Genomic DNA, 121,896 nt, shown 5'->3' with positions numbered 1-121,896 from the left:
AACAAGAAACGGTAAGCCGTACAAAGGACATGCCGGTAGCTTTTCCGTAAGAAAAGAATCGTCATCGTGCAGCACTTACTTTATCTCTATTCGCAACATGAAAATCGTTGTCAAAAATGATCATACGATATATGGCAATATCTAGAAGAACATTCTCATTCTCGTTCATCTGTCAAGCCCTTTTTTCCTAGCCAAGCCAATCCAATCCAGTCCAAATCCTTTACCCACCTCAAACCCAATATAAATAAGCTCCCAATGATCAACGAAAACTCATCAAAACTCAATCATCATCCCTCACAAGCTCAAGAATTTGCTCTCTGTCTCTCTCCCTCTCTCCCTCTCATTTTCCTTTACGTGCGCAGCCTCGCATTCATCGTTGGGGAGTCGAATTCTCTTCACGTTTTGCCTTCCATTGTCGAGATAGTAAGGATTATCGATTTCAAGTCGTTCTGACGTATTTTAGCATCACTGGCTTGTGCTTTTGCCAATGGATAGAATCAATAGAATGGTGTCGGAGAGGCCGGTGGTGATCTTCAGCAGGAGCTCGTGCTGCATGTGCCACACTGTCAAGATGCTCTTAAGCGAGTTCGGGGCCAACCCGGTGGTTCACGAGCTGGACGAGATCCCCAGGGGGAGGGAGATTGAGCAGGCCCTCTCGAGGCTGGGCCGCAGCCCACCCGTGCCCGCCGTGTTCATCGGCGGCGAGCTGGTGGGGGGAACCAATGAGGTCATGAGCCTCCACCTCAACCAGTCCTTGGTCCCGAGGCTTAGACAAGCCGGAGCAATTTGGGTCTGATCAACTTAATCAACTGCGCGGAGGTTGCTAATAAGTGTGATATCGAGCCACACAAGTTTTGAGGACTGTTACCTATCGAATGCTGTACTAGTAGGGCTACGACTTTTTATCTTCGCTATGTACTCACTTTCAAATGGTCTAATCCTATCACTGTGATAGTTTTTCTTTCTAAGTATTGATCGATGGAAGCACTGAGTTTGAGAATTTAATTTGTCTTCGTGGCCATCGTGGGGTTGTTATCTACTAGATGATTGAAGTATACATAATAAAATCTTTTGCGACAAAAAGTAAGTATATATGTGAAGAAATTCAAATGGCCGAAAGAAAATTAAGATGCATCTTTCTAGCTAGGAAATGAAACGACTGATAATAAAAGGTAGAAACCTAGAATTTTAAGTGAAGTACTAGAGGGATATGTGTGCATTTGGTGTGTCTAATTAAAATGCCACATAGATGGAAGACGACTTGTCTCGATTCATAAACAAGCGTACCAAGAATCATTGCCATCGAGCCGAGCACAACACTGTCTCAAAGCTGCTTGTCTATCTGTCTGCAACCCGACTTAGCTCTAGCTAGCTCGATTACATTGGTGGGTTTTTCCAACGGCATCGAACGCCAAACTTGTGCTTCGCGGCGACGGCGATGGCCTTTGTGGTGGTGGTGGTTGGCTGTAACAGCGACTACACTGTGGATTGTGGTTACTGGCAAGGTCATTGGGGGCGACGATGGAGATGAGAGAGAAGGGGGAAGATGTATTGGGCTCTGATTACGGTTTAGGATTCCTTTGGCTAGTTTATTCTTGTTTCACTTATATGTAATGATGAGACATGGATGCTCACCATATGCCCAAACTGCAGCATTCCGCTCGGCTGCAGCATTAACTCACCCTTTCTATACATCTCCAGATTCTCCACCACGATAGATCTGAGTGACCATCTTCAATATTTTGTAGTGCATGTCATGCCTAGTGATTGAATTGTTGAGCCAAAGTAGAAGAAAGAATGGTATCGCCATTTCATGCCGCCGGTCTTTCCCGATTTTTAAATGATATTGTCGTCGAGTGTTTAGGCGTAACGATTCAAACCGATAGCCCTAGTTCAAAACCATTTCGATTGTACTGTTCTCGCATTCACGAGGAGTACTTAAGAGCGCAACATCCCGACGCCAATGAACGCAAGCAAAGAATGGTATTGTTAGTCGATAAATGTTTTACCAGTGTATCAGCCAACAACAACCGTACGAGTGATGTAATAAAGATTAGGAGAACTCAAGTAAAAGGGTTTGAATAAGTTCACACCCTCTTAAAAGAATCTGTCTAAAGAATTCACGACTCTTCCTGGTCAAGACTATATGGTTTGGTTGCCATGGAGTGCAGACTAGAAGAACTCAAAGTAGAAATTAGTCGCTGCATGTGTCGGTTATGCTCCTAATGTTGTAACCATGTTGTTACAGGGTCAAGAAGGTGCAGCTTTCGGATTCGATGCAGGGCACTAGAAGTCCTATGAGGAACATAAAACGCGTCAACAATCAAAATATGATGCCAGCTTGATTTTAGATATGAATTCGTAGACAAGGATTCAAGAAACTGAGCTTATTTGTCATTTGCAGAATGAAGGTGCTGTGCCTGTTAGTGATTGTTGCATTGAAATGATTCGCAGTAGCTATACATCTGGAAGTTCTGAGAATTGGATGCTAATGCCTCGCTTCAATGTAAGATCTATAGGATTTTTACCCTTAGCTTTGTGGTGCACTTTGTTGACTAAGCTGACATGTGAAGACACTGCAGCTAACATCCATTTATATGTTCCCTTTTTTTGTTGACAACATGATAGTGGTAGGTGGAGACAGACGCAGCCTTCATGGTCCTCCGGATATGATAACGAGAGGAGCCCTAGCTCCAAAAGTTTCTCTCATGGCAATTACCAAGAGCGTTAACCATCGCATGGTAAGAAGAACAAAGCAACGAGCCATGAGCCCTTCCTTTCTTGTTTGATAATCGAGCCATAAACTCTTCAAACAATGGAGACTTACAGAGTTTGCACATCCTCGGAAGGATAATTCTAGGTGTATCATAATGAACGCCTGGAAAATCACATATTTTTAGCGAGAAATGATAGTTATATCTCTGGAATAAGATATTGGCTCACGTTATTTCCACCCCTTAAATCGCTTTAGACACACCCTATAATTTAAATTGTCCAAAATTGCCCTCTCTGAGATCTCATAAATGACAAGATAGATATGAAAGAGGAAAAGCATACATCTATGTGCATAAATCAATCTCAAGATTTTTATTCACTTTCATTAAATATTGTTTCTCCTTCTTTTTGTGTGTGAGTGTCAAATAAGACATATTCATTATTATTTTTTTACAAGAGTCCTCTAAAATTCGAGTATTCTAATGCGCTTAGTGGCTGGAATTCTATTTTAAAAGAATATTAACAAAATTATGATGGCTAGAACAATTATTTACAATCTCTCTCTAAAGTTTAATTTCTAATAACTCCCTATCATGTAAATTTTTCTGGTTCAATATCTTTTCTAAGCGGAATTCTTTGGTTAAAATTGTGAGCTCTTTATGATTATAACTTAGGTTTGGGATATGTTTATTAATAAAGGTTAGCAAGAAGGTTCAAACTTATCGCAAACAATCCTTCAATAGAGTTCACCTTAAGTACATTAGTGAGTAGAAGGGAGGAAATGGAGTTTGTTAAAAAACGATTAGAAAATAACATAATGTGGTCGAATAAAACTACATTGTTTTGATTAATACAAATAGTCTTTTCATGACAAACAACTTTTATATTTTCAATAAATAACAACTTTCATCATTTCCATTTGTGACTTTGATCAATAAATTCTCTTGAGGTTATTTCGTTAACTCAATAAATTATGTTTACAACAGTCATTTAGGGAGTGAAAATAACATAAGCCTAAGATATTTTGGGTTTTTAATAGAAAAATCATTGACTATCAATACTTGCTTATTCATAACCATATCTTCCTTGAGAAAAATAGACATACATGTACTATCCCGTCTAGAAAAACAACTCTGACCACATTTTGCGTGAAGCTGCTTTGTTAAAAAATATATGACATATCAAATCACAACATTCTTCGCTCATAATAATATTAGGGCTACACCCACCATCCCATTTTTGAAGCCTTAGGTTAAGCCTTAAGTTATCCTATCCTGTATTTGGTTCCTACTCAAGAAAAAGATAAAGTTGGATATAAGAAAGATATAACTCGGATAAAAATATTTCATGAGGGAGGTAGGATAAAGGTGGATAGGATTTCTTATATTCATAGTATAAAGGTTATTTATCTCAAAAAACAAACTTCTTAAATAAATAAAATTGAATAATAATTAAATATAAATAATATTTGAATTGTAAAATGAAATAGAAAATTAAAAATAACAGCAATTTTCGTTTCTATTTATTCACATATTTATTTATATATTTGCATTTCTTTTTTTAGGATTAATACAACAAAAAAATCCCAAACTGGTACACATGTGATAAATCTACCTCAAACTAATTTTTTCACCACAAAAACCCTAAACTGGCACACTTGTGACAAATTTACCCTCCATTAGTTTCCATTAAATTTTACCGTTAAATTGTTGAGTTAAATCAGATGTGGCAGTTGTCGAGTATACCATTTTGGGTTTTACCCTTCCGTTTGTTACATGTTTATCAACTTGTGAGTTTTCATGGTATTAATCCAATTTAACGGAGGGTGAATTTGTCACAAGAGTATCAGTTTGGGGTTTTTGGTGGTAAAAAAATTAGGTTGGGGTAAATTTATCACAAATGTACCAGTTTGGGATTTTTAGTGATCAAAAAATTAGTTTTGGGTAAATTTTTCATAGGTATATCGGTTTGGGTTTTTCATGGTATTAACCCTTCTTTTAATCCTATAATATATATTATATATTTAGTATTTATATTCATTACAAATTTTAGGTATATTAATATAGTTTATTATTTAATAAAATTTTATTTCGGAATAATGGAAGGGAATAAAAGAATAAAAAATAAATAAAATAGAGGGAAAAATAAAAAAAAATAGTAAGTAAATAAAATAGATAATGACACAAACAGTCCCTGAACTTTGGCCCAATGTGCAATGTGGTTCTTAAACTTTTAATTTGTTCAATATAGTCCCTGAACTTTAGTTTAATGTTCAATATGGTCCATGAACTTTTAATTTGTTCAATGAGATCCCGAGACTAGTGGTACATGTTCAATGTAGTCCCTGAACTATATGAAAATGTTCAATATAATCCATAAACTTGAATTAATGGAAGGATTACATTGAATATTTTTATATAGTTTATGGACTAAATTGAACATGTATAAAAAATTTAGGAATGATATTGAACAAATTAAAAGTTCAGGGACCACATTGCACATTGGGTTAAAATTCAGGGACCACATTGAACAAATTAAAAGTTTAGGAGCCACATTGCACATGGAGGCAAAGTTTAGAGACTGTTTGTGTCATTTTTCCTAAATAAAAATGAAATAGGCAAGAAAATCTGAGCATATACTTTTTGAAATCACGAAGGTGAATGATTATATTTTCTCTCTCTTACTAGATTCGTCATTTGCTAGGTGATCTACCTCGTCAACGTTGCTGTAGCCCATTTACATTTTTTGTCATAGTCGAACTGGTAGCTTTGGAATGCTACAATGAGCTTTTTGCTGTTTAAGATTTAGATCGTACAATAATCATTGATTTATTGTGGAAATATCTCTACTTGTACATTTGTGGTTTCTTTAGCAGTGGATAGTAAGAGATTCTTATCATCTCCGTTTGTGCATTTTCAAGTTCATTTACGTTGATATGCCGTTCATATAAAACATAGAACATGATAGAATATGAAAATATCCGGTTTTATTGCTGGCATTCACCAAACAATAGATAATATATAACAAAATCATTGGATTTCATATCATATTCTATCCAGTCCTATTTTGATTAGAAATTCAGGCAACCAAACGTTGCCTTACTCATTGCACGTGGATATTAATTATGTAATGCCGTGTTGAATATAAGCAAGTTCGGTAAACTTCAACCTAACATATGCTGACCAAACACTCAAGATTCCATCATAACACATATCATTGTTGGTACTATCTTGCATGATTTCATATTTGTGTGGAAGTACTAGCGACATTCTAGAGAACAAGTTCCCCATGCTTGAAAGAGCAAGCATATGGGCAAATACATTTGCTGTGCTCATCTATGTAAAGAACCAATATTCGACTTCGCGACGACACATGAAAAAGTGGGTAACAAAAGTCAAGTATCTTTTTTGCGTCGACGCGATTTTTCACGAGGGAGAATACATTACTATGTGATCTTGACCTTTCATGAACAATATCTCTCTGACACGTGTGGACGAAATGCAAATCTTTCTCTCTTTTGCTTTTTTGTTTTTTTTTTTGGCCTTTTCTAAGAAGTACTAGAAGATCATTTTCCTTTAACGGATGAGAAAAAGCATTTTATATTACCATCCCATTAAATATGGATAAGATCCTTATGAGAGAGAGGGAGCATCTCAACTATCGAATTCAATATGATGATGTTCCTCCCAAAATGTCAATTTACATCATAATCAATCTAGATGACCCAAATCCTTTATGAAAACCCCCCACAACATTTTCTTGTTAACATTGGAAAACCCAAAAGCTATTTTCACTTTTTCATCAAAATAATCCAAGTAGCCTTATTTTAAATTAAAAAAAACGCAAAAGCATTCTGAGTACATTGGATAAGTATGAACATTGACATTTATATATGCATAAAGATGTGAAAAGTCAAAATATCAAATTAAAATCAAAACTTATTCAAATAATTATATATTATAGGAAAAATTGCAAAAACCATGTTCAATTTTACGTCATATCAGATGCCATAGTCACATTTCAAAACTTACCATTCATCTTCATTTTTTACAATGAAATTCACGTTACATCTCTCACCCTCACATAATTTACCAAATTATCATTTTATTTCCCAACCCGAGAGGTTTGCTCAATCCAACACACCACTACCATGTCTCCCCCTCTCCACTATGCATGCCTCTATTACACCTTGGGAGGCCGTCGACGGTGGTCAACGGTAGCCACGCTAACTTAAGGCCAAAATGAGGTGGAACGACCTTGATTTAGCAGCCATGGCCGAGCTCTGCTACATAGCTTGCGGGGCTCGCGAGCTTGTCACAGAAACTCATGGCTGGCCTTGGCCCTTGTGAGCTCAAGGCCGACTTCACACAGCCTCGACGACCATGAATCGCAAGCTTAGGCCAAGCTCACGTGGCCTTGCTATCGCAAGCCTGGAATGATCTCGTCACAAACAGTTTCAGGGATGTCACGAGAGGGACGTGTGAGAAGGGCATTTGATATAAAGAGCTGCAATAACCCCTAAATAAAAGTCATTTCAAACCTCTTCAATTTTCTTGGCTATAACTCTCGGGACTCATATACGCGCCACACCGTATTGAGGAATGAAAATCCAATGTATAAATCAAGCAAAACAAAGCACATATTCAAGGATAGAAGTACAAGAAGATAAAATTGGGGACCTCATGACATCCATCTCCTTTTTCAATTTGGACAACCGGGTGCCAAAGCTGCCAAAAGTTCTGTCTTCACTCGATAGGAAAAAGTGAAAAAATAAAAGACGAAAATTAATATATAAAAACTCTAATATTGATCTGTTAAAAGTAAAATAGATTGACTCAATATAAATATCTGAATAAACCAGTATAGTAATTTCTAAGGAAGAAATACTGTTTTTTCCCATGCATGGTGCGGCGAAACCGAGCTTCTCGTAGTGAGATTGCCATTTATTCCTTTTTCTTTTTTGTGAAATAGATATTAGTATCTATTTTTTAAAAAAATCCCGCGAAAGAAAAATCATTTCACTAACGTTTCTTTTGGCAAATTCTTTTTCGGGAATAGAATAAAAGAATCCCAAGTGGATGAATCCCATTTTCCCCTTCTCCAACTCAACAGATGCCTCCGAGATAGATACATTACAAGAAAAAGCCCCATTAACATGGATAATAATTGTACTAGAGAAAAGACTTATTACGTACACCTTTTTGTTCTCAAGATCTCTCTTTATATATGCCACTTGCAATCGCATATCGGTACTCTTATAATTCCTCATCTAGATGTTTAATTAACAACAACAACAATAATAATAACAAAAATAGTAAGAAATCTTTTTAATTTGAATAACCGTGGGTTAGAGTTTTATTACGGTGATAAGCAAGTTAATTAATAGTTTGTTCAATCTTACCATTCCATTTCTTATCATGTTAAGGTTACATTTGACTCTAATGAGTTCGTGAATGAAAAATCCAAATACAAACATAAGTTACCACTTCATTATTCCTCAGAAGTTCAATAAAAATTGAAGAAATGACGCTAAACTCTAAAATTGAACATAAGAGGAAGAAATAAAAATTATTATTCATTTGAGTCTAGAGAGTTCAAGGTTTTCCATGAAAATAAGACCAATAGTATGCATAAAATTATGGGTTTTATCTTATAAAAATAGTCAACATACAAGCAATCTTGCTTACAGATAAAAATTGCGTATGTATTATGTATTACTTAAACTTTTGCTTGTGGGTGTTAGTGATTATGTGTAATCTCATGTTACGTCTCTAATTGATTAAGTCTACGGATATATGTAGCAACTTAAGATAGTAAAGTTAAATTATGACTATGTAGGGGAAACAATGAATATATTTTATATATATAGCCTTATATTCCTCGCCACTTTGTCCTTCATTGTAACGTAAAGTACATACCAAGCACTTACTTATTTCTCTATTACTAACCTAAGTAGATATAAATAACCATAGATAATTAATTAGAGATATAGCACAAAAAGAGATTACCCATAACCTCAGACGCCGGGATAGTATCGATAAACAAAACGAAGGCACGAAAATTATTGCACCCTTCATAATTAGTGCAATGATAAAAAAAAATGAAGGATAATGAAGAAAGACAATGTGAAGCAAGCAATATGACGAGAACAAAAAACGGTAAGCCGTACAAAGGACACGCCTATAGCTTTTCCGTAAGAAAAGAATCGTCATCGTGCAGCACTTACTTTATCTCTATTCGCAACATGAAAATCGTTGTAAAAAAGATCATACGATATATGGCAATATCTAGAAGAACATTCTCATTCTCGTTCATCTATCAACCCCTTTTTTGCCAAGCTAATCCAATCCAATCCAAATCCTTTACCCACCTCAAACCCAATATAAATAAGCTCCCAATGATCAACGAAACCTCATCAAAACTCAATCATCATCCCTCACAAGCTCAAGAATTTGCTCTCTGTCTCTCTCCCTCTCTCCCTCTCATTTTCCTATACGTGCGCAGCCTCGCATTCATCGTCGTGGAGTCGAATTCTCTTCACGTTTCGCCTTCCATTGTCGAGATAGTAAGGACTATCGATTTCAAGTCGTTCTGACGTATTTTAGCATCACAAGCTTGTGCTTTTGCCAATGGATAGAATCAATAGAATGGTGTCGGAGAGGCCAGTGGTGATCTTCAGCAAGAGCTCGTGCTGCATGTGCCACACCGTCAAGATGCTCTTAAGCGAGTTCGGGGTCAACCCGGTGGTTCATGAGTTGGATGAGATCCCTGGGGGGAGGGAGATTGAGCAGGCCCTCTCGAGGCTGGGCCGCAGCCCACCCGTGCCCACCGTGTTCATCGGCGGCGAGCTGGTGGGGGGTACCAACGAGGTCATGAGCCTCCACCTCAACCAGTCCTTGGTCCCGAGGCTTAGACAAGCCGGAGCAATTTGGGTCTGATCGACTTAATCAACTGTGCGGAGGTTACTAATAAGTGTGATATCGAGCCACACAAGTTTTGAGGACTGTTACTTATCGAATGCTGTACTAGTAGGGTTCACGACTTTTTATCTTCGCTATGTATTCACTTTCATATGATCTAATCCTATCACTGTGATAGTGTTTTTTCTAAGTATTGATCGATCGAAGCACTGAGTTTGAGAATTTAATTCGTCTTCGTGGCCATCGCGGGGTTGTTATCTACTAGATGATTGAAGTATACAGAATAAAATCTTTTGCGACAAAAAGTAAGTATATATGTGAAGAAATTCAAATGGCCGAAAGAAAATTAAGATGCATCTTTCTAGCTAGGAAATGAAACGACTGATAATAAAAGGTAGAAACCTAGAATTTTAAGTGAAGTACTAGAGGGATATGTGTGCATTTGGTGTGTCTAATTAAAATGCCACATAGATGGAAGACGACTTGTCTCGATTCATAAACAAGCGTACCAAGAATCACTGCCATCGAGCCAAGCACAACAATGTCTCAAAGCTGCTCGTCTCTCTGTCTGCAACCCGACTTAGCTCTAGCTAGCTCGATTACATTGGTGGGTTTTTCCAACGGCATCGAACGCCAAACTCGTGCTTCGTGGCAGCAACGATGGCCTTTGTGGTGGTGGTGGTGTGGCTGGAACAGCGACTACAGTGTCGATTCTGGTGACTGGCAAGGTCATTGGGGGCGACGACGGAGATGAGAGAGAAGGGGGAAGATGTATTGGGCTCTGATTACGGTTTAGGATTCCTTTGGCTAGTTTATTCTTGTTTCACTTATTTGTAATGATGAGACATGGATGCGCACCATATGCCCAAACTGCGGCATTCTGCTCGGCTGCAGCATTAACTCACTCTTTCTATACATCTCCAGATTCTCCACCGAGATAGATCTGAGTGACCATCTTCAATATTTTGTAGTGCATGTCATGCCTAGTGATTGAATTGTTGAGCCAAAGTAGAAGAAAGAATGGGTATCGCCATCTCATGCCGCCGGTCTTTCCCGATTTTTAAATGATATTGTCGTCGAGTGTTTAGGCGTAACAATTTGAACCGATAGCCCTAGTTCAAAACCATTTCGATTGTACTGTTCTCGCATTCACGAGGAGTACTTAAGAGCGCAACATCCCGACGCCAATGAACGCAAGCAAAGAATGGTATTGTTTGTCGATAAATGTTTTACCAGTGTATCAGCCAACAACAACCGTACGAGTGATGTAATAAAGATTAGGACAACTCAAGTAAAAGGGTTTGAATAAGTTCACACCCTCTTAAAAGAATCTGTCTAAAGAATTCACGACTCTTCCTGGTCAAGACTATATGGTTAGGTTGCCATGGAGTGCAGAATAGAAGAACTCAAAGTAGAAATTAGTCGCTGCATGTGTCGGTTATGCTCCTAATGTTGTAACCATGTTGTTACAGGGTCAAGAAGGTGCAGCTTTCGGATTCGATGCAGGGTACTAGAAGTCCTATGAGGAACATAAAACGCGCCAACAATCAAAATATGATGCCAGCTTGATTTTAGATATGAATTCGTAGACAAGGATTCAAGAAACTGAGCTTATTTGTCATTTGCAGAATGAAGGTGCTGTGCCTGTTAGTGATTGTTCCATTGAAATGATTCGCAGTAGCTATACATCTGGAAGCTCTGAGAATTGGATGCTAATGCCTCGCTTCAATGTAAGATCTATAGGATTTTTACCCTTAGCTTTGTGGTGCACTTTGTTGACTAAGCTGATATGTGAAGACACTGCAGCTAACATCCATTTATATGTTCCCTTTTTTTGTTGACAACATGATAGTGGTAGGTGGAGACAGACGCAGTTCCTAGCAGCCTTCATGGTTGTAACGTCCTGAATTCGACCCACTTTCGTGATCAATAAAATGGATATGTATTTCTCATTTCGTTTTAGTAAGTCTCGCCCGGAACTGATCATTATCGGGATACTGATCAATAGGGAATGGCTAACTAGGAAAACGGTACGTGGACCCAAGAACTCGACCGTGAATCGAGTCCGATTCCGAGGAACGACGAGGGAATATTTTGGGCCAATGTGGGCCGATCCAAGGAGGGTGACGGATTTGGTTTGGCCAGCGACGTACGATCGGATAGCGGGTGATTCCGCACAACCGAGAGTACGCGTGGCGAATAATCCCGAACTTATTCCGAACGATCGCGACCCTCCGGAAGTAGCGATAAATCCTCGTGTTCTATTGGGAATCGAGACTGTCACGATTCGAATAACCCTAGATTGATACGCGTAACCCCTAAACAGCCACCCGTTAGTGAGAGACGCTAAAATCGCATTTGAGTGAAATCGATCGTGGAATTGAGTTCGGACTTCGGTGTCGAATTTCGTGGACGTACACAACTATTTTTGCAAGGACAACGTTGTATAAGTGTGGCCAATTATATTTGGGATCGGTAGAGTCGAAAATTGGAAATTTGGCCCGAGACAGGAAAATTACCGTTTTGCCCTTGGACCTCTAAGCCTAAATTCCGAATTTTAGGAGTTTAGATTGGAATTATCTGCCCCTATTATTGTTAAAAAAATTAGTGGACCAATCTACCCCTAGATATTTTAGTCTTAGTTGATCATGGCCATTGGTGTGAGGGCTTGATGGTAATTTTTGGGGAGTTAGTCAACCACTCCACTCACCACCTTTGCTTAAACACTCTCCCTCACTCTCTCTCCTCTCATTTCTCACCCTCACCAGCCGGCCACTCTCCCCTCTCCTCCCCCTCTCGTCGATTCACTCTCTCCCTCTCCATTTTCCTTGTTCGGTGTGAGCGCCGCCGTCGCCGGAGGAGCACCGCCGCCGCGCGCCACGCCGGGGCCGCCGCTCGCCCCGCCTTGCACCATCACCATTCACCCTCACTCCCTCAACCACCCATTCTCTCCTTCCTCAGCCGCCGATCAGCCCCTTGGCCGTGAATCGCCGATCGCCGCCGCCGCGGGAGCCACCGTCCGCCGCCGTGAGACCAGCTCGGGCCACCCGTTTCCCCCACCTGTTCAGCCTTGTTTGGAGCTTAGGAGCCTAAGTGAGTATTAACCCTAAACCCTAATTAGGCTAATTAGCATTTCTAGATAGGTTTAGGTTAATTTAGGGGTTAATTAGGGGAAATTAGGGATGATTAGTGGGTTGGTTAATTAGTGGTGATTATGTGATGATTTGGGAGTCTATTATGTTGATTTCAATGTGGATTAGTGCCCTAGAGTGGGCTGTTTAATGGCTGGAATTATTGGGTTTGATTGGCCTAAGTTCGGTTAATTTATGGCTTAATGGCGGAAATCCCGAGCATGCTTTGTATTATCCTTTTGGTGACTGGTTGTGATTGATTGGATGTTAATTTTGTGATGCCATGATGCATGTCTAGTGTGGCCGAGAATGAGGAGGCATGGCGGTCCGTGCGAATGCGTATGTGGATTGTTCTAATCGCATGGTAATTGTGTGCCAATTGTGGGCCGTGTTCGAATCGGACTAATTGTATTAATTGGACATGTCAATGTGATGTTCTGAGCATGCTAAATTGTGAGTCGACCATATCGTGGTTGAATTGAGTTATTGGACTAATTGGGCAAGTAAATTTGTGGTATTGAGCATTTTGAGATGCACATTGAGTTGGCATTAATTGATTGTGTGCCTATGTGAAATCGAGTGCTCATTGTGCATGGCCACGCATTTCGTATGCTGAGCATTGGCATGATATGAGAATTGTGCGAGTATGCGTGCCTGACATGAGCATGTGATCACCTAATCACCTTGATGCGTCTTACGCGGTGTTCAGATAAAATCTGATGTGTGTATACGTGTGATCACTATAAGCCCTGATGCGTGTTACGCGGAGTATTGAACCCGTTCTGATGCGTCTTACGTGGGACGATACCCGGATTGCTGGAAGACGGCCAACCTGATGCGTTTTGCGCGGGTTCGGTCCGTATATGGAGATCGGTGTTGCGCCTGATGCGTTTTACGCGGGCTAGAGACACTGGGCCTGATGCGTTTTACGCGGGCCAGGAAGTGTTGGATATTGGCAGACCTGATGCGTTTTACGCAGGTCGATTAATAAATGAGAATTTGGCAGTGTGCAAGTGTGCATAATTGAGCCGGATCATGAGCATGGGCATATTGATGGCATATGTGTGCAAGAATGCATTGGCAGGTGTGCAAGTATGCGCGTATCGGTGAACCGTGTGTGATGCCGACATCAAGGAGCATGAGCATGTGCATGGCGTACGTGTGGCTGCGTATGTTCGTGCATGTGCCATTATCGTGATTATTATATGCCTAACCTACAGGGTCATTTGTGTGCTCGATCTGAGCCCGAGAGCCTAGGTCAATTGATTTTGATCTGTTAGGGTGATTGTTTGCCTGTCAGGAGGTGCATGTTAGCCTAGTTTAAGTTTAGGGGGTTTACTCGCTGAGATTCGTTCTCACGGTTGTTAAAACCCACATTTTCAGACCCCCGGCCTTGAGGATGTCAGAAGTTCCTATCCGTTTTGGGATCCCATCTCGGATAGACCGGGAGGTGATCGAGTACCCCGTAGGGAACGGGGATACGTATATTAGCATTTTACTACAGTATGGGTCGATGTGGGCGAACAGCACTTTCAGGCCCACGAGAATATAGCTTGGTGCTTCAGGGACTACTCCGGGACATTCGGACCTCTTAGGACCTTTGATGTCCCGTTCAACGGGCTAGGTGATGTAGATCCCCAGTGTGAGGATGGAGATCTGGCGAGCCCCGAGGCCTCGTTCGGAGAGGATTCTGACGATGGAGACGGACCCGTCATCTGGGAGGTCGACGAGCCAGATCCGATGGATGAGGAGCCGGTGGACTGGGATTCTGACCCGGATCCTATGGATTCGGATGGCGAGCCGGAGCCGATGGAGCAGGACCTCAAGCCGAAGAGCGAGCCAGAGGAGGGCGATTCTGAGGCCGAGTCCGAGCTGGATTCTATGGACTCCGAGATCGAGTTGTCTGACAGCTCTTCTGAGTCCTCGAGATCTGACCCGGACTGGGTACCTTAGGGCTTAGCTGTATCCCTAGTTAGGTCGGGCCAGTACCTTTTTGACCGGAGCCCTTCCTTAGGTTAGTGCTTAGACTGACCGCCTGGGCCACCTACCCCTTTTTGTAAGTAGTGGCCATTGACCCGCTTTTGGTTTTTGTGATTATGCTGTAAATGGATATTGTATATGTTTCCCTGTTGTTAATGCAAGTGTATATTTATAATGTTGTTTGTTGCTTATGCTATCTTTGGTCATGTGTTTTAAATTGTACGGGTGTTTATGTTGCTTCCGCGTGTGCATGATTCTCTGTGTTGAGTCGGCGACGCGTCCTGGGACGTCGCACAAGTTCGACCTCGGTTGGGATGCTCGCGTGCCGTAGGGTTCGGGTCGTGACAATGGTCCTCCTGATATGATAACGAGAGGAGCCCTAGCTCCAAAAGTTTCTCTCATGGCAATCACCAAGAGCGTTAACCATCGCATGATAAAAAGAACAAAGCAACGAGCCATGAGCCTTTCCTTTCTTGTTTAATAATCAAGCCGCAAACTCTTCAAACAATGGAGACTTACAGAGTTTGCACATCCTTCGAAGGATAATTCTAGGTGTATCATAATGAATGCCTAGGAAATTATATATCTTTTTAGCGAGAAATGATAGTTATATGCCTGGAATAAGAAATCGGCTCACGCTATTCCACCCCTTAAATAGCTTTAGACACACCCTATAATTTAAATGGTCCAAAATAGCCCTCCCTGGGACCTCATTAATGACAACAATGGTACGAAAGAGGAAAAGCATACATCTATGTGCATAGATCAATCTCAAGATTTTTATTCACTTTCATTAACTATTGTTTCTTCTTCTTTTTGTGTGTGTGTCAAATAAGACATGTTCATTATGTTTTTTACAAGAGTACTCTAAAATTCGAGTACTCTAATAAGCTTAGAACGCGAATGATAACCATTCTATTCCTGAAATAGATCTCTAGCCAAAAATAGATTTTTCAATTTCTATTCCTGGTGGTGGTTGAATTCACCAAAAATAATTCCTACTCTCTAAATCACAAATAAATTGTACTTAGGGTGAGCAGAGTCGAATCCACAGAGACTGACAAATTGTTAATCCTTTGAAAATCAAGTAAACAATAAAAGCAAAATTAAAAAGGGAGGTTTATGCATAATATACTTAAATAAAATAAGCAAACAAAAATTAAAGAAAATCAGATTATGCAACATCTAGCAAAGGTAATCTCATTCAAGTTCGGAAGTTGATCATTGAGTCAAACGAATAATCTCAAACACTGCAATAGACTGGTTATGGTTGTTGAAACGCTTCTAACAATCTAATCTTTCCTTAATATTAGATTAACCGGACACGCGCCTGTGATTAATCCCTTATTAACGAATAATCCCGACACGCGCCAAGGATTCAATTCGCTAATAGCATGAAAAACGAGAAAAACCCAACCGTAGCCAATAAATCACACGCGTAACTTATTCAAGCTAGATCATATATTCTCATAATACAACTTGAAAATCTGGTTTTAATCAAGTCATATTATTTGCCATTATTATTAAAACACCTAAACAATTACGGGTTTGGGTATTTCAATTGGTAAACTATCACCTTGTCAATTGCACAATGAGCTCTTATTGTAACAATCAACAAAGCAATGGTAAACAATAAAACAGAGAATATATAAATACTGCAGAAATTAAGAAGGAGGATTAAGTTTAGATCTTACAACTTGAATGAAATTGAACTTTGATAATCCTTTGCTAGATTAAAGAGGAGTTAGCCACACATGGCTACAAAATGCGCAAAATAATATGTTTCTGAATTTTCTGGAGTCAAGTCTCCCCTCCCCTCTTGCGTTCAACCTCTTAAATAAAAAAAAGAGAAAGTCTAGAAAAAGAAATTCTATCCAACATGGAAAGAGAAAAAAAAGGCAAAAACTTCTCCCTAATGTCCCTAATTAAGAGTCCTATTTAAGTACAAAAATCCTCCACAATCAGATTTGGAAAATATGGAAATTAATGGCCAAATCACGTCCCCAAATTCTGCATCAGCTCTGCATCCGCGTGACCTTAAACCGTGAGCACGGATCTCTGGAAAATGGATCTTTTACATGCAGAATCCCAACCAATAGCTCAAAAATACATCAAAAGCGTCCAAAATCTTCACAATTGCATCATTCACGATCACCTAACCACAATGCATAAAAACAGATAAATTACACTCTATTTATTCGAATATTTGCCCAAAATACCACCAAATATAATCAAAATATAAGTCAAATATACACATCATCAATTCCCTAGACGAGTTTCTAAATACAGATACGCATTTGATAACGACATATTCGCTTCCCGGAACAAAAATTCGTTTCATAGGCTTTCTTAAATATCTCCCTCTAATGCTCTTTTCCATGCATCGATGGACGACAGCCAGCGGGGGGTGGCGGCGGCCAACGGCGAGAGGGGAAGATGAGCGATGAGAAGAGTTTTTATTTTTCTTTTTGTTCAAGAAACAGAAAAGTAGAAAGTTGGTACTTCGCATTTCTGTTCCAAACATATTTTTAGACTAAAAATTTGTTCCAAAAATAAAAAATTGAAATTGCATTATAAAACGGATTTCTGTTCCAAACCTGTTCCCGGGAGCTGAAAAATAGATTTGGCCAGAGATAGAATGGTTATTATGCGCACCATTAGTGGCTCGAATTCTACTTTAAAAGAATATTAACAAAGTTATGATGTCTAGAAAAATTATTTACAATTTCTCTCTAAAGTTTAATTTCTAATAACTCTTTGTCATATAAAATTTTCTAGTTCAAATTCTTTTCAAAGTGGAATTCTTTGGTTAAATTTGTGAGCTTTTTATGATTACAGCTTAGGTTTGGGATATGTTAATTAATAAAGATTAGCAAGAAGGTTCAAACTTATCACAAACAATCCTTCAATAGATTTCACCTTAAGTACAATAGTAAGTAGAAGGGAGGAAATTGAGTTTGTTTAAAAAAACGAATAGAAAATAACATAATGTGGTAGAATAAAACAACATTGTTTTGATTAATACAAATTGTCTTTTCGTGACAATGTGCACGTTTTATATTTTCAATAAATAACAACTTTCATCATTTTCATTTGTGATTTTGAACAATAAATTCTCTTGAGGTTATTTCGTCAACTCAATAAATTATGGTATAAAGCAGCCATTAGGGTCTGAAAATAGTGTAAAGAAACTTTGGGTTTTTAATAGAAAAATCATTGATTATCAATACTTGCTTATTCATAAGCATATCTTCCCTGAGAAAAATAGACATGCATGTACTACTATCCCATCGAGAAAAACAACCCTGACCACATTTTGCGTGAACCCGCTTTCTAAAAAAATATATGACACATCAAATCACAACATCCTTCGCTCAGGCCACGCCCACCATCCCATTTTTGAAGCCTTAGGCTATGTTTGATAGTCAGGATAAAACTTAAGATATGATAAAATCTATCGTATTCTATGTTTGGTTCTCACCCAAGATAAAATAAAATCGGATATAAGAAGGATATAACTTGGATAAAAATATCCCATGAGGGAGGTGGGACAAAGATGGATAAGTTTTTTTATATTCATGGTATAAAAGTTATTTTTCTTGAATAACAAACTTCTTAAATTAATAAAATGAAATAAAAATAAAAATTAACAACAAAAAATAACAACAATTTTCGTTTTTATTTATTCCCATTTTTATTTATATATGCTTTTTTTAAACCTGTAATATACATTAGGAAAATTTCCAAATAAGGGCTCGAAGTGCCCTCATTTTCTCAAATAAGAGCTCGAAGTGCCCTCATTTTCTCAAATAAGGGCCTGAAGTGGACTTTGTTTCAAATAAAAGCATGAAGTGCTATTATTTTCGCAAGTAAGTGCCTGAAGTGAACCTTTTTTCAAATAAGGGTATGAAGTGGCTATATTAGTCTAAAAAAAGGGTCTAACTTCACTAGATTCAAGGGCATTTTTGTCTTTTAAATTTTTTTTTCCTTTTTTGTATTTTTCTTTTCATAAAAAAACAAATTCAAAAAAGAAAAAAAAACTAAAGTTAAAAAAAAAAGATAAGAAGGAAAAAACAAGCGAGAAGGCTACCCACCAGCGATGGGATGGTGGCCACAAGCAGCCCTCTCGCTTGTTTTTTTTTTCTTTTTAATCTAATTTAACTAAATTTTATTTTAAAATTATTTTTTGGACAAAAATGCCCTTTACTGGCCAGCGAGCCGGTAGCGTTAGGCCCTTATTTGGAATTTTCCCTATACATTATATATATTTAGTAGTTATATTTATTACATAGTTTAGGTATATTAGTATAGTTTATTATTTAATAAAATATTATTTAGGAATGATGGAAAGGCATAAAAATAAAATAAATAAATAAAAGAGAGGGAAAAATAAAAAAAATAGTAAGTAAATAAAAATGAAGTATGCAAGAAAATCGAAGCATTATACTTTTCGAAATCGCGAAGGTGAATGTTCATAGTTTCTCTCTCCAACTAGATTTGGCATTTACTAGGTGATCTACCTTGTCAATGCTGCCGTAGCCCGTTTACATTTATTGGGGAAAATTATTCAAAAAGTCCTAAACCTATTGCACTTTTACCAATTCAGTTCTAAACATTTTAAGTTTGTCAATTCAGTCTTAAACCTTTTCACTTCTTGTTAATTGAGTCCATCTGGCCAATTTTGGCCAGCCGGCGGTGACGTGGTAGTTGGCCGACACCGATCATTTGGCCAACACTAATGTGGCGATTTTTAAGTATTTTTTTGAATTTTTTAATGTTTTTGTTTGAATTTTTTAATTTTTTTTTCTGCACTTCTTCCCTTTGGCTGGTCTGGTGATCGGCCAGAGGCGCAAGCCGGCAAGGTTGACCTCGCTGGCCTCTGGCGAAGCTCGGCCCCGCCGGACACTGGCGAGGGCGAGCCTCGCCCGCCACTGCCAGGCCGAGCTCACCCAACCAAGGGAAGGCCGACCTGCGACGGCGCAGGCCGGTTTCACCTTGGCTGGGCGAGGCTTGACCTCGTCAAATCTGGGTGAGGTCGGCCTGGTAGTAGCGGGTGAGGCTCGCCCTCGCCAATAGTAGGGGGGGCGAGCTTTGCTAGAGGCCGGTGAGGTCGACCTCGCCGGCCCGTGCCTCTGGCTGGTGGCCGGACCGGCCAAAGGGAAGAAGGGCAAAAAAAATAAAGAAAGAAAATATTAAAAATTTTAAAAAAATGTTAAAAATGTTAAAAAATTTATTTAAAAATTGCCACCTCATTATTGTCCGGACGTTCGGCGCCGGCCGGCAGCCATGTCAGCGTCGACCGGCCAAAATTGACCGGATGGACTCAATTGGCAAGAAGTGAAAAGGTTTAGGACTGAATTGTCAAACTTAAAAGGTTTAGGACTGAATTGGCAAAAGTGCAATAGGTTTAAGACTTTTTAGACAATTTTCTCCATTTATTGTCGTAGTTGAACCGGTAGCTCTGGAATGCTACAATGAGCTCTTCTACTATTTTAGATCGTACAATAATGATTGATATATCGACGAGCATTATCTCTACTTGGACATTTGTGGTTTCTTTAATAGTGAATCGTGAGAGATTCTTATCATCTCGGTTTGTGCATTTTTCAAGTTCATTTGCATTCATATGCTATTCATATCAAATAGCGGATATGATAAAATATGAAAATATCTGGCCTTATTACTGCTATTCACCAAACTATAAATAGTATATAACAAAATCCTTTGTTTTCATATCATATTTTATCCGGTCCTATCCTGGTTTGAAATCCAAGCAAGCAAACGCATCCTTACTCATTGTAAATGGATATTAATTGTGTGATGTCGTGTTGAATATAAGCAAGTTCAGTAAACTTCAACCAAACACATCCTGACCAAACACTCAAGATTCCATCATAACACAGATCAGTGTCGATACCATCTTGCATGATTTCAGATTTGAGTGTAAGTACTAGCAACGTTCTAGAGGACAAGTTCCCCGTGTGTGAAAGAACAGGCATATGGGCAAATACATCTGCTTTGCCCATCTATGTAAATAACCAAGATTCGACCTCACGACGACGCATGAAAAAGTGGGTAACAAAAGTCGAGTATCTTTTTTGCATCCACGTGATTTTTCAGGAGGGAGAATACATTACCGTGTGATCTTGACCTTTCATGAACATTATCTCTTTGACAAGTGTGGACGAAATGCAAATCTTTCTTTCTTTTGCTTTTTTGTTTTTCGTTTTTGGCCTTTTCTAAGAAGTACTAGGAGATCACTTTCCTTTAACGGATGAGAAAAAGCATTTTATATGACCATCCAATTAAAAAGGGATAAGATCCTTCTGAGAGAGAGAGATAGAGAGAACAACTCGGTTATCGAATTCAATATGATGATGTTCCTCCCAAAATGTCAATTTACATCATAATCAATCTAGATGACCCAAATCCTTTATGAAAACCCCCCACAACATTTTCTTGTTAACATTAGAAAACCCAAAAGCTATTTTTACTTTTTCATCCAAATAAAACAAGTAGCCTAATTTAAAAAAAAAAACGCAAAAGCACTCTGAGTACATTGGATGAGTATGAATTTTGACATTCATATATGCATAAAGATGTGAAAAGTCAAAATATCAAATTAAAATCAAAACTTATTTTAATTATATATTATAGGAAAAATTGCAAAAACCATGTTCAAATTTACTTCATATCAAATGCCATAGTCACATTTCAAAACTTACAATTTATCCTCATTTTTTACAATGAAATTCAAGTTGCATCTCTCACCCACACATAATTTACCAAATTATCATTTTATTTCCCAATCCGAGAGGTTTGCTCAGTCCAACACACTCCTACCATGTCTTCCCCTCTCCACTATGCATGCCTGTGTTACACCTTGGGAGGCCGTCAACGGTGGTCAACGGTAGCCATGCCAACTCAAGGCCAAAATGAGGTCGATCAACCTTGATTTAGCAGCCATGGCCTAACTCTGCCACATAGCTTGCGGGGCTCGCGAGCTTGTCACAGAAACTCATGGCTGGCCTCAGCCCTTGTGAGCTTGAGGCCGACCTCGCACAACCTCGACGACTGTGAACGGCATTAGGCCGAGCTCATGTGACCTTGCTGTAGCAATCTTGGAAAAAGTCATTTCAAACCTCTTCAATTTTCATGCCTATAACTCTTGCGACTCATATATGTTGATGATCATATACGCGCCATGCTGTATTGAGAGTCAAAATCCAATGTATAAAGAAAGAAAAACAAAGTACATATTCAAGAATAGAAGTAAAAGAAGATAAAATTGGGGACCTCATGACATTCATCTCCTTTTGCAATTTGGACAACTCTTTTTAGTGACGCCGGGTGCCAAAACTGCCAAAAGATTTATGTCTTCACTCGATAGGAAAAAATTGAAAAAAAACAGAAGACGAAAAAAAAAATAAAAAATCTAATATTAATCTGTTAAAAGTAAAAATAGATTGACTCAATATAAATATCCGAATAAACTGGTATTGTAATTTCTAAGGAAGAAATACTTTTTTCTTTCATGCATGGTGTGGCAAAACTGAGCTTCTCGTTGTAAGATTGCCATTTTTTTTCTTTTTTCACGAAATAGATATTAGTATCTATTTTTTTGAAAATCCCACGAAAGAAAAATCATTTCACTAACGTTTCTTTTCACAAATTCTTTTTCAGGAATAGAATAAAAGAATCTTGTGCATTTCGGTCCCAAGTGAACGAATCCCATTTTCTCTTTCTCCGAGCCTCCGACATCGATACATCGTGAGAAAAATCCCCATTAACATGGGTAATAATTGTACTAGAGAAAAGACTTGTACGTACACCTTTTTGTTCTCGAGATCTCTCTTTATTTATGCCACTTGCAATTGCATATCGGTACTCTTATAATTCCTCATCATGTGTTCAAACAACAACAACAATAATAATAATAACAAAAATAATAAGAAATCTTTTGAATTTGAACAACGGTGGGTTAGAGTTTTATTATGGTGATAAGCAAGTCAATTAATAGTTTGTTCAATCTTACCATTCCATTCTTATCACGTTAAGATTACACTTACTCTAACGGGCTCGTGAATGAAAAATCCAAATACAAACATAAGTTACCACTTCATTATTCCTCAGAAGTTGAATAAAAATTTGAAGAAATTACACTAAACTCTAAAATTGAACATTAGAGGAAGAAACAAAAATTATTATTCATTTGAGTCTAGAGAATTCAAGGTTTTCCATGAAAATAAGACCAATAGCATGCGCAATGTTAAAAAAAATTAAGGATAGTGAAGAAAGACAATGTGAAGCAAGCAATATGAAGAAAATAAAAAAGGGTAAGCCGTACGAAGGATACGCCTATAGCTTTTCCGTAAGAAAAGAATCGTCATCGTGCAGAACTTACTTTATCTCTATTCGCAACATGAAAATCGTTGTCAAAAATGATCATATGATGTATGGCAATATCTAGAAGAACATTCTCATTCTCGTTCATCTATCAACCCCTTTTTTCCTAGCCAATCCAATCCAATCCAAATCCTTTACCCACCTCAAACCCAATATAAATAAGCTCCCAATGATCAACCAAAACATCAAAACTCGATCATCATCCCTCACAAACTCAAGAATTTGCTCTCTGTCTCTCTCCCTCTCATTTTCCTATACGTTCACAGCCTCATCGAAATCGCTTCACATTTCACCTTCCATTGTCGAGATAGTAAGGACTATTGAATTCAAGTCGTTCTGACGTATTCGAGCATCACTAGCTTGTGCTTTTGCCAATGGATAGAATCAATAGAATGGTGTCGGAGAGGCCGGTGGTGATCTTCAGCAGGAGCTCGTGCTGCATGTGCCACACCATCAAGATGCTCTTAAGTGAGTTCGGGGTCAACCCGGTGGTTCACGAGCTGGACGAGATCCCCAGGGGGAGGGAGATTGAGCAGGCCCTCTCGAGGCTGGGCCGCAGCCCGCCCGTGCCTGCCGTGTTCATCAGCGGCGAGCTGGTGGGGGGAACCAACGAGGTCATGAGCCTCCACCTCAAACAGTCCTTGGTCCCGAGGCTTATACAAGCTGGAGCAATTTGGGTCTGATTGACTTAATCAACTGCGCGAAGGTTACTAATAAGTGTGATATCGAGCCACACAAGTTTTGAGGACTGTTACTTATCGAATGCTGTACTAGCAGGGTTCAAGACTTTCTATCTTCGCTATGTACTCACTTTCATATGATCTAATCCTATCACTGTGATAGTGTTTTTTCTAAGTATTGATAGATGGAAGCACGGAATTTGAGTTTTTAATTTGTCTTTGTGGCCATCGTGGGGTTGTTATTTACTAGATGATTGAAGTATACAGAATAAAGTCTTTTGCAACAAAAAAGTAAGTATATATGTGAAGAAATTCAAATGGCCGAAAGAAAATTAAGATGCATTTTTCTAGCTAGGAAATGAAATGACTGATAATAAAAGGTAGAAACCTAGAATTTTAAGTGAAGTACTAGAGGGATATGTGTGCATTTGGTGTGTCTAATTAAAATGCCACATAGATGGAAGACAAGTTGTCTCGATTCATAAACAAGCGTACCAAGAATCACTGCCATCGAGCCAAGCACAACAATGTCTCAAAGCTGCTCGTCTCTCTGTCTGCAACCCGACTTAGCTCTAGCTAGCTCGATTACATTGGTGGGTTTTTCCAATGGCATCGAACCCCTAACTTGTGCTTCGCGGCACGGCGATGGCCTTTGTGGTGGTGGTGGTGTGGCTGCAAGAGCGACTACAGTGTCGATTCTAGTGACTGGCAAGGTCATTGGGGGCGACGACGGAGATGAGAGAGAAGGGGGAAGATGTATTGGGCTCTGATTACGATTTAGGATTCCTTTGGCTAGTTTATTCTTGTTTCACTTATTTGTAATGATGAGACATGGATGCTCACCATATGCCCAAACTGCGGCATTCCACTCGGCTGTAGCATTAACTCACCCTTTCTATACATCTACAGATTCTCCACGGTGATAGATCTGAGTGACCATCTTCAATATTTTGCGGTGCATGTCATGCCTAGTGATTGAATTGTTGAGCCAAAGTAAAAGAAAGAATGGGTATCGCCATCTCATGCCGCCGCTCTTTCTTGATTTTTAAATTATATAGTTGTCGAGTGTTTAGGTGTAACGTTTCGAACCGATAGCCCTCGCTCAAAAACCATTTTGATTGTACTGTTCTCGCGTTCACGAGGAGTACTTAAGCACGCAACATCCGATGCCAATGAACGCGAGCAAAGAATGGCATTGTTTGTCGATAAATGTTTTACCAGTGTATTAGCCAACAACAACCATACGAGTAATGTAATAAAGATTAGGACAACTCAAGTAAAAGGGTATGAATAAGTTCACTCTGTTGATGTTGTCTTGAATTCCATGAAGTTTCGATCGTTTAGAGACTCGGAAAAGTTGATCGGGAAGTGTAAGAAGGCTTGGAGATTGCAGGCTACACGTTTTAAATATATTTCCTATATACATGGGATTTCATGGGAAATAGTCCTAATTCAATGTAACTGGGATATGTCATGATATTCCTAATATTTAGGGGATATTCACTAAAGATTTATTAGTTAGTTTCCTAAACTGATTAGATCTTTAGGGTGGAATTTCTTTGGATTAGGGAAGTAGAGATCTGAGGATCTATTTATTCAGTATTGAACCTTGTCTCAAATATGCTCAAAAATAAGAAATCCTCTCTCTCTCTCTCTCTCTCTCTCTCTCTCTCTCTCTCTCTCTCTCTCTCTCTCTCTCTCTCTCTCTCTCTCTCTCTCTCTCTCTCTCTCTCTCTCTCTCCCGTGGAGGTAGGCGGAATTCTTTCGCCGAACCACGTAAATCTCTATGTTCGAATTATTCTTGTTTCATCTCATCTAGTTAGGGTGCTCTTCCACACAACTATCGGTATCAGAGCAATCCAGGTTCTCCGTTCCTGTACTACGACTTCTGACTAGATGGCTGAAAAAGGTTCGATCGTTCGATTTGATATTGAATGATTCATCGGGAAGAATAATTTTACACTATGGCGGAGAAGGATGAAGGATCTGTTGATTCAACAGGGTTTATCAAAGGTTCTTCTGTGTAGATCGAACAAGCCGGTCACCATCACAGAAGATGACTGGGCCGACATGGAGGAGAGGTCGTGCAGTGCGATCCGATTGAACCTATCGGACGAGGCCCTTCAATACGTGGCGGAAATCGAATCTGCTCCGGAGGTATGGCTCAAACTCGAAAGCATCTACATGACGAAATCTCTTACGAACAAGTTGTTCTTGAAGAAGAGATTGTATTCGCTTCAGATGAGTGAAGGAGGAGATCCGTTGGAATACCTCAACATGTTCAATCAGATGATCAGTGAACTTACAAGCGGTAAAGTTCGAGGATGAAGACATTGCGCTTCTACTATTGGCGTCACTGCCGGATTCGTTTGACCACTTGGTGACTACGCTCCTTTATGGCAAGGAAACCCTGAAGATCGGAGAGGTGACTACTGCCCTAATTTCAAATGACACCCGGAAAAGGACAAGTAGTTTAAAATCTTTGGGAGAGGGACTCTTTGGGAAGGAAAAAAGCAGTCGAGGAAGAGGAAGATCAACGGATCGAGGATCGACTCGTAGGGGTTGATCAAAATCCAAGGGAAAGTTCAAAGGAAGATGCTACGAGTGTAATGAGAAAGGGCATACCAAGAGATTCTGTCCAAATAAGAATGAGAAAAAGAAGAATAGCTCGGATGAAGCAAGTGTAGCCGACAGCACTGAGACCAATGATGGGGACATCTTGTCTAGATCGTAGGGGAAGGACACCTTTGAAGATTCGTGAATTTTGGACTCTGGATGCACTTATCATATGTGTCCTCATCGAGAAGCCTTCGATGAGTACAAGGCATGTGATGGTGGTTCAGTTCTCATGGGGAATGACACTTCATGCAAGACTGTGGGAGTTGGAACCGTGAAAATCACGATGTTTGATGGCATGAAAATCATGGGGAATGTGCGTCATGTACCGGGTCTAAGGAAAAATCTGATTTCATTAGGAGCACTTGAATCCAATGGATGCAAGTACTCGGCTCAAGGTGGAGTCTTGAAGGTGATAAAGGGAGCTCTTATTGTTCTAAAGGGACAGAGGCACGGGAACCTATATCCACTTATAGGAACCATAGTGCAAGGTGGAGCATTTATGTCCACGGATGCTAGCACGAAGATAGATAACACCTATCTATGGCATATGCGTCTCGGGCATATGGGGGAAAGAGGATTGATGAAGCTTTACAAGAGGAATGCACTCCAAGGTATGAAAACATGCAAATTAGATTTCTGCAAATTTTGTGTGTTTGAAAAACAATGCAGAGTACGGTTCAAAGTTGCAACTCATAGGAGCAGGGGCGTGCTCGAGTATGTACATACGGATGTACGGGGTCCTTCATCGGTAAAGTCAAAAGGCGGAAAGGAATACTTCGAGACATTCATTGACGATTTCTCTCGGAAAGTTTGGGTCTACTTCATGCGACACAAAAGGGAGGTCTTTGACATGTTAAAAGAATGGAAAGCCGTAGTTGAAACTTCAATGGGGAAGAAGTTTAAGTGCTTGAGATTGGACAATGGAGAAGAATACAAATCAACACCATTCATGGTGCTTTGCAAAAAAAGAAGGGATTAGATGCCACTTCACAGTTCCAGATACGCCCCAACATAATGGCGTAGCAGAAAGGATGAACTAGACTTTATTAGAGAGAGCTCGGAGCATGAGGTTGCATGCGGGACTGAGCAAGGAGTTTGGGGCAGAAGCTGTCTGCATGGCATGTTATCTTGTGAATCGGTCTCCATCAACTGCAATTAAATGCAAAATTCTCGAAGAGGTATGGATTGGTAAAACTGTCGATTATTCTAATTTAAGAATAATCGGTTGTCCTACTTTTGTACATGTGCAGAGTTTGAAGCGCTCGAAGTTGGATTCAAAGTCAAAACAATGCATATTTCTCGGTTACGAGAAAGGAGTGAAAGGCTACAAATTATGGGATCCAAGTGAGAAGAAAGTTCTGATGAGCAGGGATGTTGTGTTCGATGAATTTGCAATGTTGAAGTCAAGTTGCGTGCCACACGCGACTGCTAAAAGGGAGAGCGATAAATCTATTGTTAAGGTGGAGCTTGAAGCTAGAGAATTTGCAGAGAATGGTGAGTCATCCGATGAAGCTCCGGAAGTTAAAGAAACGGTAGAAGTTCCTTGTACCATTGCGATGGGTCGAGGAAGGCGCACTCTCAAAGCACCGGAGAGGTACGGTTTTGAGGACATGAATGCTTATGCTCTTACCGTGGGCTCCAACGATCCAAGCTCCTATCATGAAGCTTTGAAAAGTGGTCACAAAGAAAAGTGGATGACCGCGATGATGGAGGAGATGAAGTCATTATAAAAGAATGAGACGTGGGAACTTGTGAAGAAGCCCAAGGATCGGAAAGTCATTGGCTGCAAATGGGTTCTTCGAAGAAAGGAAGCAGCAACAAAGAAAGAGCAAGAGAGATACAAGGCCCGACTTATTGCTAAGGGCTATGCACAGAAGGAGGGGATCGATTACGATGAGATATTTTCCCCGGTTGAAAAACACACGTCAATTCGTGTTTTACTAGCTATGGTGGCCGTGTATGACTTGGACCTCGAGCAGCTAGATATGAAGATGGCATTTCTTCATGGTGACTTGGAGGAGAAAATTTACATGGAGCAGCGCGAAGGCTTCAAGGTGAAAGGGAAAGAGAATCATGTTTGCTTGCTCAAGAGATCACTTTACGGTTTGAAGCAATCTCCGAGGCAATGGAATAAAAGGTTTTATTCTTTTATGCTTCGTATTGGCTACATGAGGAGTGTGCATGATTCTTGTGTCTACTACAGAGTTTTGGATGATAAGTCGCTTATTCTGATGATGTTCTATGTTGGTGATATGTTGATTGCTGCAAGAAAAATGAGAGCCATCATTTCCCTAAAGTCTTAGTTAAGCAACAAGTTTGAAATGAAGGATCTTGGTCCTGCAAAGAGGGTCCTTGGCATGGAAATCTTTTGAGATAGACGTGTAAGTAAGCTTTGGGTAAATCAGAAGAAGTATGTTGAGAAGGTCTTGGAGTGGTTCAACATGGGAAAAGCTAAACCGGTTTGTACACCCTTAGCAAATCACTTCAGATTATCAAAGAAACAATGCCCTAGTTCTCATGAGGAGGTTGTAAAGATGTATCGAGTACCCTATGCCAGCATAATAGGGAGCCTCATGTATGCTATGGTTTGTAGCAAATCGGATTTGGCTCATGCAGTGAGTCTCACCAGCCGATACATGAGCAATCCGGGTAAGGAGCATTGGGAAGCTGTTAAGTAGATCTTTCATTATTTGGCTGGAACTACCGAAATGGGTTTGATGTTCAGTTCAAAGGAAGAATCGATCAATTTAGCAGGTTATGTCGATTCGGACTTCGCTGGTGATTTGGACAAGCGAAGGTCCATCACGGGATACGTCTTGACTCTTGGAGTTGGAGCTATTTTGTGGAGGGCAATACTTCAATCTACTGTAGCATTGTCTACAACCAAAGCTGAGTATATGGCAACAACTGAAGCTGCGAAGGAGGGAATATGGCTGACTGGTTTGGTCACGGAGTTGGGTTTAAAGTAGGAAAGTGCTACACTATATTGCGATAGCCAAAGTGCAATATGTCTCACGAAGAATCAAGTGTTTCCTTTTCAGAACAAAACACATTGAAGTTTTGTACCACAAGATTTGAGAATTTATGCAGAATGGTAGCATTGCTTTGACGAAAATCCATACAAAAGATAATCCCGCGGATATGCTCACGAAGACGGTTACTACGAAGAAGTTCAAGTCCTGTAAGGACTTGATTTCTCTCACCCATCATTGAAGTTGATGGAGGCCGCACCGGTCTAGGTGCGGGCGTAACTTTGCGAAGGTATGGTGGAGAGAGAGATATAAACGTTTTCTTGGCTCGAGTGGAGGCTTGTGGTTTATTCAAGCCAAAGGTGGAGTTATGTTGATGTTGTCTTGAATTCCATGAAGTTTCAATCGATTAGAGACTCGAAAAAGTCGATCAGGAAGTCTAAGAAGGCTTGGAGCTTACAGGCTACACATTTCAAATATATCTCCTATCTACATGGGATTTTATGGGAAATAGTCCTAATTCAATGTAACTGGGATATGTCATGATATTCCTAATATTTAGGGGATAATCACTAAAGATTTATTAGTTAGTTTCCTAAACTGATAAGATCTTCATGGTGGAATTTCTTGGGATTAGGGAAGTAGGGATCTGAGGATCTATTTATTCAGCATTATACCTTGTATCAAATATGCTCAAAAATAGGAACTTGTCTCTCTCTCTCTCTCTCTCCCGTGGACGTAGGCAGAATTTTTTCGCCGAACCACGTAAATCTCTGTGTTCGAATTATTTTTGTTTCATCTCATCTAGTTAGGGTGCTCTTCCGCACAACACACACCCTCTAAAAGAATCTGTCTAAAGAATTCACGACTCGTCCTGGACAAGACTACATGATTTTATTTTATTTTTGGTCAAACAAGACTACATGGTTAGGTTGACATGGAGTGCAGACTAGAAGAACTCAAAGTAGAATTAGTCGCTACATGCGTCGGTTATGCTCCTAATGTTGTAACCATGTTGTTACAGGGTCAGGAAGGTGAAGCTTTCGGACTCGATGCAGGGTACTAGAAGTCCTATGAGGAACATAAAACGCCTAAACAATCAAAATGTGAGGATGCCAGCTTGATTTTAGATATGAATTCGTAGGGAAGGGTTCAAGAAACTGAGCTTATTTGCCATTTGCAGAATGAAGGTGCTGTGCCTATTAGTGATTGTTCCAATGACAATGATTCGCTGTAGCTCTGTGACTTGGATGCTAATGCCTCGCTTCAATGCAAGATCTATCGGATTTTTACCCTTAGCTTTATGGTGCACTTTGTTGACTAAGCTTATATGTGGAGACACTGGAGCTAACATCCATTTATATGTTCCCTTTTTCCGTTGACAAGAGGATAGTGGTAGCTGGTGACAGACGCAGTTCCTAGCAGCCTTCATGGTCCTCCTGATATGATCACGAGAGGAGCCCTAGCTCCAAAAGTTTCTCTCATGGCAATTACCACGAGCGTTAAGCATCGCATAGTAAGAAGAACAAAGCAACGAGCGACGAGCCCTTCCTTTCTTGTTTAATAATCGAGCCATAAACTCAAACAATGGAGACTTACAGCAGAGTTTGCAAATTGTATCACATTGAACGCCTAGGAAATCACATATTTTTAGTGAGAAATGATAGTTATAAGCCCTGAATAAGATATTGGCTCACGCTATTTCCACATCTTAAATAGCTTTATACACGCACTATAATTTAAATGGTCCAATATAGCCCTCTCTAAGACCTCATTAATGACAAGATACCTATGAAAGAGGAAAAGCATACATCTATGTGCATAGATCAATCTCAAGATTTTTATTCACTTTCATCAAATATTGTTTCTTCTTCTTTTTGTGTGTGTCATTATGTTGTTTGCAAGAGTCCTCTAAAATTCGAGTATTGTAACGAGTTTTTTGGCTGGAATTCTATTTTAAAGTAATATTAACAAAGTTATGATGTCTAGAACAATCATTTACAATCTCTCTCTAAAGTTTAATTTCATTTAACTCCTTGTCATATAAAATTTTCGGTTCAAATTCTTTTCTAAGTGGAATTCTTTAGTTAAAATTGTGAGCTTTTTAAGATTGTAACTTAGGTTTGGGATATGTTAATTAATAAAGATTAGCAAGAAGGTCCGAACTTAACACAAACAATCCTTCAATAGAGTTCACCTTAAGTACATTAGTAAGTACAAGGGAGGAAGTGGAATTTGTTAAAAAACGAATTGAAAATAATATAATGTGGTAGAATAAAATAACATTGCTTTGATTAATGCAAATAGTCTTTTCATGACAATGTGCCGCTTGTATATTTTCAATAAATAACAACTTTCATTATTTCCATTTGTGATTTTGATCAATAAATTCCCTTTAGGTTATTTCATCAACTCAATAAATTATGGTATACAACAGCCATTTGGGGTGTGAAAATAGCGTAAGCCTAAGATATTTTGGGGTTTTAATAGAAGAATCATTGACTATCAATACTTGCTTATTCATAAGCATATCTTCCCTGAGAAAAATAGACATGCATGTACTATCCCATCGAGAAAAACAACCCTAACCACATTTTGCGTGAACCTGCTTTCTAAAAAAATATACGACACATCAAATCACAACATCCTTCACCTAGAATAACATTAGGGTCACACCCACCATCCCATTTTTGAAGCCTTAAGATATGTTTGGTAACCATGATAAATTTGAGAATATGATAAAATTCATTATATCCTGTGTTTGGTTCCTATCAAAGACAAAATAAAGTTGGATATAAGAATGATATAATCTGGATAAAAATATCCAATGAGGGAGTTGGGACAAATGTAGATATGATTTTTTATATTCATAGTATAAAAGTTAATTTTCTCGAATAACAAACTTCTTAAATTAATAAAATCGAATAATAATTTAATGCAAATAATATTTGAATTGTAAAATGAAAAAGAAAATTAAAAATAACAACAAAAAATAACAATAATTTTCGTTTTTATTTATTCCCATTTTTATTTATATATTTGCATTTCTTTTTAACTTGTAATATTTATTATATATATTTAGTATTTATATTTATTACATGTTTTAGGTAATTAGTATACTTTATTATTTAATAAAATTTTATTTAGGAATGATGGAAGGGAATAAAAGAATAAACAAATAAATAAAAGAGAGGGATGTTGACACCTAAATTTTGCCCAAATCATTTAAGGTTTTATCGCATAAAAATTAGGGTTTAATTTTTAACCCCTAAGCCAAAAATACTTTTATTAAATTCCATGGCATATAGACATTAGGCTCATTTGCATTAATATGGCCTATTAAGACACAAAATTAAAAAAAAAAAAAAAAAAAAAAAAAAGATTTCCGGGTCAGGTTCGTCGGCCCATTCGTTTTTCCCTCTCCTTTTTATTTTGTGCGGTCCTCTTTCTCTCGGCCCGGCCCGCGTCTGTCCATCTCCCCCCCAGTCAACCTTATGAAGCTTACGGGGCAGAAGACCGGAACAGTGCAGAGGCCACAGAACGCAGAAGCCAGAGGGGCGCGGAGGACGCCGGCGCGATCTTCGGGTCGAGGGCAGGCCGGCCACGGCAGGCTGGTGGTGGCAGAGGCCATGCGCGCCTGTCGGCCGGGTCCGCACCCTTGGCCGCCCTTAAATCCGAGGAGAGACAGAGAGATCGAGCGGGGAACGGAGAGAGATCCGAGAGAGAGAGAGAGAACCGAGAGATCCTAGAGAGAGAGTTCCGGAGAGAGAGAGACGTCGGTCCTCCGCCGGCGACCGCCATGCCCAAGCCACGGTCGACGATCCTCTGTCACGGTAGGTCCCCGTCTCGAGTGCTTGCCGGGTTTTGTTTCTGTTTTGGTTCGATTCGGGGTCGGTCTCCTGAGGATCCCGGCTCGTAGGTGTGCGAGGCGTGCGGGTGCAACCCGATCTACCGCGTTCGTCCTCCATTCGCCACCGCTGAGTCGGGTAGGGACCGTGGCCGCCTCCCCTGCTTTCGTTTTTACTCAGTTTTTTGGGGGGTCACTGGCCGGAGCTCGCGGCCGTCCGGCTTGCGCAAGTTCCGGCCCGTGACACCTCAGGCTCGGTCCTACTGCTCTGCGTGTTGTTGTGTGTGAATTTCGGATGTGTTTGAGCCTCGATCGTGCTTGAAATCCCTTGCTTCCGTCGACGCTTGCAAGGTGTTTGATGATATGCCCGAACCGTTTCTCGAATCTGTCTCTGTTTCGTTGCGTTTTCTGTTTGGGGGCTGGAACGCCGGATGGTCTCGGCTGGGAGTTGGTTGCCGCAGCGGTGACGCGGGCAGAGGAGGCCCGCGGGTAGGGTGGCGGTCCAGGCGCGACCGCGAGGTGAGGTAAGGCGGCCAATCCCCCGTCGGGATCTGGCCGGTTCTCGGCCGATCGGCCTGCCAGCCTTTCGCCGAGGCTCGGCCGGTCGGTCCCAGGTGGTCGCCAGGTGGCGACCCGGCTAGAGGACGCTCGCCGCCCCTCGTCGGGGCGGCGATGCGGGCCAAGGTGGAGCGTCGGCCACGGAGGCCGGGGCTCGGGGAGGCCGGCGTCCACGCCGGCCGGCGTGTGGCGGTGGCCGGGCATGCACTCCACGTCGGAGCGGTGACCGGTGTTCAGGCGAGTCCCTGGGCGCGGCGTGGCGGCTGCGAACCGGGTAGGGTCTCTCACGTCCGGGTCGGGTCGCGGGTCTGACCGGGTAGGGTTTTATTTAGTGTGTGGGCTTTAGTGTTTTATTAGGTCTTGGGCCTTTCGCGGGTGGGCCAAAATCCGAATTTGGGCTGAAGTGTTGTTAGTTTCTTTATTTATAGTGGGCTGGGCTTTTGTTTTTCTAAAAAATTTTCGGCTGGGCCCCTTTTTCTTTCTTTATTTTGTTTTATTTGCCAGACCGGGCTCAATAAATGAACCCGGGCCGGCGCGCCCGGGTCGGTCCCGATCCGGGTCGGATGTGGAGATCCGACTCAGATATGATTTTATGTTATTTTTATTATTTTAATATTAAAAATTATTAAAAAATTATTTAAAAAATTTTTAAAAATTTTTAAAAATTTTTTTTAAAAAAAAATTTCGAAAAATAAAAAAATTTATTTAGACTTTGGAATTGTTTTTTTGCCCTCTGGTGTGATTAGTGTCATGTTTGATTGCACGTTGCTTGGTTCACACACTTCGAATTGCGTGTTTAATTTAACCTCGCACGTAGTTGATTATGCATGTTAGGTCTAGGCGTTGACTGTTGCTTTCTTTGGCTTAGTTAGGAATGGAATTTTGAGACTCCCGATTAGTGTGAACACGTTAGGTGGTGAATTGAACAAATATTAGGTATCGAAAGGGCACTAATTAGTCAATTAGTGTAATCAAGTCCCCGTACCCATTGAATCTCTGGTTCGTAGAAGTGAAGCATTTCTCCCGTGCTTTACTTAGGTGTCTAATCAACCTACCAAAAACTGATTAGTGGCGACTCCTAGATGAAATTGATTTGCATATTAACAACTTAAACTTAAGTCGCGAATTGGTATAGGCTTGGGAAAGCTCGAACTAGGTTTAACTTAGTAATCCATTAGTCAAACCCCTTAGGCGGCGGGGCCGGTTCGGGGAGGTCGCGACAAGGGATAAATAAAAAAATAGTAGGTAAATAAAAATGAAGGCAAGAAAATCAAAGTTTTATACTTTTCGAAATCGTGAAGGTGAATGATCGTATTTTCTATCTCCGACTAGATTCGGCATTCGCTAGGAGATCTACCTCGTCAACGTTGCCGTAAACCGTTTACATTTATTGTCATAGTCGAACCGGTAGCTCTGGAATGCTACAATGAGCTCTTTTGCTATTTAAGATTTAGATTGTACAATAGTCATTGATTTATCGATGGAGGTTATCTCTGCTTGGACATTTGTGGTTTCTTTAGCAGTGGATGAGATTCTTATCATCTCTATTTGGGCATTTTTCAAGCTCATTTACATTAATATGCCATTCATATCAAACAGTGAACATGATAGAACATGAAAATATCCGATCTTATTACTGCCATTCACCAAACAATAGATAGTATATGATACAATCCTTAGTTTTCATATCATATTCTATCCAGTCCTATCCTGATTAGAAATTCAAGCGTCCAAACGCATTACTCATTGCACATGGATATCAATTATGTGATGCCGTGTTGAATATAAGCAAGTTCAGTAAACTTCAACCAATCATATCTTGACCAAACACTCAAGATTCCATCATAACACAGTACTATCTTGCATGATTTCATAATTGCGTGTAAGTACTAGCGACGTTCTAGAGAACAAGTTCCCCATGCCTGAAAGAACAAGCATATGGGCAAATACATCTGTTGTGCCCATCTATGTAAAGAATCAATATTCGACCTCGCGACGACGCATGAAAAAGTGGGAAACAAAAGTCAAGTATCTTTTTTGCGTCCACGTGATTTTTCAGGAGAGAGAATACATTACTATGTGATCTTGACCTTTCATGAACATTATCTATCTGACACGTGTGGAAGAAATGTAAATCTTTCTTTCTTTTGCTTTTCTGGTTTTTTGTTTTTGGCTTTGCTAAGAAGTACTAGAAGATCACTTTCCCTCGGCGGATGAGAAAAAGCATTTTACATGACCATCCCATTAACTAGGGATAAGATCCTTCTGAGAGAGAGAGAGAGAGCGAGCATCTCGGCTATCGAATTCAATATGATGATGTTCGTCCTAAATGTCAATTTACATCGTAATCAATCTAGATGACCCAAATCCTATATGAAAACCCCCACAACATATTCTTTTTAAAATTGGAAAACCCAAAAGCTATTTTCACTTTTTCATTAAAAAAAAGAAGAAAACAAGTCGCCTTATTTTCAAAAAAGAAAACGCAAAAGCATTCTGAGTACATTGGAAATGTATGAATATTGACATTTATATATGCATAAAGATGTGAAAAGTTAAATATCAAATTAAAATCAAAACTTATTCACATAATTCTATATTATAGGAAAATTGCAAAAACTATGTTTGATTTTACTTCGTATTAGATACCATAGTCGCATTTCAAAACCTACAATCCATCCTCATTTTTTACAATGGAATTGAAGTTGCATCTCTCATCCACACATAATTTACCGAATTATCATTTTATTTCCCAACCCGAGAGGTTTGCTCAATCCAACACACTACTACCATGTCTCCCCCTCTCCACTATGCGTGCGTGTGTTACACCTTCGGAGGCCGTCAACGGTGGTCGACCGTAGCCGTGCCAACTCAAGGCCAAAATGAGGTCGAACAACCTTGATTTAGCAACCATGGCCTGACTCTGCTTCATAGCTTCTGGGGCTCACGAGCTTGTCACAGAAACTCATGGCCTCAGCCCTTGCGAACTCGAGGCTGACCTCCCATAGCTTCTACAACCGTGAATAGCAAGGTTAGGCCGAGCTCATGTGCCTCGCTATTGCAATCCTGGAATGATCTCACCGAATACTATTTCAGGGATGTCGAGAGAGGGACGTGTGAGAAGGGCATTTGATATAAAGAGCTGCAATTATCCCTAAATAAAAGTCATCTCAAACATCTTCAATTTTCTTGGCTAGAGCTCTCGCGACTCATATATGTCGATGATCATATACGCGCCATGCCGTATTGAGGAGTCAAAATCCATGCATAAAGAAAGCAAAGCAAAATAAATCACATTCAATTATAGAAGTACAAGAAGATAAAATTGGGGACCTCGTGACATCTATCTCCTCTTTCAATTTGGATTACTTTTTTTAGTGACGCTAGGAGCCAAAACTGCAAAAAGTTCTCTGTCTTCACTCGATAGGCGAAAAAAAAGACGAAAAATTAATATATAAAAACTCTAATATTAATCTGTTGAAAATAAAAATAGATTGACTCAATATAAATATCTGAATAAACCAGTATAGTAATTTCTAAGGAAAAAATACTGTTTTTTCCCATGAATGGTGTGGCAAAACCGAGCTCCTCGCCATTAGATTGCCATTAATTCTTTTCTTTTTCGTGAAATAGATATTAGTATCTAATTTTTTTTAAAATCCCAGGAAAGAAAAATCATTTCACTAACGTTTCTTTTCGCGAATTCTTTTTCAGGAATAGAATAAAAGAATCTTGTGCATTTCGGTCCCAATTGGATGAATCCCATTTTCCCCTTCTCCGACTGAGCAGATGCCTCCTAGATAGATACATCACAGGGAAAAGCCCCATTAACATGGATAATAATTGTACTAGAGAAAAGATTTGTTACGTACCCCTTTTTGTTCTCGAGATCTCTCTTTATATATGCCACTTGCAATCGCATATTGGTACTCTTTTAACTCCTCATCTAGATGTTCAAACAATAGTAATAAAAAAATCTTTTGAATTTTATTATGGCGATAAACAAGTTAATTAGCAGTGCGTTCAATCTTACCATTCCATTTTTGTCATATTAAGCTTACATACGACTCTAATGGTTCGTGAATGGAACATCCAAATATAAAGACAAGTTGCCAATTCATTATTCCTCAAAAGGTTAATTAAGATTTGGAAAAATTACACTAAGCTTAAAAAAATTGAACACAAGAGGAAGAAAGAAAAATTATTATTCATTTGAGTCGAGAAAATTCAAGGGTTTCCATGAAAACTAGATCAGTAATTTGAATGTCATGAAAATTAAACATTGCCAAATATATTGCTTAAACTCTTGCTTATGGGTGTTAGTGATTATGTGTAATCCCTCCAAGTTTCGTGATATCTCTAACTGATTAAATTTACAGACATGTGTATTACGGTTGTATATGAAACACTATTAGTATATATCTTAATCACGGTCTACATATAACCTTATACTCCTCATCTCTTTAACCTTCGTTGTCATATATAGTGTGTATTAAACACACACTTATTTCTATATTTCAACAAAGATTATCAACCTGCGTTGATACATATAACCATACATGTAATCAATCGGACATATCGCACCATTCCAAAAGAGATTATACATAAGTTCCAGCACCGGGATTGGATAGACGCACAAAATAAAAGCCCGAAAATCATTGTCACCCCTAAAAAATCAGTGAAATGATAAACAAACAAATGAAGAGATAGCGAAGAGAGACACTGTGAAGCAAGCAATATGACGAAAACAAAAGACGGGTTCCATCTGAAGCCGTACAAAGGACACCCCCCCATAGCTTTTCCGTAAGAAAAGAATCGTCATCGTGCAGCACTTTGCTTTATTTCTCTATTCGCAACATGGAAATCGTTGTAAAAAACGATCATGCGATTTATAGCAACATCTAGAAAGAAAAAAAACATTCGCATTCTCGCTCATCCATCAACCCCTTTTTTCCTCGCCACGCTAATGCAAAAATCCTTCAACACCCCCCTCGGACACAGTATAAATAAGCCCACGATGCTCCTCGGAAACTCATCAAAACTCAATCATCATCTCTCACGAGCTCAAGAACTCACTCTCTCTCTCTTTCTCTGTCCCTCCCGTTTTCCTATACATTCGCAGCGTCGCATTCATCCTCGTGAAGTCGAGTTCTCTTCGCATTTCACCTTCCATTGTCGAGATAGTAAGGACTATCGATTCCGAGTAGGTCGGCGTGTTTGAGCATCGCCAGCTTGTGCTTCTCTGCCAATGGATAGGGTCAATAGAATGGTGTCGGAGAGGCCGGTGGTGATCTTCAGCAAGAGCACGTGCTGCATGTGCCACACCGTCAAGATGCTCTTCCGCGAGTTCGGGGTCAACCCGATGGTCCACGAGCTGGACGAGATGCCTAGGGGGAGGGAGATAGAGCAGGCCCTCTCGAGGCTGGGCCGCAGCCCGACCGTGCCCGTCGTGTTCATCAGCGGCGAACTGGTGGGGGGGACCAATGAGGTCATGAGCCTCCACCTCAATCGGTCCCTGATCCCGAGGCTCATACAAGCTGGGGCTATGTGGGTCTGATCGACTTAAACAAACCGCGAGGAGGATACTAATAAGTGTGATTTCGAGCCACACTAGTTTTGAGGATAATATAACTTATCAAATGCACTACTAGTTGGGTTACGGACTCTTTATCGTCGCTATGTACTGACTTTCATATGATATAATCCTATATCCATCACTTGTGAGATTCTGTTTTGCTGTAACGAGTGCTGTCTAGCTAATAAAATCAAGTTTGAACTTACATTTTGGATAGTTATTGTTGTACTCTCCCTTGTGAAATGATCTCATGTGTCTTCGTGGCCAAAAGAAAGTATTCACAAAGAGAAATTCGATGGCCAAAAGAAACAACCAATTGCTAAAGATAGAAACCGATTTTTGTCGTGGCCATTTCCTGTTGACTATGCCCCGGTTGGTTAAAACCAGGAAGAAAAGAAATGGCAAACCTAAACTTTTAAGTGAAGACGTGGAGTGATATGTGTACATTTGGTGTGTCTAATTGAAAAAATCCGCGTAGATGTTAAACAAGAGTTGTCTCGATTCATAAACAAGTGTATGAACAATTGATGTCGTAAAGCCGAGTACGACACTGTCTAAAAGCTCCTCATTTCTCCGTCTGTAACACTACTCAGTTCCAGCTAGCTTCATTACACTGGTGAGTAGTTCCAATGGCATCGAACGCTGACCCCTTGTTCTTGGGAATAGAGAGAGGAGGTCGTCCGTCGCGGCAGTGATGACGATGGAGATGAGAGAGAAGGGGGAAGATGTATCGGGCTATGATTATGGTTTAGGGTTTCTTTGGTTTGTTTATTTTGTTTAACGTCGAGTATACATAAGGGCAATGACGATGCTCATCACGGGTCTAAATAGCGCTTCTGCTCGGCTGCAGCATCACTTCACCCTTTCTCTATATCTTAGTTTCTCCTTGTTTAACGTCGAGTATACATAAGGGCAATGACGATGCTCATCACGGGTCTAAACAGCGCTTCTGCTCGGCTGCAGCATCACCTCACCCTTTCTCTATATCTTAGTTTCTACGAGGCAATAATTCCGAGCAACTGTCTTCAATATTTTTGCGGTACATAAATCGGATTAAGACTAAAGATCGAATTGTCGAACTGAAGTACAAGAAAGAAAAGGTATTGTCATCTCGTGCCGTTTATCTTTTGCCGATTTTCAGACAACATTGTTACCGAGTGCTCTAGCATAACCATTAGCGCCGTTGGTTCCGGCTCAAAAACCATTTCGATCTGTACCATAATCGTTCACACAAGCAGTTCATTGGTCGACTCAAGCGGGCTATACTCCCGATGCCAAGGGAACGCGAGCATAAGTTCCTTCACTGTGGAGTCTGTTCGCAAGCAAGCAAAAGATTCGGATTGTTTGTCAATAAACGTTTGTTCACTCGACCGTATAGATCGACAACAATCGTACGAGCAGTGTACAAAATTAGGACAACTCAAGTAGAAAAAAGGTTTGAATAAAGTTAAAAACCCTCTAAAAGAAGCTTTCTAAACCGTTCGTTCCTAAATTCAAAGTGGCGCCACTTAAAAAAAAAAAAGGGGAAAAACGAGAGCAAAGCCTTGTTTAGAATGAGAAAAATCCATGTTTTAAAGAAAAAGAGAAATGATTAAGTGACTGTAACGGTCTGTTTTGGATAATAAAAAATAAATAATAAATAATTATAAATTATTGTGGGATTCACTCTTTCAAAAATAAATAAATAATAAATAATTATAACAGTGCACTTATCCTAAACCAGACAAATGGGTCGGTTGGGTCGAAAATGATCCAACCCAAATAGACCCATTTTCATACAATATCAATCTAGTGACCTATATCCGACTCGACCCGATCCGATCAATAGTACTGAAATACTTCCATATTTAAACCTATTCATGGCCTATTTTCTAAAAATAATTAACACACGTAACAACTCAGTTCATCATATATGGGTTAAGAATTGAGTTTATGACCCATTTTGACAGATCTAATATCCGCCGGGTCTATTTAATGAGAAATGTCTCGATCGTCAATGATACGCGGAGCAAGACATAATAAACAGAACTGCGACACCTCACGTCCCACGCCGGATCATATATATATATCGATCTCGTCGAGTGCTATATAACCTAACGTTCCCTTCTAATATGATCAGAACTCTCATGTGCTTATTCAGAGCACTCAAGAAGATCCAATCCAGCCCCATCCCAAAGCCCACGGTCTCCATCCATCGGCCGCGCGTGCGTCGCACCGTCCCCGGAGCATCGTTGGGAGGGGGGGAGTGGGAAGGTGGGCGGGGGGCGGCGATGATCCTGATGAGATCCTGGGACCCACCAGTGAGTCAGCCGAGTCAGCGACTCGGCCCCGAGTGCCAATAATAATGAAAAAAGAGAAAAGAAAAAAGAAAAAAGAAAGAAGGAAAACCTGGAAGAGACAAAAAAGAGACCAAAAAGGCGGGCGGTGTGTCCCGAACGTGGCCCGCCAAAACCGCACGAATTTAATGCAAATCTTGTCAGGACCTTGACCCTTTCGTCCTCCTGCCCCCCTCCACCCCCAGGCCGTACCCCCATCCCCCTCCCATCCAACGGTCACATTTCGCCCCCCGTTTTGAAGTCGAACTGGACCCCCCCACCACCTCCACCTCACACACACACAGAGAAACAAGGAAAAAAAAAAGATCTTTTGCAATATCAGGTCAAACTAGTTTCTCTCTCTCTCTCTCTCTCGTTAATAATTTTGCTTGTGAAGGAATGTCGATCTAGTTATTAGATCTGAATCATCTCCCATTCCCCCCCCCCCCCCCCCTAATTGATCAGAATTAATTGCTTTGAATAAAAAAGGTGGGACGCACTTTTAACCCTTCCAGACTACTTTTGGTAAATAAGAGGAGGCCGAGCATTAAAAGAAAGGATATAATTGGGATAATATAATCTTTATATGGGTGTGGGATAAGGGCCCTGTGGCCAAATGCGGAGCGCTAGTCGTTAGCCCCTTCATGGCTAGGTCTGGAGCTACAGTCGGTTCTCTCCTTGTGTCTCACACATATTCGTCGCATGATTAGAGGCGCGCCTTTGTCAGCCGGGCCTCAAACCTCGACGTCGACTGCGAGACTAGTATTTGTGACCGGACCGGTGGTTGCCGGAGATTTTACACGATGTTGATGCTCGGGCAGCTTGGACGTACACGAGGGCTTGGAGATTTGAACAATTAACATTCAATCAAGCATGAGTGGGGAGAAGGAGGGGGGGGGGGGGGGGGCGGGGGGGGGAGTCGAGTGGGATTCATCGACAGCAAGAGCCATTATGTTGACATTCAATTCATCTGAGGTCGATCGTTCAAGTCCCACAGTATATCATGTCCTAAATTTGCTATCAGAACTTAAAGAAATTATTTCGATATATCCAATATCCATTCGACACGTGGCATTATTAACAATCATTTTGTTCGATTATGACTTTAATTTTTTTTTTATCGTCATTACAGATATCCTAACATGAATCTAACATCATAAGTTTTTTTTTTTTTGTTCATCAAGCTGGTCGACCGGCATTGTTAGTTCTGCTACAAATTGCCTTCGCCTTGATGCTCCTCTCTTTTGTATCGTTGCTCTTCGATCCCGGCGACTCCCGAGAGCAACGGTGGGGGCAGCTCAAATCCTAATGAGATCTAAATGGATTTCAACAGCATTTGAACTTATTGTTAAAGCCGATCCCAAGATTATGATACGTATAACATAACTTAAGATCTCAAGCACCCTGAAAAAGCTCTTGAAGCAATCATTGAGCTATAAAAAAAACTAGACTCGCAAGTACTCGAGGCAAGGGACGGGAGTCGCCTCCTATTATTTTCCCCTTTCACTTTTCGTCCGAAGAAATTGCTCGTGTAAGTTCGAACTATTCCTTTTTTTTTTTTTTTACTAATTCAATATATAATAAGATAAGAAAAGCAGCAAACGCCAAAGGCGATCTGCACCATCTCCCCGTCCGTTCCTCTCTCTCTCTCTCTCTCATTCACGCTCACACGCACACTCTACTCTCTCACCACCGTCACCGAGGCAGTGCGGCTTCCTCCATCGGCGCCCGCGCCCGCCGATCTCCGGCGCCGGCGACGGCCGCACGGCGCGCGTGCGCCTGAGCAGAATGCTGAATCCGAACTTCGCGTCCTCCTTCGCCGCCGCCGCCGCCGCCTCCTCTCTGATCTCTTCCTCCGCGCGCCGTTGCTCGCTCGTTCGCTGAGGGAGCGTGAGCTCAGCTCGCCGTCGACGAAGTTTTTTTCCCGAAGAGGAACTCGCATCATCTACCTTTCGGGTTCCGAGAGCGTTGGTTTGGGCAGGGATTTCTCGTGCAGATGCTGGTCTTGGCTTGAGTTTCGGGCTTCTGGAGTGTTGACGTGTCGGTGTCGAGATTCGTTTTAGAGGTTCTCGCCGGGTTTGAGCTCTTGAGGAGGAGAGAGGAAAAATGTTCGGAATCTCGCGCCGAAGGATGAAGCTCGGGAGGTAATGCGCGTCCGGGCGTTGCTTTCCGGTTTCTCGTGCTTTGGTGGTCGCTGTTTCGATTTTGTTTTGGCAGTTGAATGCTGTTGCTTGCTCTAGAAAATTCCTCGGTAGTTCGCTGTGAGAAGGTTTGAGTTATTTTGCGGATGTGGGTCGGCGTGATTAGCTTCATTTGTTTGTGATTACGTTGGGAAGTAGCTTGGAGTAGACTGTAGAAGGTCTGAGCTATAATGCTGATCTGGTTCCGCATAGTTATCTTCATGTGCGTGTGGTAAAAACTTTGGAAGGGAGACTATGTACTGTTAGGTTGCCGGAGAACATATGTGTGGGGTGTAGACTAGAAGAAACTCGAAGTAGAAATTAGTTGTTGCGTGTGTCGGTTATGCTCGTAATGTTGTGACCGTGTCGTTACAGGGTCAAGAAGGTGCAGCTTTCGGACTCGACTCAGGGTACCATAAGTCCTATGAGGCAAATAAAACGCGCAAGCAATCAAAATGTGAGGATGCCAGCTTGATTTTAGATACGAACTCGTAGGGAAGACTGCAAGAAACTGAGCTTATTTGCCCATTTACAGAATGAAGGTGCTGTGCCTGCTGGTGATCGTCCCAATGAAAATGATTCGCGGAGTCCTTCCTCTACCCCCGAGATTAGTAGCTGTACATCTGGAAGCTCTGAGAATTGGATGGTTTTATCAGTAGCTGGGGAGAAGCCAATGCCTCGCTTCAATGTAAGATCTAACGGAATTTTAACCTTAGCTTTATGGTGCACTTTGTTGACTACGGGCAGACGCTGGAGCTAACATCCATTTATATGTTCCCCTTTTTTTGTTGACAAGCAGCACGCAGCGACAGTAATTGAGAACAAGATGATAGTGGTAGGTGGTGAATCTGGAAATGGCCTACTGGATGATGTTCAGGTATAAAATTATTTCCTTGAAGATTGCATGTTGATTTTGAATTATGTCTCCATTGGATGATGATAACAATATAATTCATGCAACTTTGCCATCTACTAATTATTCCAGGGAGCAATAAAGGTTCTCTTTTCCCTGTTCAGGTACTTAATTTTGACAGATTTTCGTGGGCCACGGCTTCTTCAAAACTTTACCTGTCACCAAGCAGTCTCCCTCTAAAAATTCCTGCATGTCGAGGTCACTCTCTGGTATGAGTAGCTCTCATGCTGCCTCCTGTCGATCCTTCTTTTCAAACATAGTATTGGCGCTTCTATTTTGCATTGTGTAATTTGAATCAGTTCAATATGATTAGTTTATGTCTTGTAAGGATTGCCTATTTACTTTATCTGGAAGCTTACAAATAAGATTTGTAAAGAGAAAAAACCTTGCTGGTAATAGAAGGATATTTCAGAATTAATGGGAGACAGGTGCATGACATTTCTTGGCTTTTTGCCCAAGGGGTAATTGATTGAAAATTGGAAAACTAACCAAGTTCATTAAAGAGATAATGGGACTATATCCAAGATACAGTTCTATAAGGGAAGAATCTCTGATAGGATGTCTGAGTAGAAACTCTCTGTTGTGTTTTGAAATGGCATTAAAAGGCATGCAAACTGAGAATTCAAAAATGGCTAGGAAGAAGTACTAGCAAGTAAAAAATTCAGCAGCTTCTGGCTCCACCAGAAGTCTAAAACATATCAAGTCCAAAATCTCCCTGGAAGCTGTGGAGCTAATGAAATTTTAAATTTGTTTACCGTTTCTAGGTTTCTTGGGGGAAAAAGGCGCTACTAATTGGAGGGAAAACTGAACCAGGGACTGATAGATTGTCAGGTAAGATCTTTCTTTCGCTGATCATGCTCGTATTGCTTTTTCCTTTTTCCACCTGGTGCTGAATTTACTGCACTGGTCCTTCACAGTGTGGGTGTTTGACACTGAAACAGAGTGCTGGTCTCTGATGGAAGCTAAAGGGGATGTACCGGTACACCTGTTTACATCAATGAACACTACTTCGATTAAATTCTGCACACATTGATGATGATGATGATGATGATGATGATGTTGGTGATTTGATTGATCACCTCAGCAACAGCTGAATGCATGTGCTCATGTTCATTGCACTTGTTTGTTTCCATTTGTTTTCAAATATATCCTTGAATTAAAGCATGTCACCTGCTTGTGTTCTCCTTGAAAAGAGCTCCCATCTGAGTATAGATGACATGACATGATCAGAATTCTTAATTAGCTAGCACAAACTAGTTTTAGTGTTACTTAAAAAGTGCATTACATACACTTCTGTTTTCATGGCATCTTATTTGCAAAAATTCATATTTTCCCATAGGGTGTTTAACACTATCATAATAGCAATACACAAGTGTTTTTAAAACTACGTTGCCTCGATTAGTATAGTAATCATGTACATATTGCGTAAGGAAATGTTTACTTGTGTAACTTACCTGACCTTATAGTCTATTCTGTCCTTTTTTTTTCTGACCTGTCAAAAGGGCCTCAAATATAGTAATGAAGGCCCATGATGCTGAGTTTTTATTCATAAAGCCAATTTGCATTGCAGGTCTCTCGTAGCGGTCATTCTGTGGTCAGGGCAAATTCGGTTTTAATCCTCTTCGGGGGTGAAGATGCGAAAAGGAGAAAGCTAAACGATCTACATATGTTTGATCTGAAATCATTGACATGGCTTCCTTTACATTGCACGTAGGTGGATTTCTTTTTTCTGCTCGTCTGTTCATCACATTCTTGTCGTAACCCAGATTTCACACACATGCAGGGGTTCAGGACCATCTCAAAGGTCCAATCATGTTGCTACTCTTTATGAAGATAAAAACCTTTTTATTTTTGGAGGATCATCAAAATCCAGAACATTGAATGACTTGTATTCATTAGACTTTGAAACGGTGTGTTCAGTCTCTTAAGTTACCATTGTCCAAGACTCAATTTATATCAGCATTCTTGTCTTACTTCAAATGAAATTTAAAGTCACCAGCTTTTGGTTGACCTGCTTTTTGTTTAGATGATTTGGTCAAGAATCAAGATTCGAGGCTTCCATCCATCACCAAGAGCTGGTTGCTGTGGAGTTCTGTGTGGAACAAAATGGTATATCGTTGGGGGTGGGAACAGGAAGAAAAGTATGCATCCCTGGCTAGAGATACCTTTTTTCTCTATGCTAATACTCTTAAACTTTTAAACTGTACTGGCTGAGTCATGTAATACGTTTGGCCCAGATAGACTATAACCATTCTGATTAGGCCCAAAAACAAATGAAGATTACTCGTTTAACTCCACATTGCTTCTCAACGTATTAACTGGAGGATGATAGAACTTGAGAACCACCCCTTTTGTGACTTGAAGCATCATTTTCTCTTATATTTGTTTGTTCATGTGAGTCGCGTTCTATGAAATTGGTGTTTTGTCTTTTAGCTCTACTGAGTAACAACTTACGACAATGCTCAAGAAGTGTGGCATTGGGAAACTTTTGAATATATCTCTCTAATCATCTAGCATGCATCAGTTTGGTTAAATAATGGATTGGAGAAAGAGACTTATGATTGAAGTTCTCGCTGGTGTTCCTGAATGTCAAATTATTATCTCATCTTGCCTATTGACCATGTCTTTAACAAATTTCTCCAGGACATTTAGAAACACTCATCTTTGATGTGTTAAAAGAGGAGTGGTCTGTAGCTGTTGCGTCACCTCCATCTTCCATTGCCACCAATAAGGTGATTTATATGTTTCCTTTTGCTGTTTCTTCATACAAGATTTGTGTTGAAGGATATTACTGAATGCTTTTTCTTCTTTCTCAACTCTTATCTAATTGGTCGACCAAAAAAAAAAAAAAAACTCTTTATCTAATTGTACGGTTTGTACCCCTGCAATGCTGGGAGATATCACTGTCGTATATTGGCAATGCCATGCCAACATATCACATTTCCAAATACTCTTTTCATACTTTACAAAACACAGAACAAGTACAGCATGCTGTTTGTTTTGCAATAAAATATCTAGCATGTGGCAGGACTACCCTTTTTCTTGTTGACATTGCCTGCTGCTGTTGTTTACAATCTTTATAACTTCCAGGGGTTCAGCCTCGTGCTTGTACAGCACAAGGAAAAAGATTTTCTCGTGGCTTTTGGGGGGACCAAGAAAGAGCCATCAAATCAGGTTAGGATATTTTTAAATCGTTTTGAAACCAACAGTTCTTCCAATGATTTCTATGCTTTTTTCTGCTTTTTGTCTGTTAGTGGCGGACTTATTTTGATTTCTGAACTCTGTCAGGTTGAGGTACTAGTCGTGGAAAAGAATGAGAGTCCAATAGACCGAAGGCCTGTTGCCAAAAAAGCCGCTAGACCCCTGTTTGGGAGACGGTCATCTTCTAAAGGTCTGGCTACTCAACTAAGTAACGGTTCTTCACAGCGTTCAGTCGATTCAGTTGCTCGACAAAATCTAGCATCTACCATTGAGCAGCATGGTTCAGGCAGGAAGTCATTGTCGGAGTCCATACTCGTTGATCCAAATCCATCTTCTGGCAATGTCTCACTTCGGAAACAGTTTAGCAATGAAGAAGAATATAACAGGACTCAAAAGGTGGCTAAGCGTCTTGAAGATGAAGGTTCATCATTACAGGTCAGTGGCATTACCGCTGGATCGCTTAAGTTGAAAGTGTTACAATTTTGCTTATTTCTTGCGTTCTTTCATAGAACTGAAAGCCATGACCTTTTGGTTAATTGTCGTTTTTGTTTTACATCGCAATTTTCGCAACTTAAAACCTAAATATATCCGGCCGTGCTTGTGAAGTCATACCATCTCCACTCCAACAATACAGCACCCGGATCACCCTTAATAACAAGAAGGATGGATAAGGGAAGGAGAAAATAAATCACTGGTTTGGAAAAACAGAAGCTTGGGAAGTCTTCCTATTTCAGCCAACTCCTCTTGTATTTTGATATCTTATTAGTTCTTGGGAAGATGACCGAAAGTGGTCAAGTGAGCACATGAAAGGGATAGCCTTCCACAGTGTCCTCTATAATTTGCTTGGAATGTGTACATCTACTGTATATGAAGGGCTAGGATATACCAATGTTGTCTAAGTGAGAGATGAGGGTCCATCTAAGTGTTCTAAACAGGCTTCCAGGACTAATCCCCTGGCAATATTTGTTGTGCATCATTTTCATCTCTCTCTCTCTCTCTCTCTCTCTCTCTCTCTCTCTCTCTCTCTCTCTCTCTCTCTTATCTTTAAGTGAGAAAAACTCATAGAATGGAATGGAACTAGGTCTAATCATGCGGACTGCAAAAGTATTGTTTGCTGATGACTGTTTGTCAACATTAAGGAATTATGTCGTCAACATTGAGGAAATATGTCATCAACATTACCTGAATTGTCCTGGTATTGCTTACTTTAAAAGTGGTTCAGTTACCTCAGTATGAATTTAACTAATAATGAGTGAATGATTTTGTTTGTTTCAGGCAGCGGAACACATGAAAAACCATTCTGATACTGTCCAAACCAACTCCAATAGATGTAAAAGCATTGGGGAAGAGACAGCTTTGGCATTTGAAGATGAAAACCTGAGTCCCCGCATTAATGGGAATGAGAGCCTTCCGGTTAGCAAAGATGATATAGTATTCATGGAAACTAATTGTAAAGTTGGAGCACCTCCCTCTACTTCAAGCATATACCAGTTCTACGAAAAAAAAATAGCCTCCCTTATCAGAAAAAATGGAATATTGGAAGGACAGTTGGCGGCTGCATCCACAAACCAAGAAGCTACAGAGAAAAGCTTCTCATCCGTTCTCAAGTCCAAACAGGAGATGGAGAAGAAATTGGCCGACACTATGAAGGAGACGGAGCTGCTGAAGGAAAAGCTGGCTGATCTAGAGCTTACTCAGGAAGAAGCAAATAGTTTATTCAATATTGTCCACTCTGACAATGTTAGGCTCGAACATGACGTAGCCTTTCTCAAGGCCGTTTTAGATGACACTCAAAAGGTACACATAAATTGCTAGTCAATTGGGATGTATTCATCTGTGAAAAAATCGCTTATGATGTCATCTTAATTGTTTGTCTCAGGAGTTGCACTCAACTAGAGGAGTCCTTGCAGGAGAAAGAGCCAGGACTTTCCAGCTTCAGGTATGGCTCTCATTCATTTCGGAATTTGTATTGATAAGAGCAGTCTTTTTCACTTTTAGAAATTTCAATACGTGGAGGAAAAATTGCTCTCGATAGCTTAAGATTTGTATGCTTTTAAATAAAGAAAAGAAAATTGCCTGGTAGAAAAGGCGATGTAGCAGCAGATTGAATCGATGGTGTAATTCCTCTTCACCATTATGTGGCTTAGCTTCTACTCATGTTGAGTTACAATAACTGCTGATATCGGGCCCCATAATGGCGGTTTTTCTTTAGTCGACAGTGCACTCGTGCCGTGTCCTTGTTCTTATCATTTTCCACTCGCAATGCAGGTTGAAGTTTTCCATCTCAAGCAGAGGTTGCAATCTATGGAAAATAGAGCGCCCACCCCGAGGAAACCTTTTCATGTTTAGCAGCACAGGATCCTTTGGAATAATGAACAAGTTTTTTCTCGGCAATATCAAGACGAGCCTGACCCTTACTTCACTTTGACCGCTGAGTCTCTTGCCTGGGAAGGCAGTGGCGAACGTGCACGAACATGGGGCGAAGGACACGTAAGACAAATCCTGTGATACATATGCTCTTTTGTATATATACGAGTCAAACAGTTGTAGTGGCCTATTAGGTAACTTGTAGTACATCGTCAATCAATTCATCTAGCGGGTAATTAGCGTGAATCTAGCCAATCCTAGTGCAGAATAACAAACTGTAATGTCTATGTGAATATGTGAAATTATTCATATGCACACGCGGCAGTCGGCAAGAATCACATTTTAGTTGTATCTGATAACAAATACTTCGTATCAAAGTAATGGATGACTGAATGCCGCACTGTACTGTCAGGGAGCAAGATGTGAGCGGGCGATACTTGGCAAATATCGGAGGCCATCGGACCTGGCGGAATCCATGAAGAGATCTCTTTCTGTTTTTTTGTGGCCATTCATGAATAAGAGACTGCACTAGCAAAGCCTTGCTCGACCTGGAAGATGTTGTGCTGTTTGCGACTCCAAAAGCTTTAACAAAATCCCACGCGGTACAGCCAGACAACACCAATCTCTAACAAGCTCATCCGATCCGTCTCCAGCCAAAGCCCCAAAAGGAGTACTCGAATGTTTTCTCGGGTCGAAGTATGTATTCACAAAGTTCCGATTTTTTTTTTCTTGGAAATGGTTAATTACCAAGAAATAGAAACAGAGGCCAACATAACCGTTTCGACTTTGGTCAAGCCGCATGACCACCAACGTAAATGGACTAACTCGATACCCCAAATAACAAGATGCGCATGTCATAAATTGGGGAAGGTAATCCCCAATTGAATTTCCTGCCCAACACACACACACACAACAGCATACGTATCGAATGTTGCATCTTTCTATACTTGGCTGTATTTCTCTCTCTATTCCTTGAGTATATAAAATAACCCCATTCATGCCCAATTCCCATCTCACGCGCAACATTTTTTGAACTCCCAATAAAAACCTAAAGACAAAAGAAGGATGAAGAACTTCCAAGTGGAAGCAATCCTTGTGCTCGTCTGTTCTTAGCGACGAGTAACTTCCTCTTCCAGATACGTGTGCTTCTTTTTTTTATGTTATTTGTATTATATATAAATCTAACTTTTATTTTTTTGGTTGGGGCATGAAGGCGAGATGATAGTGGGGAAGTATACAGGGGCGTCTGTGCAAACGATTATGACTCTCCCAACTGCCAGGATGACGCGTGCAACACCTTTTGCATTGATAAGATTGGAGCCATAGGTCCCGTTTGGTTCAGCTTTGGGAATGGGCTTTTGGCCTCGAAAGCTCCTTCCCAAAATGCTGAACCGTTTGGTTCTGCTTTCCGAATCCGAAAAGCTGAAAGCTAGCATTTGGAATGCCGAAAGCCCAAAGCTGGTCCGGACCAGCTTTGGGCTTTCGGCATTCCACAAATGTTTGAAGCCTTTTTTTCTCTTCCCAAATTGCCCTCACTAATAATAAGTAAAATGGATCCAAATGCCTTTGCTTTGGAATACTGGAAGGACAGTTGGCAGCTGTACTAGCAAACCAAGAAGCTACAGAGGAAAGCTTCTCATCCCTTCTAAAGTCCAAACAGGAGATGGAAAAGAAATTAGCCGACACTATGAAGGAGATGGAGGTGCTGAAGGAAAAGCTGGCTGATCTAGAGCTTACTCAGGAAGATGCAAATAGTTTATCCAATATTGTCCACTCTGACAATGTTAGGCTCGAACATGATGTAGCCTTTCTCGAGGCTATTTTGGATGACACTCAAAAGGTGCACTTAAATTGCAAGTTAATTGGGGTTTACACCAATGATCACTCTTTCTACTTGAGAAGGGGGAGGTGAGGAGTTCGATTCTCCACTTTCTCAGGGAGGATTAGGGATGGGAACGTTTAATTTTAAATGTGGATTTCAACTCGCACGCCCTACAAGTAGGCAGGATAAAAATCTGAGAGTAAATTGAGAGTTAGAGTATGACAGATCAAAAAAAAAAGAGTAATCTTTCTTCACTTTTAGAAATTTCAGTACGTGGAAGAAGAATTGCTTTCTAGGGCTGTGGATTTGTTTGTCTTTAAGTAAAGAAACAAAGTTGCCTGGTAGAAAAGGCAATGTAGCAGATTGAATCCATCGTGTAATTTCTCTTCACCATTACGTAATTCTCCTCATGTTGGGATACAATAACTGCTGATACTGGCCCGGTAATGGCAGTTTTTCTTCAGTCGATAGTGCACTCATGTGCCCCCAACCCCCCTGTTGGAAACTTGACTTCAAAAATGGGTAGAACAATGAAATCAGACTTTGAGGCGTGATATCACTTTCTTTAAGGAATTATTTGCCCCACGAAGTTGCTAATGGTCACCGGCAAATTTCCTCTAGGATACAACAAAGTCTCGATTGAGAATACCGAATAGCAATTTCGGTATATCTCCAGGGTCTCTCTAGGAAAACAATTAGAAAAGATGGCTGTATATCTCTTGGAAGAAATGGAAAAAATGGTTGTTTTTTTTTTAATGAACAAAAATGTTGAAATATTTATACGTTGAACAAACACAACCTTTCGAATGTAAAGAAATAATGTCCGAACAGACACAATCTTCCAAAGGTTGTAAGAGAGCCTAATTACCATTAGGCAGAAAATAAAAATTTGAAATTTAATAAATAAATAAAAAATGATTGTTGATTAGTGCCAAATCTCGTCCACGTGCGCACTCACATCCTTTCGATGTGGGACAAGGCACCTCATTGTTTGTTTTACAAACAAACTACCAACAATCCCCCACTTTGTTTGTAAAACAAAATTGAAATAAAACGTTAAAAATATACAGCCAAAATTTCTGTGAGATTAATATACATAAATAAAGGTCTCTTTTGAGTTAAACCTTTACTTAGTGCAAGTATCTCAAAACTCTATCAAAGTGACAAGTAGTTCGGCTTTAAACTTGTACTTTTAAATAATAGAATCGGACATACCACACATATAATAACCTCTTGTTTCAGTGAGAAGTTCTATATTACTCAGCACTATTATGGCCATATGCTTGTACCTGTTTCATGAGCTCTCTAGAAAGCAACCCCAACTTTCGTAAGAAGCGGCACCACTTCTAAGCTCATATAGGTGAAGTATCTTTCATGTGTTTATGTTACTAATAACACATTTGAACCATACTTCATTAAGAATTTAATTCAACCTACAAACGTAACAAACGATACTGACTTCTCATGTCTGGGCTAGCGTCAATATCAAACAATCACATTCAATAACTTGTTCTTACCCATTAAACCTTGTAATTAGTGATGTTCTAGAAAAAGGTTGGGTTACCATTACTGGTGATTTTAATTAAAGGGTTTCAGCCCCGTTTCTTGGGAGGTCATATTTACCATGTCTCTTGGTAAAGCCTTTGTCAAGGAATCAGCTAGATTATTGCTTGACCTCACGCAGACAATTGTTACGGTACCATCTTTAATCAATTGTCTCAAGTACTTGTGTCTTAGACTAATATGTCTAGACTTATCATTATAAGTGTTATTATAAGTTCTTGCCAAAATAGCTTAACTATCACAATCGATAGAAATATGAGGCATAAGACTAGGTCATAATTTGATATCCAACAACAAATTCGTAATCCATTCAGCCTCTTTCTCAGTTGTTACTAAAGTAACAATTCAAATTCCATAGTTGAGTGAGTTATACACATTTGTTTCTTGCTCGTCCAAGAAACAACACAACCATCAAATGTGAAAATCCATCTAATAGTGGATTGTTTATCACCCACGCTTGTAATCCAATTAGTATCGGTGTATCCTCCTAATACAACCGAATAATTATTATAGAGCAGTCACAAATTTTTAGATCTCTATAATAACAAAAAATTTGGGTAATAGCTTTTCAATGTTCTATACTTGGATTACAAATATATTTACTCAACTTACACACGAAATAAGCAATATCAGGTCTAATATAATGCATCGCATACATTAAAGACCCTATAACACTTGCATATTCAAGTTGTGCCACAACTTTACCAGTATTATAATTTAATTTAATACTGGAATCAAATGGATTACTCATATCTTTGAAACCAAGATATTGAAATTCATTTAACATTTTTTCAATGTAATCACATTGGCACAAAGAATAACCCCCACTATGTCTTTTAACTTTAATACCTAAGATAGTATCTACTTCACCCAAATCTTTCATTTTAAACATGAAAGTTATATACTTCTTAGTCTCAATAATTCCAATTATATTGGCTCCAAAATAAACATATCATCAATCAAAAAATCACCAACCTTCCACCCTGGCTCATTACTTCTAGCTCGATCTCTAGAAGTGCTTTCATCCGCTTGGAGACATCTGGTTTCGAAAAATTGGCAAATGAACTAACAACGTTGACTCCTTATGCATGGTTTCCTTCTCTGACCAGATGGAGCATGACAAACACATAATAATTTATATAGCCAGGATCCCTGTAATCGCGCACCATCTCCGGGAAAGCACTCGTGATAGAATCAAGTTCCCCGTGATAGTTAACAAACCACCCAGAATAATCTTGAACCTCCTACTCCCCCGATTCTCTGAAATGGGAAGTCTTGGCATTGTCCCAAACTGCTCTTTCTAGACATCAAAGCAAAGGGAAGCCCCCGTTGGACAAATCCAATGAACCCTACCATTCCAAAAGATGCCATTGTCGAACACCATATCGAATGGAGTGACAAAAAGGAGACTCAGAAAACTTCCTTTCGTGGTCTCGAGAAAGGTAAATCTCAATTTGATAACAGTATACGGATTCCATAGTATTTCTAAAATAGCAACCGCCTCCCCAAACCTCTCGAACTCGATATAACAAGTTATCATTGCAGTCCACGAAATCACATTCTTGTCGAGAATATCGCCACAAACACCTTGTACGCATCTTCGAAATATCTGCATTTCGTATAAAAGCAGAGCAAACCGGTCTTGACATAGACATCGCAATCTGGACCCATCTTCACTACGAGAGTGTGCATCCTCCAGCCGAGCTTGAAGTCCAAAAGCCTTGTGCACGCCTTCAAGACGAAAGGGAGAGTGAAGTAATCGGGCAATAAACCATTCTTTCGCATTGAGCGGTAAAAGTCCACGGCCTCGCCGAAATGGTCATTTGAGACCAAGGTAAATATCATGTGAGATGAGAATATCAGATCAGATCAGCACAACCACATATGATTTCCCGCCAATGTGATCGTCATCCAGTCAACTGCATTCGTGACTTCCTTCAAAGAAAAATCAGAGAATACTGAAAGAATAGCTAGTCCACAACCAGAAACCGATTGAATAATAGATACTGGAGCCTGAGATAAAGCTATCGACATCAGCAATGCTCCAAGTATGTCCATCGAAAACCCAACAGCCCAATCTCTGTTGAGAGCATATGCTCTAATAACCTTGAGCTTGAAAAAGAGAGGGGGCAAAATGGCCGTGCTCTTCTTTTGAAGAACCTTCCCGATGTTATTGCCCGCGGTGTCCACCATCGTCAGACAAATCGACTCCAACATCTCTCTCTCTCTCTCAAAAGTGACCCAGAATCGGAGAGAAGAAGAAGAAGGGAAATAAATTTGCAAGATCTGTGCTTTGGATTTGGATTCGGTGATATACCGTTCGGAGGTTCTGATGCCAATTACGTTTCACGTTACCTCTTCGTTTGCGTTGGTTTGGTTCCACAAGATAATTCCACATCCTCCTCCTTGGCACGTCTAACTTGGCATCACCAACCACACACTCAACCATGCCATCTCCACAAATCACCATGGAATGTGTAGAAAACGAAAAGGATTACGCAATTTGTATGCGATTAGGTAATCAAAGTCTGACTCCATCGTTGCCCAAATAATTCCTTAAAATTGTTGGAAACTTGACTTAAAAAATGGGTAGAACAATGAAATCAGACTTTGAGGCGTGATATCACTTTCTTTAAGGAATTATTTACCCCACGAAGTTGCTAATGGTCACCGGCAAATTTCCTCTAGGATACAACAAAGTCTCGATTGAGAATACCGAATAGCAATTTCGGTATATCTCCAGGGTCTCTCTAGGAAAACAATTAGAAAAGATGGATGTATATCTCTTGGAAGAAATGGAAAAAATGGTTGTTTTTTTTTAATGAACAAAAACGTTGAAATATTTATACGTTGAACAAACACAACCTTTCGAATGTAAAGAAATTATGTCCGAACAGACACAATCTTCCAAAGGTTGTAAGAGAGCCTAATTACCATTAGGCAGAAAATAAAAATTCGAAATTTAATAAATAAATAAAAAATGATCGTTGATTAGTGCAAAATCTCGTCCACGTGCGCACTCACATCCTTTCGATGTGGGACAAGGCACCTCATTGTTTGTTTTACAAACAAACTACCAACCCCAACCCCCCCTGAAGGAAACCTTTTCATCCGTCAGACTAATGAACAAATTTTTCTCGGCGGAGTCCTAGCGAGCTGATGATTAACATTCGGGCCATTCTGTTCTCACTTTGACCGCTGAGTCTCTTGCGTGGGAAGGCAGGAGCGAATGATCTGGCGAAGGACCCGGTAAGACAAACCCTTTGATTTACCTGCTCTTTGTATATATGACTCAACAGTTGTGGGGGCCTATTAGGTAACTTGTAATAAATCATTAATCAATTCATCTAGTGGATAATTAGCACGGATTTGGCTAATTCTAGTGCAGGATAGAAACTGGGCCTAATACCCTAGAAAACCTCAAACTTTAGCTTTTGTTCCAATTTTACTTTTTGTCTCGTAAAAAACCTTCAACTTTATGTTTAGTTCCAATTCTGCCATAAACTTTTATTTGTCTTATAAAAAATCCTCAACTTTAGGTCACGTCCTAATTCTACCATAAACTCTCTCTTTTTGTCCTATGAAAAACCCCATAACTTTAGGTCTTATCTCAATTTTACCGTCCAGTGCCAATTTTACCCTAAAATTTTTACAGTATCATAAAAAATCTCAAACTTTTACTTAAGTCACAAACTTGGAAAGATCCACGAAGAGATCTCTATTTTTAGCAAACCTCATCCGATCCCCGTCAATCAAAGTCCTTAAAGGGGTTACTTAAAAGGTTTTTCTTTTGGATTCGGCATTTATTCCATAAATCACTTTGCAAACCCTCTCAAATAAGGAAATCTCCACTTGAAAATGGTTTATTACTTGAAAAATTAGGAAAAAGACCAGCATAACCATTTGAACTATCCTGACAGGTGAAGTAACACAAAACCGTACGAGGTAAAACCTACTCATTAGAGTGTGCTAAACAGAGAATCCCCAACGTGTCAATGTCAATGGAGGAGTTGAAAAGAGTTCATTCTATGCAAGAAAAAGAGAAGGGGAAGGTAATCCCCATTGAATTTCCTGCCCGATACACAAGTGTCCAGCATCTTTCAATACTTGGTTGTATAACTCTCCATTGCTTAAGTAAATAAAATAACACCATTCACGCCCAATTCCTATCTCACACACAAAAAATTGTGAGCTCCCAATAAAAAAACAAAAAACAAAAGAAGGATGAAGAACTTCCAAGTGGCAGCAATCTTTGTGCCCGTTCTATTCTTGGCGACAAGTGAGCTTCCTCTTCCGGATACATATGCCTTCAGATATATGTACTGAAATTATTAGGATTATATTATTTATACATGTATAGTTTCCAACCAAAGGACAATCTAATTTCTTTATTTTATTTTATTTTTGGTGGGGGGCATGAAGGTGAGGTGATAATGGGAAGGTATACGGGCGCGTCTGTGCGAAGGATTATGATTTTCCCAACTGCCAGGATCAAGCGTGCAACACATTTTTTTGGGGGCGCGGATAGAGGGTGGTGTGGTTGGTTTGTAGTAAGGATGGATCCAAGTGCCTTTGCTTTCAACCTTGCTAATAAGTAAATAGCTCCCTCCTTCCTTCTTTCCTTCCTTTCGACACCCATGTCCACTAGGTCATTCGCTTTTCTGTAACCTGCCTTCAATAAAGTGATCATTTTGTGACATTCTCTCTCTCTCTCTCTCTAAAATATCACTAATCTCGGTGTAGATTGAGGTGACTAGCAAGGATCACCTAGAGAGGGTGAATAGATGATTTGAGTACTTTTTGATCAATTTAAAGCGGAAATAATTGATCAAGGATAAAATCTTAACGTTGTTCAGATTTTGAACAATCTATAAGTAGATGTGCAATGCAATAAATAAAATGAGTTTAAGGGATGAGAAAAATTGCACACAAGACGTATAGTGATTCGGCTTAGATTAAGCCTACGTCCACTCTCCCACGCGACAGTCTACTAGTTGAATTCCACTAGATGATCAATGAAGAGATTACAACGTGAGTGATAATCCTCGGTGTATGATAAGTCTCACTATCTCACTCAATGACTCTTTTCAGTGTATCTTAAAAATTACACTTTAAAGCTCACGAAAGACAAGTATATAGATGACAAAATCTGAATCAAGATGTTTTGCATATTAAACCATTGCAAAACAATCTTCAAGATCGAGTCAATCAATTTATTTTAAGTGTGAAATTCAAGCCAGATTACTAGCCGTTATGTACGTTCGATATTGTATTACGTTCTGGACTTTACGATATGGACTTACGTTCGAACTTGTGTCTGAAGTTTATCACGTGCGGTATAAAGTCTAAACCTCTTTATCTGCAATATAAAGTCTGAATCTCTTCATTTGTAGTATATAAAGTCTGAACTTTATCTTTTGCAGTATAGAATATGAACTTCTCCTTCTGGTTCATGTAAAGTCTAGTCCTCTCGAAGTATAGATTTGCCATCTCCAGAATATAACTTCCTGGATTAAATACTTCAAAGTATTTGTCAGACTTACAAAATTCTCATGGACAGTTTTGTCAACTTCAAAATCTATTAGGAGATTTTCCCAACGTAGATTATGTCTGCAAGAGTTATATCTTAGGATACCACCTAATTTTATTGCAATCGGAGCTTCATCTCTCTCTAGGATGAGCCATATGGGCATAAGATGTAGATCGACAGTGTCACGAGCAGCGGATTCTTACGATAGTAACAAAGTAATTTGATGAACTGATTGTGCTGAAATTACACGAGTTGAAAAATGCCCGGAATGGCACACGTTGATTGTCGCTTGACAATCAATAAAAATCAGAAGTTTCGAGCAATCGCAATCCTTTTGCAGTAAACAAACAACTAACGATTGAAGGGAACTTGATTTGATCTTGGTTCTTGAAGTGGAGGTCTAAAATAATTCGAACACTCAATTCTCGGGTTCAAAGAAGTTTGGTTTTGCCTACATTAAATATGGTGCAGGAAATTGAAGAACATAAAGGAAAGCATAAGCAAATTGCATTTACATGATAGAAAAATGATGTGCGGTTAGAGTAATATTTATAAACTACCCACTGCCTATTTATAGGCTATTGGATATACGACTTTTTATCACACTGACTACCACACAACATCATATAAAAATAAAATGAAAAATTTGTCCAAAAATTCCAAACCCGTTGTATGGTGGCCAATTTAGTCCAAAACTTTTCAATTTGGCCAATTTAATCTAAACTTTTTTATGATTTTTCAATGTAAGCCTTCCAGCCAATTTTTATTGGAAATTATTGACATGGCATGCAAGTCCTCGCCCAATCGCCGGCAATAGTCGTGGATCATCGCCATGGCCCTTCCAAGAGATGAACAGTAGAAAAAAGAAAGAAAAGAAAAGAATAAAAAAATTATACAAATTTTTGGAAAATTTGCAAAAATCGTTTACGTCATTGCCGGCAGTACCACATAGGATGGCCAACGTTAACTGAATCATTACATCAGCGATTTCTGGTCAAAATTGGCCGAGACTACATTGGAGAATCGTCAAATGGTTAGAACTAAATTGGTCAATTTGAAAAGTTTATGATTAAATTGGCCGCCGCACAATGGATTTAGGATTTTTTTGGATAATTATCCCAATTAAATTGTTACAAGTTTGAAAGAAGACAAGTGCCATTAACTTCTCACTAACAAATAGGACTTTTGAGAGAATTCTAATAATGATAGAAATGTTTGTGCTTTATTTTTCTGAGGGTGAGAGAAAAAATAAAACAAAAAAAATGGGTTCTTTCTAATAAATAATGAAAATTTAAGTTTGAAAATCATGCAGTTAATCTCATTTGCTTTTGGTTGAATTGGGAAAAAATGGGACACCACAAAGAACTGAACAATGAGCCATACAAGGTAGGAAATTGTCTGAGCACGGTTCTAAGGGAAGAAATCAACCCACGTAGTCTAATCGGGGAGAATAGGCGGTGCGATAGGGAAACTCGGAAATTATGAAGGCTCGATTCGATAAAGCTGCAGAATACTTGCAACTTCCATAATCTCTATCCATTTATAATGAGCCGATTGAATTCGAACCAATTGCAACATAGTAGAAACTTTTGTTGACACAGTTTTGTGGATGTAGAAGACAAATCTCTCGATCAGATGGCAAACAAACTCTGTATTAGGCAAGTCGCAAAATCCAAGACTTAGGTGCTAACAAGTGCTCCCTTACTTAGTTGTAAATTACCCAATTAGTCATAAAACGGATGCTAGTTCAGTTCTAAATTTTCGAATTCTGCCAGTGCAGTCCTAAACCTTTTGATGATTGCTAAATGAAATCTTTCCATCCAATTTTAGCTTGAAGATGCGAACGTACCATGTAAGAGCAAGAGTGTTCGATTATGGATCTCGATGTATCATTGTGGAGATGACTTCCACTTTATAAAAATAGGGTTAATACCGCCAAAAAATCTCAAACTGGTGTAGCCGTGCCACAATTACCCTAGGCTTATTTTCATATCACAAAAAATCACGAATCGGAATACTTGTGCCACATTTACCCTAAAAAAATCCATGCTTACCACAATTTGGGGAAAATGTGGCATGAATACATCAATTTGGGTAAATCTTGTAACGCCCCAGAACATCACACGTGACACGTGTCTTTACCAAATATATTTTATAACTAGTATTAGCATGCGGAAGCACAAAGAATTGTCCACATCATTCCAAACAATAAAAACCCCCGCGTTTAATGATGTGCATATACTTTTTTATATTAATGCCACTAGTTACCAACTTAACACAAAATTCAAACAAATACAATTCAGGGGTTGATGGTCTCTGGCATCTTCTGATGTCATCTTAATTGTTTGTCTTTGGAATTGCACTCAACCAGAGGAGTTCTTGCTGGAGAAAGAGCTAGGACTTTCCAGCTTCTGAGTGTCAGCCTGTTTCATTTCGGAATATGTATTGATAAGAGTAGTCTTTCTTCACTTTTAGAAATTTCAATATGTGGAGGAAGAACTCTTTCAATGGCTTCAATTTTGTATGTCTTCAAAAAAAGGTAAGAATATTGCCCGGTAGAAAAAGCGATATTGCAGCAGATTGAATCCATGGTGTATAATTCCTATTCACCATTATGTGGCTTAGCTTCTACTCAAGTTGGGATACAATAACTGTTGATACCGGCCCCCATAGTGGCGGTTCTTGTTTAGTAGATAGTGCACCCGTGCGTGTCTTTGTTCTTATCATTTTCCCCTTGCAATGCAGGTTGAAGTTTTCCGTCTCAAGCAGAGGTTGCAATCTATGGAAAATAGAGCCCCCACTCCAAGGAAATCTTTTCATGTTTAGCAGCATAGGATCGTTCAGAATAATGAACAAGTTTTTCTTGGCAGTATCTTAGCGAGCCGACCCTCTCCAATCTATACTCACTTTGACCGTAGAGTCTCTTGCCTATGAAGGCAGTGGCGAACGAGCATGAACATTGGGCAAAGGACCACTTAAGACGAATTTTGTGATACGTGTGCTCATTTGTAGATACGAGTCAAACAGTTTTAGTGGCCTATTAGGTAACTTGTAGTTTATAGTCAATCAGTTCATCTAGTGGGTAATTAGCGTGGATCTGGCTAATCCTAGTGCAGGATAACAAACTGTAATGTTTATGTGAATATGTGAAATTATTCATATGCACGCGGCAGTCGGCAAGAATCACTTAGTAGACGAATCTGGCGATAAATACCGTGAAGTCAGTTGTAATTACTAAAAGCATATCGTGGATTTACTTCATATCAAAGAGCAATTGGACTATTGAATTCATTGTACTGTCAAGCGAACACATGCGCATTGAGCGAGCAATTTGGCAATATCGGAGTTGGAAGGCCATCAAACACGGCAAAATCCATGAAGAGATCACTTTCTTTTTATCCTGGGGCCATTCATGAATAAGAGTCTAAACTAGCAATCCTTGTTATATTGCCCGACCTCGAAGTAATTATATTGGTTGTGACTTAAGCTTAAACAAAATTCCACATTTTACCGTCCGATACACCATTTCTAATAGGTAAAGTAACATAAAACCTTAACGAAACAACCTTTTCGTTATGGTTCTAAACAGAGAAGCCATAACACGTCAAATGTCAATTGAGGAGTTGCAGATTCGTAAACAATGCTAGCATAACAGTCACCATTACTCACAGGTACTATTGGAAGTAATGGTGGCATGTGGACCACGAGTTATAATGGAGAGTAAAAGGGCTACTTATCGACATGCCACCTTACTTGCAAAAATAACGGTGGCCGTTACTCAAGTGTTTTCCAAGATTCATTCAGGTGTTGGAGGGCCAACAACTTTGGTCAAACCGCATGACCACCAACGTGAATGAATTAACGTTATACTCCAAATAAGAAGATGCGCACATTACAAAATTGGAAACCGTGAAAGAACGATATATCCAGGCAAGCAAAAGAAAACGGGAAGGAAATCCCACTAAAGATTTCCTTCCCTATCCACAAGAGTGTACGTATTGAATATTGCATCTTTCCATACTTGGTTGTGTATCTCTCTATTCCTTCAGTATGTAAATAACACCATTCACCATCCAATTCCTATCTCTCACACGCAAAAAATTTTCAACTCCCAATAGCAACAAAAAACAGATAAGGATGAAGAACTTCCAAGTTGCAGCAATCCTGGTACTCGTTCTGTTCTTAGCGACAAGTAAGCTGCCTCTTCCAGATACGTATGCATATGTATTATATATAAATCTAACTTTTTTTTCGGGGATGGGGGGCATGAAGGCGAGGTGATAGTGGGGATGTATGGGGGGAATCTCTGTGTGAAGAATTATGATTCTCCCAACTGCCAGAATCAAGTGTGCAACACCTTGTGCGCCAAGACTAAGACTAAGGGAGCCATATTGAAGCCTTAGGGGGCATGTAGTAAGGATGGATCCAAGTGCATTTGCATTCAAATTTGCTAAGCCTGCCTTTGCTCACGAGGTCATTTGGCTTTACCTTCAACACCCATGTCCACAAGTTCATTTGGCTTTCTGTAACCTGTCTTCAATAAAGTGATCATTTTGTGACCTTCTCTCTCTCTCTCTCTCTCTCTCTCTCTCTCTCTCTCTCTCTCTCTCTCTCTCTCCAAAATTTCACCAATCTCCATCTAAACTATGACTGCAAGAGTTATATTTCAAAATATCACAAGGTCATTTGGCTTTCTGTAACCTGTCTTTAATAAAGTGATCATTTTGTGGCATTTTCACTCTCTCTCCCTCCCCAGAATATCACTAATCTCCATCTAAACTATGACTGCAAGAGTTATATTTCAAATACCATATAATATTATTGCAATCGGAGCTTCATCTCTCTCCGGGATGAGCCATACAGGCATAAGACATGGATGGACAAAAGCACAAGCAGCCGATCCTTTTGATAATAACGAAGTAAATCGATAAACTGATTACACGAGTTGAAAAATGCCCGGAATGTCACGTTGAAATTTCAAGCAATCGCGGTCCTTGTCGGTTAAAGAGCCAACTAGTGATTGAAGGGAACTTGACTTGTTCTTGGTTCTTGAAGTTGAGATCTAAAACGATTCGAACACTTAATTCTCGGGTTCAAGAAGTTGATGGCAAGAGATCTCGTGCAAGAAGTTTGGTCATGGCTCCATTGAATATTCACCGCCGGAGAGGTGCGGGAAATTGAAGAACATAAATCATAGCAAAAGCAAATTGTATTTACATGTTAGAAAATTGATATGCGATTAGAGTAATCCTTATTAAGATTACACATTGCCTATTTATAGGCTATTGGATATACAACTTTTTATCAGACACACTACCACACAACATCACATAAAAATAAATGAGAAAATTGTCCAAAAAATCATAAACCTATTTGTTTACACCAAAAAATGACCAAGTCGTCAACATGTACAAGCACGTGGCTATTGCATGGATATTATCATGCATGTGATGCATTGTTGACAACCACAAGGATTGATATTGATATTAACGCACGTCGATAGTCATGACCGATCGATTGTCAATATACAAAGACTAATGGTTAATGATGATCGACAATGATATTGATCAATAAGGATCGCTAAGCTTTCCAGGGGTTAGAAGAAAGCTGAATGCCTAAGGAGCATCAAGATATGGTTCCAAGTTCAAAGTCACTAAAGAAAAAAGCAATTAGGATTGTGGAACAACTAGCATGCGTTTTTAAAAGATGCAATTGTTCGAGAACAAAATCACGCCATCATGAGAATATGGGCACAAAATTCTCGGAGATGAGATGAAGGAACATGGACACAACCGCTGGAAACTGCTCATAAGCGATTATGGCACTACCACTATAAATACCATTGCTCGTCTACTAAAGCACCCCCTTGCGCACAAATCAAACAAAAATGCAACCTTTCAATTATTTTTAATTTCCTACACTATACTTTTAGTTTCCAAACTCGCGTTGTCGATTAAATTCCGACGAGTTTCTTTATCATGGCTGTTGTATCATCGATTAAATTCTGGCATAGCATCTTCGCATTCTCAAGCTTCGTCGTCGATTAAATTCCGGCATTGTTTGTTTGCACTCAATTCTGTTATAGAGTTTGTATTTTCCAAACCTTGTCGTAGATAAATTCTGGCAAGATTTGTGTCTCTACAGTCCTGTGAAGTTGAAGTTGTTGATTCCCTTATCACCTGTGATATTTTATGTTCGGAGTCACTACAGAACCTTTCTCCCTTAATTAAAAACCGAAGAACGACTTTCCGATAAAGATATTTCATTACAGGAGAAATTCCAGCAAAACATTTTTTTTGGCACGTCTGGTGGGACCATGTGGCTAATTTGAGGAAATATGATGGTACATACAAGGCATTAACTCGATCCCGACAATGCTAGCGGTAAAAATTTACCACAACCTCCTATCAATGAAAGGGTGGGACAATTTAAGTCATCGACTACACAACCAGTGGCAGATTAAGCACAAGGTGGACATGTCAACATCCAAAGACAACTCACCAATGAGCAGAGAAGGCAGTTGGAACCAAGTCCAGTAATGGTAGCTTCTATATGGAGGTTGCTTGGTAGCGAATGATAACCATTCTGTTCCGGAATGAGTTCCTGAACCAGAAATAGATTTTTCTATTTCTGGTTCCTAGATGAGTTTCTGAGAAAAAAAACCCGTTTGATAATGACAAAAAATTTCTATTTCTAGAACAGAAACCCTTTTGATAACAGCACAAAATTTCTATTTCCTGAAATAAAAACCCGTTTGATAAACAACAGAAAATTCTATTTCCAGGAACAAAATTCCATTTTTTTAGAAATGGAATAAAAATAATAAAAAATCCGAAAAATTCATAAAAATCTTTAAAAAAATTCAGAAAATCCCAAAAAATTGAAAAATTCCAGAAAAAATCATCAAAATGTTGAGAAAATAAAAAAAATTTAGATTTCGGGAAAATAGGAAATTTGTTGAATTTTTTCAAAAAAAATCAAGAAATCAAAAATTTCAAAACTTCACAGAATTGCTTAGAATACCTGTGGCCACCCACTTTTAGTGAAATTTAAATTTTTTTAGGTGCAAAAAAAAATCAAAAAATCAAAAATTTCAAAACTTCACAGAATAGTTTAGAATACATGTGGCCACCCACTTTGAGTGAAATTTAAATTTTTTAAGGTGCCCAAAAATATTCAAAAACTCAAAAATTTCAAAACTTTACAAAATGGCTTAGAATACCTATGGCCACCCACTTTGAGTGAAATTTTAATTTTTGGAGGTGAAAAAAAAGCAAAAAATCAAAAATTGCAAAACTTCACAGAATGACTTAGAATACATGTGGCCATCCACTTTGAGTGAAATTTAAATTTTTTTAGGTGAAAAAAAACATAAAAAATCAAAAATTTCAAAACTTCACAGAATAACTTACAATACACCTCTAGCCACCCACTTTGAGTAAAATTTAATTTTTTTTAGATGCCCAAATAGTATTTGTTATTTTTTATTTTATTTTTTTTGGTTCCTAAAGAAAATTAAATTTCACTCAAAGTGGATGGCCACATGTATTCTAAGCCACTCTGTGAAGTTTTTAAAATTTTTCTTTTTTGCTTATTTTTATTTTTTTTTCGACACTTAAAAAAAAATTTCACTCAAAGTGGGTGGCCACAGGTATTCTAAGCAATTATGTGAAGTTTTTTATTTTTTATTTTTTTATTTTTTTCGGCACCTAAAAAAATTTAAATTTCGCGTAAAGTGGATGGCCACAGGTATTCTAAGCCATTTTGTGAAGTTTTGAAATTTTTTCTTTTTTTCTTTTTTTTTATTTTTTTGGCACCTAAAAAAATAAAATTTCGCTCAAAGTGGGTGGCCACAGGTATTTTAAGCCATTCTGTAAAGTTTTGAAATTTTTACTTTTTGGCTTATTTATATTTTTTTTGGCATATAAAAAAATTTAAATTTCACTCAAAGTGAGTGGCCACAGGTATTTTAAGCTATTCTGTGAAGTTTTGAAATTTTTTATTTTTTTTTATTTTTTTTGGCACCTAAAAAAATTTAAATTTCACTCAAAGTGGATGGCCACAAGTATTCTAAGCCATTTTGTGAAGTTTTGAAATTTTTGATTTTTTGCTTTTTTATTTTTTTCGGCACCTAAAAAATAAAATTTCGCTCAAATTGGGTGGCCACAGGTATTCTAAGATATTCTGTGAAGTTTTTAAATTTTAGAATTTTTTATTTTTTTTTTGGCAACTAAAAAAATTAAATTTTGCTCAAAGTGGGTGGCCATAGGTTTTCTAAGCCATTTTGTGAAATTTTGAAATTTTTTATTTTTATTTATTTTTATTTATTTTTTTCGGTACCTAAAAAAATTTAAATTTCACTGAAAGTGGGTAGCCACAGATTCTAAACCATTCTGTTAAGTTTTGAAATTTTTGATTTTTTGCTTTTTTTTCTCACCTCAAAGATCGTGACTTCCATATGAATATGTGTGTTGAAGAAAATGAATTCCTCAGAAATGGTTCTCACTTTTGTTCCAGAAATGAAAAACCAACTTTTTTTTGGTTCTCATTTCTGGTTTCAGAATCAGTTTTGGAAGCAAACTTGTCCCGGAAATAGAAAAATGAAATTGCGTTACCAAACGGATTTCTGGTCCAAAACTGATTCTGAGAACAAAAAATCAGTTCTGGACAGAACCAGAATGGTTTTCATGCAGCACCAACACCATAACAAAACACCTAACCACCTGATAAAGTACTTTATGGATGTGGTTAAGCCAATGATTGTCCATACCTTCCATAAAGTCATGCACAGGCAGGGAACATCAAGCCATTTAATTCAAATGCAGGCTAATCCTACTAATCATGCGCTGTCGAGGTATGTTCCTTCATCTACTACTACGTAAGTTACTTTTGGTACCATAGGAAACAAACTGCCACTTCACCACCACCAATTAGGATTTTGCAAATGGCTGAAATTTTTGGTACAACCCAAACCAATGAGGCGATACCTGTTGAAGTAAACCCAAATGGTCATAACAATGGCAATTTGGCAAATCAAAATACTCAGTAAAATTTGCCATTGCCAAATATGGAAAACGTATAGCCAGTTGCCCCAATACCTCTGGTTGATAATGTGAGACCAATTGAGATGATGACACAATATAACATAGAGCTGGTCCTATAGAGACCTAATGTTGTCATCGATAGCCAAGGTAGACCACCGTCTCCACCTAAGGGGCAGGATGGTCAAAGACCTGTAATAGAATTAATGGCAATGCCCAATCCAGTGTATGCTTCTCAAGGACCAAATATGGTGCTTGACAACCAAGTTAGACCACTACCTTTTCCTGGAGGATAACCTTTTTAAGTGATCACTAGTCAAGATCCCCAACAGGTCCAGTAATACTAGACCGAGTGATTCAAGGCATAGGATCTGACTCAGCGAATATCAAACCCATAGACAGAAAGCTATATCCAGAGTGGATGGATGTGGTTCCTTATCCAAGAGTTTTTAAGATGCTCGATTTTCACCTATTCTTTGGCGAAGAAGAGCAATCGACAGTAAAGCATGTTAGTCGATTTGTTGCACAATGCGGTGATGCATCTCATGATAATTGTTAGAAGGTAAGGCTTTCCCCTTATCATTATTCAAGATTGCTTTCACATGGTACACATCTCTACCGACCAATTTTGTACACTCTTAGGAGCATATGAAAATACAATTTCACCACAAGTTCTACAGGTTAGTACCTGATGTGTTTATCGTTGATTTGGCTCCTATTAAATAGCAGAATAATTAATTGGTGGACAGTTTATGACTAGATTCAAAAAAACAAGAACCTTTTTTTCGTTGCTAGAAATACTTTCGTGGAAACAGCCTTTAACGGCCTGAAGTTTTCTTTAAGGGATAAACTGGAAGGTCAACCATATAGTGACCTTTTTCAATTGGCCAGAAAGGCGATTAACCACGAGAACCTACTAAAAAAAAGTAAGAGACCTAGTAAACATGATTTGACCTTTGTAGAAAGGTATAAATCTGAAGATGTCTTAGACCAAGGAGAATATGCTAAGATAGTCGTGGCCAAAATGGTTATCGACAAGCCATATGTTTCTCAAGCATTGAGACCAGCCAGAATCAAAGAGAAGTTAAAGGAGAACATCATGGTTTAAGGCATTAGACACTTCGTATTGCTTGTTTTTTCTTGTATTGTTAGACATGAACAAAATGGACGAGATTTTCGGCTTACTTTTGGCTGCTGGCCGAATAAAACTGACCGAAGGCCAAACCATACCGAACAAAGAGGAATTGGCCAACAAGAAACATTGTAAATAGCACCACTCATGGAGCCACAACATTGCCGATTGCATTTTTTTAGGAAGAATGTCCGGGAAGCAATTCAATGGGGGTGAGATTAAGTTTTTCGATGAAGAAGGAAAAGCCCCAATGGAGATAGACGTCGACCCATTTCCTCTTATAACTGAGATGGTATCGGTTAACTAAAGGGTAAGAAGCCGTGGCAGCCAAATCTGTGTGCTCGGTGGAAGTGGGAAATTAGTCAAAGCTACTATACTCCACCCAAAGATAAGATACCACAAGGAGAATTCCCTGGCCAGAGCACGCAATATAACCGTCGAATGAATCGTATTAACAGTCTTAATACTATGTCGCCCTAGGGTATTCGATCGAATTACCTTCCCTAGATGGAGTTTCTTCTTTGCCAATTTATGCTAAAGCATCCGCAAAATTTGACAAAGCAACCACAGTGTTGCTATGCAAAATTTCAAATTCGTCTCGTTGATTAAATTATGGCATGTATCTTTATCCAGAGTGTTGTGTTGTCAATTAAAGTCCTACGTAACATATTTGCATTCTCAAGTTTTGTCTTTAATCAAATTCCGACACAATTGGTTTGCGATCGATTTCATTATAGAGTCTATATTTTTCAAGTCTTGTCCTCGATTAAATTCCAGCATAGTTTGCATTTGTACAATTCTATTGAGGTTAAAGTTGTTGATTTTCTTATTACTTATGATATTTTATGTCCAGAGTCACCACAGACCCTGTCTCCTTTAATTAAAAATCATAGAACGACTTTCGATTAATGATATTTCGTCGCGGGAGAAATTCTGGCAAAAAACTATTATACGGCAGCTAATTCAATCATAAAATTTTCAATATAACCAAATTAATCACAAACCTTTTGACAATTTTCAAATGTAATCCCTGATCGAAATTCACTAACGTGGGGTGCAGGCCCTCGCCCAATGGGCGGCGATGGTCGTGGGTCATTGCCGAGGCCATCCCAAGAAGATGAACAATAGAAAAAAGAAAGAAAAGAAAAGAAAAGAAAAAAGGAATATAAAAAATTCTGGAAATTTTTTAAAAAAATGCAAAAACCGTCCATGTTAGCACCGATAGTCCCACATAAGATGGCCAGCACATGGCCGGTGGAGAATGGACCACCACATTAGCGCTTGGACTACGTTAAAAAATCGTCAAAATGTTTAAAACTAAATTCGCTAAATTGAAAAAATTTAGGATTGAATTTGCCGTCACAAAATATCACGAGTTTGAAAGAAGACAACTACCATTAACTTCTCACTAAGGGATAGTACTTTTGAGAATATTCTAATAATGGTGGAAATGCTTATGCTTTATTTTTCCGAGGGTGAGAGAAAAAATAAAACTAAAAAAACGGGTTCTTTCTTATTATTAATCAAAATTCAAGTTTGACAATCATGCTATTACTCTATTTTTCTTTTGGTTAACTTGAGAAAAAATGGTGGCGGCACAAGAACTGAGCAATGAGCCATACAAGGTAGGAAACTTTCTGAGTACGGTTCTAAGGGAAGAAATCAACCCATCTGGTCCAATTGGGAGAACAGGCGATTCGACAGGTAAACTCAGAAAGGCTCAATTCGATAAAGCTGTCGAATGCTTTTGCAACTTCCATTAGCTCTATCCTTTTATAATTAGCCGATTGAATTCGCACCAACTGCAACATGGTAGAAAAAACTTTTGTCGACACAGTTTTTTGGAAATAGAGACAGATCTCTCAGTCAGATGGCAAACAAACTCCGTAGTAGGCTAGTCGATGGTGCTAACAAATGCTTCCCTAATTAGTTGTAAATTACCCAATCAATCCTAATCATATTCTATGAATGCTAATTCAGTCATTTGCCTATGTAGTGTTAAAACCTTTTAAAGATTTTCTAACGCAATATTTTTGCCCAATTTTAGCCTAACGATTATGACGTAACATGTAAGAACAAAAGTGTTTGATTCTTAATCTCAACGTATTGTTGTGGAGATGACTTTCACTATATAAGAATATTACAAAGTGTTACAGTCGACAAGTAAAAAATACAGCAAAGGAAATGGTAAATGAAAAGATCCTTATATTACAAGAGCTATCAATTCATTGATTTTACAATTACCAATAACCTACTTGCGATTTTTTATTGTCATTTCCAGATTCTTCTTCATTGTTCTATCTCTGGTAATTATCTTCTTGATAGCCACATTTGTTGACAAACTAGTTCCTTTATCAAATAGAGAATTTGAAAATGTAAATCTTAATTAAGCAGTTGAAAAGTCATTTATGTGTTTGGAGGGCTATTAAATTTTGGTCCAACACACACATAGATGTACTTCCTGCACTTAAATAAATTAATGTCATACCATGAAAGGATTTTAAGGCAGAAAAAGATGGAAACCCAAATTAAATTTGCCACCTACCATATGCATGAGGTTTAAATTTTCTTCATTTATGGAATGTGGCATCTGTCCATATTTTGGCATAACGTCTATTTCTTCAGCATATATATAAGCTGCTCACCCAATTTCTTTCTCATGCTCATACACAAATCAGAACTTCCAAGGGCTGGAAAGAAAAACCAAGACAAAACAAAATGAAGAGCTTCCAAGTTGCTGCCATCCTCGTGCTTGCTCTATTCCTAGCTGCTAGTAAGCTTCTGATTTCTCATACTCCTAACTAATTTTGCTTGCATAATCAATAGACCTATTAAACGGGTGGGTCGGATCAGATTTGGGTCGGCTCATAAATGGTCTGATCCAAATTGACCCATTAACCCGTTTATGACCCATTTATTCATAGTGTAAATATCCCGACCCATACCCGACCCGATCCATATTGCTAAAACACTTTTATATTTAACCTAATCTAGGAATACTTGTTTCTTATGATTTTTTTTTAAATTATACTGCTAAAACATTTTATGCAATACAAAGCTAGTGAAAAAATTTTATAATTTTTTTTAAAATTGTGGTTCTGTTTGTTTTACGAAAAATGCGACATTTCTAGAAAAATTTTTCCATAAAGTCATTATCCAAGAAAATAAAAAAATTTCTGACGTTTGGCTGAAACTTGAAAATAAACTAGAAAATATTTTTCGATATTTGGTATATAAAATCTTATTTGATTTTACTTTGTGCATTCATTTTAATAACATTAATATTTTTCTTTTTTCTTTCTTCTTTTTCCTTTATTTTTGGCCGATCGCCGGCCGCCGTGGCCGGCGACCGACCACAGGCGAGGACGAGCTTGCCGGCCTCAAGCGAGGCTCTAGCCTCGCCGATCTGGTGAGACTCGAGCTCGCCGGCCTCGGGCGAGCTCGACCTCGCCGGATCTGGCGAGATGGAGCCTCGCCCGAGGCCGGCGAGACTCGAGGTCGCCGGAATCGGGCGAGCTCGAGGCTCGCCAGATCGGCGAGGCTCCAGCCTCGCCCGAGGCCGGCGAGCTCGAGCTTGCGCGGCCTCCGACGAGGTCGTCCCACCCCGGTGGCCGGTCGCCGTGGCGGACCACCACGAAAAAAAAAAAAAGAAAAGAAAAGAAAAATAAAAATAAAAGAAAAGAGAAAAATAAAAAATAATTAAATTTTGATTTTTTTTAAACATTTTTATAAAGAGGGAGAGAGTGTGTGGGATGGGTCTAGTGGGTGGGTTGGACATGGGTTCCAAACTCAACCCATTTAGACCCATTTATTTTTAAGTTTTAAAATTTAAAACCCATTTAAGGTTGACTCTTTAAAATTAAAGTGACCCATATATGACCCATTTATTTTTGAATGGGTCATATATGGGTTTAAGACCCATTTTGACACCTCTAATAATCAGAAACAAAAGCTAGCATTAATAAGATATTATGTTTAATTTCCTTTGAGAAGTAAATTTAACCTTGTGCTTTTCCCATGTTATTTTTAAATGTAGGCAATGTGATAGAAGGGAAATATACAGGACGCGTGTGTGGCAAGGACTATGACTTCCCCAGCTGTGAGGACCAGGCGTGCAATGCTCTTTGCAATAAAATCATTGGAGCCATAGAGAGGCCTCATGGCTTTTGCAATATGGATGGAACCAAGTGCCTTTGCTTTCACCCTTGCTAAGTGCCCCTGAAATAGTTACTAATGGGCCAGACTCGCTTTGACCAATAAAGGTGACTGCTTTATGACCTTTGGAAATTGTCTTTTCAATACAGTGAACATTTAGCTTTGTTACCAAAAATTTGTATCAGAATACACCACCTAAGTAACTTGCAACACAGAGGTAAATGGCTGAATAGGACGCGTAGACTATAACAAGAAGCATCCAAACTCAAGATAGTGGTAAAATACGACGGCCAACGCTTGTTATCAGCTTGGGTGAAGATCTCTGGCCGAATCGTCCATTTCCCTATCTCAGAACGTTCGACCAAATACTAGAACTTGCTTAGCAAAAACCAATCACTACGACTTTTAACCTCGTAATCCCCATGGTCATCTTGGAAAAACGCATGGATCGACAGTCGCTTCTACTGCTGATTCTGGCCACCCGAGCACTTCTGCTATTTGATGACTTGAAATTTTCTAATACTTATTGATTCATTTTCATGCATTCCTGATTAAAAATGTGGATTTTACTAATCTCCAATTGCAACATCACTACAAATATCAAAAGATATTCTACATGTTCAAGGAAAATCTAGTCCACGAAATAATCAACTTACGGTAGCATGGAAAAAAAATTCCATGCCGGACAAGCAAGACAAGAATTTGCCACTATGGCAACTAAGAAAACTTAAACTTGCAGAAACGGTCGGATTGGGTAGCTAGCACTGATCGGCCCTCTCCGCCCTTCTCCAATTAAATTTAGGACAAGGAAGAGACGGCTATCGACAATACTTTCAAAAGGAGGTGTAATTTGGTAAAAGAGATCTACTTTATTATTGAGATAAACCAAGTATATATAGGCTTAGGGTTAAGCCTTGATACAAAGACCTAAATACCCTTTCCTAAAATAAACCCAACTTGCTAATTATCTAATAATAAAACTAACACTCCCCCTCAAGTTGGGGCATACATATCAAAAAGACCTAACTTGCTGCAAATATATGAAACTCGTCCACGCCGTAGAGGTTTCGTGAAAATGTTTGCTAATTGCTCCTCAGACCGTGTATGTACCAGCTGTATATCACCACAATTCACCTTTTCCCGAACAAAGTGACAATCAATCTCTATATGCTTAGTTCGCTCATGAAACACTGGATTACTAGCAATATGAATGGCAGATTGATTGTCACAATGGAGAGTAGACGATCCTGCCATATGTAATCCAATCTCAATCAACAACATACGAATCCACGAAGCTCACTTGTAACGTTAGCCATAGCACGATATTCCGTTCGCACTAGATCGAGAAACAACCGATTGTTTCTTACTCTTCCACGACACAAGATTACCTCCAAGGAATACACAGTACCGATATAGACCGGCGATCTACGGGACAACCAGCCCAATCCGCATCGTAGTATCCCGTCACCTCCAAAGAGTCGGCTCGAATAACCATACATTAAGATAACCCCGATTATGGAATACAAGCCCTTGACACAGGGCTCCTTCAAATATCGTATAATATGTAAGACACTTGCCGGTGAGTAGTACGAGGAGAGCTCATGAACCGACTCACCACACTAACAAAGAAATGAGATATACGGACGAGTAATGGTAAGATAATTCAACTTGCCTACCAACCGACGATATTTTTCGGATCATGAAGAAGCTCCCGTGTTCGTTATCAAGCTTCACCCCGGGGTCCATAGGTGTATCACCAGGCTTAGCATCGTGCAAGCCCACCTCCTTAAGAATATCAATGGCGTACTTTCTCGAGAAAGAGCAATACTATCACCGATATGCAACTTCGATACCGAGAAAATATCGAAGTAGACCTAAGTCTTTAGTATTAAACTCCTTCGTAGAAACCGCTTGAGTCGTTTTATGCCTTCAACATCACTCCCGAACAATGATATCATCAACATAAACAACCGAATAACATACCCCTTCAAAGATGACATACTAAATACGGAATGATCCACATTGCATCGATGCATACCAAAGCGTAAAAAGACATCACTAAAACGACCGAACCAAGCACGAGGAGACGCTTTAGTCCATATAGAGCTTTAAGCAATCGGCATACCTTCTCCCCCTGAGCAACAAACCCGGGTGGTTGCTCCATATAGACCTCTTCTTGAAGATCCCCATGAAGGAACGCATTTTTAACATCAAGCTGATGAAGAGTCCACTTAAAACGAGCAGCCAAAGAAATAATGACACGAACAGAAGGAATTTTAGCCACTGGAGAAAAAGTCTCGTCATAGTCAATGCCATAATTTTGAGTATAGCCCTTCGCAACAAGACGCGCCTTTAAGCGCTCAACAGAACCATCAGGATGATATTTAACAACAAATACCCACCGACAACCTACCAATTGCTTGTCAGGAGGTAAAGAGACAAGTTCCCAAGTCTTGTTGTGTTGTAGTGCAGCCATTTCTTCCTCCATAGCACGAGCCCAACCTGGATGAGCTAAAGCTTCCTGCACACTATTGGGCACAAACACAGATGCGAGAGACGACACAAATGATGACATTTGAGGAGATAAATTATGATAAGACACAAAATGAGCAAGAGGATACCGAGATCGAGTACGGTGTGCAACGGGAGAGTCAACTCGGAGGTGATGGAAGAGGATCGAAGCCGGGGCGAGATAGTTGTGAGGCGTCGGCGATGGAGAGTCATGATTCCAAGCACGGCGAGGACCACGTGTATAGACTTGTAGTGGCGAGATGAACTTGGATTTGATGGAACAACATAGAAGAGACATATGGTGATTCTGCTTGGAGATATAGGTAGGGGAACTAACAATGTTTGAGAAGGTGAAGAAGACGGTGCAGACAAGAAACATTACCAAAAATGTCCGATCCTCGAAGAAGGTAACATCAGAGACGTACTCTCGACGAGAAGTAGGATTATAACAAACATAACCCTTTTGGGTACGAGAGTAACCAACGAAGACACATTTTTCAGCACGGGAGATAATTTGTCTAGGCCGGAGACAACCGATGGACAAAACAGACACAACCAAAAATACGAGGACGAATAGACCATAAAGGTTGATTAGGATGAAGAAGAGTAAAAGGAACAGCTCCCTTTAACACGGAAGATGGAAGACGATTAATAAGATGACATGCTGTACGAATAGCATAGCTCAGTAAGATTTAGGTACATGTGTATGAAGAAGAAGACACCGGCAACATCGAGTAAATGACGATTCTTACGTTCAGCAACTCCATTTTGTTGTGGAGTGTGAGCGCAAGAACTCGATGTAAAATACCACGAGATTCAAGGAAAGGAAGAAAGGTGGAAGAAGAAAAATACTCACGAGCATTATCTCGTACGTAAGCATTTAACAGGATATTCATACTCGAGTAGTAACTTCATTGTAAAATTGACGAAAGGAGTGAAATACCTCGACGATCTTTTATTAAATATAACCAAGTGGTACAGTACAATCATCAATGAAAGTGACAAAATAACGAAAACCAAATGAAGACTCTCGACTAGGACCCCAAACATCGAATGGACTAACTCAAATGGTTGAGAAGCACGACTCAAAACACGGGGTGGAAAAGACACACGATGATGCTTTCCCAACCGACACGTTTCACAATCAAACTTAAGACTCGATCTAGACACAAAAGGAAAATGACAAAGTGTATCTGTTAACGGATGACCCAGACGACAATGCAACCGATAAGAGTCATCCACGACCTTCTTCGAATAGTAGCGAAGAAAGAACAATCACGGGGTCTAGAAGATACAATCCACCACCTCACGCCCACCACCTATCCGGCGTCCGGTCTTAGATCCTGGAGGAAACATGAAGATGGAGAAAAGATGATATTGCAATCAAGATCACGAGTAATGGAACCGATGGATAACAAACTATAAGGGAATCGAGGAATATGGTAAACAAAAGGCAAAGATATGGAGGAATTCAATGACACACAACCTGCACTACCTACTTGAGATTTTGAACCATCTGCTAAGGTGAAGTGGAAGGAGTAGAAGAAGATGAAGTAAGAAGACGCGAATCACCGATCATATGATGAGTGGCACTGAATCAATAATCCAAGGACTAAGTGTATCTGTAGTGGCTAAGAGACAAGTACCATCATTATGTTGTGCCAAAGTAGCAACAGAGGCGAAGAACCACCAGGTTGTCGCGCTCTAATCAGCTCATCATATTCGCACGAGTCAACCGCACAGACTTTGTTCGGAAGCGATCCGGATGAAGAAGACCGAGGCTCAATATCAATGGAAGCCTGTAAACCCCGCAACTCAGGGATGGAGATCATAATAATAGTTAATAGTGTGTCCAGCCAACCGACAATGAGTACAAAAACGACCTCCACGACCTCCTCTAGCACTAGCGTACTACCACCTCGAGGAACACCTCGACCGAATAGTGCGGCCACGACCATGATTAAAGTTACTTGTACTCCAATTGCCACGACCACGAACTCCTTGATTACCACGAGCCACCATAGCACTATTATCGACATAGTTGAAGCTTTCGAATCGGGAGTGTACGAAGCAATCGAGAATATACTTCCTCTATGGAAGGAAGGGTGCCCAGAGAAGTAATCTGCTGTCTTAGGGCACTGTGATCCGGACCAAGACCTCGAAGAAAGAGGACCACCAGCATGTCTCGCTTCTCTCTCTTGCATCGAGTAACTCTGTTGTGATGGTGGAAGATGAGACCGAGTCGCAGACAAAGAAGTAAAACGAGCATAGTATTCGCCAATCCGGAAGGACCAATTTTAGCCTCAAATAATGCCTCCCACATATCACATACTCGACTCATATTATTCTGTCCAGAATAAAGGAAAGTGCATTTGGACCACACCTCACGAGCCGTCATACAATCCATAAAAAGAGGACGAATAGAATCAGTCATACTTCCCCCACGCGAGTACGCAACGCAGGTCGGTGACCCTCCATTCTTCTAAATTAGTGAATCCTCAGGTGGTGGTTCATGGAGCCACCTAGATTGGCGATTAGCATAAATAAAAGTAGAAAGGGCCATTGACCAACTCGGGTAATTCGTGCCATCCAACTTTACTAATGTGGTGTGTAAACCACTCATACCAAAGGAACCAAGTAGCAATAGTCGGGGTAGTCACCCCGAACGAACATCCGAAGTTACTAAATCGGTAGACATATCCACCAATTAAAAGAGAACACCGTAATCTATCGGATTATCACCAAATCCACTAAAAAAATGTGAACACCACCAACAGCAACTATCAATCACACTACAAGTCACCACACCAACTTCCACTACCACATCAACCAGATCTGCTCACCACATCAACCACCACTACACTTTAATTAAAAACAATGTCTTCACATCGAGACGAGGCAAGACAAAGAGAGAAACACGAGCAAAAAATCCCATAACCAAGACAGATCGGTAGAAGCAGCACGAACATGACCAAAAATTTCTTCACATCTGTTGCCTCTCTCTGCGAATCACATCATCGGGAAGAGGCGGCGAGTCGCGCTTTGGAGGCGCGGCGAGTCGCGCGCGGGGCGCGGGACGCGCCGAGGAGCGCGCGAGGTCGCTGAGGCGCGCGAGCTAAGACGCGCGAGACGTGTGGGTTCTTCGCTGGCCGTGAACAGTAGGCTAGGGTTAGGGCTTAATTTAGGATTAGGATTAGGGTTTTACTGTGGCTCTGATACCATGTAATTTGGTAAAAAAGATCTACTTTATTATTGAGATAAACCAAGTATATATAGGCTTAGGGTTAAGCCTTGATACAAAGACCTAAATACCCTTTCCTAAAATAAACCCAAATAACAGGAGGCTACATACAGAATAGAATACTACACTTTTCTTCTTTTGATAATTACACTGAATTATCCGAAGAAACACAAAATCAAGAAGCCAGTTCCAAAAGCCTAAAACTACACAATACTACACATGCCAAAGTAGCAATACACACCGTCAGTGTCAATGCAAACTACAAATCGCAACCAATGGTTGAGTTCAGACATCAGACTGGGGTTAGCATTAGGGACCACTCCAACAGTGGGGGGACGTGCTTTGTCATTCTTCTTCAGGTTCTTCCTCTTCTTGCAATAGGTTCTCCCTATTATCATGGGCCCAGAAACCACGCACATCAATGAGCATACTGGCTACTGTCCCACCTTGCTTGCAGGTCAGAAGATCGGCCGACGTGATTCTCAGCGGGTCAGCAGGTTTAACCATATCCCAGATTTCATCCCTAACGTCATCGATGCACAGCTCATAGTTCCCACCCTCAATCCATTTCTGATGCACGTCCCTGTCCATTGAGAAAGAATAATGCAGAGAGAGAGAGATAAGTGCAAGTTACCAAAACTCAACAAAAAGGAGGATGTCAAAGTATGCAGTAGTTTGCCCAAAGATGAAAAGTTGGTCCAGCACTGTTCCCATCCCATGGCATTAAACATATATTTTCGAGTCTTATGACCCTCTCTACCTCTAACCACCACCACCCCCCCGCAGTTCCTTCCTTTAAATAATATAAGGGAAAGGAAAGGACACCTGGCCAAATTTACGTAGTGTGATTAAAAACAAACAAGCCTTCATAGTCTGTTTATCAAAGGATTTCAGCACTCGAGAGTTCACATTCAATAATCATGTCTCTGCAACTTTGAGACTTGCACAACTTCCTTGAGTTATGCAAGCAGGAAACTGCAGAACTTTTCTATAGGAAGACTGTATCAGGTAACATCTCCACATACAGATGTTTCCCCTCTTTTCTTCCATTTGCAACTTCACTTTCAGGATACTCACATATGACACTATAAAAAGGCATGTTCTTCATAACTTTCACACTGTCAAAGCAGACTTTCCTAGTAACTAGATTATTTCGTCAATTTTGGAGCATTGGGCATAAAGAATATAGTCTTAAGTAACAATATGACAAGAGGAAAAGAAGATGGAAATCAAAACACATTTTTCACCTCATATAATGCTTTAGATTGAGTTTAAGAAGCTAAAATACTAAGAGGGAAACCGGTTTAGGACATGGGAGCCATTAAAAGCAACATTATGACAGTTGAAATAAAATATTGACCTGAACAGAGAGTGTATATCAGCTGTTGTGAGAAATCCTCTTCCATGGAGATCAAGACACCGAAAAAGATATGTTAATCCTTCAGGAGTGTCCTTGTTTTCCAGTGCCAGAACAAAGTCGAGAAAGCTCTCAAAATCCATCTCCCGAGAACTCCCGCCACCACTTTTCCCACGACGTATATGCTCATCAAATACTATAAGGAACATTAAGAAAATAAGTTGAATGAAGCCAGCGGATAAACCGATATTGGAAGTTAAGATTTTCAGGATTTTGCAATTAGCACAGGAAAGCAACTTTGTTTCCTACCTCTTTCAATGAAGATCTCTGTTAGTGAACCATCTGCATATTCTTTGAGCTCCTGCTTGCTCAAAGTTCCATTCATATCTTTGTCAAGTGCCAAGAACATATCTAGGAAAAAATGAAAAACGAAATGTGATGATGATATCAACTACGTGGAGATAAGAGGGATACCAAATACAGAGAAATCCAAAGCACTCACCACATATGCGCTGTGCAGATGTCAAGGAGAACCAATTTTCAGCTTGTTCAGTGTCAGTAACTTCTTCCTCACTCTCCTGATGCAAATTTAGAAAAAGAAAATGCCTAAGCATCAATACAAATCTTCAATATCAATCAATAAACCTTTAATGGTAAAATAAGTGATCGACTCATTGATTAGTTTAAGCTTTAAAATTTCCTTTCTTAACTAGCTCATGCAAGTGCTTGTTTCTTTTCTGCTAGCAAATGGATTTCACTACACATTTGAGAAGAGATTGCTTCCTGATATCCTCCGGTGCTAGACACAATACTTATCCGATCCCCAACCTCCTTATAAACCCTCCCCTTAAAGCATTGACAATTAAAGCTGAGCAGCCTCTCCCTAACATCTAACAGCCAATACAAATCATTGGAAGTGCACCTGGGGGGTGATTAGCCATCTAAAAGAGATCAAGTACAGGTAATGGCATACGAGAAGATTCAATTGAGAAGCCCTCTAAAAGATCGTAAACCAAGAATTGCAATATGCTGTGAAATGGCCTGAAGAAACAAGTGTATATGTTAATCTCCTTCTACCCAGTCTACAAGAGGAAATGAACGGGCATCCACCAGCAGCCTATCGTCAAAATAAGGTCTATCTAATAAAAATTGTGGAGAAGAACCAAATGTGTGCGAGACAAAATGTTGTCAACAGAAACTACACCTACTAAAACTCAGCCAATAAGACGCTCCTAGATGACTTTTTAGCAAGTTTCCTTCTCAAAGCTGTTCCAGGTGGCATACCAAACTGGTATTTGCTCGAGTCAAGAAGTATAAAAGAACTTCTCCAACTTAGAATGAAAAACAGGAACTAGGTGACAGAAAAAGGATGTGCAAATGATAAAACCTTCTTATCATCAGGAACAGGAATTCCCAAATAAAAAGTGAGCAAATAATCTACAGCCCAGGGGAAGCAGGAAAAGACAGGAGGATTGACGTCTACAACAACTTAAAACTGTTTTATCAGAACATTTGAAAGCGTTGCAAGAAAATCTTCATTTATATCTACCTGGTGCAGTTCCATAAGTTCTTGAAGGCAGTTACTAAGCAGCACCTTCTTTATACATGCTTTCCCTGGAAAGAATTTACGGAATCAGCTGCTTTTAACCGAAGCGGAACTTCAGAGTTCAGACCTAAACATCCAAATATCCTATCCTTACATGGAAAAGAATGTAACAAAAACTAATCCACCATATCTATATAGTCATGTTCCATAAGCCATCTAATATGTCACAGCAATACTGTCGCCAATTAAATTGGAATTTAAGACTGGTCAACACTGACTTAAAGAAATCCATAAACTCCATCTCGTAGCATTTAGAAAACTGCCAGACCATCATTAAGCAACAAGAGGTCACTGGTATGACCAGAAATTTTATTTACACACCCTAGTATACCAGATTTAGTAACCAACATAAAAAGGAAATGCACAAGCAAACTCACAGATTATTCTAAGGGTGCCACAGTAGTCAATAAAAGAGGAAAAAAGCTTCAATAACAAGTACATTCAAATATAACTCCGATCATGGTTCAATAAAGGAGACAACCATAGACACTACCTGTATAAGATCTAGCCACATACCTCGTCTATGAGGATCACAGAAGAAGAAGAACTTGCGTGCAGCAATGCGGCAGTACATTTGAACAAATGCAGCAGGCATGTCTCGTAGCTGTGCCAAATTAGGAATCAGACCCCTTATGTAAGCCTCCATTTCCTAAAACACAAAACCAGGTCAGCTTCTTCACAAATCCAGACAAGTGATAGCAGTTAGACAGACACCATTATGACACTGCAACATAAAAGTCCTCTGACAAAATAGAGAAGTAGAGTAGAAACGAAGCACGAAAAGGCAGTATCATACATGAGGTTGAAGGAAACCATCAGAATCTTCATCTAGCTCACTCATATCAATTCTGGCCTGCGTTAGTGAAACCTGAAGAAGAAAGGACACATACATTTTAGCAACAGATAGACTTATATGTTGTTCTAGATAACTGATTCAAGCCTAATATTGAGCTCTGCAATTTGTTAATGAGAATAGCATGATCCACAAGCGTTACCCTTTTCTTGACAAGATGGAATTTTATTGATAAAAGAATTGTTCGAGTACATTAAAAATATAAAAGAACAGATAAGGATAAATAATCTGCTACACATCAATCCCAAGCGTTCATGTTCAATTATAGGCATAATTACATCCCTTACCAATACATATTCAACACACAGGACAGGAGTCAATACCGACACTGCCAATGCTCAATAACCAATATGCTGATGAAGCAAGAAATGACTTAATTTAAAATTAACAAGTCATGCACAATGGCCTTGTACTTTTCTTCACCATGCACTTTCAGATTATACAGTAACGAAACTATTCATGTGGACTCCACTGACAATCAAATTTTCAGTGGACGCATCAATGAGTAAGACATACCGTGCGCATCACATAGAGGTAGAAAGGAAGAATGGCAATTCGTCCTGACTCGTCTTTCTCGAATTTCATGAAATTTGAAGGGCTGAAGAATCGTCGGCATTTGGGGCCTATTTGCTCTGTACATACAGATGCAATATGGCAAAAATCTTCATAGTTCATCTGAAAAAGAAGGAATTTTCAAAACTCATTCAGAAACCATTATTACAAACACTAAAAGGAAAGCTGCCTATACATGTAAAGCAACAACCGTTTGAAAGAGGTGCAAGGAGGGAGCACTTTTTTTAAAACAGTAATAACAAACTTGTTAGAAAGGAGGGGGTATTGCTTGGAGCATACATTTCAATTAATCTCTTGAGCATTACATCAAAAATCAGCAATACCACCAGTAACAGTCACTGAGAAAATAATCTTCAAATTGCATTTTAAGATGATCAGTACCATTGCGAAAGAGATTGTAAGAGTCAGAAAACAGCTGTCTATCGATGTAAAGCTCCATGATTTTGAATATATGGAAGAGGATACGAGGAAGCTTTACAATAAGTATTCAATAAATATGAAAAAGAAGGAAAGGGGTAATGCTGGGAGAAAACAATTGAATTGCTCTCTCTCTAAGAATTTGATCAAAATTTGACAATAAATCCCACCAGTAACTTCCATTCACAAAATGCAAAGAACACCGCAGACCTGTGAAGACAAAGTCATATAAAACAAGGTACACAAAAATGGACGATGCTAAAATAAACAGACCTTTTCTGCCCCTGTAGCATCATCGATGACACAATTTTCTCTCAAGCAAACCCACATTGCATCTAGATCATCCGCGTTAAGCAAAAGATCCGATTGCTTCTGCAAAAGTGCAAGATAAATGTGAACTTCTTAAGAAAGAAAAGTACAAACTACTTCGAAGCTTCTTTAGATTTCTTAAGAACTCTGTTGCCAGTACAATAGATACATACCTTGAGAAAACGGTATTTTGCAAGCCTCTGTACTCTATGACTAATGGATCCTTCTTCTGGTTTCTAAGAGGGTGAGTAGAAAATCAGGATTGATTAGTCATCACACAGAAATATAAGTATACCAAGCAAACGAAATCACATTCTACAATAATTAAGGAAAATTCCTGCCCTTATACTTTTAAACCAGCTCTCTGGGAACTTGGTTCAACCAGTGAAAGCAAAACATGAGGCAAATACACTTGTTAACAGGGAATGAACAACTAAGTATCATATAACCATTCAAAACGATTCTATTGCATACCTTCTTATAAAAACTTGGAATGGTGCCAGCTTCAGCACTTTTTTGTTGCTTCTCCTTGAATATGTCAAGCAAAATCCTCTTGGTCTCAAGTTCTACAAGGGGGAGAAATAAGATGATGATCAACTCCATATGCATGCTATATTTTGCAAGTGCATGCAAGCCGTTCCAGGATGGAGGGATCAGGGAGGAAAAACTTCATCTACCCTAATTAACCGTCTCGGAACAGGCATGCTTCAAAAACTGTGTCCGAGTCTCTACACCCAACGTAGCTAAGGCCCTCTTCTGCTTTATACCATAGCAGCTGATATGTCATGAAAGATTCAAAACTAAAACAAGAAGAATAAGAGCTCATGTCATTTTTTCTTCCCAATTACGTATCGATATAGAAAACTGGAGCTAATTCCCACTTGTCCACTCAGACACCTCAAGATTAGTCTCCGAAGAAGGGGTCACATTTACTCTCCATCGTCATGTTACCCCTACATTTCAATATTATAGGGCAAGCAAGACAACATATACCCAAACAAAAGAATATGATATCACCAAACCCATCAACCATATTTTCAAGTCCAAAGCATCATGCCGCTTAACGAATACAATCTCTCGACGCCACATAGCTTCAGCAGATCACTAATTGCTAAAATTGAAAAGGATGCTAAGAAGAGGTCACTTCCGAAACGAGAGCTCAAAATCTTTCCTCCCCTCCCCCATTTCACGAGCTCCAATTTTGCCCAAATAACAGGTAAATTAGCTGCCTCAGCTCGTATACTCTACCGTCAAGATCAACCCCAAGATCAATCGGTGAAGTCCCACGGAAGAACGCGCGAGACATCGAACGTATTGCATTGAGTAGGAAAAACCAAATCACGCTCGAACGGAGAGGTACGAATGTAAAGGAGGAAAACGGACCCATCAAGGCCTCGGAACCGAGGCCGGCACCGGATCCGATGAAGCGGCGGAGGTTGCGGACCCAGGGCATGGAGGACGCCGGGGGGATCTTCCTCTGCGACGCCTCGTGGCTCTCGCCGTCGCTCGAGCCGCCGTACATGGCGGCGACGGGAGCAGCTTCGCGGCGGCGGATTTGGAACTGGGAACTGGGAAAACCCTAGGCGAAGCGCATTGCAGTCGAGGAGGGAGAGCGAGAGAGAGAGAGAGAGAGAAATGGAGGATTAGACTGATGAAACTGGAGAGGATGATCGCAGCTTTTTCAGCTTGCGAGCTTCTTGGAAAAAGAAGTTGAGAAGCACTTTTTTTTTTTTGAAATTTTTTTTAAAATTTTTTCCAAAATTTTCCCTCTTGAAAATGGAAATTTTTTTCCTATTTCGAAATATTTATTCCAATTTTCACCTCGTGGTTCCCTGCCAAACATCACGCGAAAATTATATTCGAGCATTTTTCACCTATCTGATTTTTTGCTACGCATCTTTCTTCGTGCTCTGAATGCATTTTTTGTGAAAAAGTGTCGGTAAAACAGCTTTCCAAATGTGGAACGACGTGGAAATCAAGAAAAGATGTGAAAGGTCATTTTGTGGATTTTTTGGATAGGAAACACGGATGGAGGATAAAAATAAAAGTACCAAAAATTGGAGGCAACTGCGACCATTTTATGTAAAATGATAGTGAAATGTGAAGATGATGGGAAAATAAAATAGGACAACCGGTGTTTGTTGATTGATTGGCGGTCCTTTATTCAAATGACGATCATAATATTTATAAATACTAGCGACATTAATAACAATTACAAAGAAAGCAAATACCATCCTACGCGATTCCTATAATGCAACGATATGTATTTACAAATGGTTACCAAAATGCCCATTATTCGATGATTATGATCTCATCACTTGCTCCACGTTAACGGTTTCTTCTGCAACTTATAACTACTCTTCCTGACGATGTTAACAAAGCATATTTCTCGGCCATTATCATTAATGGTTTTCAAGATTTTACGTCTCTGTGAACCGGTGATAGCGTTGGCTTCACGATCAAAATGGATTGTCATGATTTTAGCCGAAATTGTTAGCCTTCTAACTTGAACATTTAATCTCGGTCCTAGTTTGTCGATCTTCCTTTCAGCCGAGTTTCACTTACCATCATCTGGTGGCTCAAAACTTAGTAATTTTTTCATGTGTCCTATGTCGGCAAATCCTCATCACCTTTGTCGGCTATCTATGGTTGCCGACCAAAAGGACTTTTTTTTTTTTGTCAGTAAATTTCATCTTAGGCATGCCTTGTTCGGTCTTATTCAATCCGCGTTGACGGTCAATAATTTGCGCAATTTTGGATAACAACACGGAAATAATTTAAAAGATAATTGGGACTGATCTTTTATAATCTAAAAGGTAATCATAATATAAAACACACCCTTGATACCGTATCATGGAGACTTTTTTTCTTAATTGAGATAATTGCTCAAAACCTCTCGAACTTTGACATCATTGCACAATGGCTCTCGTCTTAATAACCCACATACTTCGAAAAGTTATATATTATCTTTTAAATTATTATTTTCATCGCAGTAGCTAGTTTTTTTGGTCTGCAAAGCCATTCGGTATCATAAAAAATTTAGAGTGCCTCATTTTGCTCGACCAAAATAATCTCTACTAAATACTCTTAATTTTATTGGCCATGCTCGATTCTATATTTTAACTTATTTTGTATTTGTCATCCCGTCGCTCGGGTAAAAATGCTTTAAGCTTTTAACTTATTTCTTGCTCTTCATTAGTCAATGACGGTAACATATTAATCATCTTTTAAATCAAAAGATATATTTTTACGTTTCAGATAAAATACATTTTCGTGAAACTCTCGAATTTTAAATTTGTTTTATTCCAATATGCAAGCATTTTTCGTTTTTAAATACAGTTAATACAAGCTCATGCTAATATTAATTTCCGTATCCCAAACCGTATATGATCTCCGTATCCTTAATCTTACCTTACATAGATTGCTCCGTATCTGACAAACGGGATATGATTGGCTTATCTTTTCCCTTCTCCAAGCGTGCGTCATCCCTAGGAGCCTGACCGCGCGTGTATATATAGTCTCGTTGGTGCGCACGGCCTCCTCACTGCGTCTCCTCCGCTAACCTCAATGGCGGCGACCGGTTCTGCCCTCTGAGAGACGGCCGCTCCCATCGGAGCTCGCTCGCCGGCGACCGCATCTGCTCCGACTCCGAGCCTCGAAGGTCGTTACCCAGGACAGAGGATCTTTCGGATCCACCAGTTTTAACCGGCAAAAGCAGTTTAAAGGGACTCTTCAGGACGAGATCGTGCGTGTTTGTCTCGCTCCGTGCAGATGGGTCGGTAAAACTCGCTTCCCTCTCTGCATCCGATCGACCCTTTATCGTATTCATGTCCACAACTCAATCTTGGGTTGTTTGTGGGGGGAGGGTGGAGAGTTTTGCCCCGGCTGCGGGACTTGGGCGATCGAAAGGAATGATCTTGCTTGCGATCTCGTGCTGAATGTTTCGTTAAACTGTTTTTGCCGGCTAAAACTGGTGGATCTGGGACTTTTTCTGGTTTGGGTGGGATCTCGAGGCTCGGATTCGGAGCCGGAGCGGTTGCGGCGAGCATCCTGATGGGGCTGCTCTTTCTCGAGGGCAGAGCTGCTCGGGCATCGAGGTTAGTCGATGGGATGCAGCGGAAGTCTCGGGTTAGGTTCGCGGTCCATCCCGTTTTTGCTTGATTATGAATATGATCTTCCATTGCCGAGCCAATAGGAAAGATGCTCTGGTATCGATGCCGGCCTTGCGTGGAGATGAGATTCGGAGCGGCGGCTCTACTCTGTCCGAGCTCGGTGAAGGCTTTGCTGGTGAAGATCAAATTCTGGATGTATTAGTAGGTTGTTTGTTCCACATCTTTATGGCGTTTGTAATCAACAAACTGTAGAAATTGCTACAATGGTTTACCAGTGTAATTCTTGGTTGCGGGAGATATTTTGCTCTTTGATTTACTTGAGGCATGAAGCAATCTTTGTTCTAAAGTTGTTCTCTTTCTGTGGATCAAAGGCACATTAACATAATGGGTACTAATCAAAAACTGCAAATTGTTATACCGGTTTGTGTCGGGTTGACCCAAATTGATCCATTTTTTTAGTGATCCATATGCGACCCCTTAATGGATAAAGTACACTTGTACCTGTCGGTTTGGATGATCCTTTTTTATGAAATACACGACCCATATCCAACCTAGATACAATCTATATCGAACCAATCCGGGCTCCATTTGTAGCAATTTTTCTTGTCAAATTGTTGCCTCTGAAGATTGGGCGACTCTGTGAGTTGGCTCGCCGAGTGAGTGTTGGCGTGAAGGTGGTGATTCGAAGAGGTAGAATGAAGAATGTGTCATGAGCTCTCCAATTGAAGTACTAACGGTTGCTTCACAAAATCATTTCCTCTTCGTGCTTGCAGCAACCAATTCAGAGGCCAAAAGTTTGAAGGGCCTGATGATGCAACAAAGATGCAGGACACAAGACCAGATATAAAGAAGAGAAATCACATTCGATGAAAATACGAAATCTAGTCTCAATGTGTTGTCTGCAGAATAAGCAAAATGAGCTAGCAGAGCCACCACCACTCCATCTTTCAATCCTTTCAAAGGTAGGAAGTCGATCAAGGATTGCAAGCCGAAGTAATAAAAGCAAATGCAGGCACATCATCTGAGAACGACACCGACATATGCCATAGAACCTTTGCACTCTTGGTTCTTACGGCATACCGATATTGATGATCAGGCTAAAGATTGATGGACTTTTGGAAGCTTCGTCCAAGCATAAGTGAAATTAGAGCAGCACGAGAGAGCCCAGATCGTCCTTATTAAGCCTGTGTTACCTTAACCAAGAATCCTGATCTCAGTAGAATATGCCACAGCCGGTTAATGATAGAAGCAGTGTTCAGCGGATCCTTGTAAGGCCAAGACCATCTTCATGCTTGGGTAGGAATGCATGCTTCCATTTGACCTTAACTCCACCTTTCCTTTCAGGATCTCCTTTCCACAGATAAGACCTACACTTCTGCTGAACATTGCGATTGACCATTTTGACGCAAATGGTTGGCGAGACTACAAATAACTGATTTAAGCAATTGCAGCTTGTTTGCATAGGAAAGCCTCTTGGCTGTCAGCACTTATACCAAAGGCACATCAAGGTACTTTGCAGGTAACTTCCTTCTTTGAAACCCAGTTATAGTAGGAAGTCCTGAAACAAACTCCTCTGTATGATCAGCCGTGACTCTTTATATGGCTGAGTTAAGACATGAGATTCTTCTAAAGTAACTAAAGACATAAAGTATAAGCCTGAGAGCATCTACATTCCCTTTCAAAAACATGATCACATCATCCGCAGACAAAGGTGATTCAGCTGAAGCTTTGATCAGAAGGGATGATACTTGATATCAGCAGCAGCAGCAGCAACTTCGAACAATCTAGATTTCACTTCCATAGCTAAGAACAGACGGATAGGGCAAAAGTGGGTCACCTAGTCTCACACCTCCCTTTCCCAGAAAAAATCCCTCAAGTGAACCGTTAAAGTTTACAGAAACCCATTTAAATTAAGATCAGATCATCAACCGCCCCCTTTGGATGGCAAATTCGATGGTGATGAGTGAGTAAATAGAGGAGAGATAAGGAAGATAAAGAAGCAACGTTATTTGAGTTACTCAGTGCAGGTGCGCGAAGCCAGATCAACTGGAAAGTAGGGAGTTCACCTCTTCGGAGGACTATCGGAGATGGGCGGCGATGATGCCGGAGATAGCTGGTGAGGGTGCCGGAGACGCTGATCAGTTGGGATCAAAGAGGAGGGTGAGTCATGATTAATGCAATCGAAGAGGGAGAGAGAAAAGAGGAGTGAAGATCGAACACGGTTGACCCCTATTTTAAACTTGAGATGACTCAAATACATCGCACTTCAATGAATTTGGTTAAAGTACGAGTTTGTAACCCATCTGGCAACTCTACCCCAATTTCGTGGTACAAAAAATCCCAGGTACAGCAATGCCAATTCTATCTTTCATAAATTACTTATGTCCAATACTTTAAGCTAATATTGGACTAAAGTATCGGTCCGTAATTCTTTTGCAACACGAAAAAATGTTCGAAGTAAATGTTGTACGAATATACTTGTAAGACGTTTGCAGTCGAAAAGGCATGTCCAGTCCAGACACAATTTCCTGAGTTCAAACCCAAACCCGAGCCCGACCACACTTCAAGTCCTTCATGAATTGCTAAGGGCAAATCTTGACCTCAGTGTATACCCGACTCGCGGCAGTACTACGTACCATTCGTGATTAGAATTTCTCGGTAGGTTGGGGAGACTCTCAGGGTAATCCTCGCAAAGATTGTCTGTCATCGCCTTTTTTTATTTTTTCCCGAGTTAGAATAACAAAGAAAAGGCTAGATAAGCCGATACAGGTGTGTAATCGGGTGAAGTCGAGTCGCTAAAAGCACGAAGCTTGACCTCGATTGGATCAGTAGAACACTTCCTGCTCGCGCTTGGTTTGAATAGAGCAGATCACGATGGTCGAATGGAACCTCGACTTGATATTCGCTATGTTCATTTTTATAACCAATAAATATCTATGAGCATATAATAGAAATTTGTTGGGGAACGACACGTGCGGGCCTCTAAACTCTAGTTTAAGGTTCGATGTCGTTTCAGACTATTAATTTGTTCGACATAGTCTTTATAATATTTATTATAGTTTATGAATTTTTAAACATTCTCCTATAGTATAAGGACTATATTGAACATTTTATAATAATTTAGAGATTATATTGAATAAACTAAAAATTTAGAGATGATATCGTGTCGAAATTCAGGGAGGACTGTATCGTATAAATAGTAAATTTCAAGGTATCTTACAAGTTACAACACGTTATCCATTTCCCTCCACATGAGTTCCTTCGGACTGTAGAACTCTTCCTTCCTCGAGCCGTCCGATATGGCGACCATGGCGTCTACGTCCCCGCTGATCCGCCTCCCTTCCCCGAGATTTCAAGCCCGTTCCGCATCCCGAAAGCGCGCCGGCAGCGGCAACCGGCCTCCTCCGCGCCCTCGCCGGCGGTCCGGGAAGCCGGGCCTCCGCACCCGTTACGAGCCGCCGCCCCGGCCCGTGCCCGTCGCTCCGGCGAGCTCCGGGCCCGAGGCGACCACCTACACTCGCCTCCCTCCCAGGGAGGACTTCTCGGCCGCGTCGATCGATGCCGTGAGCGAGGTGAAGCTCTCCGAATCTCGCATTGCCCTAATTGATCCCGAAGCTGATGGCGTTAGTGGTGAAGTAGGTGAAGAATGTGATTATGATGGCCAGGAAGATGGCACTGATGGGAGTTTGGGGCTTAACTATATGTCGCTCGATGTGTTTGAAGGAAACTCGAGTGCTCGAATTGATGATGGCGGCGATGAGGATGATGATGATGATGAAGAGGAGGAGGAAGAAGGAGATAGTGATTATGGAGAATTTGAATATGAGGAGGAAGTGTTAGGGTTTGACGGCGGAAAGATAGTCAGTGGTTACGACAGTGATGGTAATAAAGTCATGGCAATGCTCTACACAGTTGGCGATGATGACAATGAAAATGATGGTTCTGCTGGCGAAAAATCGGGGCTTAAGGACGGCAAGACGGTGAATTTGGCAGATTCGGAGGGTGAATTGGACGATGAGGAAGCTCAAGTGAAGGAGAAGGGGGTGCCGGCAGTGATGAGGTGCTTTGACCAAGCCAAGATATATGTGAAAGCCGGGGACGGTGGCAATGGTGTGGTGGCATTCCGCCGCGAGAAGTTCGTTCCTTTGGGGGGCCCGTCAGGCGGCGATGGAGGGAGAGGAGGGAATGTTTACTTGGAAGTCGATAGGTCAATGAACTCATTGTTGCCGTTTAGGAACAGCGTGCATTTCAGGGCTGGGAGAGGGAGGCATGGGCAGGGGAGTAAGCAGGCTGGGGCTAAGGGTGAGGATGTTGTGGTGAAGGTGGCCCCTGGGACGGTCGTTAGAGAGGCGGGGAAAGAGGAGGTGTTGTTGGAGTTGTTGAATCCAGGACAGAAGGCGTTGTTGTTGCCGGGTGGTAGAGGAGGGAGAGGGAATGCTTCGTTTAAGTCTGGGATGAATAAGGTGCCTCGGATAGCTGAGAATGGTGAAGAGGGTCCGGAGATGTAAGCTTTTAGTTCAGAAACTATACCGTGTCTTTGGAGATTGTTGATAAATATTTGGTTTGCATTGCAGATTGATTTAGTCTTGCTACCACGATGTTTTTTATATCTGCTCTGGTTTGACACAGAATATAACTTTTGTGGACGAATAACTGTGAAAGTTTATTTGCATAGTCGTATCCTTATACAATGCAATGGACAATAGAGGTGCTGGCTGCATTTGATTTTTTTTCCTTTTGTCAGTGAAAGTTATATGTATATTGTTACCACCTTCAGGGAGTGATAAGCAATACTTTGTGATTGAGCAAGCACATGGAATGACTATGAAATAGAACTAAGACTTGAGCCACATTAATTGCTAGTCACCCAGAATCATAGCAATTTCAAGTTAACTTTTCAGGAGAAAAACAAAAAATTCTATGATCAAATTCATTATTCAGGAATTGAAACAGAACATTGGTTTGCCAGCAATAGCTGAAAGGAGACAGACCATTGGTTTGCCAGCAATGGCTGAAAGGAGGCCTTATGTCATCTTGAACTGGCTCTAATAAATCATGATTTAATGAGCTTTATTATTTGGGCATATTAACTTAAAAGTATTTTTAATCAATGTTCTCCTCAAAAGGCTTCCTCAAGGGCATGAAACTAAGGATGGTCTTTTGGTCAGGTGGTTAGAGCTGGAGCTGAAGCTGGTTGCGGATGTCGGAATTGTTGGTGTTCCTAATGCAGGAAAAAGCACCTTTTTAAGTGTGATTTGTGCTGCACAGCCGACAATAGCAAATTACCCCTTTACAACTTTACTACCTAATCTGGGTGTAGTATCATTTGACTATGATTCTACCATGGTTGTAGCAGACCTACCAGGTTTACTTGAAGGAGCGCACCGAGGTTTTGGTCTAGGTCATGAGTTTTTACGACACACAGAGAGGTGTTCTACTCTGGTAGGCTCCCTGTTAGAACTTGTTTCTCATTGTTGTCTACACTTCAGTAAGCAGACTATATTGCAGCTCATGCATTTATCTGTATCTTGGGGCTTTTTATATTTTCCAACGGCATATGTTGTCTTCTGTTACTAGCCATAACCATTACAGTTTCTAATTCTATCCATTGGGAAAATACCTGGGAAGACTGAGGATTCGCTTTGTGGTAATGCATCACATTTTATTTTGTTGCGTTTCTAGGAACTAATTCATATCCCACTAGCCGCAGAAGGTTTTTAGTTGGGGGTTTTGAGGTTTCTGATTGAATGCTTCATTTCTATTCTGGTTTTGACCTTTGAAGCCAAACATACCACAACCTCATTGTAGATTGTAGATAAGTTTGAATCTAATGGGTGCACAACAAATATGATATGCTGATGGATTAAACTAGCGGGTTGCCCTGTCTCCTCATGGTGTTTCCTCAATTATTTTTGGCACAAATGACTCAGCTTCATTGGGTATATATAAGCTGTTCGTGGTTCACATTTTAATGTGGCATCATTTCATTGTTTAGTATGCTTCATCTGTCTCACAATGTCATGTCTTCAAAGTTGTCGAATAGCTAAAGTACTCGAAAAGGTGAAAAGAGAGAAAGGTGAAAGCCTAATGACTAATGGCATAGGAAAGTAAGTTAAACAAATTGCATTGGCGGCTGTGGAAAGTCAACATTTGCCTATAATTACTCACTTCTACTTGATGCTGTTGTATGTTAGTTGATGCGTTACTGATACATTTGATCCTTAGGTACATGTGGTTGATGGATCATCAGAGCAGCCAGAGCTTGAGTTTGATGCTGTCCGACTTGAGCTGGAATTATTCAGCCCTGAACTTGCTGAAAAGCCATTTATAGTTGCTTATAACAAAATGGATCTTCCAGAGGCATATGAGAGATGGCCATCATTCAAGGAAAGGCTGGAAGCTCGTGGGATTCAAACTTTCTGTATGAGTGCAGTGAAAAGAGAAGGCACTTATCAAGTGATTTCTGCTGCTTATGACGTTCTACGGAAGAGTAAGGAAGCAAAGAGCAGTTTTGAAGGTAAGGCTTGTTGCCTCATGTGCCTCCCCATCTAGCAGTCTTACACTTTTCTTAGATGTCTCTTGTTAATGCTTTCTCATTTTGTTTTCCCTGCGAAAGTTACAGAACAAGTCTGATTCTATGATCTTTTTTTATCCATCTGATTTAATCTATGGACAATTGATGAGTTTTATTTGCACTAGGTTGGGTGGATCCCAGCAGTCTGAACCATGTAGCTGAAAAGGTAAAAGATCAAAGAAGTGCTTCAATTAGTGAGTTTGAAATCACTCACGACAGCAGTTCGCGCACTTGGCATGTTATTGGATCCGGGTTACGACGGTTTGTTCAAATGACAAACTGGAGGTAGAATGATGATTACTCAATGGCCATTACTAAGCAATGCTATATAGTTCTGTTTCCCTTTTTCTGTTTTGATCATCTTAATGCATGGTGTATTTTTAAGTGCTCATATTCAGATTGTGTAATGCAACTCTAAGACTAAAGAGACTAGGATTGTAAAGTTGCACTTGCTTGTTAGTGAGGTTAATTTGGGATTCGCCATACAGAGGAAGGCTGCAGCTCATACCATCAAAATTGGATTACTTGTCCCCTTCATCTTGGCACATGTGCTCCCCATATATGTTTGATTCGCTGACTAATTAGTTGAAGTTCATCTTATTTGTTTTGAGTAACTAATTGTCAGGAATTGCAAAGTCCCTATCAATTTATCTGGACAGAGTCCAATCATATTTTTCATAAGTATTTGGGGAACCTAGGAACTTTTTAGGAGTTGGGAGTTCTGAGAAGTCATGTTGCAAATTTTGTTGTTTTTGTATCTATTGATATCTTCCTCTGAGAGCCAGATAATTTGACATACATGTTTGTGGGGATCAGATTAGTTCTACCTGTGTTGGCAGAAAATCTTTTTCCTTCGCAAATTATCTTCTGATCTATTTCGTGAAATGTAGTCAGTATGATTTCTTCACTTGAGAAGTGTTGTTGATATTTTCTATAACAGGTATCTCGATTCAGAGAAAAGGTTCCAGCACGTTTTGGAGGCTTGTGGTGTGAATAAGACTCTCATGAAACTAGGTGTAAAGGAAGGGGACACAGTCACTGTTGGAGAGGTAGACGTCTGTTAGCTGCTCTCTTATTCTCACATCTTTAACCATTTGAAGCTTTGATAATGCGTGGAGTATACATGAATATTGAAACATGCAGAGATAATGCTAAATGGCAAACCTTGGGCCCGGTGCAATTCAAATTGACGTTCTTCAGAGTGCATCCTATTGCAATCTCTAGATTCTTTACATCTATTTTGCCAATCCTTTAATCAAGTGTAGACTTTTATAATGACAATATGTTCCATAGTGGTCGTTCTTGCCTAAAAAGTATTACTAGTTACCAGCACCAAATGCGGTTTTGGATATTATTGTGGCTTGAATGAAGTTAATCCCATCAAGAAAATGAGGACTCTTTCTCTTTTATTTCTTTCGCCAGTCTCATGAAGTGACTTTTCGAGCAAATACTGGGAAATCCCACATATCCTGTCATTTCTGTGAATATTTTATTCTCTTCTTTATAATCGATCGAGTCACAGTCAGAGGGATTATGTTTCAAATTTTGTCAGTTGGAGATGGTGTGGCATGATTCCGCTGAGAGAACTGGTCCATCAACTATAAACAAGGGATCCACGGATTCAATTAGGTGGCCTCAGTGGAAATAGCTTGCCTATATTATCTGGTAACTATGTTTGATACATGTAGTTTATGATCTGAAGACTCTTCTTTGATGCTCTATGCCTGCCATTCTCCTGCTTCCCTCATAAACACGTTTTATTACTCCACTGCAGTTGAATTACGCTGCACGGCTAAGCAGCTGCTCGTATGTCATCATGAAAGTGGTAGTGGTACTCTGCCTTCAAAAGAATTTGCAGAATTGAGGGTGCAGATTTACAGGTATTGTCTTGTCTGTCTTCTGCATTTTATGACCCATTGGGCATTTCTCGACCACAAATTTGTCTAACAGGACTGTCATAAAATCGATGCATTATCAACCCGAGAAGATTGATCTGATTCACTTTTTGGCCAATGGAACTCAGGAGCGACAACATGCAAGAGTGACTGTCCAAATCTTCGTGTCCGACAGGGCGCAGTACTTCCTAATAATCAGTTAACTTCTGGTATGCTCTCAAGGATTACAAACGTCGGAACCGAAGATCCATGGAATATCATCTTAGTGCTGCATCTAACCAGACGAGCTACCGATGAAACGATCTAGTCAGAGAATCTATCAAACGCAAGAGAGTAGGGTTTCTCTAAGAACCATTCCATTATCGTTATTTGTACCCCCGATCCTCGTCATTACGAGGCATGCACCATTACCCCCAGCATCGAATTTGATGCGGGAAAAACAGATGACTTCATGATTTCTGGAAAAGTTGCTTTCTTGTTATAATGAGCATCCAAGGAGAACTGTCGATGTGCTAATGACCCGCTAACGTATTATGTTCCCTTGCGACCCAAAGAAGACAATGCAAAATGTATGTTACTGAAAGTAGACAGAAAGAGAGCATTTCTTCATCCGAATGTGTTGTCTACAGAAGTGAACATGCTGTTGAAAACAGTCGCTTGATGTAGAAACATGAATCTTGCTACTGAGAACAGGCGACATGGCTGCACTCAATGGGGTGGTTGCCTGCCGAAGTGAACTCTCATGCGATTCGGCAGCGGACTAGATCCCCATGTGTCGTGTCGGATCCTGCACGTTAGAAAACGAATTTGACAGATCAATAGGTCAACCTACCCCCGTCAATGGGGTTGATTCTTCTTTCCCAGATTCAATGCGTCCTCTTCTTCTGAGGTTACTGTGTCCATTGGGCCAACTTTGTACTTTGTTCCCTTAGGGACGTTTTGATTTGTCCCGGGGCAACTGCTTATCTTATATACGTAGTGAACTAAGGCCATGCAACCGGACCGCCTTGGGAACCGGTCTGGTTCTAAATTTCTAGAATGTGTCCGGTTCCCTGTTCCAAGTAAAGAACCATCCGAGAACCAGATCAATTGGACCGAATTTAAAATCGTTTTCATAAAGCCTAAAAATCCTAATTTTTCATTTCGCATCTTTTTCTTTGTTATCTTCAACATCATTAAGATACTTCATGACTCTCTCTCTCGCTCGTGACTCGCCATCCTCCTCGCTTGCTCGCGGTTCCCCCCCGCTTGTTCGAGCCTTGCAACCCTTACTCGTACCTAACTTATCTTTGCTCGCTTGGCCACATTTATATTTTTTATTTTGCTGTAAAAAATGAAATAAAAAAAAAAGGAACAAAAGAAGAACTTGTACATCCTGGAACCGGATTGGAAAAATAGGGTAGGTTCCAAGGCAAATAGGGTAGATTCAAGGGTTCAATAATTTATAACCGGTTCTAACATAGTAGGTTTCAGGTTTCGAGTTTGGAACTTGACCACCCTCGAACCGATCACCCCTATCGTGAATGAATATTTGAAGTTGAGTAATGCTCGAACCCATGTCCTAAATGCATTGAAAGATTCTCAAAGAACTAATTAAATCCGCATAGGCACATCCTCGAATCCTATCGTACTAAAAAGATTTCGAATGCTTCATAAGCACGGCCCCCTCATCCAAAAGAACAATCGACTAGAACGCGGTACTCGGGAAACATCGAAAAATCTCCGGCCTGCTCATGCCCCGAACAAGTCTTTCTCGCCACGAGAAGCTCTAGTCGAACTCAGAAACTGTGAAGGCACTTTTCCTATTCAACCTCCTTCCTTTTGGTCCGGTTGCTCTTGATTGATGCTAGACACTTTGCGCTCTCCGTGCACGAGCCAAAACGTACGTGGGGGGGAGTTAGGACTTAGGAGCAACAAAATCTGGTGATTAGTAAGTACAACTCTCCCACCATCCCAATCTCTTAGCCGTCAAATCCTACCCGGTTTTCCCCATCAATCAGACGGGGCACCTCACTCTCGCGGTTTCTGAATCTTTTTGACTGCTCCCCCTTCCCTCCTCTTTCGCTTTCGCACCGTTCGATCCCTCCTCCTCGTCCTCGTATCCTGGGTGCAACTCCATGCGAGGGCCGTGCGATCGCGCTACCCCCCGGCGCCACGTCACCGTATTCCCCCCCTCCCGACAGCCGCGATCTGGGGGGCGGGCTGCCGCCGGGAGGGGCCGACACGTCGGCCTGCCGGGGGGGGAGGGGGGGCCCCGCCGGTGAGGTGAGGGGTCGATGGAACTGGCGTGGCAACAGTGTCCACGTGTCACGTCGGGTTGAAAAGCTTTTGACGGGGGGTGTCGCACTCGCACGTCCTAGGGGCAGGGTTGGGGGATTAGCTGTCGATCGCTGATTGGCCGAGACGGTCAGAGTCAGCAAGAAATCGGGTCCGGTGTTGGGGACTCGCCGTGGAGACCGGTTCGTGACCGGAGGTACTAAGGTCATGAGATGTTCCGATGATGCACGGGCATTCTAAAAGCTTTTCGGGAGGGAATTGAGTGGGAGAAAGAGTTTTTTTTTTGTGAGTTTAGCGGTTGATTCGATCGACGACGAGCAAGGTTGATACGAATGGATATATGTCGCGTAGAATCCGAGTAGTATTTCGATGGTTGGTTACTTACTTTCGTCCCGTTGCCTATGCGGCTAAATACGAAAGATGCTTTCTTTCGTGACAACGAGTCGGATGAATGAAAGTATCGACGATGTAAGAATAGTCGGAGTCGTATCGTCGATATCGTCTCCTATGGTCCCAATATTTTCCGACTTTCGATGATGAATTGATTGAACCCTTCATAGCCGTCCTTCCTCAAGAAGCTTAAATGAAGAGGCTCGAGCCGATTGAATTCTTCAAAACACGATGGGTGTTGTTAAGTGGGGGGAGTATCAAAAAGATAAAAGAGCGTGGCATTATTTTCTTTTATAATTAGAGTCATTTAACTTGCGTTATAACTAGGGGTGAGCATGATGGACCGCCCGAACCGGGACCGGACCGGACCGGCAGGTTTGGTCCGGTTCTCGGGAGTATCGGTCCGGTTCCCGGTTCCTAAAAGTGGAACCGGTTTTCGGGCGGTCCGGTTCCCGGTTCTAGGGTAGGAACCGGACCGAACCGGACCAATAAATATATATATGTTTTTTTTTGTCAGAAAATATAGATTTATAGATAAATATATATATTTGTTGCGTATTGGGAGGAGTTCCAATTGGGATAATTGTTCAATGTTCCTTTGGTTATGTATCTAATTCACCTACATCTAATTCTGTTAGGCTAAGTTCCGGCATCAACCTTGGACACTAGCCGTGAAAGCTTTACTACATAAAGTTTGAATTCATTCCAATAAGTGATTGGTTCCATTAGAACCGGACCGGACCGGACCGGACTATCGTTGATACTAGCCGCGAAAGCTTTACTACATAAAGTTTGAATTCATTCCAATAAGTGATTGGTTCCATTGGAACCGGATCTGACCGATGGTCCGGTCCGGTCCATGGTCCAAGGACTAACTGGTCCGGTCCTCGGTCTTAGAAATTGGGAACCGGTCCGGTTCACGGTTCTTGGGTGGGACCGGACCGGATCGGGAACCGCTCACCCCTAGTTCTAACGATTAGTAATAAGAGGGATTGAATTTCAAGGGACCGTTTCTGCGAGTTCTAAAAGAAGCCCATATCCTTTGTACAAAAGAGGAAGTCGACCTAATTAGGTAGATATCAAAGTTATGAAACATCGCATCAATCTTCCGAGGGGAGTCGAGAACTCAATGCCTCGAAAAAAGAACCTTAATCATTTGTTCTTAGCAAGTGTTATTTGATTTTGCTGGTGCGGATGCTCATGGTGAGGGGGATGACTAGACAATTTTTGGCACCCTCTAGACACGTGATGAGCAGAACTAAAACGCAAGAGCATTGGCTTTTTCTTAAGCAAAAGGAGGAGACAAGTTGGCCGAATAGAAAAATGGGGTGACATGAGCCCGGCTTATAGGGTGGTGGCACTAGGATTTCTTGGCTTTTGGTGGAGGGACACATGTGTGTGTTTGACCAGAAAGCAGCAGCAGCAGCACAGAAGTTGAACCATGAAAAGGCTCAAAAAAAAAAAAAACCCCAAGAACAATAACCCCACACAAGTTCAGTCTTGGCAACGATTGAATCATTCAAAAAAACCATTCTTTTAAGAAGTGCCTCTCTATCTCTCTCTCTCTCTCTCTCTGTCACTCTCTCTTTCTCTCGTCAAAGTCCAAGTCCTATGAAAAAACAATCTTTTTCCCAGAATTCCGGGCACCCTTTAACAAGAGGAGGAAAAGAAAGAAGGGAGGAAAGGAGGGTTTGTGTGCTTGTGTTTGGAGAATGTGCTTAAAAAGTCCTCAAGCTTCTGACCCTTTTGTCAAAGAGAACTTGACAGGAAAGCGAGACATGTTGTTGGCCCCTACCCGATGATTTCCATAAGGAGTGCCACTTGCATGACTTGACCAGCCTTTCTGTCACTTTAAATGGCAAAGTTCACAACAATAACCCAAAGAAACTTCCACGCGTCCTCTCAACTTCTTCCACCAACGTAACTCTTATGCATTCGGTTTGAGGTTGTCTGGTGGTGATGGTATTCGCCAACCTCGCCGTTCCTATTTCAAAGTCCGAGTTCGAATTACCATGCTTGAAAACCCGTCTCAGAAGTACTCCGAGGAACACGGATTTATATGCTTCAACTGTGCATTCATTGTATACACCAAATGAAAAGGTGGCTGCTTCTTATAAAATTAAGTCAAGTGACTTGGAAAAGGCACTAGATCCACCATTGTTAGTAAAACTGTATATCTACAACCACTATCTTTCTACATCTGATATGTTTATCGTAAGGAATTTTTAAGAGGCTAAGCGAGCATTTGCCATTTAAAGTCGCAATACCTTGAAACCGGTGGGGCAATTCACTAAAAGGTACGTGTTCTGAAAGTGTTGCAATTGCAATGCGTTTGTCAAGTACAACATAAGTTTCTATCTATGTACATGTAGATAGAGTAATGCTCGCATGAGAATAAGTCATGTGAGACACTCATTTGCGAGTTTTTCCCCGCAATTTACTTATAACAGTCAATTTAGCCAATCTCCAATTTTTAGGCATATCTTGTGTATATATATATCGATTCTATTCTGCACTTTAGCAAGTCCATTTGCTAGCTAGATCGCTTTAGCGTATCTCTATTGATGCTTAGAGCTGAAGAATTGTCACGAATTTTTCGAAAGAGATTAACAATGCAAAGATACCCATCATTACAAAAAGTTAATATAAAGTTTAAAAAAAAAAAGATGATATATTTTTTTTATAGGGTTCATTACATGACTGTCATACATGGAGTCCCGGTATTTCATGAGAGCATTCGATGTCATCGGGTCCACTTCAGTTTATGCCAGGCATGTCCCCCTTCCCAAATCCAAATTTTTAGTGGAGGAGTCAAAGGTCATAGATTCTAGTTCATGTTGTGCATATACAAATTATAACTTGATTAAAATTAGTTTATAAATTATGCACAGTGCATCTTGTGACCCTCTCTCCAAAACTAGCATTAGAGCGCCATGTGTGCATATTTTTATTTTAGTTACTTCATTCACTTCATTGATAACATGTATGAATTTAATTGCTTGTGTAAATAATTAATTACAGTGGCTGGAATTTTTAACAAAATATATAACTTATGTTATGATAAAGATATTTTCTCGAATGGCTTTTTTTGTGCGTAATTAATATTTTAAAAAACAACATTTTTTTACATATATAGTGTGCTTAACGGTGTCATTAACGTACACATCAAGATGACTTATTTAATCGATATTACTTTAATCATTTAATCACCGTAATGCACAGCCACTTATGATGGTACGTAGGGCAGACGTCTCGTGTGTTTTTTCAAGAAACGACAAGAGACCCAATTAAAACCCTAAGAATTATGACTATAGTTTATGTAATTCCCAATGCCATTTACGTACGTGAAAGATTAATTAAAAGAGGGATGAAATCATGCTTTTTTTTCCTGTTGGAACTTTCAATTAAAAAAGGGTGTGAGTGCCCCACTAATTGCCTTTTGTTTGGGCAGTTTAATCCACATTGCTCATTAAAAAAGATTATTTTCTTAAGCTTTGATTGCTCTTTTTGACTATAGCCTTTTTCTGCTTCTTTTATTATGATCAAGTTCAAATAAGCTGACACCTGTCTCTTTTGATTGTATATTATAAAAAAAACAAAAATTTATGACAATCAAAAGCATCAGCTTTGGGAAATGTAATGGTGATAAATTTTCTCCCACCTGCCATCAGTCCTTGATAAGTGAGAACAATCATCATTATCCTTCCCCAACATTCATTTTCTTTCTCCCCCTTTTTAGAAAAAAATGCGAAAAAAATAACAATAATAGTTACATAAAAATTGCGATATACATACATATATATAATATATATATATATTTATGTATGAGTTCCTATTGCACAAACTTTAAATAGTGTAAGAATGTCCAACCTAAAACTTTGAGCAAAAAGGTGGAGGAAAATTACGTTATATGAAAAAAACATATAAATCCCATACACAATAGATGTGAAATATTTAAATAAATAGCAATTCCAAAAGACCCAATTAAATTCTCTTGACCACTATTTATATGGAAATTAAATATTAAAGATGTCATCGCTATCGCTATTATTCAGCGTGGGAAATGTATAAACTGTAACACCTACCTAAGTAATCAACAAGGGAGAAGGTTAAGTAATCAAGATACACAAGAATTGTGTCAACGAAAAGGTTATACAAGGACGCAGTGGGGTCCGCATGGAACCACTAATTTCAATGGTACGGATCTAGTTTAGCACATATTCTCATTTACGTAATAATTTGCATATATGAATAGTTTTAATGTGCTACGATTGCCATTGAAGCATCATGAAGTTTTACTCCGAAAAGCTTCAAATTTTCTCCTCTCTTTTGGGCTAGAAAATGTCCTTTTCCATAGATTTTTTAGGCAGGACCAGACTAAGCAAAAGACTTTTGCTAAGCTTTCTCACACATTCTTCAAAGTTCCTAAAGATTTACCTTCCAATGACAAACATTTTGAGCATGGAATAAAGAAAAATCATCACATTAAACAACTACTTATTTTCGTTTATGGTGAAATATTCATGGATAAATTCCATAAGGAAACAAATGAAACAGCACTGTAGCTTTGACTTCTTGGACCCTCTTTTCAAAGGAACTTGTTTTGTTTTGTGATTGATGTGGGGTTTGTTTCCAATTTCAATGACACAGGACAAGAGGAGGTCCAGAAAAAGAAGTTTCTTATATCATAGAAAAATATAACTATTCTTTGCTTTAGTTGGAGATCATCTCAACTGCTCCCTTTGAAAATCATGAAGCAAACAAAAGATGTCATAAGGGGCGATGGAGCAAAGTTTTGCGCATGAAATGCGGATTTTACATGTGCAACATGATGAGATAAACACTAAATATGATGCCGTACTGACTTCAGTATCTTCGAAATTTCAAAATTTTGATACTCTCAAGGAATATGTGGACAAAAAATTCATGTCATGTTTCCATTTTCCTCTTCTGGCTTTATCTACCCAAGATTCATCTTGAATCCGTGTCCATTGACTTTTTCATTAACCAGCTCCTTTCAGTCTTTTAGCTGTTGTCTTATCTAATCTTCAAATGATTATTCATATGAGAGAGAGAGAGAGAGAGAGAGAGAGAGAGAGAGAGAGAGAGAGAGAGAATGTTTTCCTGAATATATAATAATGCAGCAAATGGGTTTATTCTTTTTAAGTATATGACACATGCATCGCACAAAAGCACATATTAAATATATTTAATAAATAAATATTTGTTTCTCAATACAACCTATAGTGCATCATCAAGTTTTAGATGATTATCCTTCGTGTAGACCAATGTGAGAAAGGTTCTAACTCCAGTCGTGTTTAACCTAAAAGGCACAAACTGAGAAATATTAAGGGAATTCTAAATTCTTCCCATACGTTCAATACAAGTTATGATAATTCAGTGCCAAGGATTTGATTGAAGGGAAGTGGAAGAAAAGAAAGATGTTAAAGTAGGTGGAAAACGGAAAAGATGGTTTTCCAACGAAGGACATCCTCACGTCTTTTTTCTTCAATCTAAAAATAATATAAAAAAAAAGACCATTAAATCAAGTCAATCACATATCAAGAAATCGTGAGTGAGATTTACATTAGACACCGTTAGAAATCATAAGTTTTCATCCTATTTATTTTATTGCGATTAATCGATTCGCTATATTATTCATGAAACGAGTCTATCTAACATTTTTCTCAAAGAAAATATATCAATATGAGGTAACACATCCACCTCCTTATAAAAGGTCAGTGCAACTCCTCCACTCCATGCTCTTATTAGACTTCAGAAACCTCAGCTGTATATTCCTCCAGCGCATCTCTCTCTCTCTCTCTCTCTCTCTCTCTCTCTCTGCGCCATTTCCTTCATTCCTTAGTCAAAACTCCAAAAAACACCGATCAAGATCCTACAAGCTCTTCATCGATGTCCACTTCCAAGACCTCGGAGACACACTCAAAAGGACTTGAGCCAGGCTATGCTCAGCCGGGCTTCTGCATCCTCCAGAGGAACACTGCCCCGCCGCAGCCCGGGGAGAGGCGGGGCCGTCGGAAGCAGGCCGAGCCAGGGCGGTTCCTCGGGGTGAGGCGGCGGCCATGGGGACGGTACGCGGCTGAGATCCGGGACCCCGCCACCAAGGAGAGGCACTGGCTTGGCACCTTTGACACTGCCCAAGAGGCTGCCCTGGCCTATGACAGGGCTGCTCTCTCCATGAAAGGCACACAAGCAAGGACCAACTTCTTGTACTCTGATCACTATAACCAAATCCAAAACCCTAATAGCTTTCACTCTCTTCTTAGCCCCTTTGAGGTCCAAGCACTTCTAACACCTTCCTCACACTTCTTCACCACCGCCGCCGCCGCCAATAGTAGTCAAGCAAAGAACCGACCCACCAATCACAGCAATCCACCTCAGCCCACCAGCACTTACAAGACAACCATGATGCCAGACCAATCCTATGAGGAAACTTGTCCTGAGACTAACTCATGTGATGACTCTGACGCAAATCAAGATAGCAACTATAACGACTTCTTCCTCTTTGGTGATGATGATTATTCAAACTCCGGCTACTTGAACTGCATTGTACCTGACAACTGCTTGAGACCTCCTACTAGTGCTCACGATCCTCCCAATGCAAAGCCTAATATTCTTAGAAGCTACTCTAGCGCTTCAAATTTCATGGGATATTTTGAGGATAACGATTTTTCACTTCCACGAGATGTGATCCCTAACTCAGGAGGTGATATATTTGGTGCCAGTGAGCTTTGGAGTAGTGATCAGATGACCTGGGGGATGGACTCGGGCGAGCTTGCCGCCGTGATCAGTGGCCCAGCGATGTCAGGGAAGACTGAAGAGGGGTGCATGGGAAGTTTGCACACCGCGGCCGAGAATAGCAGTTATAGCTTCTTGCCTCAAGCTGCTCCTAATTATTATGGGGAAGCATCAGTCGAATATGGAGGATACTCTCTCTATTGATATAGGTGCAATGCAACTGTGTCATTTGAAGAGCGTGCGTGTGCGCTTTGAGGTTGATCGTGTTATTACATCGCAAGAGTTCTCATTTGATTTTTCTTTCTAGGATCTTCGGTAGTAGTGCATGTGTAATTCACATCATCGTCAAGCTTTAATATAACCCATGCTTGATGGAAAACGATATGGCAATGTTGTCTATTTTGATGCAATGCTGATTGCTCATTAATTCATCTATTATGTATTGTTTGGAGCAAATCTCCACCGGCCTCCACATTTGATGTATAACATGGTTGGCTGGCGCTTGTCTCTTGCATGTAAGTTACTAGGGTTTTAGGAGGATCTTTGCATGTAAGCATGATACATAGTCTCTCTTTTCGGCTGTTTAGCATTGAGGTGACATCTTTTCTTCAAAGTATAGTAAAACAAGAAAAAGGGTAAGGAAAAATGTTGTATGAACTCAACTTGCGCACACGGATTTTGCTTCACCCAAACAATAAACTTTTGATTATGTGTGGTTTTGATTTAGCAGCGCCTTTAGATGCTTTTATCTAAATTCCAAAAAGGGTAAGGAATAAAAGGAAGTTAAAAATTGAGCAAATACAAAAAAACATGCTTGAATTTTTACCCAAAGACCAGAAACTTACCCTTACTTTGAAAATACATGTTTGCACCTTGAGTTTTAGCTCTACATTTCACTTTACATCATGCATCAGTTTTTAGTCTTTTTATTAAGGAAAATGCCATATTCACCGGAATAGGGGGATGCAGCGGTCGGCAACGATGGACACAAAGGTGGTGGATTGCACCACAATCAAATGCTGAAGAGGATGGAGGATGGTGTGGCTAACGGTGGTGAGTGGAGAGATTAGGGTTTTCGAGGAACTTGAAAAAAAAAGGAGCTTAAAATTCGATCTTTTCATGATGGGCTATTCTTTAGAGGCTTGAAAATGCGTTTAAGAAAGTAGAGGTATGAAAGTGAGGCATGTTTTTTGGTTATTTTTCCCTAAAAATTTGACTTTTTGCATATCGATTTAGTTCCTAAAAGTCCATATCTGATGTCAATACAACAGGATAAATTGATTGATGTCTAGGCTTCTTGGTTGTGAAAGAAAGATATTTCTGCAAAGAACGAAAATTATTTTCTACTGCTTCCTCCTAATTTATGATGGTCAGGTAGACATATAATCAATCCCATCAAGAATTAACCAATTAATGTGATTGTGAGAGAGAGAGAGAGAGAGAGAGAGAGAGCAATTAGGGAAGATGTGTATCCTCATGTCTCGTGCATATGATTTTATGAATCCGACGGTGTGAAACTCAACTAGTGACAAATTTGTTTTGGGTAGAACTCAACTAGTGACAAGTGACAACGACAGTGTGATGCCGCTCTTCTCCTGGTTGGGATCTACACGCATCTCTATCTTTCGAGAGATCGTCACGCCTGTTTTTCCTCCTCACAAAAAGGTCGAAAGGTCGATCGCGTGTCTTCAAAAGTCGCACAGTACGCGGGAGAATCTATCCATTTGCCAAAGAGTATTTACTACTTGAAAGTATTTTCGGCGAAAATAATTGCTACATTTGGTTGGAGATTACCTATACTCAGCCAATGCTCGTGATCACAGCCATGCTGCGAACGAAGACATTCATCTTCTTGGTGCTTCATGGATGCACACAAGCACATCTCTGCTGATTTCTCACCGGAAATGTGATTGAACATGACATACAGAAATAGATTTTTTGCATGTGTAACACTAAACATCTGGTCGTCAATTTGAGTTCTGCCAAATAGAACTGAGAATGATATTTCCCTTATGAGTTCTGTATCTGCAGAATGGGAAACCTTCTAGCCTCAAGGCTGTCCTTAACATACAGAAACAACCACAGATCAGGATACAAAGGAAAATCATCTTGTGAGGTAACGCAAAGTAAAGTCATCACAAAGCTTGATTGTATTCCTCGTATGTGTATATCGTAAATAGTATAAAGGATCAAGTCTATCCTTCATTGGCACAAAACCAAAAAGTTACATCTTCTCTACAGAAATTTGCATTGCAGCAATGCCCTCGGTCGACAGATGGACCCGGGATGAACAGAGAAAACCAGAATGATCAAGCGTGACGCGAGTTTCACTTTGAAGCTTGTTGCCTTAGTGGAAAGGCTTATAGGCAAACACTCAATTCCCATGATGAATGCCCAAGGACCGGAATTTCCCATTTCGGGGAAAGAATCGGATATAAATAACAAGCTCATGTAGAATCGTGGTGGGTATGCTACTGACTGCAGAAACTTTTTGCAGTTATTTGCGAGGGAAGGTGGATGACTAGATGGGTTTTGCTTTATCTTTGAAGATTGGCCATGTCTTATTCAAAACCTAGACTACGGTATGGCCCTATAATTAAAGAGCAGAGAGATGACCTAAGAGCTACAAAGAAATAATGTCACCTATCTGTTGAATTGCTCATAAGAAAATTGTGACGGTTCTCACTTTGTGGAAGGTCGATCTAAGAGAGGAGCCAGAGAAGTCCTGCTACATTCTTTTAGCCAGTGCTATGACCATCTTTGGTGTTGCAGCTAGCTGGATTTGCAGAACTCAGATCAGGCATTTGGGCAGGCGCAGGCCCGCTACTTGGACGTGCTGACCCAACCGATGTAACTGACATGCTTGTTGTCGAGGATGATCTTGTGGGCAGAGAATCTTCAGTGGGTCCGGAGATGATTTCGGCCCTCAACTCTGGAGATGAGTATGACGGATAGAGCATTCCGAAGGAAAACCCAGCAGGGAAAGGAGCGATGGGTATGTCTCCAAGAGAAGACACGGATGGATTGTAACTGAGGGACCCAAACGAGTGATCGAATTTGCATGCAGGACCAAATTTGCAGTCTCCACGTGCAAAGTGCATGCAAGGAGGTGCGCCCTGCAAAAGAAACAGCTGCATAAGTTAAGGATCACAAGCAAATTGTAGATACGCAACTTCTAGAGCCTTAAGCACAATGACAAGTACTAGCAGTGATGTGAACAGAATGGCAAATACACAGTACATATCACAGATGCAGCTTGATCGGAACTTGCAGGAGCAAAAAAGTAAGGGATGATTAGCAATTGGTGACACTAAACGAGAACCAAAAGAAAAATGACAGAAAAAAAGAAGAATAATCTCAAATAGCCGTGGCCTGCAGGTTATTCCACAATTAGCAACCTGGGTGGAAAACCCAGATTAACCAGAACAATCAACATCTTTCCATAAAAAATGAGCACCCCACAAATGAGAAAGACCTAATGAAACTTCAATGTGTTTTTGATTGTCACATCCTTTCAATAAATCAGTACAAAAAGATCCATAAAGATATCAAAGGAAACATTCGAAATAGTAGTCACGGTTTATTGTGAGCATACTACCTAATCATATGCTATCAAAATACAAGTACCTATCCCAGTTCCTTAACAAAAGCAACAAGCAATTTTGGACTACGATTGCCATAGCCCTCGGAATATTGGTCACATAATGTAATCTACAGCATCTGCTTTTTTGCAAGTGCAGCTGAGCCAGGGGCTTTGGAATGGAAGATCATCAAACAATTTAAACCTCTCAAATGTTCTCATTGCTTAAGAAGCACAAATTAGACAATTTGAAAAGGTGAAAACATTAGTATATTTTTCGGTAGCATTAGCACCTTCATCGGCACTAGACAAATGCATTAGGAGAATACATCTATAACTGGTACCAGAAAAAGTAGCAAATCAATTAAATATTTCTTGCAGCAAGCATCTCCCGTACTCAATCTCATGAAACACGAGAACATGTAACTTGTCATATATAATTTACTTCAAGTTATCCATGTGCCACACAGAAATAAGAATATGGCAAGTTGTCCACGAGTATACAGTGGAAACAATTCCGTCATCTTTAGCTCCCTAGGCATCTGTACTTCGATGAAGAGTTCAAAAAGTTTCAAAAGGCTAAAAGAGCCAACCAGGGTGAAATACACGATCCAGAACTACCCGTCTTTATCTGAAGGATAATATATTTTGACATATCATTTGATGGTTGGGCATACCTCTTAATAAGTCAATGCAGCAATATTTCATAATAAAATATCCAACAGAATCCACGGGAACAAGAAACGATTTAAAGCTGCACTTAAACGGATACTAAATGGTTATACAGAATGTCCTTGTAGATACTAGGAAGACCATTATTTTCATCCTATTCCGTAAGATTTATTAGACTAGAGCTCAAAGCATCCAGCATATTGAGTTACAGATCCAACTGGAAATTGGTTGACCAAGAATTACCCTGAGGCCAAAAGAAATTTGCGAAACAGGAATTCCTCTTTCAGACTTGCACATATGTTTTCTTCGCCCCCTCTCCTTTAGGTACAACTAACTTGGCAAATTTGTATGCACAAATTGAATGCCAACAATTCCTCTTTCAGAAAGACACTTAATGAACCATCCAGAAAATTCGATTCATCATAAGCCGCAACTGCTCTCAATCTTGAATATAACTATGTCCATACTTCACATAGAAATCTCGGCAAAGACAGAAAGCAGGAATGAGATTCTTACCGGACGAAACGGCAGACCAGTGGGGCTAAGAACAAAATTTACATTCAATGCATTCAAGTCCGGTGGATGATGGTATTTACACGAGGATCCATATTTACAGTCCCCTGTCTTCATGTAATGCTGGCATTCAGGTTGCCCGGGTCTTTCTGGAAATGATGGCTCCCTCCGGCCATTGACTGAAGGGCCAAGAGACGAAGGCGAAGGTTGATAAGGCCACGAAAAAGCCTGTGCAGAAGGAGACAACTGCGTTACCCCATAAACAGAACTTGATCCTGGACCAGCTTGAGGACCGGAAGAGGCTAATGGACTCACAGGTGCCTGAGCAAAAGAGATAAGTGATTAAAATGTGCTTAGATCTTGACACAAATGCAAGAAAATTGGATTTCATCAACCAACCTGATAAGGACTCCAGCTTGAAAATGGAACCATGCTTGGAGAAACCAGCAAAGGGCCATACGGGCCTTGTACATATGAGGGAACCAAAGGAGGCCTGGCCATGACTACCCCATACTGCTGCGACGAAGGAACAGATGGGGATTGCACTGCTGGATACGATGAAGGTGCAGCTACAGGGATAGGTGCTGGTGCAACTGGAAGTGGCGGTGATGGCGCATGAACATGTACGCCTGCTGGTTGTGGATGATGAAATTTACACGTTGCACCGAACTTGCATTGTCCGGTTTTCACGTAGTAGGTACACTCTTTTTCACCCTGCCACACAATCATGGATGCCGTTCGGTGAGCATGAGAGTAAATCCAGCTCATATGAGAAATAGGATATTAAGCTGCAATTCAAATACAAACCGGACGAAAGGGGTAACCATAGTAATTTAGCCGTGCAGGACTACTGGAACCAGCACCATGCCTAGGATGGTGGAACTTACAGGACGCACCGAACTTGCACGTACCTGTCCTCACGTAGAACTTCGAAAAAAAAAAAAAAACTATGTCAGACATGAGAAGAAGAAGAAAGGCTGATTGAACAAGACCAAGAGATATCCTTCAACATTCATAAAACGCATGAGCTGAAAGAGTTTCAACAATGTTCCTCGACCATAGCGAAAACTAAGTAGTGCAACATTAAACAAGTGAAATGATCGTATATGAATACCTGGCAGATCGGCTGGCCTGCTCGTTCTGGGTACTCTGCTCCACCAGCTCTTGTCGCTCCTACGACCTGCGCAGCATCCGACATCCACATTTCAATAGTAATAATCACCAAACCTATAAGGGTCATCACCTCGTTACCAATCCGTATAGATCTTCTAACAATGCTCTGATCACTTTCAAATCCATTGCCATTGAAATCAAATTTAGTAAGCTTGACAACAACGGACAATCCCACCTTATCAGTTCTAGTAACAATCCAAAATCGCCAACAAATCTAATCACAGCACCGCCGTAACAAAAAAATAAAAACTACAAGATCGCCACCAAAGTGGCCTCACGAAGCCAAGCGATCACGCCGAAAACCAACCCTGGAAGACAATAAATGGCAACGAGAAGCAATTCCAACAGAGTTACCGCGCTCCGATCACGGGGATGATTGAACCGACACCTGGCGCCGTACCCGCAATAACCAGTCCTGAGGTAGTAGATACAATCGGCTTCGTCGGGCCGCTCCGGGTAAGCCGGGTCGGGCTCGCCGCCGCCGCCGCCGCCGCTCCCCAATCCCAGCTGCCACATGGGCTCTGCATTTTTCGGCGCAACCAAGGGATCAAAAACCCCGCCTTCACACCCCGATCACCCCCACAAAAACAAAGAAGAAGAAAAAAAAGCCAAAACTTTCGCCCTCGCCCCTCCGAAACCCAAAATGCAGAGCGGCGGCAGGACTCACCTTCGAGGCCCGTGTCGGCCCCGGAGTCGTCGGGCCACTCCGGCGAGGGATCCGACCGCGAGCCCTCGTGGGCCCCACCGTACCCATCCATCGTACGGAGCCGAAAGTTGGGGAAGGGGGGGCGATCTTCAAGAAACCAGACCCAGCTCACACACAGAGAGGAGAGGAGAGGAGAGAGAGGAATAAATACGGCAGCAAATGGCAGAAGCGCCGCTCAGCTGGTGCAAGAACTGGGCTCCGATCAAATGGGTGGTGGTAGGCTTCAAGTTCCTCCCCCTCTCTCTCTCTCTCTCTCTCTCTCTCTCTCTCCAAGAATTACTGCTTCTTCACACCCAGACAACCCAGAGAGACAGACAGGGAGAAGGAGGGGGATTGGTTGGTCCTGTGCTCTCTGCTCTTCAGCTTCTCCTCCTCCTCACACACACACCCACACACACACACACACAAGAACTGTGCTCTCTCTCTCTCTGTCTCTCTCTTCCTTTTGGTGGTTCTGGTTTTGGTTTTTGTGGGTTCTCTTGTGTCCCCCTCCTCCCCCCCTCCCTCTCTCTCTCTCTCTCTCTCATCACTCTGATGCAGTGTTGCTCCCTGCGGTTTTTAATTGGGTTTTTTTTTTCTCCCTTTTTTTTTCCCCTCTGTCCTTTTTCCCTCTTTTCTTTCTTCTTCTTTCTTTTTTTTTTTTGGTGATCTCTTTCCGCACTCGTGCGCGCGTGGGCGATCTCCTTGCTTTCCTGTGTCTCTCTGCGTGCGCGCGTGTGTGGCGGGAGGAAGGGACGCGGTGGTTTGCGTACGCGCCAAATTCAGGAGAGATGTTCCCCCCCCCTAACAAAAAGAGAAAAGAAAAAACGAAATTCAACAGTCGACCTGCTGAATCGGTTATTATTATAATTATTAATTTATCGTTTCATTAAAAAAATTCACTTCTCTTTGATTTTCTTTTAATTTTTATTTAATTTATCGGTTTGGTGTTTTTTTTAATGAATGGGTCTGTCTGTGAGTTAGAACCGGTAACCAACGAGCTGTTGGTTGGGTTCCCGAAATGTCGGAAATGGCCTCGACTCCTGCCCGCGTGTCCGGAGATCCGGGCCCGGTGCCTGGACAGATCCGTCATTTCGCCCGAGGGAGGGGGGTGATGCATGGGTGGTGTAATAAAGGTGGGATCCGTCTTCTCTTTTGGGGAAAGATGGTATCGATGGACCGGCGCGTGCGTGCGTGCGTACGAGAAGGCACGGTCGTTCTATTTTATGGGTTGAGTGCTTCTCAAGTTACTCCCGACCCCTTGGACAAGTTCCGCCTCCCCCCCCCCCCCGCCCGGGACGGTCGATCGGATTCGTGATCTCGTGAAATGCCGATGACCTTTAGTAGCCTCTGATTATTCGTCGTCCTCGCGCAAAAAAAAAAGACTGGATTAGACTCGGTATACCGATACATTCTCTTAGAGTGATGGATGGTGTTTTCGTTTGAGCGAAAGAACTTTTCGCGAATTAATTTTCTGAACTTTCACGCGTTTTGGTTTGGTGAAAATGACCATTTGCGGTTTAAGAAAATATGTGTGCTTAAAGTTGGGAAGATGGATTCTCTAACAATAAAAAAAAAGGAATGCATTTTTCCTAAAACAAGGATTTCTCGGAAAGTATTTATTTTATGATGAAATTTTCTCAAAAACAAAGACAATCTTATTTATTTTGATAATCATTGACAAGGGGATTGCCGGACCCTGTGACAATTGGTCACGTGTTTAAAGAGTCTCACAAAAAAAAAACTTTCAATAAGGTATCACTATTTACTGTGATACCTTATTGATATCAAAAGAAATTAGATAACTTTCAATCACTTCAACTTAGCCGAAACTCTCATTGCCTCAAAAAAAAAAAAAAAAAACAGGCACACGCACACTTAGAATGGTAAATTCAAATCACCGATGTCAAAACTCTCGCTCTCTTCTTCCTCGACCCTTAGCTTGGCGACATGCCAGGCAGCTATTGCCATATGACGTAGACAAGAGTCTTTCTGCTTCCAATCAACTTAACATCGACTCTACCTCTCTTGCAGCCTCTCTCTCTCTCCCTGAGATTCAATGCTGCCGATGTCAGGGGCAACACAACAATGATTGGAGAGGAACGGTCAAGGCAATTAGGGACATGAAAGATTTGAATTGAGGACCTCCTGCTTCCATACCATGTGAGAATTGTAAGGTCATTGCCAACTGTTTTAAAGTTTAAGCAGTTAGACTAAGACGTGATTTAACCGCTGGGGTTTATCCTAGTGGCCATCCTTCCTACTTGGGAATGGGAAGGTGAAGAGTTTAAATCTCCACTTTCTCAATAATGGTTAGGGGTGGGGACGTGCAGTTTCAGATATGGATTTCGATTCTCACGCCCTGCAAGAAGCAGACTAAAAGTCTGAGAGTGAGTTAAGAGTTAGAGTAGGACAGACAAAAAAAAGAGAAAGACTAAGACGTGATTTAATATTTCAATAGTGAAACAAGTGGGATTGAAAAAGAAAAGTCAAGGAGCAAAAGCAGAAAAGCGATAGGCGATAAATGAGAAGGAACAAATCTCAACCACTGAAAATTACACACGCTAATACGTCATTCATTTACAACGAGTACAAAGAAGATGTCAAAAAATGGAGACATCTCAATTTATCATCTCACATGTTAAGACCGAAAAAGAACGATCATGCTTTTGATTAAATCAAAAGGGAATTCCATCACCACAAGAGTCTTACTTTTAGGGGACAGTTTTGAAAATATTATTAGACAGTTTTGATACATGACTTTGACTACACATGTTCATAGCTAACACCATGGTCTTTATGAATGAAGTACAAACACAACTTTTGCTTGAAAGAGTATCATTCGAATTTCCTGAGCAAGACTCATAACTATACATGTTCGCGATTGCTTTAGCCACCGTTCAATTGATTGAATTATAGTTTTTTTTGTATGACATACACGTAGTGTTATGCATTTCTCGGTTTGCAATAATCGATTACTGCATAAGTCGATGAAGGAGAACGTCTTTGTTAATTCACGGCCACGTCACGCACGGATTGAGCCAGAGGCTCTATGTGGAGCTATTGATGAAGATCGGTACGCGCCGAGACCGTCCCCGAACTTTAGAAAGATTTGAAGAGCACCTTGCGAAATCGCTCCACAGTTCCATGCTCGAGCGCAGAGTAAGCGAACGGGGCTCGGGTGGAGCAATGGACGTGCACGAAATTAAACGTTTAGGAAATGTAAATTTGCATTGGAAGTGAAGTTGCATAGGATGAAGTACATGGAAAAGGAAACAACACGGAAGGGAAAAGTGTGGGAATTGGAAGTGCAAGGATAATGGGCTAAGCCCGGGTTCGTTTCCTGTGGGATTTTGGGCTGGGGTTTCGATTGATATTGGGCCGTGATTCAAGCCCCAAAGAGAAGCAAAGATAGCTACATCCATTTAAGCAACAAAATGAAGGGAAAATAGTCGAAAAAATCATAAATTTATTATGGATGGCGGTCAATTCAATCTTAAACTTTTCAATTTGATCCAATTTGGTCCTAAACTTTTTTGACGATTTCTCAATGTAGTTGTTCCGACAAATTTCGGCCGTGAATTGCTGAGTTGGGGGTTATGCTATGCAGGACGACTAATATCTACGTCGGTAATTTTCAGTCAAAATTGACCGAATAAACTATATGGGCAAATCGTCAAAGGGTTGAGAACTAAATTGACCAAATTAAAAAGTTTATAACCGAAATTGGCCGATATACAATATGTTTAGGGTTTTATGGACAATTATCTCCCAAAAAGAAACATCAAAGTTAAAATACGCATCACTCTTTACTACGCAAACACATGATTAAAAGATTTTTTTGGAGCAAAGATAATGAAAACTCCTAAGAAATCTAGGAGACATCAATAAAGTTTTTGCTTGTGGTTAGGATAAGTAAATGCCGTCGTCATTAATTTGTTAAAAACCACTTAAAATTACTTTTAAAAGTGTAATCAACGGAAGGACTCAATTAGATCGATTTGATAAATTTCAGGACTTGATTGCACCTTTAAAAAGTTTTATGACTTAATTATATTTTCGTGATAAGTTTTAGGACTTCATTACACTTTGTGAAAATTTTAAAACTCAATTATACTTTGACGACAAATTTTAAGAGTTTCAACCAATGCACTTACCCCTAAATTTAAAAGACTATTTGTCGCATTTCCCCTTGCTTGAGAGGCATGAGCGGCGTCCGTTCGTCAACACAAGCAAAAACCAACATCGTCCTCGTGCGTGCCCCGTCCTCGCCGCCCGTCGCCGGATTCCCAAAACCCCCATGCTCAGCCGCGCTCGCAAAGCCCTCCTCCGACTCGGGGCTTCTTCGCTTCCTCCACCACCACGAGCTCCAGCTCCAGCTCAAGCTCTCCGCCTGCTCAGACCGGCCTCGACTTCCTCGAAGAAGAAGGCGCACCACCCGTTCACGGTCTCTTACCTCATCGGCTCTTGCGGGCTGTCCCCAGAATCCGCTCTCTCCGCCTCCAGGACCGTGCAGTTCGCGAGCCCGTCGAGGCCGGATGTCATCCTCGATGTCTTCAGGAACCGAGGTTTGTCCCCGACCCAAATCTCGTACGTCGTCAGGAGATACCCCCGGATGCTCGTCTCGAGCCCTGGCAACCTGTCCACAAAGCTCGAGTTCTTGTGCTCTAGGGGCATTTCGGGTCAAGAACTGGTCAAGCTCGTGGTCGCGGTTCCTGCGGTCCTGACCAGGAGCTTGGGCAACCATTTGATACCCACTTTCGAATACATAAGCGGCTTGCTTCAGTCCGATGTTAAGGCTGTACAATCCATCAATAGGAATCCGAGGATCTTGTATAATGACCCTAAAGTGCGGCTTGTCCCTTGCATTGCGATTCTGAGGGACTGTGGAGTGCCTGAAGCGAAAATTAGGTGGGTGGTCCTGTTCCAGCCGAGCACGTTCTTCTTGAGGTCGGACGTGCGGTTCGACGAGGCGGTGAGTCGGGCGAAGGAGATGGGTTTCGATCCTTTGAGGACGAATTTCCTTCTGGCTTTGCAAGTGATCAGGGGGATGAACAAGTCGACGTGGAGGAGGAAGGTCGATGCTTTTGGCAAGTGGGGTTGGTCCGAGGAGGACATCGTCTTGGCTTTTAGGAGGAATCCGTGGTGTATGTCGATGTCGGAGAGTAAAATCGCGGGGGTGATGGACATCTTCGTGAACGAGATGGGGCTTGACCCTTTATATATGGCGCGGCATCCGACAATGATGATGTTGAGCTTGCAGAAGCGAATCGTTCCTCGGTGTTTGGTGTTTTGTGTTCTGCTGTCCAAAGGTTTGATCAGGACGACACGTAGCTTGAATGGATTCCTTGGTGTCCCAGAGAAGTTGTTCCTGGAGAAGTTTGTGACTGCTAATTTGGGAAAAGCACCCGAGTTGTTGGATCTGTATAATGAGAAGATGCGTAATAGTTCTACCACCTTAACTTTGGGTACTTTGTGAAACCAAATGATTCCGATGACCATGAATCCAATGGAAAAGTACTGCCTTTCTGAAATCCCTTAACTGAAGATGGAAGCTTGAGGTCTAGCAGGGACGCGTCTGGTTTTCCCTTCTCTCTGCATTCGCTTACTCAGCTAGCTTGCTGATTTGTAATTCTTTTAAATTCTTCTTGTTAACTGTTTTCCCCTGATGCACATTTATTTTTAAGTTCACTTGTACGAGGAATAGCCCATTTCTAATCAGTTACCGATGGAGGACTTCTTTAATTGTGCCTGCAATTTAATGAAGTGAAACAGAAGTGATCGGTGCCCGGCGGCATCTCTTAAATCGACAAGTTGGAGCTTGTTTTTTGTACTGAAACAGAAGTAATCCGTAGCATCTTTTAATGAGGATGTTGCTGTGCGTACTAGTCCATTGAATTTCTGATGTTCCGACTTCTTGAAATTCTGCATCACTGCTGAGGATATTGCTGCATCGCACTCTTCCCTGATATCCTGAACCTGAAGTTACTTGTCGCTCAAGATTATGGAGTCTTAATATACAATTATGGGAATACACGAGGTTTCTGAGACACAGATGTTGGTTTTACTACGATGTTGTTTCATCGGAGGCCGGAGTTTTTTTCAACCCGAATTTGCTCAACACAGGTGTGCTGGATGCTACGGATCAGAGGAGGAGACAATGACGGAAAATGCTGCAACTGATTCACTTTCACCTATCTTGTCAGAAGTGTAGGGCATGTTTCCTCTTTTCCATTGTTAAGCTGCTGGAACATGCATTGTAGAAAGCATTTGAATTATCTGCCGAGCAGTTGATAGAAGGATCACCTGGATTCCTCGGAGATTTCAGATTATTAGTACCAGCAGGCCCTGGTAAGCGCGTCCTGTTTTGTGATTGCGTCTCTTAAAGATCGAATCTTATTAGCTGCTGCGGAGTCGGGGAGACACTTGAGGTGGTGAGTTTCTCAATCTTCTCAACCGAAAGCCTCCCAAAGTGGGACTTCATTTGCTATGGTTCAATCCTAATGTCTTAGACTCGAGTCAAAACAGAGATGTGTTCGATGATGCTATGGACCAATCGAAGTTGCTGGCGTTAATCCTTTTGGATGTGCGCCTGTCTATGCCGGAGATGCTAAAAGAGGAGAAGTGATATGCTACAAGTTGCTGCAACTGATTCATCCATCTCGTGACGGAGCTGATTTTCCCGGCCATCGTTCAAGCTTGTGCAGAAAATGTTGGTTCATCGGCTTCTGGACCATGAAGTACTTTCGAATATTTTCACTTTTCTATGGCTCACCAAGGCTAATATATTTTTGCCTGACTACAAATAGTTAAGTTTACTAGAAGGCAAAATTTCAACAGAAACTAAAAGGTGGTAATTAGACAAAGTTTTTTTAAGAGTGTACTGAAACTGAAACTTGAGGTTTAGTTTTTCTTGTCGGAGTTGGGATGGAGCAGCATGAATTGAGACGACAGTCGTCGCTGCCACTACATAACAAACGTGATTACATGGCCAATTGATTCATTTTGTTCCATCCTTCTCCGAGTCTGTTTCGCATATACAGTCAATGTCGACAACGGAGACGGTAGCTTTACTCGACCAGGTTACCCCTGTGGTCGCAGCATCAGATGCCTCCGACATGACTCTCAAAGCCCTGTTTACAATTAGGGATCTTGGGCTTCCCTCCGCAAACTGAATCGCTTCATCATCTGGTCTGATCAGTATCGACCTCATCTGGGTGGGTAACATAGTGATTTATATTCTCTCACCTCGTAAAAATTCAGGTGGGCTGTCTCCAGAATCGGCTTTTTTAGCATCCAAGCTCGTCGATCATGAATCCATATCAAGACCCCGATTTGGTCCCCAATTTACTCGAGGACGGGGATCGGGGATCCAAAATTCGGATAAGGTTTGGCCGACTCGTAGCATCGCAACAAGTTACTCCTGTGATCAAAAGGCGGATTCTGATTTCGAAGGCAAGGGCCGATACGATTGAGATTGACTTTTAGTAAAGTTACCTTGCCTTATGAAGAAGCAATAGTTGCATCCTTCACATTGCATCCATGTATCCATGCCACCCGTATCCACCACCAGGTTTGGAGAATCCTGTGGGAGATCTCCTACCGTTCTTGAAGGTGAAGGGGTCTGACCTGACTCGTCCCTTGCTGTAGCAATTGGAACGTCCAGATCCAAGGTACGTTTTGTTGAAGAGACGAATGTCGTCTTCACATAGCTCAGGAAAACAAAGGAGACTGCCACAAGGGAAGGACTAGTATGTTTGCCATTGACTTTCTGTTGAAGCTGTCCTGCCATGTATAGAAGCAACGGGTGCATCCTTCACATTACTACCACATATTGACACTACCCATGTCCACCAATAAATTCGGAGGATATGGATGAGTGCTAACTGACAAGGCGGTTAAACAATAATAGCCGAGAATACACCTATAGCAATCAGAGATAGTAGCCTGTTATGTTTGCGCCCTATGGACACCTTCCTATCCGTTGAAGTCCAAGGAAACCCGTGGATTCGAGTTCGCCGACACAAACTCGATTGGGAAATACCGGAGATTTTTTTTTATATCTTTCTTCTAAAGTGAGATTCTTAAGAAAGAGAGCGATGTCAAATTAGTCTATGGTAATGAGCTTGATACCGGAACTATAAGCTTCATGAGGCTTGGTGGTAATAAAGAAATCACCCACCCATCGGTGGCCGCGTTGGTTTGCGCTCAATTCCTTTCACGAGAGGTCCTGGGTTCAAACTCGCCCATCGGTGATTTAAGTGGGGGGTCGTGGTGGTGGGATCTTGCGCTAGCCCCTCGAGGACTAGTCGGGTATCACGCCGTGGTTTGGCCTGCTCCGCATACGGACACCTCGATTATAAAAAAAAAAAAAAAATCAAGTGAGAAAGGCCCCAAGAGATAGATATGCGCTTCCAAATGGATCATACAAGAATCCCCCACATTGTTAATCCTTTCCCACACCTAATAAATTAAGTTGAGGAAACAATAATTGCAATAGCTCACGCTCACATGTGAGAGACACATTGAATTACCCACTAGTCTAGAAGTAGAGAAAATTCGTTAATGATCCAGATTTAACATGAAATTTGCTTTTTCAAAGTTAAACTAGTCTTGAATTTTTAGTGATTTTTAGAAGATATGGAATTTAATTGCTTCATATCCATATCTCTCTATGCAAAAACATCACAATTATAATGTGCTATTGAGGTGCTATGAATGTGGACATTAATTAAAAACACTAAATGAAGTTACATATCACGGTTTTGTTAGCTAGTGTT

The 121,896-nt window shown here is 40.4% G+C and overlaps 10 protein-coding genes, 1 long non-coding RNA gene and 1 other non-coding gene across 17 annotated transcripts; 9 read left to right on the top strand and 3 right to left on the bottom strand.

Annotated features, from left to right (window-relative positions):
- Positions 1-205: 205 nt before the first annotated feature.
- On the top strand, positions 206-39,616 carry LOC115665869 (monothiol glutaredoxin-S2-like). The gene is made up of 2 exons (XM_056312048.1): positions 206-819; positions 39,407-39,616. Exon 1 carries the CDS (start codon positions 488-490, stop codon positions 794-796), a length of 309 nt encoding a protein of 102 aa, XP_056168023.1. The 5' UTR covers positions 206-487; the 3' UTR covers positions 797-819; positions 39,407-39,616.
- LOC115682935 (monothiol glutaredoxin-S2-like) lies at positions 9,143-9,825 on the top strand. Its single transcript, XM_030607303.2, has one exon. The coding sequence runs from the start codon at positions 9,345-9,347 to the stop codon at positions 9,651-9,653; it is 309 nt and encodes a 102-aa protein (XP_030463163.1). The 5' UTR covers positions 9,143-9,344; the 3' UTR covers positions 9,654-9,825.
- LOC115682929 (monothiol glutaredoxin-S2-like) lies at positions 23,329-24,044 on the top strand. Its single transcript, XM_030607297.2, has one exon. The coding sequence runs from the start codon at positions 23,527-23,529 to the stop codon at positions 23,833-23,835; it is 309 nt and encodes a 102-aa protein (XP_030463157.1). The 5' UTR covers positions 23,329-23,526; the 3' UTR covers positions 23,836-24,044.
- On the top strand, positions 38,822-39,616 carry LOC115682930 (monothiol glutaredoxin-S4-like). The gene has a single exon (XM_030607298.2). It carries the CDS (start codon positions 39,074-39,076, stop codon positions 39,380-39,382), a length of 309 nt encoding a protein of 102 aa, XP_030463158.1. The 5' UTR covers positions 38,822-39,073; the 3' UTR covers positions 39,383-39,616.
- Positions 39,617-43,344: 3,728 nt separating this feature from the next.
- LOC115668021 (acyl-CoA-binding domain-containing protein 6) lies at positions 43,345-50,727 on the top strand. Its single transcript, XM_056312582.1, has 16 exons — positions 43,345-43,859; positions 44,271-44,352; positions 44,431-44,583; positions 44,695-44,772; positions 44,913-45,017; positions 45,573-45,639; positions 45,726-45,787; positions 46,379-46,518; positions 46,592-46,718; positions 46,835-46,949; positions 47,452-47,540; positions 47,899-47,982; positions 48,097-48,444; positions 49,285-49,806; positions 49,889-49,948; positions 50,278-50,727. Exons 1-16 carry the CDS (start codon positions 43,822-43,824, stop codon positions 50,356-50,358), a joined length of 2,151 nt encoding a protein of 716 aa, XP_056168557.1. The 5' UTR covers positions 43,345-43,821; the 3' UTR covers positions 50,359-50,727.
- Positions 50,728-63,142: 12,415 nt separating this feature from the next.
- Positions 63,143-63,852, top strand: LOC115664646 (uncharacterized). Its single transcript, XR_004003610.2, has 3 exons — positions 63,143-63,280; positions 63,410-63,483; positions 63,564-63,852. It is a non-coding gene; the product is annotated as an uncharacterized LOC115664646 (long non-coding RNA).
- Positions 63,853-79,479: 15,627 nt separating this feature from the next.
- LOC115664358 (probable serine/threonine-protein phosphatase 2A regulatory subunit B'' subunit TON2) lies at positions 79,480-86,158 on the bottom strand. Its single transcript, XM_030586297.2, has 12 exons — positions 85,870-86,158; positions 84,961-85,052; positions 84,660-84,722; positions 84,451-84,549; positions 83,704-83,862; positions 83,131-83,202; positions 82,851-82,983; positions 82,278-82,342; positions 81,231-81,306; positions 81,038-81,139; positions 80,732-80,924; positions 79,480-79,954 (listed from the first exon to the last, which is right to left on the bottom strand). Exons 1-12 carry the CDS (start codon positions 86,006-86,008, stop codon positions 79,717-79,719), a joined length of 1,431 nt encoding a protein of 476 aa, XP_030442157.2. The 5' UTR covers positions 86,009-86,158; the 3' UTR covers positions 79,480-79,716.
- LOC115664360 (small nucleolar RNA snoR104) lies at positions 80,290-80,407 on the bottom strand. The gene has a single exon (XR_004003585.1). It is a non-coding gene; the product is annotated as a small nucleolar RNA snoR104 (small nucleolar RNA).
- A 5,667-nt stretch (positions 86,159-91,825) lies between the features above and the next one.
- LOC115682937 (GTP-binding protein OBGC, chloroplastic) lies at positions 91,826-97,583 on the top strand. 3 transcript variants are annotated; one of them, XM_056312684.1, is made up of 8 exons: positions 91,826-93,102; positions 93,767-94,040; positions 94,824-95,115; positions 95,298-95,457; positions 96,113-96,221; positions 96,725-96,837; positions 96,947-97,052; positions 97,196-97,583. In XM_056312684.1, the coding sequence occupies exons 1-6, from the start codon at positions 91,898-91,900 to the stop codon at positions 96,818-96,820; spliced, it is 2,136 nt and encodes a 711-aa protein (XP_056168659.1). In that variant the 5' UTR covers positions 91,826-91,897; the 3' UTR covers positions 96,821-96,837; positions 96,947-97,052; positions 97,196-97,583. The 3 variants fall into 3 exon arrangements, with proteins under 3 accessions (XP_056168659.1, XP_056168657.1, XP_056168658.1); XM_056312682.1 differs by having other exon boundaries at positions 97,160-97,583; XM_056312683.1 differs by having other exon boundaries at positions 97,123-97,583.
- An 8,064-nt stretch (positions 97,584-105,647) lies between these two features.
- Positions 105,648-106,697, top strand: LOC115682839 (ethylene-responsive transcription factor ERF086). Its single transcript, XM_030607198.2, has one exon. It carries the CDS (start codon positions 105,648-105,650, stop codon positions 106,695-106,697), a length of 1,050 nt encoding a protein of 349 aa, XP_030463058.2.
- A 1,499-nt stretch (positions 106,698-108,196) lies between these two features.
- LOC115682836 (zinc finger CCCH domain-containing protein 58) lies at positions 108,197-113,512 on the bottom strand. 4 transcript variants are annotated; one of them, XR_008816829.1, is made up of 8 exons: positions 113,099-113,512; positions 112,786-112,952; positions 112,373-112,438; positions 112,066-112,185; positions 111,658-111,972; positions 111,262-111,579; positions 109,180-109,609; positions 108,197-108,554 (listed from the first exon to the last, which is right to left on the bottom strand). XR_008816829.1 is itself a non-coding variant. In XM_030607192.2 (7 exons), exons 1-7 carry the CDS (start codon positions 113,187-113,189, stop codon positions 109,232-109,234), a joined length of 1,455 nt encoding a protein of 484 aa, XP_030463052.2. In that variant the 5' UTR covers positions 113,190-113,512; the 3' UTR covers positions 108,671-109,231. The 4 variants fall into 4 exon arrangements, 2 of the variants coding, with proteins under 2 accessions (XP_030463052.2, XP_056168512.1); XR_008816828.1 differs by having other exon boundaries at positions 108,197-108,549; XM_030607192.2 differs by lacking the exon at positions 108,197-108,554 and having other exon boundaries at positions 108,671-109,609.
- A 3,815-nt stretch (positions 113,513-117,327) lies between these two features.
- On the top strand, positions 117,328-118,841 carry LOC115682837 (transcription termination factor MTERF6, chloroplastic/mitochondrial-like). Its single transcript, XM_030607193.2, has one exon. It carries the CDS (start codon positions 117,417-117,419, stop codon positions 118,593-118,595), a length of 1,179 nt encoding a protein of 392 aa, XP_030463053.2. The 5' UTR covers positions 117,328-117,416; the 3' UTR covers positions 118,596-118,841.
- The last annotated feature ends 3,055 nt before the right edge of the window (positions 118,842-121,896 follow it).

Source organism: Syzygium oleosum, unplaced genomic scaffold (genome assembly GCF_021117445.2).
Source record: "Syzygium oleosum isolate NSW1041296 unplaced genomic scaffold, Sole_v2.1 Sole_v2.06, whole genome shotgun sequence".
NCBI classification, from domain to species: domain Eukaryota; kingdom Viridiplantae; phylum Streptophyta; class Magnoliopsida; order Myrtales; family Myrtaceae; genus Syzygium; species Syzygium oleosum.
Note: the sequence above shows the minus strand (reverse complement) of the source record. Positions and strands in the feature narration are given on the sequence as shown.

Bases quoted from the DNA above. Each gene is read 5' to 3' on its own strand.
- LOC115665869 (XM_056312048.1), top strand. From the start codon at position 488: ATGGATAGAATCAATAGAATGGTGTCGGAGAGGCCGGTGGTGATCTTC.
- LOC115682935 (XM_030607303.2), top strand. From the start codon at position 9,345: ATGGATAGAATCAATAGAATGGTGTCGGAGAGGCCAGTGGTGATCTTC.
- LOC115682929 (XM_030607297.2), top strand. From the start codon at position 23,527: ATGGATAGAATCAATAGAATGGTGTCGGAGAGGCCGGTGGTGATCTTC.
- LOC115682930 (XM_030607298.2), top strand. From the start codon at position 39,074: ATGGATAGGGTCAATAGAATGGTGTCGGAGAGGCCGGTGGTGATCTTC.
- LOC115668021 (XM_056312582.1), top strand. From the start codon at position 43,822: ATGTTCGGAATCTCGCGCCGAAGGATGAAGCTCGGGAG. The intron at 49,807-49,888 runs GTACACATAAAT...TGTTTGTCTCAG, and splicing joins TTTTAGATGACACTCAAAAG to GAGTTGCACTCAACTAGAGG. The intron at 49,949-50,277 runs GTATGGCTCTCA...CTCGCAATGCAG, and splicing joins CCAGGACTTTCCAGCTTCAG to GTTGAAGTTTTCCATCTCAA.
- LOC115664358 (XM_030586297.2), bottom strand. From the start codon at position 86,008: ATGTACGGCGGCTCGAGCGACGGCGAGAGCCACGAGGCGTCGCAGAGG. The intron at 83,863-84,450 runs GTCTGTTTATTT...CTTCTTTTTCAG, and splicing joins ATGCTACAGGGGCAGAAAAG to ATGAACTATGAAGATTTTTG. The intron at 83,203-83,703 runs GTATGTCTTACT...TTTCTTCTTCAG, and splicing joins ACCTCTATGTGATGCGCACG to GTTTCACTAACGCAGGCCAG.
- LOC115682937 (XM_056312684.1), top strand. From the start codon at position 91,898: ATGGCGACCATGGCGTCTACGTCCCCGCTGATCCGCCTCCCTTCCCCG. The intron at 94,041-94,823 runs GTAGGCTCCCTG...TTTGATCCTTAG, and splicing joins CAGAGAGGTGTTCTACTCTG to GTACATGTGGTTGATGGATC. The intron at 95,116-95,297 runs GTAAGGCTTGTT...TATTTGCACTAG, and splicing joins AGCAAAGAGCAGTTTTGAAG to GTTGGGTGGATCCCAGCAGT.
- LOC115682839 (XM_030607198.2), top strand. From the start codon at position 105,648: ATGTCCACTTCCAAGACCTCGGAGACACACTCAAAAGGACTTGAGCCA.
- LOC115682836 (XM_030607192.2), bottom strand. From the start codon at position 113,189: ATGGATGGGTACGGTGGGGCCCACGAGGGCTCGCGGTCGGATCCCTCG. The intron at 112,439-112,785 runs GTAACTCTGTTG...GATGCTGCGCAG, and splicing joins ATCCCCGTGATCGGAGCGCG to GTCGTAGGAGCGACAAGAGC. The intron at 111,580-111,657 runs GTTGGTTGATGA...TCTTTTGCTCAG, and splicing joins CAAGCTGGAGTCCTTATCAG to GCACCTGTGAGTCCATTAGC.
- LOC115682837 (XM_030607193.2), top strand. From the start codon at position 117,417: ATGCTCAGCCGCGCTCGCAAAGCCCTCCTCCGACTCGGGGCTTCTTCG.